Below are 144179 nucleotides of genomic sequence, written 5' to 3' on the forward strand. Positions count from 1 at the left end.
ATGGGAAACTCAGCTTCAGAATTCAGTTCCCAGAACCCACACCATCGCTAATCCCATCAACGTGGAACCTAGTTCTTCAGCCGCTGAGCAATATTTCAGATGTTTGACGGGGCTCCTGGTGTCACACTGAGTCAGCTAATGAAAATGCTCAATCATCACTCCTGGGCTCCTGTGCAGTCTCCCCATCCTATCCTCCCCTTCTCTCAGCTCATTTGCTGGGTGAGCTTTGCATCTGGCTTCCATCCAGTGGCCAGTGGGGCTGGCAGGAAGTTCAGCTGAGGTTGGCTCTGTCTATTGGGCTTCAGCATCCTGCCAGAAATCAGGTTGACCAAACCAAACCAAACAAAACAAAACACCCAAAATGAGTCTTGAAAGAAAGCAACATCCATTTGCCTGTGGGCTGGACTTTCTCTGCAGGGAAGGGGAGCTTCACTCTGGGAGCTCCTGGTAACAGTGTCAGTGGCATTTTCCTTTGAGTCAATTCCAGAATGTGACTATGAGGAACAAGGGCCTGGGAAAAGTGTAAACCTTGGAACTGAGAATGCTTCTCAGTCTTGGCAGTAGGGCAACAGGAGGATCGAGCAGCAAGTGGGCAGGAGGCTGGCTGCTCCCACTTGTAGCCCTGCTCCTGCCCAAACAGCTTCAGGGATCAAGGGATGCGACCTGAGCCATCGCTCAGTGGTCCCCTGGCACCTGCCCCGAGCAGCAGCAATCCGGACCCCACCAAGCTCCTCTGGGCACATTTTAATTATCTTGTGGGCTGATACTCAGGATGAGTCTGCCAGGTAGGATGGAGGTGGAGCCCCTTTCACTCCAGCAGGCAGAAACTGCATGCATGATTAGATAATAGAAAATGTGCCCTCCAAATCCTCAGATCATATGGGTCCTTGGAGTAGTACAGTGTGTCCCTTATACTTTGCCATTGCTCCTTCCAGTGCCCCCTTGCCACACAACCACATCTAATTAGCTCTGTGACTCGGGGCAACAAGGCAGACACTGCTCTCAAGGAACTCAAAGCCCAATGGAAGAGATGGGTAATTAAGCAAGCAACGTACCGTGGCCTCGCAGTGTACAGAGTGCCTCCATAGAGCAGAGCAGCTTATTCTCAGGGAAACTGCTGTCCCCCCATTTTCACCCCCTCACTGCTCCCTATCCTTGCCCTGGAATATCTTCTCTGTTTAAGCTGAGTCTCAAGCCTAATTCTTCACACAACTTCAGCGGCTGCTCACAGTACCCAGACTCCAGACTGAAGATAGGTGCTGGTCTTTGAGGTTTTTCTAGTCTATGGTGACATAAGAACTGAGGACAAAGTAGCAGCTCTTTAAGATGGCCATGGATATTCAATTTTAGAAATTTCCCATTGTTCTGAGAAGCTGTCATCCTGCTTGTTGGGCTGTTAAAACATTCTTTTCTTTTATTACATGATGATGTTTGTAGACTGTCAATTTCTGCTGAGTTGAATTTGAATGTTTTCACTGGGCTGAATAAAAAAGCAATAGTTCAAGGCGTGGGAATCATTGCCCAAAAAGCTGCTCATCACTGAAATTAGCACCTATGTCCAAACCCAAGCACAGCCCCTGGGGCGTCTGTCTTAGTATCTGATTTTCCAGTCTGCAGCAGAGTGGCAGAGCTGCTGTATTCAAATTCCACTCACTTTCCCAAGACACTTAGCTGCCTGTGGCAGCCCAATCCTTAAATAGACTCTACTGTTCTCTTGGCAGCCCAGGCTCCTGTATGTTTAATGCCTTGAATATCCAATTTCTGGGTCAAACTCATGAAAATCTAAAAGGGAATTATCCATCTCAGAAAGCAGTTGCAATGGAAATAAAAGCCATTAGTACTCACTGTTATCAGGATGTTTAATTTTTCATTAAAATTTCAAGATAAAAGTTGATCTTGCAGAATTGTGTTAACTGAGATCCCCATCTTCCACTGAGATGCAGCTTAGAGACTTACTGGAAAAGACGCTGGTACTCTAGCTCACAGTTGCCTCTGCCCTCTGTCTACATTCTTAGGTTAGAGGGCCTTGGGGTGCAAGCATCTGCTCTGGTTAGATGAAGTCTCATATTGCACTTGCTTACCCTGCCATTCCAGGTATTACTAGGGCATTGAAAATCCCCCCCGAAGCTTGATGGATAGAAGAAAATGTCCACCAGGCAAACCAGATCCCAGTAATATTATACAAGGTGGTAAAGTCCAAATTCTTGGGCTAAAGTTGAATGTTTGTGTTAAAAGGTGTTTAAAATGAGTGACTCATACAAGGTCTAGCTAGTTAGCTGTAAGAAGTGCTTTGTTTGACCCATTTTGCAATGTGGGCTTTGCTCTGTGCTGGCATTCGCAAAGGAGACCCTCACATTTGGACTTAGTGCGTTTTGGGGTCAAGGATATGACTTCTGTGTGTTTTTGGTGGAGACCCTCTTCTCCTTCTGCCCATCTCTCCCCTGGGTCCCAGCATGTCTCTTGACACATAAGAGGTCAAAAAATTGTTGATGATGACAATGACAATGCAAATGACTAATATGTTTTAGAGAGACTCAGTTTTTGGCAATTTCTACTTGACCTAATATGACCACTTAATCATTAATATTTTTAACTTGCCTATTTAATTATTAAAAGAAAAAAACAATTTTTTTTTGACTTGATGGTTGTGTTTGGTTTGGAACCCTAAGGAAAGGAAGGAGTGGGAAGATGAAGCTGGTGAGCAGTAAAGGCTTCCAGGTGAATACTCTGTTCTGAGTTCTGGTCTCCTAGTTCCAGAACCTTCCTTGCTGCTTATTCAGGGGATGGCCCAGACTGAAGAGTTGTGGTCCTTTTGAACTGGTGTGATTATGTTTGGTTTACCTGGGCCATTATGCCAACATGACCTTTCCTTCCCACTGAACCCATCTCTCTTACCATAGGCAGCCTTCTGGCTGGTTAGCCTTGAGGTCTGGCAAGAAACAATTATAGAAGGTTCCAGGGGATTGTCACCAACCAGCTGTTGATGTGTGGCCCTGGACAAGTCTCTTCATCTCTCTGGGTCACGGTGTCCTAGTGAAACACGTTTGGTTGGATTAGAATGTCTCAGCCTTGGCACTATTGACGTTAAAGGTCATCATTTTTTTGTGGACTTCCTGCGCATTGCATCCTAGTCACTGGATACCTGTAGTACACCTCCACTGTTTTGTGTCAACAAGAAGTGTCTCCAGATATTTCCAAATATCCTCAGTGGGGAACTATTGGATCAGATGACATCTAAGTTTGAGAAACCTCATTAGGAGTTGTTAATTCATCCTATTTTATTGAGCTCTGACTGTATGTTCTGTACTGTATTAGTTTTTACAGCCTAAATATACTGATGTTCTACTGCCATTTGCTTCATGAAAATCTGAATTAGAGTAGGAAAGTGTCTACACAGGCACTGAGGTAAAGATTAAAAAAAAAAAAGAGCTAGAAGTCCTATTTGGGTTTTTTTTTGTTTTTGTTGTTGTTAGTTTTTATTGAAACGATGTTCTTTTGAAAAAATATTTATTTTTTAAGTGAAAGATAATTGCTTTATAGAATTTTGTTGGTTTCTGCCAAACATCAACATGAATCAGCCATAGATATACATATGTCCCCTCCTTCTTGAACCCCCCCTCCCATCTCCCTCCCCATGCCACCCCTCTAGGTTGTTATAGAGCCCCTGTTTGAGTTCCCTGAGTCATACAGCAAATTCCCATTGTCTATCTTGCTAGCCTCATCTGTAAAATAGAAACGTTATACATTATTGTGAGGACCTAATGCTTAGTGTATATAAAAGCACGTAGATCACAGTAGACATTCAATAATTAAAATCATTCCTTGGTTCTCTCCCCTGCCCCAAGCACCAGCTCTGCACAAAGCAGTAACTTTGCCAGCCTTGCTCTTCTGTTTCTGGGAATCTGCTCTTATCCTACCACGTGCCTGCAACTCCTCCCTGTCAAGCCAATATGGATATGCCATTTCAAAAAATAAATCTCTAACTGTTTGTTTCAAGGAGGGCTTGTATCACTAGACTGTTGACTTGGTCCATCCATAAAGGGACTGCCTCTCCTTAGCAGAGAGAAAAGATTTCTCCAGTATCCGGAGATTTGCAGATGCCATTGCTTGCTGTTGGTTTAGCACAAAAATGACTATAAGGAATTGAGGATGAGAGAACCCTCACTTTGTGGGTTATCAGGACTCCTGGGGCATGGATAAAGTCATGGGTTTTATCATCTCTCCTGGGGTTTAAGTGTCTCAAAGGGCAAAGACCATGCACTGAACATCCCTGGCAGGTCCAGCACTATCTCCTCCAGGAAAAACACCCTGGGCTTTTGTAGACTGACCCAGAGAGAGAAATTGTGGTGCAGTAATAAAAAGTTAGGTAAGAGAGTTTGAATCTGCATTTTTCCTCTCCATTTAGACCGTGACCAGGGGCGCCAGGGCTCATGAAGACAGTGCAATTCCCAAAGAAAAAAGGTTCATGCTCAAATTCCAACTCTGCCACTTACTCTCCAGTTGATCTTGGGCAATTTATGTTACCGTCCTGAACCTGAGCTGTCATACTGGTGAGTCTGCAATCAGAAGGGTTCCTCCTTATAGGGATGTTGTGAGAATTATCTATAAGAACATATGGAAAGCATATGGCACAATTCTGGTAAATACCAAGTATTTGATAGAAATCAATTTGTATAATAGTAGAAAGGAAATTAAATATGACTATTAATAACAATACATATAGTAGATGTTAAACAGACAACAAAAAGGTGGATGAAAAGGTATGAAATTGACTTGCTATGTTACTGATAAGAAAATAGGCTCAGAAAAAGAAAGAGAGTGGGAAGAGGTACCCAGGACATCATTGCTTGTTAATGCAGATCTTGCATCTCTAGATTCCCCTTCAGATGCTGGTTCTACCATGCTGGAGCTGCCTTTCTGTGTTAGAAAAAAAAAAACGTACTCAACAGCACTTGTTCAAGATGACAAGGCAGGCTTTACTCAAGACCACTGTGATAAATATGGGGACCACTGTAATGGGATTTTGCAGTAGGGGAGAGAGACTGGGCTTAATTCCAAGTACAGCCTGGGCAAGTGGGGATTTATAGCTAAGGAGCAGGTTGGGGATCAGTGGGTAGAAAATTGCCAAGAGGAAACATCATGGATGAGGGGGGTTCTGGGTGGACTGACCTCATAGGATTCTTTGCTGAAAGTCTAAGGTGTCAGATGTCACCTGGGGGTGATGGCAGAGGATAAGGAACCTAATCAGAGGTCAAAGGTGGGGACTCTGGTTAAACTGACTCAGCAGCATTCTTATGAGAATTGGATTTTATAAGAAAGCACACATGCAGGCCTCGGAGAAGAGAAGGTTCAGGACTCTGACTAAGGTTTGAATCTTTGTCATTCAAACATTTAAAGCCCATATTTAGAAAATTGCATACAGACTGAGGAAAATTCACCTACTGGTCTAAGATAAGAATCATATGTTGTTTCCACAGGGATTCTTTCTTCAGTGTAAGATAGAAATAAGAATTTTTATCTACCGTGTTTCTAATGCCTTAGGGCTGCCCGAGAGAAAAGCTGTGCAGTGAGGAGGCCTTGTCCTCCACGGCTCCAGCCCACACCAGCCTTTGCTCATGCACCAGCTAAGCACTACAGAAACCACCTTGTTCCTGCCTCTCACCTTCCCAAAGTTCAGCTCTTACCTTTCAACCCAGGCTCAAGGTTCTGGAGAGCTGATCTTTTGCTTTAATGCTGATATTCAGTCTCCAGAGCCACTCTGATTAAACAGCTGGGCAACCCGTATGTTCACTTCCTCAACGAGGCTTCAAGAGGTGTCTCTGGGTTGGCTGCGACCTGTGAGTCACATCTTTCACCTCTTGCCAGTGAACTCAGACATTTGCTTGGGAAGAAAAGACTGAAGTTTTCAGGCTTGGTGGTGGAGAGAGGAAGAGTTTTAGCAATCAGAATGCCTTGGCTTACTTTGTCCTTCAATCTTGCCTACCTTGGGCCTGCTGGGATGGAGGTTATGTGGGTCTGTTCGCATGTTGGCAGGTGAGATAACCTGTCATTACAATAAAATAGGACCGTGGTTCAAACAGAATACCTTGTTGTGGGTCAGCGGCTCAGTCATGTCTGACTCTGCGACCCCATGGACGGCAGCACACCAGGCTTCCCTGTCTGCATCAAACTCTCCTGTTATCTTCAGTGATGGTTATAATTCAGTTGAAAAGTTGAATCAGGAGAGTCATAACTCCCACCAGAATTTCATTGTCTATTTTGCCTTTTTAAACTTAGTTAATTCACTTGCTGTCTTTCTTATTTGATGAGCACACATTGTGGTGTTTTTCTTGTACTTCCCTCCTCCTCTTTTGTTTAATCCCCTTCTAGGAAAGCATAGCTAGAATTATGACTTAAAGGAGGGGTCTGTAAATTAGAGGCCAAACCCTTCCCCCGCTTGTAAACAAAGTTGTGCTGGCACGCTGCCACATCCTTTTGTTTATGTCTTGTCATGCTTGTTTTCTACAACAGAGTCAAGTAGTTGTGACAGAGACCCTGCAAAGCCTTAAATATTTATGATCTGACCCTTTACAGAAAAAAAAAAAAAAGCCTACTGATTCCTAATTTAGAGTGTCTGCGTTGGAGTTAAATACACCTTGGTTCAAATCAGGTCTTAGTTACTCACTCACTTTGACATTGGAAAAGCCTCATCACCTCTCTGATACCTAATCTGTACCATGGGGATAAGAAAGACTCACCTTGGAGAGTAGCTGTGAGACTTCAGTGAGATAGTATTTATAAAAAGTTGCAGCTCTGTGCCTGGCACAGAGCAAGGGCTCAATAAATGTCGCTATTATGATGATCATTCATTCCTTTGGCCAACAGATACATGTCTAGTGCTTTCTCTGCATTAAGCCTCGGCTGCTGCAGCTGTGACCAAGGCATAGATGATCCCCACCCTCATGGAGCTTACATTCTAGTGGGGAAGACAGACAATATGAAGAAAACAAATCAAGAGGTTATTTCCAGCTAGTGACGAGTGCTTTAAATAAAACAGGATAGTATGAAGGCAGGGGACAGAGTCAGCTCAGTTGCTACCTGAGCTGAGACCTAAATGTAAGAATGAGTCAGCCATGCAAATATCTAGAGAAGGAATGTTCCTGGCCGAGACAATAAATACAGAAGCCCTGAGCCAGAGGTGAGCTTGGGATGGTCCAAGAACAAAGTGATGGCCTTGGGGACTGGGGCACAGTAAGCAGGGGGTGATGATGGTAGAAGATGAAGGAGCAGAAGTCAGCACAGGTAAGAATATGTCATTGCTTGGAGACCCTGGGAAGATGGCTTTTAGAGGAATGGATGCAATCTAAGATCGTAATGGGGCAGAAATGTAACCGAGTCCTTGGCCTCGTTATGTGACCTTTGTTGTAAATATATTATTCTTCCTTTTTGGTTTCTGGCATTCATCACTGTTAGAAACAGGAGAAGAGTAGGGGGCCTAGTGAGCTGGAATCAGAGTGGCAAACACATCACACCACCCCAGCTGGGCACACCTGCCTTGCTTGGGCTTTTCTCCTTACAGTGCCTTTGACTCACCCCAAAGGTCTTCTGGCCAATGCTATTACCTCTTTGAAATCATTCTTTATCAGGAGACTTGAATGCTTCTCCAGGTGGAGCACTTAAGGTAAAAAACAGTTAATGTAATTTTAAAACCTCCTAACAAATTTCCCACAACTTAAGACATCCAGATAATCATTTGGTCCCTAGGGTCACTCAAAATTCATAGCTCAGTTCCCATAATTAGCATTTCTTTTGTATGTGAGCCAAGGAACAGGGGTGAAGAATCCTAGTGATAATATTGTACCTGTTTGGGGTTGAAAAGAAAGCTGTGATACAATCAGATAAACTGCCTTGAGTTGCCAATAATAACAGTCATACAGTATTTGCCAGTTCAAAGCCCTGCTGCTTATGTGGCTCACTTACACATAAAAATGTGCATTTAGTTTATCAACCTTGATTCACTTGGGGTGACTCCTCCTCCCTCTCATGTTCTCTTCTTCATTCTCCTCCTCCTTTGTCATCTTTATCCTCATCAAAACCCTTTATTTATTGACCCTCTTCGCTCCTGGCTAACAGTAATTAATACTTCCTTTACAATGTGCGAGTATGTGTTTCTGTCTCATTTGGTTTCAGACATTGTTAAAAGAGCAAGATACGAAGGTGGCTCTCTTCCAAGCTATGCTTTCAAACACTGATTCTTAAAATCTGGGGTCCATAAATGATCACGGATGGGGGTCACGAACCCCCTGAAATGGAATAGAAACTTTTTACATATACATTTTTTTAAAAGGAGAAAGTCTAGAGTTTCATTAGACTCTCAAAGGTTTCCCTGATTCCAAGAAGTTACAAACTACTGCTTTAAAGACTTTACTGACTCAATCTATAGTGTGAGTTTCAAAGGAAAATTCTAGAACTTTTGTAAGTGGAAAAGGAAAATTTGTTGAGTTGGAGCTGGGGAAGCCGGTGATTCTCAAAGATCACATTTATCAAGCATGATCTGTGAAAGCAAGTGGGATTGATAATTGGATCAAATGCAGCCTTCCTTTTAGAGGACCCGCACATTTTCCTGGGAATATTTATCATGACTGCAAACATTATATAGTTCTCACAGACATCGTCCTAGAGCCGTATGGATTTTAACTTTTATTCCTCAGAGTAACTCTATAAAGCCTGCACAATTATTGGTCTCATTTTACAGATGAGGGAAATGAAGCACGCAGAGATTAAAACCATACATTAAGTTTTATATTCAGCATCCCAAGACCCTTCATTGTTCTGGATAATATAGTTTGTCCAGCTGTAATTAATAGTTCAGAATAAGTATCATTTTGGATGTGTCTGAATAGTGGCCATGTTGTAACCATGAAGCCCAGAATTCATTAATGACAGGATTTTTAAAGGTGGTAGCTCTGGTTTCATAAATAAAAACAGATTGCAGGTCATGTGAAGAGGAGAGCCAGCTGACTACTTAGTTTGAATTTAGCTGAATCACAATGGTTTATAAAGTGTGGTGACTGAGCAAGTAGATAATTTTATTATTGTAGCTATTATTATCACTAAGAAATTTCTGCTGTGTACGTAAGGCATACTATTGCCCTGTAGAGCTTAAAGATAGCTAAGCCTTATCTTTGGGAGGCTAAAGTTCTTTCATTCCAGGAGTTGATCAGTTGATGGGACTTTAGACATAATTCACCCTTTGCCTAGATTATATTTATTCAACAATTAATGAGAAGGTGACCTAGAAATTTAGATGGCCTGTTCGCTAAGAAAATCACTTATAAATAATCTATAGGAAAACCAACATTGTGGATATTAAGGTTTGTTTAATTCCACCCATATCTTCTAGTGGCTACTAGGAATTCTACAATTCATGTATGTGGGCTAAATTTACATACAGAGGTAAGATAGGAACACAGGGCTAGAACAGAGACCCTGAGAAAAAATCACTTGACATAATTTCATAAAGGGGGAAATGTTTTGCCATCTTCTAAGCAAAATTGAATATGCAATGGGAACAGGTGATGTATAATCATCTTAATTGAGTGAAGGGTCAGACTTAATCCCACACCAAGCCAGCAGAATGACAAAGTGGAGAGAGGATTTCAACCTATGACCCTCAATTACGGAAAGCCTGTTATTTAATTCCTTACTTCATGTTGAAGGTCATCCTTGCAACAAATTTCAAATATTTTATGGAATAATATGATGATGACCAGCAGAATATATTAGGTTAAAGCCACAGTCAACTGTATTATGCTTATTGGGGTTTCACTTTATATCAGGTAATTTAGATCACTGGCAACTGGGTTGATAACACTCTTTACTTTGAACAGATTTTCTTTTGGGAAAACTGTAAGTTAAAAGAGATAGTTTTAAGGAGTATGTTTAGAATACACAGGAGAATAACTTTCCCAAAAGAAAATCTTAGAACGTCTATGTCCCCAAAAGTAATGAAAGTAAATTTATTTAAAATGTTCTAAAAATGAGCCTTTGTTAAACTGCAATTGATCCTTCCTCTAATTAGATTTAATAAGTAAGTTGCTAGCTGACTTTGAACTCATTAGAAAAAAAGAAAAAATGCAGAGTAGTTTTGTTTCCGGAGAAGGCAATGGCACCCCACTCTAGTACTCTTGCCTGGAGAATCCCATGGACGGAGGAGCCTGGTGGGCTGCAGTCCATGGGGTCACTAAGAGTCGGACATGACTGAGCGACTTCACTTTCACTTTCCACTTTCATGCATTGGAGAAGGCAATGGCACCCCACTCCAGTACTCTTGCCTGGAGAATCCCACGGACGGAGGAGCCTGGTAGGCTGTAGTCCATGGGGTCACTAGGAGTCGGACACGACTGAGCGACTTCACTTTCACTTTTCCGTTCATGCATTGGAGAAGGAAATGGCAGCCCACTCCAGTGTTCTTGCCTGGAGAATCCCAGGGACGGGGGAGCCTGGTGGGCTGCCGTCTCTGGGGTCGCACAGAGTCGGACATGACTGAAGCGACTTAGCAGCAGCAGCAGCAGCAGTTTTGTTTCTCCTTGTCCTCTTCATGATTTTTTTTTTTCCTTTTTGACAAAGACTGATTCTAGGAGAAGAAAATAAAAATAAGTCTGTCTCCAGCCATGTCTAGCTTTCCCTTTCAAGTGTTTTCCAATTCCTTCCTTTAAGTTTATAGGGCACTTGTGCGCTTTGCCTCGCTCTCGGTCTGGCGTTCTTATCCATGGTGGGCCACCTCCCACTGTGTTGCTGGTTACCACTGAGGAGCTGGGCCCCGTTCTCCCTTGCATTATATTGTTCCCACTACTATGGCTCAGGAAGTGGGTGTGGGAGAGGAATGGGAAATCTGCTTCCTACCTTCCTATCAGATTGGGTACATGCCTTCCCCAAGACACGTAAGTCCTGAGCCCCTAAAACTCTAGGTTCATATACCTCTCCTTGAATACTTCTGTCCCTGGAGCTATCTGTCCAGGACTCTTGACAGGTGTAATAGCCACTCACACCTCCTTTATTAATTGTTAATTAATTGTGTCTTGTATTTAGACATTTAACAAATAGATTCTTAAACATCTGTTTTGCACACGGCACTATTAGGCGCTAGGGATACAAAGGAAGGGGATGGGAGATGTTAAGATAGACATTTAAGAGGGAGAGACGATGGCTAATTATATATGGCTAATTCTACAATTAATTAACGTTCATTATAATTGTGATACGTTCCCTGGAGAAGAAGCGTATGACAGGGGACCTGCCTTAGTCTGAGGGTCAAAAAGCTTTTCATGAGGAGGTGAGATTTGAACTATGTTATGAAGCATAAGTGGGAGGAAAAAGAGAGTTGTGGGGGAGATCACTGCTGGCAGAGAAGGTAGTTTGTGCAAAGGGAGAGCAGAGTCCCTTTTTCTTAGGAACCAAAAGAAAGCCACAGTGACTGAAGTCAGAGAAAAAGAGGGCAAGTGGAGAGAGATGAGGGTGGTGAGATTAACAAGGATGGAATGTGCCAGGCACTGGCAGTTCTAAAGGAATAATTGAAAAGATTTTCATCAGTTGGAGTGGGGATCAGGCAGAGAAATGGAGGTGTTTGACACTGTCTGTGTTGTACTTTCAAATGTTCATCCTGGCTGATGTGTGGCATGTTTGGGAGGGTGATGGGTAGAAAGCAGACCTGAGGCATCCTAGTCGTTAGCTGTTATGCTTCCAGGGAAGATGGTGAGGTCCTCAAACAACACAGTTCAGGTAGAGAGGAAGATAAAAGGAGATGAGTTTGAAAGCTGAGGTAAAATTGTCAGATGTTAGTATTGGATTGAATGTGGGAAGAAGTTAAGAACAACTCCTAGGTTCCTGGTCTGCTAAGGACAGAGTGTGAAATGAGAATGAAGGAGGGCCTTGAGCTAGCAAAAGATGCCAAGAAAAAATACTCAGGTAGGTAGAAAGCAATCCAGCAGGACATGGGGTTGGTTGTGAAAGCTGAGAAAAGGCTTACACCCATAGCTTGAGCTTGCTCAACACTACTCAGCAGGTTATGCAACAGTACAAAAGTCCTCGGTAAGTCTGGGCAAGCACAATCTAGCCCACACTAGGATCCCTCTTTCAGAAGACAAGATGCTTTGTTTTCAGTCAGCAACTCAGCTCCACAAACCATCTTGGATCATATGTTCCAACAACCGACAGTGATTTTCAGAGAAGTGGTCTTAAGCAATATTTAGAAAGAAAAGGTTTTCCTAAAAGACATAATGTCTTCAGAGGTGCAATTCTAGGCACAATGAAGGCAAACTTTTAGAAAAAATAGCAGAGGTGAACTTATTTGCAAAGCAGAAATAGAGACACAGATATAGAGAAAGAATGTATGGACACCAACAGGGAAAAAAGGGGGATAAATTGGGAGACTGGGATAAGCATGTACACATGGCTATGCATAAAATAGATTTCTAATGAGAACCTACTGTGTAGCAGAGGGGGGAAGAAGAAACCTAATTGTAGGGCATACATTAAGTCAACCTAAAAACTGCATTCTAATACACAGTAGGTACAGACAAATATTGTTTGATTCCACTTATATGAGGTACCTAGAATAGCCAAATCCATAAAGTCAGAAGGTACATTGGTAGATGCCAGGGACTGGCGTGGGGGAGTGGGGGATGGGATGGGGGAAGGGGGACTTTGTGTTTAATGGGGACAGAGTTTCAGTTTAGGAAACTCTTCGTTTTAGTGAAAAATTTGGGAGATGGATGATGGTGAGAGTTGTACAACATTGTGAATGTACTTAGTGCCACTGAAATGTAGTGTTAAATATGGTTAAAATAGTTTTATGTTGTGTGACTTTTACCACAACAAAAACATTTCTCAAAAGAGACAGACTTTTATAATGTCATATAGGGTAGTTCTGGCCTGTTAGAGGCTCCTGAATCTTTTCATTCCAGACTGGGGCCTTTGCTTTATCCAGCCCAATCAAAAGATTCACTGAGGTTGTTCTGATAGTCACTAGGGTTGTTCATAAATGTTTAGTTACCTTGTTTTGGGCACGTGGTGGGATTACACTTCTTCACTCTCTTGCTTACATATGATGCTTTATCTAATGAAATGGGAACAGAAGTGATGTGAATTAAGACCTACTGCATGGCTCACTACACTCTCTGGTCCCAGCCTCAGCAATGGAGGAAGCACATGTCAAGTTGGAGCCTCCCTCAGTGACCTTATAAGCCCTTGTAATAACCCACAGTTGCCATGTAGCATAGGTAGATAATCTTTGTTGCAAGACTCTGAGACATTTGTTACTGAATTGCAACCTAGCCCATCCTGACCAATACCATGACATTCTCTCCCGAACAAAGTAACCTTAATGGCTCAAATGAGTTTGGAAGGTTTCAGGACAAATACTTTGCCAGGATTTCAGCTCAAAGGAATAGGATATCTCTTTTGTCTCTTGAGTCTATGCAAGAGGAGACTAACAACAATCATAATAATAGCTGCTGCTGCTGCTGCTAAGTCGCTTCAGTCATGTCCAACTCTGTGCAACGCCATAGACAGCAGCCCATCAGGCTCCACCGTCCCCGGGATTCTCCAAGCAAGAACACTGGAGTGGGTTGCCATTTCCTTCTCCAATGCATGAAAGTGAAAAGTGAAAGTGAAGTCGCTCAGTTGTGTCGGACTCTTAGCGACCTCATGGACTGCAGCCTACCAGGCTCCTCCGTCCATGGGATTTTCCAGGCAAGAGTACTGGAGTGGGGTGCCATTGCCCTCTATCTAGTAAATCTCACCACTTGGCAGGCAATATGCTAATTATTTGTATACATTATTTCATTTTACCTCAAAGTAACCCAGTAAGTAAGGTTTTGTTAGCAAATCCACCTTTTAAAAAATTTTTTCTTTATTTCGAATTGAAGGATAATTGCTTTATGATATTGGTTTCATTTCTGCCATGCATCAACATGAATTAGCCATAGGTGTACATATGTAGCAAATCCACTTTTTAAATGAGAGAATAGGGACTCAGAGAGGTTAAATAACTTTCCCAGGGTCGCACAGCTGGTAAATGGCAGAACTCTGACTGGAACCTAGTAGCTCAGTTGGTAAAGAATCCGCCTGCAATGCAGGAGACCCTGGTTTGATTCCTGGGTCAGGAAGATCTGCTGGAGAAGGGATAGGCTACCCATTCCAGTATTCTTGGGCTTCCCTTGTGGCTTAGCTGGTAAAGAATCAGCCTGCAGTGTGGGAGACCTGGGTTTAATCCCTGGGTTGGGACGATCCCCTGGAGAAGGGAAAGGCTACCCACTCCAGTATTCTGGCCTGGAGAATTCCAGGGACTGTATAGTCCACGGGGGTCACAAACAGTTGGACATGACTGAGTGACTTTCACTTCACTTTCATGACTGGAACCTAGGTGGTCTGTCTTCAAAGTCCTGGTATAACTCTCAGACATTCTGCTGGAAGGACTCGGGGTTAGTCCACTGGGGATATCCTGACTGGCAGCAGCTCAGTTTTTACTCAGCTGAGTGATACTCAACCCCCTATGAGTATCACTATCCTCAGCTCCTTTATGGAGTGCAGTTTAACATGAAGATATGCTTTTCACACCTGGGATCTGGTGGCCCAGTCCTAACTCTCCAGCTCTCATCTACACTGACTAAATAACATATCAGTCATACATTTGCGCTCTAGAATTGGAGGCAACTGATTTCAAATTGGGGTTCTTCCACATACCAGATCTACCTCTCCCTGTGCCTCAGTTTTCCCATATGGAAAATGGGGATTTATAGTTCCTGGCTCTTGGGGCTGCCAGGAGGACAGGCACCTTATTTGCCTGTTTGCTTTCAGATCCAGTCGCCACCCTCCTCGACTCTACTGCTTGTCTGGGGAGGGGCTGGGGAGCGAGTGGGGGAGGTAGCCCCTGCACCTTCATTCCTTAGACTCCCTTGATGTTTACTTCAGCCAATAGGAGGACTGGCAGGTGATGGGAGGCCGGAAAGGGGTTAAAGCCAGGGAGGGTGGCCCCCTCTTTCTCTAGGGACATGTCCAGTGTGATTTCGGCTCCTCGTGGGCGGCCTGTCTCTCCTTGGTCCCGGCTGTTGCCTAGTTGGTTCTGGTTCCTGGCTCTGTTAGCACCTGGCTTTGTCCCTCCAGCCCCAGGGGAGGTAGTGATCTTCTATTGCTAAGAAGATCACTTTCCTCTTTGGTCCTTTCTGTTCTTCTAAGAACTGTCTGAGTAGAACTCTACTCAAGTTCTCTAGTGGCTGTCTGGCACGGGCTCTTTTCCATACTGCACTGTGACTAATACAAAGAATTGCTTGCGATCATGCCTATGAAGTACTAAGAACTGTGCTTGGCATGTAATAATTGCCTAGTGAGTGGCAGCTTACAAAATGTACTGACTTACCTCTTACCTAGATGCTCTGAGGCCAATTTGCACCAGGCAGGCCTCTGCTTCCCCCAAAGCTCCTGAATCAAGGCTCATTTCTCTCTCCAGGCTGTCTGAGTCCTGAGACCTGGGTTTGTTTTGATGCATTCTTCTCTAATCTTTATAGGGTAAAGGGCATGTGGATTCCTCCTCAACATTTGTGACACGTCATCACTTTCTTTCTGATTTTCCAAACTTCTTACAATGGCTTAAAAAGCCCTGCTCTATCTGGCCCCTTCCGTCTTCCCAACCCCTCCCTCCACCACCTTCTCCCTCACTCCCTCCAACCCGCACTGGCTTTTGTCCAGTTCTCTCTGCCAAGCTCTGTCTTCCTTTGGGGCTTTGGCAGGTATAGTCCCTTCTTCTTGGAAAGATCTTTTCTGGTCTTCTTTCCCGTGCTTCTCACATCCTCGCCTCAACGTAGCTGCTCCTCACTTGGAGAAGCCCTTCCCATTACTTTATCTAATATTGGTCACAGGTGACCAGGTGCTCTTGGAGTTTCATTGCAGCGTCCATGCCTCGTGGACTCTCCCCACCCCACCCCTTCCTACTCAAGACAACCTCTCCCTCTCACCCAATCTAGCTTGATTGCACAGGGAAAGCAAAGGTCCCTTCAGATTTTGTCTTCTTTCAGGAACAGAAAGACTGCTAATGGCACTGACTTAGGCTCCTTCAACAGAACCTTGGGACTTAAACCACAGAGCCTGGCTACACCCCTAGAAGAAGGAGAAATAATTTTCCTTTCTTAAGAATGAGCTAACAATTATAAACTGAAAACACACACACACACACACACACACACACACAAGTAACTGGGAAGCTAATTCCTTAATTACCCAGTTCTAGCAGTTACTGATCCAGTGTCCCACTTCCAACTCTAGAACCAGTGTCCTGCCCTGAGGCCCTAACATCCATAGTCACTCAGTCATGTCTGACTCTTTGCGACCCTTTGGACTGTAGCCCACTGGTCTCCTCTGTCCATAGGATTTTTCAGGCAAGAATACTGGAGTGGGTAGCCATTTCCTACTCCAGGAGATCTTCCCAACCCAGGGATCCCACCCGCATCTCCTGTGTCTCCTGTAGTGCAGATCTTCCCAACCCAAAGATCCAACCTGTATCTCCTGTGTCTCCTGCATTGCAGGAGGATTCTTTACCTGCTGAGCCATCAGGGCCTGAGGCCTTGCTAGTGACCAAAAGCCTGGAACCCTACCTAGTTTCTGCCCACCTTCCTTCCTGGGTCAGGGTGGGCTATCAAGCAGAAGCTCTGTCAAGCAGAGGCTTGAAGGCTTCTGCCAAGCTTGAAGGAAGTTGCCAAGGCAACTTTCCCAGAAGCTAGATTGCCTCCTGCCTGGCTTATTTGAAGTTTTTAACTTAGTCTATTGTGAAGCCATTTTCAGTCAAATTGAAGTACCGGTTCTGTCATAAATGTTGTAAATGTGAATCAGGGAAGGGGGCGGGGTCCCATTCTCTCCTGGCCTAAGGTACTTTCTAAATGGCAGGCTCCAAGGTCACATCCATTGCCATTCCCCAGGGTGATACACTAGCAGGGACTATTTCTCAACACTCTTTCCCCTCCATATACCTGAGTTACTCTAGCAGCCAGGACTGTGCTTAAAAATTAAAGATGAGTCAGGAATGCAATTTGTTGGGAAGATACCCTGCAGTGGGAAATGGCAACCCACTCTGGTATTCTTGCCTGGAAAATCCCATGGACAGAGGAGCCTGGTGGGTGACAGTCCATGGGGTCACAAAGAGTAAGACATGACTGAGCGACAGAACATGCAACAGAAAACAAGATTTAAGTGGCTTAAAAACCAGTCTTGTGTGATTAGTAGTGTGGGGTTTGGATAATAAGTTGCAGAGCAAATACGGAAAAGATTGAAAAAGAACCATGCCAAATGTATCAGTTATCTTTTACCAGGAAAGAAAGGCTTTTCCAGAAATCCTCAAGTTTGATTTTCTTTTAGGTGTCATTGCCCAGAACTGGATCATAAGACCATCTTGGCTGCAGGAACAGTTAGAATAGTAGAAAGCAAGATTATCATCATTAACTCAGATACTCTGATTCACTATTATTTCAGGGCTGGACAAAAGATCACCCTGAATAAAATCAGGCTTCAGATAGCCAGGAACCTGCAAGGAATGGATAGCAGACTGAGGGGTCTCAGTGTTTGCTCCAAATCAACAGAGTTCTAGAGGCCACAGTCTACTGAACTTGATGCTGCTTTTAGAATCTTTTGGGACACAATAATCAAACAGGAGTTTGTTTTCTAGATGGTCTCATTCTATGCTGCCTGGCAGGCAGTAGGAGTTCTATACATATTTATAAAAAAAGGAAGTGAATCTAGAGGAAAGCAGATGATGAGAACAGCATGGATTCAGTAAGAGTAAGACAGGACAAACTTTATTTCCTATAAAAGTTTCTGATAGAGTAATTGTTATATCTGAGATCATGGAATGTCATAGATATTTTATCACTGAATTTTGGCAAGTCAGTTGACATTGTTGCTCATAATACTCTCACAGAGGAAAAAAAAAGCACGTGTCATAATTTGACAGATGTAGCTGAAGCCATACTCAGCGAGACGTTTATAGCAGTAAAATATCTGTATTAGAAGAAAAGACAGTTCTCAATTCCAATCACTGATTTCAAGGTGGTATTTCAAGGTGTTAAGAGTCCCAGCCTTTATAAGGGGTGTTCTCACCACCATTCAGTTCAGACTAGTTTCTAATTTTCATTCTTATTTGTTCAAACCATGGGGTGTTTTTTGGTCTGTTTTTGTTTTTCTAAAACATGTTAGTTTCCAAATATTTGGAAATTTTCCAGGTATGTCTAAATTAATGATTTCTAATTTCCATTGTGGTCAGAGTATGTTTCATGTGATTTGAAACCTTAAGTCTATTGAGTCTTGTTTTATGGCAAGTTTTACTAAAACACGTTCTGTATTCACTTGAAAAAATGATATTCTATTGATGGATGTAGTGTTCTATAAATGTCAATTAGGCCAAGCTGGTCGATGGTATTGTACAAGGTTTAAATATCTTTACTGATTTTCTGCCTACTTGCTCGGTCATGGAGAGAGAGATTGAACTGCTGTTTATAGTCATGGATTTTTCTATTTCTCCTTGCAAGATTGTCAGTTTTTGATTCATATATTTGGAAGCTCTGTATTAGACATAAATATTTAAAATCATTTCCCCCCTTGTTGGATTGATTCCTTTATCATTATGAAATGATCTTCTTTATTTCTGGTAATATTCTTTGTATCGAAATGTATTTTTTATGACAGTAATATAGCTACCCATATTTCTTTTGATTAGCATTAGCATGGTACGTTATTTTTCTTTTTTAATATAATTTTATTTATTTTAATTGGAGGCTTATTTTTCAATTGTTTAACCAATTTGTCTTTACATCTAAAGTGATTTTAATAGCTGACATACAGCTGATTCTTTCTTTCTTTCTTCTCCAGTCTGACAATCTTTGCCTTTTGACTGAGATAATTACCTACATGCATGAATTTAAATCTGCCATCTTGCTATGTGTTTTCTCTTTATCAATCCATTCCTCCCCCTTTCTACTCACTTACTGCCTTCTTTTGGATTCATTGAGTGACTTGTTAAAAATGATTCTGCTTTATTTTCTTCATTGATGTACTAGCTACAACTCTTTATTTTGCTTTTATGGCAGTTGTTTTAAGAGTTGGAGTATACATCTTTAACTTACCACAGTTGACCTTCAAGAGTTGGGTTGGCCACAAAGTTCGCTTGGATCTTTTTAGGTTTTCCAGATCTACTTAATACGTTTAATATTTCCTCTACTTTCTTGGACTTACAGAATATAGTTGTAAGTATTTTTTAGTGTCTGTATTTACCAAGCCTATCACCTGTCATTTCTGGGATTCTTTCAATTAATTAACTTTTCTGCTTACTGTGGTTCATTGCTGCTTCCTGCTTCATTTTGCATGCCTGATGACTTTTGATTGGAAGGACAACATTGTGAATTTTACCTTGTTGGATGCTAAATATTTCTGACTTCCTATAAGTATTCTTGTGCTTTGTTTTGGGACATTCTGCTTTGGAAAGTTTGATTTTATTTTTATTTGTTAGGTAGGACCAGAGCAGTGTTTATTCTAGGATTAGTTTTACCCCACTACTGAGGCAAGGGGCTTCCCAGGTGGCTCAGTGGTAAAGAATCCACCTGCCAATGCAGGAGATGCAGGAGACATGGGTTTGATCCCTGGGTCAGGAAGATCCCCTGGAGGAGGGCATAGCAAACCACTCCAGTATTCTTGCCTGGAAAATTCCATGGACAGAGGAGCCTGGCGGGCTACAGTCCATGAGGTCACAGAGTCAGATGCAACTGAGCACTGAGGGACTTTCTGAGTTACAAATTATGAGATTTTCCAGTCTAGGGGCCAGAATCAAGCCCTATATTCCTGGTCCTGTAGGTTCACTGGGCATCTTTTCCCTCTGCCTTGTGGGAACAAGAACACCTCTCTGGTACTCTTCTCCCAACTCCAACTGTTTTGGTCTTCCTGGTCTCCTGGTTCTAACTCCTCAACTCAGAAAGTCTGCCTAGTTCTTCCTGGATTACTCTGTCTGCACTATAGACTGGCAACTCTTTCTAGGCAGTAAGCTGAGGCAATCACAGTGTTTAACCTTGTTCATCTCCCTTCCCTTATGGAGCACTGTCCTGCACAGCTGCCTTTTTAATATATTTTGCTTGTTTTGTTTTTGCTCTCGTGTTAGCAGGAGAGTAAATTTAGTTCTTGTTGCTCTGCCTTGGCTGGCTAGACTGCATCTAGATTACTATAAATTATTGCTGTTCTGTTGATGAAAGACTGCCAAGGTTGTCACTTGTTTCCAAAACAATCCTCATTAAGTAATCTGTGCTTCACAATCCACATCTCCTTTGGGTGAAGTAAACTTTTGTGCAACGGGTGTTACAGAAGAGTTGCATACAAATGAAGTCTATGTAAGACAACTAATTTTCCCCTCTAGCTTACATTTTCATTCCTGTGATACTGTACTTCATTTCTCATTACTTTCTCTTTAACAGTGACTTCAAATCCTGTGACTTTCCTCTATTTTCTTCCCTCCTTTTCTTTCTTTCATGTCAGGGGCCAGTAATCTGTACACAAATTTCATGATATTTGGGGATGAGAATTCATCTTATTTAGTCAACATTGGCCTTGAATACTTAGGTGTGTGCTTGGGGCAAAGGTGTGTGTGTGTTTGTGTGTGTTTGTGTGGAGAAGGGTTGAATAAAAACAGGGTCCTTGACTTCAAGAAGCTCAAAATCTTTTTTAAAATGAATAAGCACTCCTGCTGTTTTGAATTGTTTGGGGATGGATTTATAAACAGTAGAAAGTGCAAGGGAAGTAATGCTTCTTTCACTTCTTGTTCCTCAGCTTCAACAAGTATTTACTTAGTGTTTCCTACAAGAATACATTGTAGCGTTACCTGGGAAACAAGCACTGATGATGAGTTCATGATCTTGTGGAGGAATGACACAAACTGATAAAGACCCAAGGTGTGGTACCACAGGAAATCTGTGAGATTTCACTTGACAGTGTGAGTATAGAGGGCGGACAAGATGAGGGAAGGCTTGGAGACCTAGTTTAGCAAAGAACTGTCAAATTTAGGGGAGAGTGGTGTGAGCACAATTAGGAGTACCAGTGCCCAGGGCTTGATGAGGGAAAATCAGAGAGGCTAAAGGAAGGGGCTCCTGATGGAGAACGGTGGGGAAAGAAGAGGCTTCTCTGTGAAAGTCTTCGATGCTAGGCTTAGGTATTTGGACTGTGGGGAGCTCTGGATGGTTTCTGATGGGTGGACAGAGACAGAGATTGTCTGGCAGAGAGGGTTAGGGTTCATGTGTGCAGAAGAGGTAAGGACTGGTGGCAGAGGTGCCAGGACAGGGATTATGCCTTAATCATCTTTGTATCTCCATCTGCTGCCTATGTGGGTGCTCAGTCCAGTCCCACTCTTATGCTATGTCGCCCACCAGGCTCCTCTGTTCATGGGATTTTTCCAGGCAAGAATACTGGAGTGGGTTGCTATTCCCTCCTCCAGGGGATCTTCCTGACCCAGGGATTGAACCCATGTGTCCTGCATTGTAGGCGGATTCTTACCCTGAGCCACCAGGGAAGCCCATCCCCCCTCCCCATTTGCTACTTCACATGGCATGCCTGTTGTTCAAGTGCAGGTAAAAGGTTATCTTTTACCTTCTATCAATAAATGATTAATCTCTTTATAACCACTGACCTTGTCAATGGCAAGACAAATATTGTGGAAAAAACTCTTCATGCTCCTTGCTATTTTGTTTCAAGGACTCAAGGCCGGGAAATCTGGACTCAGGTTCTTCCAAGCCTTATTTGTTTCTATTTGAATTCCTCGGAAAATTACCCAACAGGGCCTTTCCAGTCCCCACCTCTCTCATGCCCAGAAAGTTCTGCAGTCTTACAAATCTCACAAAGAAGACGGCCCACACCTATACAAGTAAACTCAGACGGCCCACGTGCATGCTCCCAGAGGAGCCGGGCGGAGATTCAAACTTTCCGAAGAGCAGCGTTCACAAGACGCAGACAGGCCCACACACACTCACGTGACTCCGCGCCCAGGCAGAATCGCCGCGCGACTAGGCAGCACACGCCTGGCCACACACCACACAGACACACTTGCGAGCACACCTGCTAATCTCAGATCCACCCGCTGCGGTGCACGACGCCCGAGTGGCCCGCAGCGTGGGTCCCCAGCCCTTGCCCGCCCGGAACTGGCCAGTGTGGGCTGCGCCTGTCACTCTCGTCCCCCTCGTTGCGTCATCAGGGCGCGACGGCGCAGCAGCGCCGGCTGAGGCTTGAAATGCTGGCAGCTGCAGCGCTATAGCCGGCGGAGCTGCGGGTGCGAGCGGCCAGGGCGGGAACGGGCTGCGGGAGGCTGCTGGGGCCGGGAGCGCCGGGACAGGTGCGTGATCGCCCTCTCGCCGGACCCCGTGCGGCTCCCGCCAGCTGCCCGGCAGTTCGCTCGCCTCGGCGCTCTCTCTCTCTCGAGCTCCCTCCGTGTTTCCCCCTGAGCGGTGGGCCCGGCTCGTGCCGGCGTGGGGGTCGAGCTCGTTCTCTCCCGGGAACCCCGGGTTGCGGCAGGGCTTTCCCCCGGGTGGGAGGGAAGTCCCTCTCGGCTCAGTCCCCCCTCACACTCGAAGGGGACGTGGAGGCATTGACTTTGGGGTTGAGGCTGCAGGGGTACGCTGAAAGCAAGCTGGTGCAGGGGACAGTTCCATGACAGATGACCACTGATTGAGCTGAGCACTCACTGGGCGTCAGACACAGTGCCAGGCGCCCTAGGGGTATTATGCACAACTCCCGCAACCCAGGAGGTAAGATTTATCGTATCATGCCCATTTGCCAGATGGGGAAACCAAGGCATGGGAATGAACCAGCTTGTCTAAGTTGTTGTTAACCCATCTGGTTGGTGACCACAGATGGTAAACAGAGGAGGGATTCGAGCTCGGATGTATTTGGCTTCAGAGTCGGCCCTCCTGCCTCTCTCGCTTTCAAAACCCACGGTTGGCTCCCCTCAGCGCATAGGCTGGCTTTTCTTTTTGGGTGGGGTGGGATCGGGGCACTTTTCAACCTTGGACAAACGTGTGGAGGGAGGAGCGAAGCGTGGGCTTCTTATTGGCACAGGACCGTTTCCCCCTCTCGTCCTCCCTTCATCACTGGGGCCAGCCAAGTCTTCATTTTCCCAGGCAGCCACCGGCTCCCCCTGTCGTACCTACATTTTGCGCCTGAAACTGATAGCTGAGTTTTATTTTATAATAAGAAGAGCTTTCATGCCAAGTGCATTGGTTTACTCTTCCTTCCCCTCGCCTATTTGTTAGATTGTTACTTAGGTAAAATTGTGAAGAATGTGTATAGTTATCCTGAGAATTACAGTTACCACTATAAATCCAGATGGGGATTGTAAAGAAATGGGAATCTGCCCTCCAAGGAACTGTGTTAACCTGAACATGAGTTTTTAAGGTTTTAAAAACTGATTTAAGGCCAGGTGAGAAATAATCAAAAGCTGAAATAATTTGAGGATTAGGTTAGAAAATTCTTATATTTTAATATCTTATTTATTTATTTATTTATTTTTTAGCAGTTCACTGTTAGTGAATGTTTTTTCTGAGGGTGGGAAAAGGCTTATTGCAAAGATATGAAAACTTATAAATCAGATATTTCAGAACAGTGTTTTCTTGTTTTAGAGCTTTGTAGATGTATTAAAAGTGCAAATACCATTTCATTTAAGGCAGCACAAGAAAATAAACTTAATTCAGTTTAAGTGGGAAACGTTAGAGGTGCACTCATTACCTTTGTCCATTTTACATTGCATGGTATGTATGACCAAAAATTCCCAGCACATAATTTTTCAAAAATTACCTACTTGTGTGCATACATGTAACTTTAAATTAGTAAATGCATATTTGCATCCTTCCAGGAACTATTCACTTAACACAAATAAAATATTATTTGTCACATACCTGAAACAGGGTGATAATTACCCTTGTGAATTCATAGCTGTTTTGTTCATGAAGTCTAAAGATACAAAAATTTTTTTAAATCTGGATGACCTGAGTTCATATATATACATCAAAGTCCAGTTTTATACAATGACTAAGAAGTCCTCCTTAGTTCATTTGACATCCTACCCTGAAGCAAAATAACATAGAAATCAGAATTTTGAGTTCTACTATTTACCCTCTGGATCCCTTATTAACTTAAACGGTATACATTTTTTACAGCACATGATTCGGGAGTTACGCTGTGTGACATGGATGAATCTGCATTGACCCTTGGCACGATAGATGTATCTTATTTGCCAAATTCTTCTGAATACAGCATTGGTCGGTGTAAGCATGCCACCGAGGAATGGGTAAGTTTAAGATACAGGTTAAAAGCATCCAGCCTAAAGATGTTCTTCTCAGTGTTAATGAAGGAGGATGTACGGGAAGCATAAATTCAAATAGACATTAATAGCTACAGAAACTGCCTCCAGCTGTTTGAAGGTTAGTTTACGAAGTCTAATATTTAAAAGTTCTTATGGTATTATGTTATTGGGAAGAAAAAAAATGGGTAAGAAGTGTAAGGACGGGGATTATGTTAAAAAGCAAAATACTTTTGCAGAGGAAAAAAGCCTGTTTGTTCTTTTGGGTGGTGTAATTTAACCAGAATTTTTTTTTTTTAATTCTGTTTCTGTTTTATATAATTACATTTCAGAAGTGTGAATTTTGTAGTGGAAATGAAGTTTATTTAAATAATTGAAAATAGAAATTTTAGTATGAATCCCAATCCAAAAGGCATTTTTTGGCGGTTTTTTTTTTGTTATTGTTGTTCTTGTATTGTTTTCTCTATGTCAGCATAACATGGAATGTTTTCAATATTTCTTCAGATATTTCTTCAGTCTGCTTCAGATTAAAAACAAAACAGAACTTTTTTTTGGGGGGTTGGAGTTTTAGGTGGTCTTTGCGTTTCTTTTTGAGAATGTTATATCACTGGGACTTGAGCAACTGATGAATTCAAAGTTAAGAGAAAATTATTTAGACAGAAGAGCAGAATTTGACCCTAATTGGATAGTATGGCTGTAATTTCAATTCTAGACTTTAAACTCACTTGTTAGGATAAAGGAATGTTATATAAGTTGACCTTGTTTTTCCTTTAAAGTGAATTATTTTAAGCTATGGTATAACAACTTGCTTACTCTTAAGTAAGGTCTTTGTAGTTCTTTTGTAGGAGTGTGTGATTTAAGAGGGAGGGAGATGAAGTGTTAGCATAGGGCTCCAGGGGTCTGGCTTTATTCCTCCTGCTACTGTCAGAAGGCTGTCTGACCTTTTCCAACTTAACGTTTAAACCTTTGAATGCTGCTTTGAGTGTTGCCAGCTATTGCTATTCTTAGGTGCTCAGCTTTTGCTTATGATCCAAGCTCTGTTCCAGGTGTCGGTCGTGGACGGAGTCCTTGAAACGAAAAACAGAAATGCGGGCTACCGAAAGGAAAATGTGTCAGAAATTTCTCTTCTGTCTCGAACAGCTTAGTTTTAAGAGATTTTTAGAGTTTTGAGATCAAGTAGACAAGTAGAATTTTCTTGCCCATTCATACACTACTTTTCCTTAATATTTATTAGGGTGAGTGTGGTTCCAGGCCTACTGTCTTCAGATCTGCAACCTTGAAGTGGAAAGAAAGCCTAATGAGCCGGAAGAGGCCCTTTGTGGGAAGGTGCTGTTATTCCTGTACTCCTCAGAGCTGGGTAAGAATGTTACCTTTAATACCTTTGTCGACCTTTAATAAACAGAGTCTGTCCATGGAATTCTCCAGGCGAGAATACTGGAGTGGGTTGCCGTTCCCTTCTCCAAGGTATCTTCCCAACCCAGGGATGCACTGTAGGCAGATTCTTTACCGTCTGAGCCACCAGGGAAGCCCAAAAAAACAGAGTGAAATATGTGACATGGATTTCCAACTTTGTGTAAACTTTATTTTTGCTTAGTCTTAATGGACTTAATGCATTTTTAGAACTTAGGTCCACGTTTATGAACCAAATATCCCAAGTAAAAATGTTGATCTAATTTTTCTTTCTATTCGTTTATTCAATGAATATTGGTCTAATAGTTGGTGCCAGGCAATATTTTGTTTTGTTTTTGTCTTAGTATGACTTTAGGGGGAGAGTAGGTCTTCCTTTCAGATAACTCTTCCAAAGAGTTAATGGGATCCTTCATGTAACTTCAAGACATTGAAATTTAGCACTGAACTTTAAAATGCTAGCAAGATGAACGAGAAAGAGAGAAAGAAAGCGTGCATACACATATGCACATACACACACATGTGAGTGTGAGTGGGACAGAAAAAGAAAGTAAAACTGTGGCTTTACCCTTTTGCTAAGTGTCTGTTCCCACAGTGGAGGGGAGTGCAAGGGGGTTTCTTTTGACTCTGTGATAGTGAAGGATGGTCATTAAAATGTCAGCATGAAGATTTAAGAAAGGGTGTGATGGGTTTGTTGTTTGTATTTTGGTGGGAAAAAGCCATGCAAAATCTTCCACATTACAGTATAGTATCTCAGTTGATTGGATAAGTATGCATCTGAGGGCATTTTGCCAAGAAGTGTGAGCTCGTTCAGGAATGTAGACTCTAATATGGCTGTGATCTCAGGCAGTAGAGTCACCTGGATGGTAAACTCTCTCTGGGATGGGCTAGTTATTAGAGCGTTTAAGTGCTGTTTATTAACCCTGCCATTTATTGAGGTTGCTTCTAACCTGTGTGGATAACTACCGCTGCTGTGTGAGTTTTCCACTCAGGGTTGGCTGGGCAGGAAGTAGAATTTCTGACCCAGCATAAGGAGTTTATTAATCTGGGAGAGATTTGTTTAACAAGCGGTTTATGTTAAATATTCAGGTCTGCTCAAGAACATCACGATAGAAATAGTGTTCCTCTTAAATCACACATAACCTTGTTGAAATAGTTTGGTGGACTTGAAGGATCATGGAAATTTCTAGTCTAGGAGTAAGGCCAGTTCTGATTAATAGGCCAGTAGAAATAAAGATTTAAGTAGAAGGTCATGTGGCTTTTCTTTTAGATCTGGCATCTCATCTAATTCTAATTTTGAATGGTTAAAAGAGCAAAACAATACTTTAATGTGTTCTTCAGTCAGAAATTATTTGGTGGTGGTCATGGTTTGGGGTGGGCAGAGATGAGTAGCATAATAGATAAATGATTTTTGCTTAAATGTAGTACCTCATGGTGCTGAACTTGATCTTAAGTTCTTCCACGGCCTGTTTATATAAAATAATTTTTGACAGTATTTTTATAGTGATTTTCTGCTACCTTTTCTCTGAAGTCCTATTTCTCTAAAGAGATAGCACTTAAGTATTTTGACATCTTCTTTTGTGGGTCTATTATGCTTTCAGCATTTATTTGTGGAAGGTTTACCTTTTTTGCCTACATTGTTAAAGTTATGGCCTTTATCTGTTTAGCAGAACTATTTCTGGATTATCTTCCAGGATTATTCACAAAAAGGGTGACCTTTAGTCATATGTTTTCTCATTACGTAGACAATCATTTTAGGGGACTGGAAAGACCCCACACTTTGAAGCAAGATCTGGGGTTGACTACTAGCTTCTGCCAGCCTCAGTTTTCCTCCTCTAAAATGGGCATATGGGTTACCCTGAGGATGAATGAGATAATGTATGTTATAGTCCTCAAGAATTACTGTTATTAGAGTGAATGATTTGTCCTTGCCAAGTCATTTAATATATAAAAGAAATATACATGTGTGCATGCTGAGTTGCTTTAGTCCTGTCCAACTGTTTGCGACCCCATGGACTGTGGCCTGCCAGGCTCCCCTGTGCGTGGGATTCTGTCAGCAAGAGTACTAGAGTGGGTTACCATGCCCTTCTCCAGGGGATCTTCCTGATACAGAGATTGAACCTGCATCTTTTATATCTCCTGCTTTGGCAGGTGGATTTTTTACCACTAGAACCACCTGGGAAGCCCAAAGAAACATATAAAATATATAAAAACAGACAAATAATATTAAAAATAAAAACTGTTCTTATATTCACAAAAGTCCTATTATTATAATTCTCCTTATTCAGATGAGAGAATGGAGGAAAAGCTTGCTCAAGGTCATATAGCTGATCAGTGGCATAGTTGGGATTCATCTCCCCTCTCTACTGCTAGTCTGATTATGATGGAATGTGAAGATATTTATTTATGATTTTCCATTCTTCCAATTGTACTTTTTCATATACTTCATAAAGCCATTTACTACATTAAGAAAAGTTTTAAAATCATGCTCCTCTTAATCTCTAAATAAACTGAAGAATATGTTAGCAATTATGGGCAGAAGTCATTTCTCTGACGGCCACAGATAAGATGTTGATTTAGAATACATTATTATCCACTCAGCTAGTAAAGTGAGTGAATTAAACCAAAATTGGCAGAAAAGAGAGTTCCTAAAAAGAGACTTGTAATGTCTCTTAATATTAAAATACCATTAAACTGAGAAAGGCAAAAAAATAAAATAAAATGAGGGTAATAATTCTTATGTGTCAGGATTATTGGAAGATTTAGTAATCTCAAAATAATAATACATGGTACCTAGCATAGACTGAGCGATTTTCACTACTACTACTTAGCATAGTATTTTTGTATTTTTAAAACAGTGAAATTTCCAGTATTCCTTTCAGTGACAAGCCATCGTGACTTTAACTCTTTCTGATTGAGGGTGGGGGGCTCGGCAAAGGGAGAGGCACTATTTCCTTGCAAGATGCTGAGGAGTAGTTTTGAGTTTGTGACTTTTGAAAGCTAAAAAGTACTTTTCAATAACACATTTTTCTTCATCTCTGATTTTTGAAAGTCCTCAAAAACTATTAATTTGAGTGAGCTCAACAATCCAGTTGTATATTTATGTCTATATTTATTTTGTTTTATATAGGATAAATTTTTCAACCCCAGTATCCCGTCTTTGGGTTTGCGGAATGTTATTTATATCAATGAAACGCATACAAGGTAAAAATAAATTTCTTATATTTCTAATGCATGTCAAGAGAAAGACTCCATAATAACCAACCAGTGCACTTTAAGATGAATCTCTTTATATTTTTTTTGAAGAGTTAATAGGGTATTAACTTCTAACATATAATACTTTATCTAAAAATTGGAACCTGAGAGACCTATTACTATTCTCCTGCTGTATTATATAATATTTTCATGAGACTATAGATATTACTTAGAGGTTTCTTTAACTTATTTATATATTGATGTTGCTGCTGAAATGTGCCAAAATGTGATAGAAATTTGTCGGAGGAGAGGTGTAGGTTTGAATGTCTTATGTTATATTATTATTTTATACTTAAAAAAGTATCACTTTCTGAAATCTGCCTGATCTATAGAGTGAGTATTCTTTGATTTATTACTGGCTTAAGTCTTTTCTTAGAATTCTTACTTCCAAATTCTAGGCATCAGAGTGAGAGAAAAAGAGGCTTTATTCTCAGTGGATTTAGGCTGGGGGATGAGGAAGGAGGGTGAATGTCTGCAAGACAAGAGCAGAATGGGAGCCAAAACCACTACCAGTCCTTGTAGTTCCAAGAGTAAATTCCTGGAGGCTCAGGAGATGAGAAATACGTGAAATCTCATGAAAAAACTGGCCCAAGAAGTCAGATACTTAAATTTTAAGGCTTTCTGATGTTACTGCTCATATTTTAATGTTTTTATAAATGAGCATATACTTGCATATATGTTAGCTAAATTTTTTTTTTTAATAGAACTAAGATCAAGAGATGTGGTTTTGCCAATTTCTATGCTACCCTTCCTTTCCTTTCTCTCTTGTTTTCTTAAGTTAAAAGGAAAGAGCAATTTTTTTTCCTCTGGTTGACATGATTAAAATCCTAAGCAAAAGAATCCCATTCAGTCTCTTCCTTATGTAAGTAGATATTTTACATACAAAACTGAGGAGTTCATTTGTTGTCTTCACTTGGAGGCAGTCAAGGAAAAAAAAACAAAAAACAAAAAACATGTGAGATAAACATACACTTTTTAGCATGTTATATTGACTAGACAATATGAAACTATTCAGTGTAATAAGCTTCCTGTACAGGTGGATTGGCTATTTAGCCCTTCTCTGTGTTGCAGGGAGCAAAGCCTAAACAGTTTTTGCACACACACACACACACACACACACCGCTTTCAGTCTGTTGCAAAGGGATTTCATCAAGAGTGTGGACTTTGTACATTCCAGTAAACTGTTCACTGAAAGATTTTAGAATTAAACACTTAACATATTGGGCCAAGTTGTTCAGAGAACTGAGACAAAGGGAAGGAGGAAGAAAAAGAATGCCAGGAAGGAGAGTTGAAGGAACATGTGATTCATAAACAATTCTCCCCCAAATTACTTTTTCTTGATTGAAGACTTTTGTGTATTTTCAGAATTAATTTGTAATTGAAATCTTCTACTGTCTGGATATCTTTATGGAGGAAATGATAATGAGGCATTATATAATCATTACAAATGGTTTCAAATCGTTGCATAATGAAATCTTATAGGATTCTTGTTCTGAGATCCCTGTCTTTAACCCTCATTCAGTTAACACATAGTCATTGTCACTGCTGGAAGTTTGTCCTGTTTCTTAGGTATGTTGAGTATGTTTTATAAAAAAGCCAAAAACAAAAACATAGCAAGAAAACTCAGTAAGAGCTTCTGGCTTCATAAGTCCAGAGTACAAGTACTCAGACTGCTGTCTAGTTAACCTTGACTTCTGTCAACTGATCAGCCTTATCAATTCAATTTGTGAGTCAGTGATCACCTTAGAAGAATTACTGTAATGACAACAAAAAGAAAATTAGCCCTTTGTGGTACGAAAAGATTGCCAGATTACTTTTTATAGCCTGTAGCTGTAGCTATAAGCTATATAAGCTTGTATATAAAGCATCCAACATATTTAGTTTTTAAGTGGTATTAATAAAGTAAGATGCTTACATTTCTTTTGTTTTTATATTTGGATTATTAGTTTGCAGAGCAATACTATTCAAGCATTGATACACAAATTCCAAGTTTAAATTTTAGCTGAGAGTACATGAAAGAAAAGAAATAAAACTGTCTTCATAGCATCCTGAACTACTTACTAAGGAGAATTTGCTACAGGAAAACCCTAAATCTCTGGAACAGGTGAAATGAGGATTTGTTTTTACAAAAGGGAAGCCTCTGAATAATAGGTATTCCTAGAGTACTTCTCTGCTAAATCGTTTTCATGTTGCAGGCACCGAGGGTGGCTGGCAAGACGTCTTTCTTATGTGCTTTTCATTCAAGAGCGAGATGTCCATAAAGGCATGTTTGCCACCAACGTAACTGAAAACGTGCTGAACAGCAGTCGGTAAGGGTGGGATACTGTTGTAAGGGGGAAAGGCAGGGATGGGAGTGGGGAAGTAATTTCCTTTATTAACCTTTAGTTTCTCTGGGACTCTGTCCCAAGAGGAGTTTGTGTTTCCAAACATTAAACGTTATAGCTCCAGAAGAAAGCAAGGAAAGGCAAGAGAACAGATGGTTTTGGTGCCATGTGGGAAGAGCAGCCTTGTTTTATGCATGAATAATGGAATGGGGTTCTAATATGAAAGGCGAGCTGGAATTCAGATAGGCAGATATTTCCAGAGTTCTCTGTTAAGTGTTCTGTAATGTTAATATTGGAGACCATGCAATTCCTACTTTACAGCCAGAAGAGAAGCTCATTTCATATTTCTGTCAAATAATTGTTAAGCACGTAGGCACAAATTGTTTTATTAGAAAGGCATTATTAGAAATTTGAAGAGAATAAATAATTGTCCTTGCCCTCAGAGGATCTTGATTAAAAATCGGAGAGACCTACCTGAACTCTGATGGAGTGGGGAAATCATTAAACTGTGGGAGTTTGGGTGAAGGTTGATCTCTATTCCACCGCATTGCTGTGGCCCGTGTTAGATACCTATCTGGATTTGGGGAGCTGGAGACCAGAGTGGATTGAAAAATGCTTAGAAATGCAAACCCAGTGGTACAGTTGTTAAGGGCTGAGCAGTAGTGGCGTGTAGTAGGTACCTTGCTATTTACTGAATGAACAAGTGAATAGTTGATCATGGCGGTGTAATAACTGCGGGAATTACTTGTGAAAGCATTCCTGACCATACTGATATAAATGCTGTTCAAGGATAGGCTTAGGCATGGTATTTCAGAGTCCTGTGGAATCGGTCTTTTTGTAGTAATGAATGATGGGGAGTTTTGCTGTACATTATTCTAAAATCAGCAGCAGTGAGAAGAAAAAAACAATTGTTTGAGAAACTCCTTTGGATTATTCTGTATTCTGTTTTCTAGGTAAAGCCCATCAAGTGTGTTTCATTTCATCCAGATGTTTTGACTTGTAACTAGGATGTTAGAAGTTATTTTTAGGAGGTTTAAACCTCATGCATTCTTCCCTAAGTTATGTGGGAGATTTACAAGATTGGGTTAAATCTTCCCTTTTACCTTATAGCTTACTGGTCTGTGCTGTTTAAATCTAAAGCTGTGCCTTTTAAAATTACTGACTTGGTTTGGAAAACGCTTGTGACTATTTATGCCCACCTTCAATCCCTCCTAGAGAGTTTTGCAGATATCCCACTCATAGAGTCATAATGTAAATGAATAATAAGTAAAAGAAAAAATTATGTTACTTTGGCAGTGGGTTTGGGGTACCTCTGAATTACATATCTAGAAGGATAATCTTTCTTTCCTTCCCTTCTGCCAGAGTGTAACTTTGTGTCCCTCACAGCATAGCTGAAACATTTAAATTCACATAGTTGTTACCCAGTGAATTTGAATTAAAATTTTAAATATGCCTTCCAGCTTCCTCAGGGAGTCATTGATTTAGGAATATAATATACTTAATATTTAATAAACAGCCAAAGAAAGCACTTCTAACTTGAGTTTATTCTTCTGTGTTATCACATTTAAAAGAGAAACTATATTTTGCTTTGTGATTTGTTTTATTTTATTTTTTAACTTTACAATATTGTATTGGTTGCTTTGTGATTTGTATCTGTAGTTTATAAAATAATACAGACTGTAGCATAGAGCCAGTTACGTTGTCTGTCTTTCCATTTTGAAATCAGAGTACAAGAGGCAATTGCAGAAGTGGCTGGTGAATTAAACCCTGATGGTTCTGCTCAGCAGCAATCAAAAGCTGTGAATAAAGTGAAAAAGAAAGCCAGAAAGATCCTTCAAGAAATGGTTGCCACCGTTTCACCAGCAATGATCAGGTATTAAAAGGCAAAGCAAAAAACTTTAATCAGGGGTCATCTGGTTTTGATCAGATAGGATGGAACCATTGGACTTTCCTAATATACTGCTCTTGGTCCAAAAGAGGTTTTTAACATATTCTGATGTTAAAAACTGACTCCTCCATATATTCTTATTTAACTCTCAGGAGAAGTGGCGCTTGGGATGCTTCAGGGTACCTCAGTCTCTGTCAGTTGATAGCAGCTCTTGTATTACTGCCGCTGCCTTCTATACTAGTTGTGAGTTAGGTTTCACATGCTCGTGTCTTTTTATTTTCTTTTAGTTTCATTGAGATATAACTGAAAGACAGCACTCTGTAGGTTGAAAGTATACAGCATAATGACTTGACTCACATCCCCTATGAAAACACAATGAGTTTACTGAACGTTTCTCATCTCATATTGACACAAAATTAAAGATATAGAATGAAATTTTTTTTCCTTGTGATGCGAACTCTTAGGATTTACTCTCAACAATTTTCTTATATAACACACAGCAGTGTTAATTAATATTATTGTGTTGTATATTATATCCCTAGTCCTTATTTATCTTATAGCTGGAAGTTTGTATCTTTTGACTACCTTCATCCAGTTCCTACCCCCGGGCCACCTTTTGCTAACTACAAACCTGACCGCTTTTTCTGAGTTTGCATGGAAGTACAATTGATCTACCACACCATACAGCTCCTGGATGTTGTGTAACCAGCTCCTGTTACACAACATTAGTAGCTCAGTATTAAAGTACATTTCAAAATGACACCACTATAAGTTTAGTTATGATTTGCCAACACACACAGATACTACATTATTGACTAAATTCCCCAGACTGTACATTTCATACTTGTGGCTCATTTATTCTACAACTGAAGCTTGTAGCGCTTGATCTCCCTCACCTATTTCTTACCTCCCCACCTGCCTCTCCTTTAGCAACCACCTGTTTTTTTCTGTATCTGTCTTGTTATGTTTATAGTTTCGTCTTGATTTTTAGTTTCCACGTGTAATCATACATTATTTGTCTTTCTCTGTCTGACTTTTTTCACTTAGCATAAGTCCAGCCATATTGTCACAAACGGCAAACTTCATTCTTTTTTATGGCTGAGTAATAATCCATTGCACATTTTTGAGTGTGTGTACACACCACATCTTTTTTATCCATTCATCTATTGATGGGCACTTAGGTTGCTTCCACATCTTGGTTATTATAAATAGTGCTGCAGTGAATATAAGGGTGTATATATGGCTTCTAATTAGTGTTTTCATTTTCTTCGGATAAACATCCAGTAGTGGGATTGCTGGATTATGATAGTTCTATTTCTCATTTTTTGAGAAATCTCCATATTGTCTTCCATAGTGGCTGCCCCAATTTAAATTCCCACCAGCCACGTACAGGGGTTCCTTTTTCTCTACATTCTCTCCAACACTTGTTGTTATTTATTGTCTTTTTGATAACAGCCATTCTGACGGGTGAGGTGATAACTCATTATAGTTTTGATTTGTATACTCCCAATGATTTGTGCTGTTGAGCATCTATTCATCTGCCTGTTGGCCATCTGTGTATATTTGGAAAAATGTCTATTCAGATCCTCTGCCCACTTTTTAATTGGATTGTTTTTTGTTGTTATTGTCTTGTTTGAGTTTTTTGTATATTTAGGTGTTAACCCCTTATCAGATATATCTTTTGCAATTATCTTCTCCCATTAATAGGTGGCCATTTTGTTTTGTTGAGAGTTTTTTCACTCTGAAAAAGCTTTTTAATTTGATGTAATCCTATTTCTTTATTTTTGCTTTTGTGTCCCTTGCCTGAAGAGACGTATCCAAAAAAAAATTACTGACTGATTGCAAAGTGAATATTGCTTATGTTTTCTTCTAGAAGTTTTATGGTTTCAGGTCTTAGATTTCAGTCTTTAATCCATTTTGAATTTATTTTTGAGCATAATGTGAGAGAGTAGTCCAGTTTGATTTTTGCATGTAGTTGTCCAGTTTCCCCAGCACCATTCAGAGACTCTTTTCCCCATTGTACATACTTGCCTCCATTGTCACCAATTTGTTGCCCATACAAGTGTGAGTTTCTTTCTGGGTTCTCTGTTCCATTGATCTATGCATCTGTTTTTGTGCCAGTACATGCTGTCTGTCTTGATTACCGTAACTTTGGGGGATAGTTTGAAATCGGGGAGCGTGATGCTTCCACTTTCGTTTTTCTTAAGATTGTTTTGGCTATTTCAGATGTGTTTCCATACAAATTTTAGACTTACTTATTCTAGTTCTGTGAAAAATGCCTTTGGCATTTTGATAGGGATTGCATTGACTCTCTAGATTGCCTTGGATATATGGTCATTTTAACAATATTAGTTCTTTCAGTCCATGAACACAGTATATCTTTCCATCTACTTGTGTCATATTCAATTTCTTTCATGAGTGTCTTACATATTTCCAAGTGTGGTATTATACTTGTTTAGTTAGATTTATTTCTAGGTATTTTATTCTTTCTGATGCATTTGTGAATGAGATTGTTTGCTTAATTTTCATTCAAATAGTCTGTTGTTAGTGTATAGAAATGCACCTGATTTCTGTATATTAATTTTGTATTCTGCAGCTTTACCAAACTCATCGAAGAGTTCTGGTAGTTTTTGGATGGCTTTAGGATTTCCCTAGTGTCTTTGTCATCTGCATACAGTAATGGTTTCACTACTTCCTTTTCATTTTTTGTTGTTATTCACTTGCTCTGTCTTGTCTGACTCTTCATGACCCCATGGACTAGAGCACGCAGGCTTCCCTGTCCTTCACTATCTCCCAGAGTTTGTTCAAGCTGTCTATTGAGCCCACGATGCCATGAAACCATCTCATCCTCTCTCACCCCTTCTGCTCCTGCCCTCGATCTTTCCTAGCATCAGGACTTCTACCATTGAGTTGGCTCCTCACATCAGGTGGCCAAAGTATTGGAGCTTCAACTTCAGCATTGGTCCTTCCAATGAGTATTCAGAGTTGATTTCCTTTAGGATCGACAGGTTTGATCTCCTGGCAGTCCAAGGGACTCTCAAAAATCTTCTCCAGCATCACAGTTTGAAAGCATCAGTTCTTTAGCGCTCAGCCTTCTTTACGGTCCAACTCTCACATCCATACATCACTACTGGAAAAACCATATATTTGATTATATGAATCTTTGTTGGCAAAGTAATATCTCTGCTTTTTAATATGATGTCTAGGTTGGTCACAGCTTTTCTTCCAAGGAGCAAGCATCTTTTAATTCCATGGCTGCAGTCACCATCTGCAGTGATTTTGGAGCCCAAGAAAATTAAGTCTGTCACTGTTTCCATTGTTTCCCCATCTATTTGCCATGAAGTGTTGGGACCAGATGCCATGATCTTTGTTTTCTGATTGTTGAGTTTTAATCCAGCTTTTTCACTCTCCTCTTTCACTTTCATCAAGAGGCTCTTTAATTCCTCTTCACTTTCTGCCATAAGGATGGTATCTTCTGCATATCTTGAGGTTATTGATATTTCTCCCAGCAATCTTGATTTCAGCTTGTGCTTCATCCAGCCTGGCATTTCACATGAGGTACTCTGCATATAAATTAAATAGGCAAAATGAAAGTATATAGGCTTGACGTACTCCTTTCCCAGTTTGGAATCAGTCTGTTGTTCCATGTCCTTTTCTAACTGTTGCTTCTTGACGTGCATACAGATTTCTCAGGAGTCAGGTAAGGTGGTCTGGTATTCCCATCTCTTGAAGAATTTTCCACAGTTTGCTGTGATCCACACAGTCAAAGGCTTAATGTAGTCAATGAAGCAGAAGAAGATATTTTTCTGGAATTCTCTTACTTTTTCTATGATACAGTGGATGTTGGCAATTTGATCTCTGTTTCCTCTGCTTCTGGGCTTCTCTGGTAGCTCAGATGGTAAAGAATCCTCCTGCAATGCAGGAGACTGAGGTACAATCCCTGGGTCAGGAAGATCACCTGGAGAAGGGAATGGCCATCCACTCCAGTATTCTTGCCTCGAGAATTCCATGGACAGAGGTCCCTGTCGGGCTACAGTCCACGGGGTCACAAAGAGTCAGACATGACTGAGTGACTTTCACTTTCCTCTGCCTTTTCTACATCCAGCTTGAACATCTGAAAGTTCTCGGTTCACATACTGTTGAAGCCTTGCTTGAAGAATATTGAGCATTACTTTACTAGCGTGTGAGATGAGTGCAGTTGTTCTGTAGTTTGAGCATTCTTTGGCATTGCCTTTCTTTGGGATTGGAATGAAAACTGACGTTTTCCAGTCCTGGGGCCAATGCTGAGTTTTCCAAATTTGCTGGCATGTTGGATGCAGCAATTTCACAGCATCATCTTTTAGGATTTGAAATAGCTCAGCTGGAATTCCATCACCTCCACTAGCTTTGTTCAAAGTGGTGCTTCCTAAGGCCCACTTGACTTTGCATTCCAGGGTGTCTGACTCTAGGTAAGAGATCACACCATTGTGGTTATCTGGGTCATGAGGATCATTTTTGTATAGTTCTTCTGTGTATTCTTGCCATCACTTCTTAGTATCTTCTGCTTCTGTTAGGTCCATACCATTTCTGTCTTTTATTGAGCCCATCTTTGCATGAAATGTTCCCCTGGTATCTAATTTTCTTGAAGAGATCTATAGTCTTTCCCATTCTGTTATTTTCCTCTATTTTTTTCTTTGCATTGATCACTGAGGAAGGCTTTCTTATCTCTCCTTGCTATTCTTTGGAACTCTGCATTCAGATGGGTATATCTTTCCTTTTCTCCTTTGCCTTTAGCTTCTCTTCTTTTCACAGCTATTTGTAAGGCCTCGTCAGACAACCATTTTGCCTTTTTGCATTTCTTTTTCTTGGGGATGGTCTTGATCACTAACTCCCGTACAATGTCACGAGCCTCCATCCTTAGTTCTTCAGACACTCTGTCTATCAGATCTAATCCCTTAAATCTATTTCTCACTTCCACTGTATCATCGTAAGGGATTTGATTTAAGTCATACCTGAATGATCTAATGGTTTTCCCGGCTTTCTTCAATTTAAGTGTGAATTTGGCAATAAGGTGTTCATGATCTGAGCCACAGTCAGCTCCCGGTCTAGTTCACTGATTACTAAAATGTCGATGTTCACTCTTGCCATCTCCTGTTTGACCACTTGCAGTTTACCTTGACTCATGGACCTAACATTCCAGGTTCCTATGTAGTGTTTTCTTTACAGCATCAGACTTTACTTCCACCACCAGCCACAACCACAGGTGGGTGTTGTTTTTGCTTTGGCTCAGCCTCTTCATTCTTTCTGCAGCTGTTTCTCCACTCTTCTCCTGTAGCATATTGGGCACCTACTGACCTGGGGAGTTCATCTCTCAGTGCCATATCTTTTTGCCTTTTGATACTGTTCATTGACTAGATGGACCTTTGTCAGCAAAGTGATGTTTCTTCTATTTAATATGCTGTCTATGTTGGTCATAGCTTTTCTTCCAAGGAGCAAGCATCTTTTAATTTCATGGCTGCAGTCACCATCTGCAGTGATTTTGGAGCCCAAGAAAATTAAGTCTGTCACTGTTTTGATTGTTTTCCCATCTATTTGCCATAAAGTGATGGGACCAGATGCTGTGATCTTCGTTTTTTGATTGTTGAGTTTTAAGCTGGCTTTTTCACTCTATTCTTCCACCTTCATCAAGAGGCTGTCTTCACTTTGGATTTCTTTCATACGTTTTTCTTTTCTGATTGCTATGGCCAGGACTTTCAATACTGTGTTGAATTAAAGTGGCAGGAAAGTGCATTCTTGTTATGTTCCTGATCTTAGAGAAAACGCTTTCAGCTTTTTACCATTGAGTCTGATGTAAGCCACGGGCTTGTCATTCATGGCCTTTCTTATGTTTAGGTATGTTCCCTCTGTATTCACTTTGTTGAAAGTTTTTAATTATAAATGCATGGTGGATTTTGTCAGGAGCTTTTTCTGAATCTGTTTAGACGATCATATTTTTTTTTTAAATTTTCAATTTGTTAATGTGATGTATCACATTAATTTTACAGATGTTGAATCATTCTTGCATCCTGGGATAAATTCTGCTTTTCATGGTATATGATGCTTTTAATGTACTGTATTGTTGAATTGGTTTGTTAATATTTTGTTGTGGATTTTTGCATCTAGTTCATCAGTGATACTGGCCTGTGATTTTCTTTTTTTGTGATGTCTTTGGTGTTGCTATCAGGTGATGCTGCCCTCTTAGGATGGGCAGAATCAGAAGTGTTCCTTCCTCTGCAATTTTTTGGCATGGTTTGAGAAAGGTTTGTGTTAACTCTTCTACAAATGTTTGGCGGAATTCACCTGTGAAGCCACCTGGTCCTGGACTTTTGTTTGCTGGAATTTTTTTTTTATTACTGACTGTGTTTCATTACTGGTAGTTGGTCTGTTCATATTTTCTATTTCTTCCTGGTTCAGTCTTGGGAGATTGTACATTTCTAGGAGTTTGTCCATTTCGTCTAGGTTGTCCATTTTATCAGTATTTGGATACAGTTGTTTGTAGTGATCTCATATGACCTTTGTATTTCTGTAGTGTTGATTGTAACTTCTCATTTTTCACTTCTAATTTTATTTATTTGAGCCCACCCTCTTTTTTTCTTGATGAATCTGCATACTTATGTCTTAAAGGGAGTGATTTGTATTCAGGAATGGGATCACTCTGCTCACCTAACTATTTGCTTGACTATAGCTTCTGAAGTATAAATTATGCAAGTAGAGTAAAATATAAGATTTTAGTACACAATAAATGGATGCTTCTGAGTAGTACGTATGTAAAATCAGTTCTTTAAGTCCATAATTCAGATGTACACATTCACATATATACACGCACATGTGCTCATAACATGAAGTCAGTTACAATCACGCTTAGGTTTTAGGTTCAAAAGTTTAGGTAGATAGCTGTCAAACTATGTATGTGTATATATATAAATATGTGTATACATTAAAAAACTTTTTAAACTTCCTTTCAGACTGACTGGATGGGTGCTGCTGAAACTGTTCAACAGCTTCTTTTGGAATATTCAGATTCATAAGGGTCAACTTGAGATGGTTAAAGCTGCGACTGAGGCAAGAATTATGGGAATCTATCATTCTTTTCTCTCCACATTTTGCAGAGTGATTTTGGAATTTTGGGGGAATGTTTTTTTGTATACTCTTGTGCAGTCCCACACATTTGCAAGTTTCCCCCATGTGAGACAACTACAGTATCTTTGTATCTGGGGGGACAACTGGTGTAAAGAAGGACCTGTCAGCAACATGCAGGATTCCTTCTGTAAGTTACCTTGCAATAATTCTGAAAATCAGATAGAACAGTCCTTATTTTATGAATGAGGAAATAAAGGCACATATAGATTAAGAAACTGTCCCAAGTTATGGCCAATAAGTCATTTCTCTAGAATTTCAAACCAAACCAACCTTGTGTCCAAAACCTACATTCTTTTTATATAATTAGGGCTTCCTCTCAGAAGATATATGATGGAGTCACCTTGATTGCTCTCTTTCTTCCCTGATTATTTTTCATTGTTGCAGTTGTTTTTAGCTAGATAATATATAATTGAAATATTAATTGCCATTCTTATTTACTGAAAAATGTTTTTACAGAATGAGTCACTAATTAGCTAGTGTTTGAATTTGTAATTCAATTTTCCATTTTAATTTTAAATTTGGCGTCTTTCCTTTTGCCAGATGAATTTGCCGCTTATATTTCTGCCAGTTCATAGATCACACATTGACTATCTCCTGCTCACTTTCATTCTCTTCTGCCATAACATCAAAGCGCCGTACATTGCTTCAGGCAATAATCTCAACATCCCCATCTTCAGGTAAGATCACCTTATTTTGAAAGTTAAGGTATGAAGATTATGTTTTGAATTTTTATTTTTCTATTACAACTTTAGATACATTTTATTGTAATGAGGACATTAGGATTTTTAGCTTTATTTTAAAAGAATGCATGTTGTGGGAAATTTGAAAAGTACAAAAAAGACTGAGCAACTAACACTTAGATCAATTCTGACTGTATTAGTTCAGACAAAAGATGATGAAGGCTTAAAGGTATAATAGTTCTCTCAGAGAAGCGGTCATAGATTTGAGAAGTGTTTAGTCTCAAACTTCGGAGCACAAAGCATCACTCAGGTCAGCTGTATGAGGAATAGAGAGCGAGAGGAGGATGAGTGTGAGAGTGACCCGAGGGGAGCAGGCTGGCGGGTCATGCAGGCAGGGCCTCACAAGGGGGCGGTCACTGCTTTGCATGCCAGGGAGTCTGATCCTCAGCCTCACAGTCCAAGCAGTTCCTTCGTAATTCCCTCGGTTCAGAGTTCTGTAGCTAATCTGACTCACATGAGTGAAGAGAAGCCATTCATACGTGCAGTCAGCCGATGCTTGCCCACATGTTCTCCAGGCAAGGGTGAATAAGACACATAGTCCTTGCTTTCAAATAGTTCATATAAAACAGTGGGGAATATAGACAAACAGCTAACTCTAATCCACTGTGATATGATGCTACAGACTTTTCCAAGTATCATGCTTTTCCAAGGATCAGAATATCTATGCTTTTCCTCATGGATACCTCTTCCTAGCATCAAGGAACCTGGAAAGTTGAATTAGAAAGTCATCAAAAAATATGTCTTTTTTGAAAGGGAGCTTCCCTGATAACTAGTTGGTAAAGAATCCTCTTGCAATGCAGGAGACCCCAGTTCAATTCCTGGGTTGGGAAAATCTGCTGGAGAAAGGATAGACTACCTACTCCAGTATTCTTGGGCTTCCCTTGTGGCTCAGCTGGTCAAGAATCCGCCTGCAATGCGGGAGACCTGGGTTCAATCCCTGGGTTGGGAAGATCCTCTGGAGAAAGGAAAGGCTACCTACTCCATTATTCTGGGCTAGAGAATTCCATGGACTGTATAGCCCATGGGTTACAAAGAGTTGGACATGATTGAGCGACTTTCACTTTCACTTTTTCCAAAAAGTGTTTAGGCATAGACTGAGCATGAAGAGGGCTATTTCATCTGGGCTCTAGAGAGCCTTGCCCATAATAGTTTGCGTCTTCTATAATCAGAACAATTTATGTCCTCATTCCCTCTATGTTGGATTGGTTCTCAAGGTGGCTCTCTGGGAATTGCCTAATAAACACTGGTAATTTCTTCCCTTTTCGTGACCTCTGTGCCAGTTAGCTTATTATTCCTTCAGCTATGACAGACTCTAAATAATCTGACCTGTTTATTTGCAGTGTTCTTTTGTTGCATGTCAGTCTGTACAGTCACAAAGCACTTTTCAGGAGGGGTTATTTTTGTGGATGGTTCATCTCCTTAAGAATTTGTTCTGCAAAGTTTAACTTTCAGAGAGTTAAGTTAACTTTCAAAGACATTAAGTTCCAGGGATATCTTACTGTCCTCCTTATGCTGACTATCAGAGCAGATCAGTCGCTCAGTCGTGTCCGACTCTTTGCGACCCCATGAGTCGCAGCACGCCAGGCCTCCTTGTTCATCACCAACTCCCAGAGTTCACTGAGACTCACGTCCATTGAGTCAGTGATGCCATCCAGCCATCTCATCCTCTGTCGTCCCCCTCTCCTCCTGCCCCCAATCCCTCCCAGCATCAGAGTCTTTTCCAATGAGTCAACTCTTCGCATGAGATGGCCAAAGTACTGGAGTTTCAGCTTTAGCATCCAAAGAAATCCCAGGGCTGATCTCCTTCAGAATGGACTGCTGACTATAGAAGGTGCCAAAACTGTGTATTAATATTTACATTAATATCACACTATTTGAACAGAGGAGGAGGCTCTGAGCTTGGAAAGGTTGACAAGTATTGGAAAAATTCTGCCTCCTATCAAAATAATTCATCAGTTTTGTAGGCAGAGACATGGGGTTATAAGAATTGTTTGTTCTATGTGTGCGTAAATGAAGCAAATTTTTATTTCATGCTTTGGGAGGATGGTTATGCTTGGTTCCAGTTTGATAAACTTATCCTTATCTCACTGGGATACTCTCTAAGAAATAACTTATTTGAGAAAATTTCCCCAAAGGAGCTTTTTTAATATCACATTCATCTTGAAGTGAATGTGCCATAGGAAAATTTGGGGATGTCTAAAGATCAGTGTCTTGAGACCCTGGACAGGGTTTTAAAATTGAGCAGTATTTTATAATCCTCTTAAAATCTGTACCAGCACCTTTGCAGGGTAATGTATCATGGAAACTCCTTTTGGCATATAACAGATGTAACAGAGCTTCATTATACACAGCGACATTCTGAAAGCTAATGCATAATGTAAATGACAGAAATGTGTCAACTATATGGGTAATGTCCAGATTTTCATAATCAGCAGCTCAAACAACACCTGTGGCTTATATCCACACTGGAACTTGAGTCTTCTTTTTACATTTTTTTAAATTAATGCATTCTTAAATTTATAGTACTTTGATCCATAAGCTTGGAGGCTTTTTCATACGACGGAGGCTAGATGAGACGCCAGATGGACGGAAAGATATTCTCTATAGAGCTTTACTCCATGGGGTATGTGTAATCTCTAATTATCCTTAAAGTTGTTATGGTAGTGATTATAGCAGAAGAAAGAGAGACTTGATTGAGATTTTTAAAAAACAGTTGTCTGAGTAATTATTTCAATGATTATTGCTTGGGTATGAGTTTGCTGGTTACTTTTTGTTATCATCAAAATATAACATTGGAGATGCTCTTTTGCTATTATTTGTGTAAAATATTTTGCCTGTAGTGAATTTTAAGGGTTTTTGGTTTTTAAGATTTGACTTTGCTGAGCTTATTCTGAGTTCATGAGTTCATGTTTTCCTTTCTTCTTATATGCCAGCATATAGTTGAACTACTTCGACAGCAGCAGTTCTTGGAGATTTTTCTGGAAGGCACACGCTCAAGAAGTGGAAAAATCTCCTGTGCTCGGGCAGGACTTCTGTCAGTTGTGGTAGATACGCTGTCCACCAATACGATCCCGGACATCCTGATAATACCTGTTGGGATCTCTTACGATCGCATTATTGAGGGTCATTACAATGGCGAACAACTGGTAAGAAGACCACCTGCACAAAAGTCATCTTTGCTTTTTTAGCCTTTTGCCTTTAGACAAGTGCTTTTAGAATTAGTTGAGAATATTCTTGGTACTGTCTAATTTTATTAGACATGGTAGGCTGGGCTTTCATCTCCTATCGCAGCCTGGTTGGTAGTGCTAATGTGTCTTCCTGCATTTGGAGGAATTGCCATTAGATTAATCAACACCAGCCTTAGTCATAGAGTTGGGAAATGAAAGAATACTTGATACTGAGTTACCATCTTTGCCCTGGGAAGGGTATATGTGGCTTGGTGTAGTCAGAGCTTGTTGCTTATGTGTAGAGTTTTAAGTTAAACCTGAAGAATTGGTGGGATCATGTTGGCAAAGCAGCTACAAGTTAATTTAAAAAGTGGCAGTGATTTTTTTTGTTGAACTTTCTGTTGAACAGTTCTGAAAGAATGCATCCATCATATGCGTGTAGCTTGAATTAGCACAAAGTGAACACACCTACATAATCGCACTGAGGTCGAGGACTCTAGAAATCCTCCTTATCCCTTCTCTCATTGCTGTCCCTTCATGGGTAGCCGGTTATCTTTACTTCTTACGGAATAGATTGACTTGCCTGTTTTTGATCATTATATAAATGGAATTATGTAGTGTGTGGACTTTTTGTCTCTGGTTGCCTTTGCTCAAGCAACAACTTATTACAGATAGTTAGAATTTGTTCATTGTCATAGCTGTGTAATATTGCAGTGTATGAATATACAATTTGTCTATTCTCCTGTTGAAAAAAAGGTTTGGTTTCCTGGTTTTGGCTGTGATCATTCTTAAACCTTTCTCTTGATGACCATATGTATGCATTTTGTTGAGTATGTACCTAGCAGTGGAATTGATAGATCATAAAGCATAGGTACATTCAGTTTTGTAGTTGCTGCCAGTTTTCCAGAATGGTTTTACCAACTTACTGTTCCCCCCAGCAGTTTGCAAGTTCCAGAGGGGTTTAGTTTTGTTCTTATTTAGTGTGAAAGTCCTGGTCATGGTACTTAGGTCAAGCTTATTGCTCAAAACATACTAAAAACTCAAGGACTCCTAATAAAAAATAAAGTGATAGACCTGGATAATTATCTGTATCTCTCTTGTGAGACCCCCTCCTTGTGTTGCCTGTGCGCATCCTGAACATATGCTCCCGCACCCTGATGGGGTCTCATGATGTCATATTTGAGTCCTGTGTCCATTCTACAGCTGTCATTGTGCCTTATGCATGTTAAATATTCAGGAAACACTCACTGAATGCACTCTGGGGCTGAATTTGGTGTTTGGTTGCTTAATGTTATGAATTTGGACCATCAGGATCATCAGATCACAATAAGGTGGTCTCTTTGATTTTATCTGAGAATGTAGAACAGATTTTCAGGCCATTATGTCATCTTTATCCTTCAGTAGTTTGCAATTGTATTTTTGTGAATGATGTAAACAATGCATTAAAAGAAGTTGTGTTAAATGTTTCCTTTTTCATGGGCCAAATTACCTTCGCAATAATATCATTACATCTTTTAGCATCTTTGAATGCTCAACATTTTCTGACAGGTCTCAGCAAATGGATAGGTATTTTCCTCCTTCGTTCATTATTTTTCCAGATAAACCTTCAGTTTCCATAAAAAAATTCGTAAACTTTATCTTTGGATAATAATATTTGCATATTTGTTAGCTTTGTTGCTTACCATACTATTCTTTCAAAATTGCAAACTAGGGAAAACCCAAGAAGAATGAGAGCCTCTGGAGCATAGCAAGAGGCGTTATCAGAATGTTACGAAAAAACTACGGATGTGTCAGAGTGGATTTTGCACAACCATTTTCCTTAAAGGTGAGTGTCTATTGAGCTGAAGCTGTGTGGAAGCATCAGTCTAGCTCAGTGTCAGAAAATCTGGGCTCCAGACCAGCCTCTGATGCCTCTTCTCCATGTGAGTTAGGGCCTCAGTTTCTTCTCTTGTAGAACAAGAGTCAGACAAGAGTAGTATTAACTGAATTTTCCCACCAAAATATGCCTGTTGACAAAGGAGACTAAATGTCTGTCTTTGGGAAACACCAGTTTCATAATTTTTTGCTATCTTTTATAATTCATGAGAATTTTGCATATTGCTTTACATATATCAATATTTTATATGTTATGTCTTAAAATTGCCTTCAGGAGACATTTTTAAAAACATGTCTCGCAGCTGGGTAACACTGATGGTCCAGGGTGATGCTCTGTTCTACTGGATGGAGTCTGATACCCACATGTTCAGAGGAAGAGTACCATCCTCATGAGAAGCCTGGGGCTGCTGGGTCTCGGAGGTCCTGCAGCTTTAAATTCTTCAGATTTTCAAATTGGGAAAGGAGAAAGGAGGATGGGGAGTTGGGAACCCCAAGATAAGGCACAGAGGTCCTGCCTCTCCTTCTGTTCCACTTAGTTTTATTTTAAGGAAGTCTAACTGCTATGCTATATGCTTTCTGGTTAAGGACCTTGTCATTTCTTACCACTTTTTTTTTTTTTTTTAATGCTGCAGAGCTTCTCGTGTTTTTGCTTTTGAATTGAGATTTTTTGAATATAATATGACCTTCGGGTTGTCAGATTTCCTTTAAAAGGGTATAGTTGGTCAATTATCACTGTTAATAATATTGGGAATGCCAACTAATTTCATGAAGACGTGAGAAAAGTTAAATTTTGCACTTAATTTTTAAATGATTTTTCTTAAGCGTCATCCTGTCTTTGGAGCTTCAGTTCTTTGATTTCATGCTTAACAACATTCTATGAGTCATTCTGCACTTCTGAAGATAGTTTAGGCTAATAGAAAGTATTTCTCATGTTATAGATCAATAGTATGGCTCATTTTATTAACAACTCACTTTTAACTTTTTGAAGATGAAATTATATTTTATATATGTTTATGGAAGTGAGACAGTGGGAATAAATGATTGTGTTTTATTTTTCCAGGAATATTTAGAAAGCCAAAGTCAGAAACCTGTTTCTGCTCCACTTTCTTTGGAGCAAGCATTGTTGCCAGCTATACTTCCCTCAAGGTAAGATTTATCACCAGATGGTCAATACCAAAATCAGATTGATTATATTCTTTGCAGCTAAAGATGGAGAAGCTCTATACAGTCAGCACAAACAAGACTGGGAACTGACTGTGCCTCAGATCATGAATTCCTTATTGCCAAATTCAGACTTAACGAAAGTAGGGAAAACCACTAGACCATTCAGGTATGACCTAAATCAAAATTCTTACGATGATAAAGTGCAAGTGAGAAATAGATTCAAGGGATTAGATCTGAAAGAGTGCCTGATAAACTATGGACGGAGGTTCTTGACATTGTAGAGGAGACAGGGATTAAGACCATCCCCAAGAAAAAGAAGTGCAAAAAAGCAAGATGGCTGTCTGAGGAGGCCTTACAAATAGCTGTGCAAAGAAGAGAAGTGAAAAGGAAAGATATATCCATTTGAATGAAGAGTTCCAAAGAATAGTAAGGAGAGGTAAGAAAGCCTTCCTCAGTGATCAATGCAAAGAAATAGAGGAAAACAATAGAATGGGAAAAACTAGAGATCTCTTCAAGAATATTAGAGATACCAAGGGAACATTTCATGCAAAGATGGGCACAATAAAGGACAGAAATGGTATGGACCTGACAGAAGCAGAAGATGTTAAGAAGAGGTGGCAAGAATACACAGAAGAACTGTAGAAAAAAGATCTTCATGACCCAGATAATCATGATGGTGTGATCACTGACCTAGAGCCAGATATTCTGGAATGTGATATCAAGTGGGCCTTATGAAGTATCACTATGAACAAAGCTAGTGGAGGTGATGGAATTCCAGTTGAGCTATTTCAAATCCTCAAAGATGGTGCTGTGAAAGTGATGCACTCAATATGCCAGCAAATTTGGAAAACTCAGCAGTGGCCACAGGACTGGAAAAGGTCAGTTTTCATTCCAGTCCCAAAGAAAGGCAATGCCAAAGAATGCTCAAAGTGCCGCACAATTGCACTCATCTCACACGCTAGTAAAGTAATGCTCAAAATTCTCCAAGCCAGGCTTCAACAGTACATGAACTGTGAAGTTCCAGACGTTCAAGCTGGATTTAGAAAAGGCAGAGGAACCAGAGATCAAATTGCCAACATCCGCTGGATCATGGAAAAAGCAAGAGAGTTCCAGAAAAACATCTATTTCTGCTTTATTGATTATGCCAAAGCCTTTGACTGTGTGGATCACCCCAAACTATGGAAAATTCTGAAAGAGATGGGAATATCAGACCACCTGACGTGCCTCTTGAGAAATCTGTATGCAGGTCAGGAAGCAACAGTTAGAACTGGACATGGAACAACAGACTGGTTCCAAATAGGGAGAGGAGTACATTAAGGCTGTATATTGTCACCCTGCTTATTTATCTTATATACAGAGTACATCATGAGAAACACTGGGCTGGATGAAGCGCAAGCTGGAATCAAGATTGCCGTGAGAAATATCAATAAGCTCAAATATGCAGATGACACCACCCTTATGGCAGAAAGTGAAGAAGAACTAAAGAGCCTCTTGATGAAAGTGAAAGAAGAGAGTGAAAAAGCTGGCTTAAACTCAACATTCAGAAAACTCAGATCATGGCATTTGGTCCCATCACTTCATGGCAGATAGATGGGGAAACAGTGGAAACAGTGGCAGATTTTATTTTTTGGGGCTCCAAAATCGCTGCAGATGGTGATTGTAGCCATGAAATTATAAGATGCTTACTCCTTGGAAGAAAAGTTATGACCAACCTAGACAGCATATTAAAAAGCAGAAACATTACTTTACCAACAAAGGTCCGTCTAATCAAAGCTATGGTTTTTCCAGTAGTCATGTATAGATGTGAGAGTTGGACTATAAAGAAAGCTGAGCGCTGAAGAATTGATGCTTTTGAACTGTGGTGTTGGAGAAGACTCTTGAGAGTCCCTTGGACTGCAAGGAGATCCAACCAGTCCATTCTAAAGGAGATCAGTTATTGGAAAGACTGATGTTGAAGCTGAGACTCCATTGCTTTGGCCACCTGATGCGAAGAACTGACTCATTTGAAAAGACCCCGATGCTGGGAAAGATTGAAGGTGGGAGGAGAAGGGGATGACAGAGGATAAGATGGTTGGATGGCATCACTGACTCAATGGACATGAGTTTGAGTAAACTCCGTGAGTTGGTGATGGACAGGGAGGCCTGGCGCACTGCAGTCCATGGGGTCGCAAAGAATCAGACGTGACTTAGCAACTGAATTGAACTGAACTGAAGATTTATGGAACTTCTTTATACTGAATATCTGTTATTTTCTATATCGGACTTCCCAGGTGGTGCCAGTAGTAAAGAGACTGCCTGCCGATGCAGGAGACATAAGAGATACTGGTTTGATCCCTGGGTCAGGAAGATCCCCTGGAAAAGGGCACAGCAACCCACTCCTGTATTCTTGCCTGGAGAATCCCATGGACAGAGGAGGCTACAAAGTCCATAGGGTTGCAAAGAGGTCAGACATGACTGAAATGACTCAGCACACACAGATTTCTTATATTGCATGGAAAAAATTGGTTAACTTTGTTAAGGACGTTTATATTCTTGTTTTTACTTCCTCACTTGAGTAATTTTTCTCTTGGTCTAGTAAAGGATCTTGAAATAATGTTTTTGTGTATTAGTTTGAAGGTTTTTGATTATTTGGATCTTAAAATCCTTTTGATTTTGTGAATCATATATGAGTTCTTATTTGATTTCTGTTTTTGAATACTTGAAATGTTCTTTTTGGTAGTAATTTAGCTTATCCATATTGCACATTCATGTAACATGTAAAAGAGTTTCTTAAGTGAATTTTCCAGAATTCAAATCAAATGGTCACTGAGAGAAATATTAAGCCTTTCTTTTTATATGTTCAAATATCGAATTTTTGAAACTGTTTTAAAATGGAGCATCTTGTTTTATGCATTCTTTCTGCCAGTGAGTTCTTAAAGTGATGTACCAACAGATTACTTAGTCATAAATAAATAACATGTGTTCAGGAGAGTGTCTTAAATATAATGAGGTATGTGTGTGTTAGTTACTCAGTTGTGTTCAACTCTTTGCGACCCCATGGACTGTAGCCTACCAGGCTCCTCTGTCCATGAAATTCTCCAGGCAAGAATACTGGTGTGGGTAGCCATTCCCTCTCCAGGGGATCTTCCTGACCCAGGGATCGAACCCACATCTCTTGCATTGCAGGCAGAATCTTCACCATCTGAGCCACCAGGGAAGCCTATAATGAAGTATATTTTGGAGTAAAACAACTCATAGAAATAATCTATTTGTGGTTTAAATTTAGAATATGTAGTAGTTTAAAATATCTAATACATTTGTATCTCATGTCATTTGCTTTGTGAAAGATTGGGGTTATAGAAGTCTAATTAAAAAAAACACAAAAAACTTTTTAGACCCAGTGATGCTGCTGACCAAGGTACAGACATGTCCATTAATGAGTCCAGAAATGCAACAGATGAATCCCGCCGAAGACTGATTGCATATCTGGCTGAGCACATTCTCTTCAGTAAGTAGAATTCCACTCTTTCATTCCGTAATTCAGATTCAGTGTGATGCAGCGTGAACCATACAGGTTTTGGAATCTGCCAAAGTTAGATTCTACTTCTGGTTCTAGAACTAACATGCGGGGGGTACTAAGTAAGTTATTAGAAGGAAGATCATGCTGAGAGGATTTGAGATAACTGAATGAAACATCTCACACAGTGCCAGATAATTAGTAGGTGCTCATGAATTAGTCTCTTTGAACCCATTTGTGGCACAGCTTCTGGGTTTATGGTGCATGTCCCTTTCCCCTGTGACCTCGTGATCTTTTTATTTGGTAAATATTGTGTGTCTTTTGCATGTAAAGCTTTTTTTCTGCCTGTGGGGACTACACATTGAGTATTGGCTCTGTACCTAAAGAGGTTCTGCTCTTCTCAGTGGGGTGGTTGTACACTAATAATGCAAGTGGGAGTGAATCAGAGTGGAGTGAGTTACATGCAGAATTAGCCATTCTTAAGTTGCAGATGGCAGCGTTGTATTACATTGTAGAGGCTGCTGTAAGGTCCGAAGCAGCAACAGCTTGGGACGTCTTCACCCTCCCCTGTGCCTCCTCCCCATCAGGTTGTGCCCTCCGCTCTTGCTGGGACGTCTTCACCCTCCCCTGTGCCTCCTCCCCGTCAGGTTGGGCCCTCCGCTCTTGCTGGGATGTCTTCACCCTCCCCTGTGCCTCCTCCCCATCAGGTTGGGCCCTCCGCTCTTGCTGGGATGTCTTCACCCTCCCCTGTGCCTCCTCCCCATCAGGTTGGGCCCTCCGCTCTTGCTGGGATGTCTTCACCCTCCCCTGTGCCTCCTCCCCATCAGGTTGGGCCCTCCGCTCTTGCTGGGATGTCTTCACCCTCCCCTGTGCCTCCTCCCCATCAGGTTGGGCCCTCCGCTCTTGCTGTCAGTGTGGAGCATCCTCACCTCATCTTGCTCCTTTCTGTCTAGCTGCTGCTGCTACTGCTTTACGCTGGACCAAGATCCTCTTTTCTGAGGATGTCTGATGGAGTCTCTGCTTAAATCCTGGATGCCGAAAATAATACATCCTTAAATGTTGAAAAACTGGAAAGTAAAGATAAAACCCACTACCCAGATGACCAGATGGGTTGCTGACTAGTGTATAAAAATATTTTTTTTTGCAGTTTTGTGCTGTTTTCCATTTATAAAACAAGTATTTTGAAAGCTTTTTAAATATACTTTTTAAAGGCCAAATATATGTGGTACTGGGAACTTTTTCGTTTCTTAAACACTGGAGGTAACATTAATTATGAATGAAGTATTCGTGAATTCATTATCATCTCAGAAAACCCATAAATGGTGTCTTTGTCTTAGATTATTCCATAGATGTTCTCATATTTGATATGTATGATTATAAATTTCTACCAATTTGGAATATTGAGTTTGGGACTGTAGTCATTCTCAGATGTCTGTCTGTACCCTTCCTTCCTACCTCTGACTTGCCTCTGGTCCAGGTTGAAAAGAGGAAGTTAGAATCGATTTCTGGGTTGAGGGTAGACCTGTCTTAGACTGAATTCTGTTACACGAGCAATGGTCTCTGCTGAGCTTCCACTGGTCCAGAGCAAATTGTGATTTCCCTTTGGTGAGTCAGATATAAGGGATATGGTAGAGGTCTTTTATAGTTTTATATGCTCCTAATTATGATACTTTTTTTTTCCCCCAAGATTTAGGTACTTAAAAAAAAAGTTTCAGCTATCTTAAAAAAGCAGAACTAAAAGATTTGTGTTTGCCTTCCAGCTGCTAGCAAGTCCTGTGCTATTATGTCCACGCACATCGTGGCCTGTCTGCTCCTCTACAGACACAGGCAGGTACGTCTGCAGCGTCGCCGGAGTTCAGCCGGAAGCAGGGAAATGCTGTGTCAGCTTTTCAGATGCTTGTCCACTGATAGATCTGGCCCCCTTTCAGCTAGTCCTGTGAGTGAAAATCACTCAGTCGTGTCCGACTCTTTGCGACCCCATGGACTGTAACCCTCCAGGCTTCTCTGTCCATGGAATTCTCCAGGCAAGAATACTGGAGTGGGTGGCCATTCCTTTCTCCAGGGGAATCTTCCCAACCCAGGGATCGAACCCAGGTCTCCTGCATTGGAAGCAGATTCGTTACCATCTGAGCCACCAGGGAAGCACAGTCCTGTGAGGTGAACAGTAAAATAATCTAAGGACTCTGCCCACAGGGGCTTACAACCCAATGGAGGAAGACATCTATCTGAAAAAAGCCTCAGAACTGTTTTATCTGACAGGAAGGCATTCTTTGAGGAATACAGTTAACGGAAATAAGGCATGTCTTTCGACACATAGAAAGTATTCTGATTGCTAATGGTTTCCAAGCTATTTGACTTGTATTTAGGACTTGCGCTCTGCTTTCCTACAACACACTTGTCTAAGCCCTGTGATGGGAAAGAGACCGCCTGTCTCTGTCACAGTCACGTTCTGAACACCAAACGCAGTACCATTATGTAAATACAGCTAAGAAATTTGAGAAATTCTTGCTAAGAAATAAGTAGTGCTTCTCTCCAGAAGGTGGCTTTTTTCCTTTGAGATCTTACATGCTACATCATGTTTTGTGGCTAGAGTATGCTCTGGACATGAAATATTTTGACATTCCTGGGGGACAGCTTTTTAACCAGTTTTCTAACTTTCTTTACACTGGTGTTCTGGCTTTTTTTTTTTTTTTCCTGACAGCAAACTTCAGGAAAGCCAAGGCAAGGGGAAAAAAAAAATCCATGGGGCAGTCTTTCCATCTTTTGAGAAGTGGGTTTTGTGTTCTCATGAGACCACTTCTGTCTGTTTTTATAGGGAATTGGCCTCTCCACATTGGTGGAAGACTTCTTTGTGATGAAGGAGGAAGTCCTGGCTCGTGATTTTGACTTGGGTTTCTCAGGAAATTCAGAAGATGTAGTCATGCATGCCATACAGCTCCTGGGAAATTGTATCACAATCACCCACACCAGCAAGAACGATGAGTTTTTTATTACTCCTAGCACAACTATCCCATCAGTCTTTGAACTCAACTTCTACAGCAATGGGGTGCTCCATGTCTTTATCATGGAGGCCATCATAGGTATGTCAGGCCCCGAAGTATTTTCATGGCAAATCAAGTGGCCAGAAGCACGTGATGGTGTCTACTTCAGTTTGGATGATAGTCCCTTGTTTCAGGGAATGTGTTGCTATAGTTTTAAAATAAAAGTGTCATCTGCTATTTCACTGATTATAGCTTATTTTTGTATCTGCTATTCAGTGAGTAGTAACTGAACTACTATATACATAGTATTACGTGATTTACCAAGTAGGAGAGGTCAGATGTCTTGCTGCCCAGGAGCTGGAAATCTAGGTGAGATGAGACATACTTGTAGCAGTGGAGTGAGCTGGGGGACAGGGGAGACGGAGAGCAGAGGGGATGGAAGGTTTGACAGGGTTGGAAGCACATGGAATCCGAAGAAGTAAATTCTGGAGGGATTTTCTTAAATTTCTCCAGTAAATGCAGATAATTATTTTGGATGTATCAGTGATCTTTTGTGGTAGTCCAGCCAGTCTGAGCCTCTCCGAGGTTTTTCTTGGAGATCTAAGGCTGCAGCTTCGCTGATGCTTTTACTTTCTCAGCCTGCAGCCTTTATGCAGTTCTGAAGAAGAGGGGCCCAGGAGGACCCGCGTCTCCCAGCTTGGTCAGCCAGGAGCAGCTGGTGCGCAAGGCTGCCAGCCTGTGCTATCTGCTCTCCAATGAAGGCACCATCTCTCTAGTAAGTGAAGACTCTTTAGTGTGTCCTCTTCTGTTATTCTTGAGCATCTTAATGAAAACATAAAATGCTTTCCTTTTAGAGAAGTTTTGGTCTATTACTGAAGCTTTACATCCTCCTCCTGGGTCTCACTGACCACCAGACCACTGGGTTGTTACTGTCTTGGTTTGCTCTTGGGGTCACTGCTCCAGAGAACCCTTCCTGTGCTGTGATGGCTCCAAGGGCTCAGCGTTCTCCATCACTCAGATCCAGAGGCACAGAACCTCTTATCATGCATAAGCCACTGGGTTAAGGGTTTGCAAATGATTAACATGCCCACCCACGGATGAGAGAAACCTAGATGATGAGAGTCAGAAACAGTCTTAAAACTCATCTGCTCAGCCCCTCCTCCAAATGGGGAAACTAAGGCCCACCAGAACTAACGAGCATTTATGTTATATTTAAACACTTCTAGACATTTATACGGAGAAGGCAATGGCACCCCACTCCAGTACTCTTGCCTGGAAAATCCCGTGGATGGAGGAGCCTGGTAGGCTGCAGTCCATGGGGTCGCAAAGAGTCGGACACGACTGAGCGACTTCACTTTCACTTTTCACTTTCATGCATTGGAGAAGGAAATGGCAACTCACTCCAGTGTTCTTGCCTGGAGAATCCCAGGGACGGGGAAGCCTGGTGGGCTGCCGTCTATGGGGTCGCACAGAGTCGGACACAACCGAAGCGACTTAGCAGCAGCAGCAGCAGACATTTATAATGAGGCATACATATTAAGCAGTAGAGAGATTTTTTTTTTCCCTCAAAGTCATCAATGAGTAAAATTCTTATTTTAATGTCTGTTGTTTTCCACTTATGGGAATGTGTCCTGCAACATTTCTGAGCACGGGTGTTGGGAGTACTGCCCTCCTCCACAGCATTGTCTGTATATGTTATATTTGTGTCCTGTTGTGGAATCTGTTTTGCATGAATCTGGGGGGCAGGATGGGAGAGAAAAGGGTAGATAAGGCTCTCAAGGTTGGTGTTGTCTTTCACTTGGGTTTTTTTTTAATTACTTGAATACATATTGCATTTCCTCATCCACCACCTTGTGCACAGCATTTACTGTAAGATAGATTTTGCAGGGAAATTGTCTTATAATGGGAAAAAATAGGTGTAGGGGCCGGACACATAGCCCTTCTGAGGCCGCACTCTCCTGGAGGGGTGGGGCTCGGGGGACTCAGCTCAGGAGCTCCATCTGCAGGTGGTGCCTCACTGGGCGCCCTGCCAGTCAGATAACAAGGTCTCTTCTCAGACTTTGTCCACAGTGTGAGCTTGTCAAGAGGGGGGCGTCGGAAATCTTAGTGCTTGACTAGTGGAGTGAGGCAGGTGATACCATGGAAGTATTTGGCAGCCACTTTGTACGCTGTCTTCTGTCTCTAAAAAAAGAAGTGGGAGACCATGACATTTACACTGAAATGCCTTTTCTTTGCAGCCCTGCCAGACCTTTTACCAAACTTGCCATGAAACAGTGGGCAGGTTTATCCAGTATGGCATTCTTATAGTGGCGGAGGTAAGAAGACGAGTTTGCCTTTGTTTGCCTTTAGTTTCTTATTCTTTCTTATCTTTTCTACCACCCGCTTTACCAATGATTCCATTTGATGTGTGTGTGTGTGTGTGTGTGTATAGAGAGAGAGTCATGTCCAAGATGAGATGAGAAAAATAGGAATGGAGAGTAAATGTCTTTTGAAATGGTCTAACATTATTTTGGGTCCTTTTATGTAACTGGTGTTGCATAAAGCATATCTTGACTTGGTTCCATGGCATCCAGAAGCCTGTGTTCCAAGACCAGATCTTCTGCATATCTATGTGCTTGTAGCTTTCATGTGTACATTTTTCTTTTTTGAGATTGTGTGTTAATTTTGGCAGCTTTTGTATAAAGGGTGTGGCCTGGGAAAATAGATACCAGTTTAGCAGAGCTGATGGTACTTTAATTGACATGGCTGGTAGCTTTCACCCTCACTCTCTTTTCTTCTTTCCTCTCCTGCTGTCTCCCGAGTGATTTTAGGTTTGGAGAGGGTGGTGGGCTGATCTCATGACTGGCTGGACAGAACAGAGTAGGGGAGGGCATGAGAGAGGGCAACTTTGGGGTCCAGCCGGGCGGGTGTTTGTGTGCCTGTGCATATTTATTAACTGTTGGTCATTTCCCTGGCATAGCAAGATGATCAGGAAGATATCAGTCCTGGTCTTGCCGAGCAGCAGTGGGACAAGAAGCTTCCGGAACCTTTGTCTTGGAGAAGTGATGAAGAAGATGAAGACAGCGATTTTGGTGAGGAGCAACGAGATTGCTACCTGAAGGTACTTGGGTGAAGAATCTGGGTGGACACCACAGTGCTGAGTTGAGGCTCACGTTGCCACAGATTGACAGGGTGCTTAAAAACTGGGCCTCTGGTGACGTACTCAGAGAGCTCACAAACTGGCCGTGGCACTTCCTGCCCAGTTAAGACGATGAAACTGAACTGAATTAATACCCGAAACGATTCAGTCTGGGGTATAGATAAAGGGAAGAAGAGATGAGAGTCTCAGCTTTCAGGAAGAGGAACGTCATAGATGATACCCGTCGTGACACTCTCACCAGAATGCACGGGTATAGACCGGTAGCCATCCCTGCACTCACCGCTGAAGAGGCAGAGGTTCTGTTCAGGCATCACCAAGGCAAGGCAGTGCTGTGCCAGGTGAGGGAGAGGAGTCGTTCACGTTCCGCTGCCGCTGGCCCAGTTGCTCTGCTTGAGTCGTGTTCCATCTTGCCATCGCTTCCAGAATTTCATGCATCAGGCTCTTTGCCTTTTTTTAAACAAATCCTATGAGAAAATTTGATTTTTAAAAGATTGATTGTCCCTGCTTTAGTAAAAGCGATTTTGTCTAATTTTAATTTTAGCAATTAGTAATAATGACCCTACTTCCCTGAATACCCTAAGTGGATTGCTTTCTTTGCAGTGGGTAATACACACACACACACACACACACACACGCATGCGTGCATGCACAGGCACACACAGACATACATGTACATACAGAGTCAGGAGAGTCCAAGTGACTTTGGGGGTTTTTTCCTTTTAGGTATTATTAGTTTCAAAATGGGGCAGTAATCTTGCCCCAGGGAGGCTTATGCACCCCATCACCACCACCACCTTTTCCTGCGGTGCTGGACTGGGCCAGAGGCCACGTGGGAGTGGCGGGCCATGAGGGCTGGGAGGGACTGAGATGACGTCAGGGGTCTTAGCACGTGGTCTTTTGTGCACTTGAGTGACTGCTGAGCCAGGCTTCAAAGCCCAGAGGGTCCAGCCTGGGGACCAGCCATTTTCGGTGATGACAGTATGTCATAATTATGTCATTCATGTACAACCGTTTTTCCTAGGCAGCTATTCAATGAACGTAAACCTCAAATACCACGAAAGTCACCGGTTACAATAAAGAACACATTTCAAAACCAGCAGTTGTCTCCAGGGGCGATTCTGAGCCCACGGAGCAGTAGGCTGCTTCTGTGTGGGACAGCAAGGGACCGCCTTCTTGAGCTGCTGGTGCTCCAAGGCGGTGCCTCTGTCCCCCCACAACTGGGTCTCCCACTCTCGCCTCCCAGGTGAGCCAGTCCAAGGAGCACCAGCAGTTCATCACCTTCCTGCAGAGGCTCCTCGGGCCTCTGCTGGAGGCGTACAGCTCTGCCGCCGTCTTCATTCACAACTTCGGCGGTCCTGTCCCCGAGCCTGAATACCTGCAGAAGCTGCACAAGTACCTGATCACGAGAACCGAGAGGAGGGTTGCCGTGTACGGTATGTGTGCCCCTCTCTTGGCTTCTTTTGAAAGCTATGTCGGTTTTGTTTACAGGAATCTGCTCATTGTGGATAGTTGGAAAAAAAGAATGCAGAATTTATCCTGACCTCTCACTCCATGGATCGCTCCTCTTTGGGTGTGTTGTATAAATTGAATTACACAGATTATATACTCATGTCTGGCAGTTTTCTCCTAACACTGTAAGCGAGATTCATACGTGCTGTTGCGTGTAGTTGTCTATTCTTGCTGTGTTGTAGTATTCCACTGTATAAATGTTTACCACATTTCACTGATTCGTATCCATCACTGATGGATATTTGGGTTTTGCAGTTCAGAGCTCCTCTGAATAGTGCTGCCGTGAACATGTTTGAGTGTGTCCTTGGGTGAACAAATGGACTTATTTATGTAGGCCTGTGTAGGAGAATTGCCTGTTGGCAGGGTGTGGTGTGTTTGGCGTTAGTTAGGTGTGGTCCAGCATTCCCGAGTGCTAAACCCGGGAACTCCCAGCAGCAGTGTGCGCCTCTGTGGCCTCCCCCCGGCTGACACCTGGTTCTGTCTTTTATGGAAAAGGTGTGATTGGGGTGGGAGTAGCATTCTCTACAGTTATGCTTTAGGACTGCAGCTACTTTGATTCAATAATTTTTAAAGCCATGACGGATCTAGAGATAATCGATCACTAGATATTTATCTAGAGAGATCTAGAACTCTACAGATTGGTATATAGAGAGATGTATAGCTACATCTATAGCTGTATCTCTAGATTGAGATCAAGACCCAGAATCACCTCACTTTAGAGATGAGGACACTGTTCCGGGTCATGCAGCTAGTTAAAGGGCAACCTGGGTTTAGAATTCCTTTTTTCTGACCTCTGGGCTTGCGCTGTTTCTGGTTTCACTGCAGTAGGAGTCACCTATGCATTCCTGCACAGTTTAAAAGAACTTCTACCTTCTGGCTCATTTGAGTCTCACAAAAGGCCTTCAAGATGGATGTTTTGGGTATTTCTGTTTCCCTTCCTCTTCTCTCTGTGCTTCCCTGCTTCCTCCCCTTCCTCTCTCCCTTTTTTCTCTTTCTCTCCCTACCCCTCTCTCCAACCCCACCACCCCCCTCCCCAAAAAGATGACAGTAAATTTAAAGAAAGAGCAGACCCTTCACGGCCTCACAGGTGACTGGTAGAAAAGGGAGCACGGCGCAGGCCTCGGACTTGCTCTGACCTCCTCCCAGCCTCCTACACTCTCTTCCTGTGGGTACTGGGGTTTTCACTGTCGCTGGGCCTAAACATCTGACGGGGCCTGATTCTGTCTCCACAGCTGAGAGCGCCACTTACTGTCTCGTGAAGAATGCTGTGAAAACGTTTAAGGATATCGGGGTGAGTGTCCACCGCTTATGGTACAAGAGCGCGTGTTCTCTTCTGTCCTCTCTCTGTTTAGATCTAGGCTGTCTGAGTCACCTTCGTGTTGGGCTGGACCCTGAGAGAAGCAGTTTCTGCAGGATTAATCATGCAGGCATTTCTGGGGATTGGGAGGAGGAGGGGCATGTTGAAGGTGAGGCCCCTCTGCACAGATTTACTTGAATGTTCCAAAATTGTCCTGGTTTTCATCTTCATCCTAAATGAAGGTGTCCATGTGTTTCAAGATTCTACTACAGTTTTGGTGGGAATGTTAATTATGCCATATGATTTTCAGTTATTTTCTTGTGTTTTTACCAGTATTGCTAGAAGTATCCTCAGCTATCCTTTATCTTCACAAATTACTTGGGACATGAGTTCCATGGAGGTACTAGTGGTCTTTGTAAGGAACTCTTCTGTGACTTTACTCTAACATAAAATTTAAAATCTAGTACACTAGTAAACCCCACTCCTGCGCCCATAATCTCCCACCCCCGTAACCTTCCTACCCCGTGCTCACACACACCCTACACGTACATTTTCTTAAAGCCTGGATATGGCTTTATGTACCTTACTGCACATCAAGTAAGGGTTGGTGACAGGAATGTCTCCCCACCCCCTTACCCTTTTTCATTTGTCTTTAATTTAATCTAAACTTTCTCTCTAGGTTTTCAAAGAGACCAAACAAAAGAGAGTGTCTGTTTTAGAACTCAGCAACACTTTTCTACCTCAATGCAACCGGCAAAAACTCCTGGAATATATTCTGAGTTTTGTGGTGCTGTAGGTAACTTCGGGCACCTCTGGCAAGTGAAGGGAGCGGGACCGGTTCCTCGTAGGCCCCGCCTGTGGCAAGAGAGTGGACGGCGCCACCGTGTGGTCGGGCCTGACCTGTCCTGACGCGACCTCCTGGAAGACAAGTGCCTTCTCCCCTCCGTGATCTGTGATCGCTGGGCACTGAGGTGACACGCAGCCTGCAGATCACACCACGGGGGCCCCAGCCTCCGTTTGCAGTTCACGATCAATAGATTGCAAAATGAGATTTTGGAGTTTATTAAAGATTTACATTCTAAATATAACAGTTAGGGACTTATTACTGTGATGGACACACAAATGTAGTTGATTCTAAAACTGAATCTTGTTTAGTACACTTAATGCTGTCAGGTAATTTATTGGTATATGTTCTGATTAATGCTTCCTTTAAAAATAATTGAGTCATCCATTCACCGTTTTTTGTTTTTTTCATTTTTTTCTGTTTTTTTTTTTTTTTTTTTTTTTTTTTATCTATGTCAACTGTAGCTAACTGTTAAATGGGAGCATTTTTTTCCCTCACAAAGTGCTTTACAAATGAATGGGCTATTCACACATAGGTGTCACTGTGCTGTCTGTTGTAGTCAGGTATAGAAGTGTTTAAGAGCTAAATGAAAACACAATATTAATTTAGGTCAGAAATAGAGATAATCTGACCAGTCAGCTTGTACCAGGAAATAAATTTGGCTGGTGAAATTCAAGATAAACTAAGCCGGAAAATTGACTTTGAAAATGTTTGCTCATGTGAAAAAGTGCCATTGAGTTTTAAATGACAGGCAAGTGTTTGGGAGCAACTCCTGTTTCATGTCTGTGTCACTTCCCTGCCACCCTGCGCCCACCTCCTGCCTCAGGCAGTACCTGCCTCTCAGGTACAGTTGTTTCTTGGAGATAGCAACTGTTCTAACCTATTAGCTTGGCCTGATTGCCTGTGTAAGTGTGAAGCACTCTGGCTGCAGCCTCATGGCCCAGGCCTCTTACGTCCTGTAGACTGGTTGTACGCTTTTGAGTGGCTGGTACCCACTCAAGTTGGGCAGAGTACCAACCTGTGGGTTGTACATCACATATGTGATGGCCCTGCGTACTGGCATTTGTAGATGTTTTTAGCTTTGAGAAAAAGAAAACCATGGTTCTTTAAAAATACGCATGGGTTATTTTCCTAAACCCTGATGCCATATAGTGGCAGATAATTATGAAAAATTGTTCATAACAGGTAGGTGCCTTTTTTGTGAGCAGGGATCGTAATTGTTCACTAATTGTGGTAATGATGGTGATTTCTTAAAGATCATGTGATAGAAAACGTTTTCTAACAGCTGACTGTTTCTTCTTCTCTCCGTAGTATTATGGAATTAGGAATTTTTCCTGACAAATACTGCAGGTAATCTTTGAATTTAATAGAAAGGTACTGAGAATTAAGTTTGTACTTTTATCAGCTTGGATTTTAAACACTAATAATGTCTTGTGAGTATTCTGTGTGTGTTGGGAGAGGGAAAAATACTGATTGGTGTTTCACATTGTATGAAATTTTTGAAACTCGGAGCAATAATGCCATGCCGTTGTGATTTTCTTCCACTCTTCTCAAATTCCGCATTTAAAACATGTTTCTTTATAGGAGCTCACGTCCCATTAAGCCTTGTCAGTGTTGCAGCGGCTCTGATGTGGGGTGGGATCTTCACTGTGTTACATTCCATTTTACATTCGAAGTAGGATTGAGCTCTGTGTTTTGGGGAACAGCCAGGGAAGCTTATTTATCCCCTTGTGTGTTCCTTATCTAGGTAAGCAAACGTTCCACTAGTCTTTTTTACTCATCCATGAAATTATAGACCAAGGGTTACTCAGACTGTCTGAGTCAAGGTTGGGACTGACCTCTCTGGACTCTGCTGCCCCCGCCTGTGACTTCCACTAAGAGCTGCTGCTCCGCCAGCCTGAGCAGGAGCAGTGGCTTCTCTGGCTCTAACTTGCCCTTTCAGTTGGTTTGTTTTCTAGAAATCTACTCAGATGCTTTGGGGAATGCAATGTATGATTTGCTAGCTCTCTCACCACTTAACTCACTGTGAGAATAAATATGCATGCTTTCTGTAATTAACTGGTGCTTTGAAAACCTTTTTTAAGGAAGACAAATCTCAACCAAAGTTCTGCTCATCCAGACAAGCTCACCCTCTAGTTAATTTTAGCACAGCTCATTCTTTCGTGCCTCGTTACTGAACAAACATCCATCATCCCAGTAAGGCTTCCAGATACCACTGTTTTGCTAAAAGATTTATTCTCCTTGTTTTCCAAAAGCGAATGGCTTTCACGTAAGATTAAACGAACTAGGTGCTTGTAAATAATTTATTACCGTTTACTGCATTTCTATAATACTGAAATGCATGCCCTCCAGGGGAAGACAGACTGTGAGTCGAGTTAAAAAGCAAACAAAAGGACCCAATAATAAGCAATATGAAGCTACACTCTTTCAAAATGAGAAAGTCCTAAGAAATTCAAGAAATTCCTCTTAAGAGGAAGGAAGTAGCGTGAGGTGTGTAGAACTAGTAACAGAGAAAGGACCACAAGTCTGAAGTCTCTGAAGTCACGAGGGTGACGAGAAAACGTACCAGGGACCGCGGTGAGTGTAAGCTCAGGTTGTGGCATTTCCAGTCTGAGGAACAAACCATTTCCCAGAGTTCTCCGTGTGTACGAAGGCTCTATGAGATGTTCTTAGGTGTTTTGTAGAAAAAGTGTTGCTGGTAAAATTAATTTGCACATGAACCCTCATTCCTAGAAACTCACAGTGCACTTTAGCACAGTAAGGGCTCAGGGCCCACCGGTCCCAAGCCTGTATTAACCCAGCATTTCCCAATCTGTGCGACCCCAGAGCCTTTTTCCCCTTTGCAACACCCCTACGGACCTCTCCTGAGGTTCACAGAAAACATTCTGGGAAACACTATGTTATGTATTTCTGTAAGAGGACAAGACAGCAACTGCAACAGAGGCACATCTGCATCGTCTTGTACGATCAAACATTGTGTTTCATGGATGTGTACTTCCTCCTCTGGAGACAATAAGCACAGGAAACTATCATATAGGTGGTCAGAACTCTTCGATGAAAGATCAGCCCTCAATGTGTCTGGGTTTTTACCTGAAAGGAGCAAAATTAACACTAGGATTAATTGGGGTAAAAAATTAAGATTTTAAGTCAGACCTGGCAGAAGACATTGCACAATCAAATGCAGCTTTTTATCCACAAATAGTTCTAGTGTTTAGAAATGACAGGACCTACCGCTGAGGTTCATAAGACTTAATTTGGATGTCAATCTGTTTTTTAAAGCACTCTTTTTAGGAACTTGAGACTTGGCATCTGGCATTTCAGTTTAATATAAAATGATGGCATTTGAAAGAGACTTTCAACTTTATTTCTAAACATCTAGAGTTCTGAAATGCCTTGATGGAATATGTTAAACTGTTTGCCTGTTGTGCAAAGAAATGTTAGATTGTTGTAAAAAGGCTGATTATAAAGTACCATAAAATAGCATGGTGTGATGATGTGAATGAACTGATTTGGAAATGTGGATTGATTTTTATGCCTGTTAATATATTGTAAGAAGCACAGAGGTGTAGCTTTGTTTTAATAAACCAAAAAGTGAATATATTCTTGATGTCTTGTATCTGTAGTTAAAAGTTCCCTACATAATTCGTTATACAAACACTTCTTGTTTGACTTCACATAGACCATGATTAAAATGCTTATAGGAAACAATCTTAAATACATTTGTGAACCTGCAGTGCATGATTTTATTATTGAGCCAGAGCTCTTCAAATTTGATCAAGCATTTGGGTTTGTAGATATCTACAGCTTAGCTACTGCCCTTCTCAGTAAATATTCACATCACAGAAATATTCTTTGGGTTTCTGTGAATATTCCTTTAAACATGGTGCTTCTGTCATTTTAATATGTTTAAGTTTATAAAAGTATGAATGGAAGTCTTGGGTTTTTCCCACTAGTTCATAATAGTTGCTCAAAATAGGTTACTTTTTTGACAAATACGACAAGTTCTTTATTGGAGCAGTTTTCAGTGGATGCTTTGGGTTGCTTAGATGCAGCCTTCTGTCGACAGTGTGCCCCCTGGAAAGTGTGGGTGCCTGGCGACACCATCCATGCCCTTGGGGTGCATGACAGCGCCTGATGGAGCTGTGAACACGAGCAACACCCAGGGCCATCCCATCTGTTCTGTGCCAGCCCCTCCGTCTGAACTTTGTACCTGGGCCCCTTTGGTCTCCTCTGGGTGTTGTTGCCATGACTGTGTCCTCACCCTTGGGTGTACTCGTTCTTTCCTTTGCATTAGCAACTTTCTTGTTGCTGCCAAACACAGCCTTCCCTTGATCAAAGCAAAATGCCCACTTCTACAGCCACTCGTTGTCTTTAACTGGATATTAATTTTGAAGCCTGGTCTTTTCATGTTTAGTCCTGTATTCACTGATTTTAGTCCTGTTTATTCCCTTTTTAAACACCTGTCTGGTACACACACAGCTAGTTAAATTCTAGCCTCCAAATACAAAGCATCATGTTGTCCACAGCACCTGTGATGGCCACAGGATGGCCAGTATTAGCCATCTCTGTAGATGCCAGCGTAGCACCTGCACTTTGTGACTTGTACCAGAAAGCTTGGCATCTGGACGGTTCTCAGCCCTCAATCGAGGAAAAGAAAGACTTGTCAAAGTTGTGTTCTGTGTGTGGATTTTATATGGCCTTTTGGATCAGTTTTTATTATTTTTAAAGAAAAGGAATATATAGCAGAAAGAGCATGGGGTCTGGGGAACAGAACTTAGAGGATTGACTCTGGCTGGCTTGGCACGTGCTGGAAGCCTCTGAGCTGGTCACCTCGCCCCAGTGAACTTGGGCATCCTCTCTGTTGTATGGGGACACCTGGATTTTGATGAAATGAGGTGGAATGAATGCAGAAGTGTTTTGTAAACTTAGAAGTGTGGCAACTGTGTGGTATTTGTTTTCTCCATTTCATATTTAGGGTTTCCCTGGTGGGTTAGATGGTGAAGAATCAATCTGCAAAGTAGGAGACCTGGATCAATCCCTGGGTGGGGAACATCCCCTGGAGGAGGGCATGGCAACCCACTCCAGTGTTCCTGCCTGGAGAATCCCGTGGACATAGGAGCCTGGCAGGCTGCATTCCATGGGGTCACAAAGAGCCAACCAAGACTAAGTGAATAACACTTTCACCTTCATTTTCATTTCATATTTAGGAAAGAAAATTTAGCTCTGAAAGGGAACTTAGGAGTCACCTGGCATTTGGCACTCATGTTTTACAGTAGAGAATACCACTGGTGCTCACACAGTAAGTGACGACAGAATCTGGAACAGAAGCAGCATTGTCTGACTCTTCAGTCCCTGCCGGAGTCCAGCTCCAGCAGCCAGGGATTCAACCTGAAGAGATGAATGGCGTCGGTGATGGGGCAGCCTCTCAGTTTTCTTGGACTGCCTATTTATTTCAAGTTTAAGATTTTCTTTTATACTTTTACAAAATGGTCAGAGGTTTGACATTTTCAGTTCCCCCTCACCCAGATTTATTATGTCCATAAATCATTGTTTCTCTTCAAACAGTTCCTGCTTCAGTGATTCTCTGGGAATCAGCCTTACCATCTTTTATCTACTTCCTCTAATGTGTCCTATAGTTAACTTGTGATTACATTGTAACTCATGCTACATTCCTCAGTTTACTACTTATCTTCCTAAATCCTGTTTGCCCCTAACATCCTGAGCTCACTATCTCTTAAAAAGGCTTCTAGCTATAGTGTCTCTAAAAATTCCTAACTTCTATAATAACTTTACAACATTCCTTAAATCTTTAACTTCTAACTATTTTAATTATTTCTAAGCCCTGAATTCAGTAAACTTCTTTGCCATAAACATTTTCCTCACAAATAGGCTTCAGATAGCAATCCCTCCCATGGCCTCAAGCTGCGGCCTATGTGCTCATCCTGGAACACTCTTTTGTAAAAGTCCTTAAACAAATGTCAATGATTAACTTTATGAATTATTCTCTGAGCACAGCTGCAGAAGGCTTTGTGCCTTCTCATGCTCCTCTCAAGAACAATAAGCACCTTAATATTCCTTTTCAGTCAACTCAGCCAAGGAGAGGAAAAAACAAGTCAGAATTGCAAGGCCTAACTCCTTCATCCCGGGTCCATGCCTGCGGAATGAGGAGAGGGGCTGGGGCCGTGCCTCCATTTTGTCAGTAATGCCTAACGTGGCTCCCGACAAGTCCCATAACCACCAACCAAATGAAAAAGGACAAGAAAATAAAATGATCAAGTCCCATCCGGTGAAGTAGGACAATCCTTGTGTTTGGTGTGGAACTTGGCAAGTTACATAAGGATGTGAAAGTGGAAGGAAGTTAATTGGTTCCAGCAAAACCATGTGTTGGACATGCTGGTACCTGGGACTTATTTGTGGGTACAGAGTTGGGCACTGTGCCCAGCACTTTCTAGGTATCATCTCGGTCCTCTAGGGTTGGTACCATTAATTAGCTCCATCTTTCCACTGATGAAACTGAGGCTCAGGGTGAGGCAATTTGCTGAGGGCTTCTGCCGAGGCAGAATTCAGATTTGTTCTCCATCATAGGGACACAGGTTTTCCTGGGTTTGTAAATTCTGCCCTTGTCCTGGAACAACTGACAGGCTCAGAGGAATAAGGCAGAAAGCAGTACATCTCATCCGGGCTGGGGGGAAAGAATGTAAGCATTGTCTTCCTTCATCCCACCTAATTTCATCTTTAAAAGTCCATTGTGAGGGTGTCCCTGTACAGTTCAGAGAGCAACCACGTCACTCAGGTGATGTGTCCAGCTCAAAGGATTTCTCAGAAGCTCTCATTTGCCCAGAGTTAAGCAGGAGGAGAGTTTCTGAGGTTGAAAAGATGGCTAGAATTTGTGACCATTTGCTGTGAATTTGTCATGGTGCAGAGCCAAAATTCAGCAATGGGTTCCAAGGAGATCACGGAGAGGAGATCATTGGTTGATTGCAGAGCTATATCTCAGCAATAGGAGGTTCCTCATCCCCTCCTTTTCCTTGGAATGTCCATGCTGCTTACTATTCCCATGCTGGCAGCTGTGACAAGGATGTGACCTTAAGAGAGTAAGATGCTGTCAAGACCAACTGAACTGAGTGAGTACGTGACTGAACCCAGTTAAAGCCTCCAATGTAACTTAAGATTCAGAGATGGAAGCAAACTTTATGGAAAAACCTGACTTGCAGTTTAGAGCCTTACAGCATTACAAACGTGTGGGCCTGCTACCACCATTACTGTCTCAGGATTGCAGATTTAGAAGTGATTCATGCAGTGTCCTGGAGGGAGGGGACAGCTCCTGACTCCAGGTAGAGGGGCCAGGACTGAGTCTGCAATGAGGGCGGCCAAGCTGGAACTACATCTTCTTCGTTCTGCACAATAGGCAGAGATTTTCCAACTCAGCGAACATAGTGGAAGACGTCAGAGCAAGCACAGACAGCCTGTCCTGTGCTCGATACACCTGTCAAAGAAACGCCATCTCCAGATCCTGTTCCAGTATTATTTATTCTCTCTTCTGGACATGGACCCTCAGAGAAGCCTGAGTGCCTCTACAGAGTGCTTATAAAACACAGTTTTGAAGCTCAAGTGGTCTGGTATTCCCATCTCCACACAGTCAAAGGCTTTGGCGTAGTCAATAAAGCAGAAAATAGATGTTTTTCTGGAACTCTCTTGCTTTTCTCATGATCCAGAGGATGTTGGCAATTTGATCTCTGGTTCCTCTGCCTTTTCTAAAACCAGCTTGAACATCAGGAAGTTCACGGTTCACATATTGCTGAAGCCTGGCTTGGAGAATTTTGAGCATTACTTTACTAGCATGTGAGATGAGTGCAATTGTGCACTCATCTGATCTGCCTCTTGAGAAATCTGTATGCAGGTCAGGAAGCAACAGTTAGAACTGGACATGGAACAACAGACTGGTTCCAAATAGGAAAAGGAGTATGTCAAGGCTGTATATTGTCACCCTGTTTATTTAACTTATATGCAGAGTACATCATGAGAAACACTGGACTGGAAGAAACACAAGCTGGAATCAAGATTGCCGGGAGAAATATCAATAACCTCAGATATGCAGATGACACCACCCTTATGGCAGAAAGTGAAGAGGAACTAAAAAGCCTCTTGATGAAAGTGAAAGTGGAGAGTGAAAAAATTGGCTTAAAGCTCAACATTCAGAAAACTAAGATCATGGCATCTGGTCCCATCACTTCATGGGAAATAGATGGGGAAACAGTGTCAGACTTTATTTTTTGGGGCTCCCAAATCACTGCAGATGGTGAGTGCAGCCATGAAATTAAAAGACGCTTACTCCTTGGAAGGAAAGTTATGACCAATCTAGATAGCATATTGAAAAGCAGAGACATTACTTTGCCAACAAAGGTCCATCTAGTCAAGGCTATGGTTTTTCCTGTGGTCATGTATGGATGTGAGAGTTGGACTGTGAAGAAGGCTGAGCGCTGAAGAATTGATGCTTTTGAACTGTGGTGTTGGAGAAGACTCTTGAGAGTCCCTTGGACTGCAAGGAGATCCAACCAGTCCATTCTAAAGGAGATCAGCCCTGGGATTTCTTTGGAGGGAATGATGCTGAAGCTGAAACTCCAGTACTTTGGCCACCTCATGCGAAGAGTTGACTCATTGGAAAAGACTCTGATGCTGGGAGGGATTGAGGGCAGGAGGAGAAAGGGACGACAGAGGATGAGATGGCTGGATGGCATCACCTACTCGATGGACGTGAGTCTGAGTGAACTCCGGGAGTTGGTGATGGACAGGGAGGCCTGGCGTGCTGCGATTCATGGGGTCGCAAGGAGTCCGACACGACTGAGCGACTGAACTGAACTTGAAGCTCAAGTTTGGAAACCAGCCCCACAGCCTGCCAGCAACACGACCTCAAGAAACTGCTTATATTCAGTCTCCTTTTAGGGTCTCTAGGATCCCTCCTACATGATCAGCATGGTACCTGGCCCACATGATCATAAAAATACCATCACACTGTTGGTTTGCAAACTGGCCCCCGTACACAGAGAGCAAGGAGAGAACAAAGGAAGAAGCAGACCGCCAATCGGTAGGTGGCATAGATAAGAGAACTTATCTATGAAGATTGTCACGGGCAGCACAAGATGTGTCACAGCACAGCTGTGACAAGGATGTGACTTTAAGAGAGTAAGATGCTGTCAAGACCAACTGAACTGAGTGAGTACGTGACTGAACCCAGTTAAAGCCTCCAATGTAACTTAAGATTCTGGCCCATATTTGGGCCACAAAATGGGCCGCAATCTTGATTCCAGCTTGTGTTTCTTCCAGTCCAGTGTTTCTCATGATGTACTCTGCATATAAGTTAAATAAACAGGGTGACAATATACAGCCTTGACATACTCCTTTTCCTATTTGGAACCAGTCTGTTGTTCCATGTCCAGTTCTAACTGTTGCTTCCTGACCTGCATACAGATTTCTCAAGAGGCAGATCAGATGAGTGCACAATTGCACTCATCTCACATGCTAGTAAAGTAATGCTCAAAATTCTCCAAGCCAGGCTTCAGCAATATGTGAACCGTGAACTTCCTGATGTTCAAGCTGGTTTTAGAAAAGGCAGAGGAACCAGAGATCAAATTGCCAACATCCTCTGGATCATGAGAAAAGCAAGAGAGTTCCAGAAAAACATCTATTTTCTGCTTTATTGACTATGCCAAAGCCTTTGACTGTGTGGAGATGGGAATACCAAACCACTTGAGCTTCAAAACTGTGTTTTATAAGCACTCTGTAGAGGCACTCAGGCTTCTCTGAGGGTCCATGTCCAGAAGAGAGAATAAATAATACTGGAACAGGATCTGGAGATGGCGTTTCTTTGACAGGTGTATCGAGCACAGGACAGGCTGTCTGTGCTTGCTCTGACGTCTTCCACTATGTTCGCTGAGTTGGAAAATCTCTGCCTATTGTGCAGAACGAAGAAGATGTAGTTCCAGCTTGGCCGCCCTCATTGCAGACTCAGTCCTGGCCCCTCTACCTGGAGTCAGGAGCTGTCCCCTCCCTCCAGGACACTGCATGAATCACTTCTAAATCTGCAATCCTGAGACAGTAATGGTGGTAGCAGGCCCACACGTTTGTAATGCTGTAAGGCTCTAAACTGCAAGTCAGGTTTTCCATAAAGTTTGCTTCCATCTCTGAACTGGGAATTTTTACAAAATCTCTTTTGTTGGAGCCTTGCAGCCTCATTCACTTTCCCTCATGGAAAACTTTTCCTCCCAATAGTCGACTGAAATAATAATGCACAGTGTGAGAGCTGTGAATTTCAGTTTATTTGGGGACTTCCTAATGATGATATCTTGGGAGACGGTCTCTTGGGTAGCTGTGAGGAACTGCCCCAAAGAAGTAGGGAGGAGATTGGCCTGAGTGTGATTTTGGACTTCGAAGGGGTGCGTGCAACCAGGCACACATCACCGTAGAAGGTTGCCGCTGGTTGTAAGAAAACGGGCAGCTTGTCTAAGTATGAGAAGGTGCAAGAAATTACGTTCATAAAATTTTCTCCTGGAAATAGCTAACTCTCTGAAGGCCTGTTCTGTCTGTTTTCCCGGAGCACAGAGTGCCTCATTTCTGATCTTTGGCCTGATCTCCTTTCAGAATGTGTTAAAGGTCAGCAGTGGCAGTGCCTGGTGACTTAATCCTTATAAAGCCAGATGGTGACATTCTTTCGTTGGCACAATGCAGGCATAAAGCAATCAAATTAATTTGAGAAGTGTGTCTAAAATGGGTGATGAGACATAGTCATTGTCTCTGATCAGGATAAAACTTAATTTTCATTGCCAGCAACCTGCATTTAGATCCTTCTTGATGAAAATTGTTTCTCTAATCTGTTGAACCAAGAGGGTAGGTTTACACGGTATATCCATGGTTCCTGTTTTAAGTCAGTTTTATTAACAATAAAATCTTGTCAGGGCCCAGAAAATACTTTTAGACAAATAAAGGTAAAGTACAGAGGTTGAAAAAGTAATTGTCAGAGAGGGCATTTGGGTCTCAGGATCCTGTGAGGGGCCAGAAAGTGGCAGACCCTCTACATGGGTGTCACTGCGGCGAAGCCCATCGCACAAGCACACCAAGACAGATGGCACCAAGAACCAGGTGAATTTCCTAAAAGCTGTTAGGAAATCAGTTTTAAAAATTACAAAATAATTTTGAAGTATTACGTGCTTTGCTATTTAAAGTAACGCCCTGTGCTATGCTTAGTCATTTGGTCGTATCCAATTCTTTGCCCACCAGGCTCCTTGGTCCATGGGGATTCTCCAGGCAAGAATACTAGAGTGGGTTGCCATGCCCTCCTCCAGGGGATCATCCCAACCCAGGGATCAAACTCAGGTCTCCTGCATTGCAGGTGGATTCTTTACCGTCTGAGCTACCAGGGAAGCCCAAGAATACTGGAGTGTGGGTAGCCTATCCCTTCTCCAGGGGAACTTCCCTACCCAGGAATCAAACCTGAGTCTCATGCTTGCGGATTTTCAGGTGGATTCTTTAGTGGTTGAGCTACCAGGGAAGCTCAGTGTTTCTCTAACCCCTGTCTAAGCTTTAGTGCATCCCACAAATATTTATTGCTCTAAATATTATAGAAAATATCACTCACTGAAAGTAAAAAAACACATTTCTGCTTAAAACATTCTTTTTCCAATCGTAACGGTAAACTGAACATACAATTTTAAGATCTTTAGTTATATGAAGTTCATCAGGTCTGCAAATTAAGAGTTAGTAACTGGTTACACGACTTTCTCCCAGCTGTAAATTAGGGCAAAGATTAACATCCCACATGTCTATCACTGCTGCTGCTGCTGCTAAGTCACTTCAGTCGTGTCCGACTCCGTGTGACCCCATAGACGGCAGCCCACCAGGAGAGTTGAAAAGCCACCAGAGCCAGTGGGCGGTGCTTGGAAAGTGTCATATATTCTCTAAATGTAAACACAGGCTTCTGTGAGGTGCTGGGTTTTCCTGAGGTGGAGTTCTGGCAGAGGCTTCTGTAGGAAACTGCCTATACGCCTGTGGCCACCTAGAGGTCACCTGCACATTCCTGCACCTTGTCTGCCTGGATGTCCCTGCTGAGGGTGGCCCCTGATTTGGGGGCATGGGGAGCCCACAGAGCCTGCTGAAGTTGCTGGGGGGTGGGGTGGGGTCAACACCCCAGGAGTGACCCTCAATCAGAGACGGTTGGGAACTACAAGATAAAAAGCCCCCCACTGGAACAATTCAGAGGGTCCCAATGGGGTTTAAGTCCAGTTGGCCACAGCAGTGATCCATTCATTATTTCCTTTTCTTGGGGTATAATAATCCTTCTTCCCCTCCCATGTCTAACCTTGCCTGTCCCGTACCTGTGCTCCCTGACCTGAGCTCACACATCAAGGACTTGGAGCGAATGTGGTCTCGGGAGCTGTTTTGGGGGGAATTCAGACTGAGACAGTCCTCATGACTTTTCATTGACTGGATGCTGAGCACAAAGTGATGTCGAGAGCTAGTGCTATCCAAAGACTGTTCAAAGACTGTTAAGCTGGACTCAGCAATGCATTGTCGACGCAGAATAAGTAGAGATGGAGAGAACACGACACCTCTACTTCCCAGTGTGACATCTGTGTTTGAAGATGGTGATGAGGACTGGATCGGTAAACACCGTCCTGCCCCCTTTGCTGGCTGCCAGTGAGAAAGATCCACATGGTGGTTAGAGAGATTAGAACTCAGGGTGGTAAAGATTCGGGGAGTGTTACAGTTATCAGTAACCAAGAATGACAGGCTAGAGGTAGGCAGGGGCCTTCCCAGATGGTGCAGTGGTATAAAGAATCCACCTGCCAATGCAGGAGATGCAGGTTCGGTCCCTGGGTCAAGAAGATCCATTGGAAAAGGAAATGGAAAAAGGAAAAGGAAAAGGAAAAGGAAAAGGAAAAGGAATACTCCAGTATTCTTGCCTGGAAAATCCCATGGACAGAGGAGCCTGGTGGGCTATGGTTCATGGGGTGGCAGAGAGTCAGACATGACTGTGCAAATGAGCATGCACCAGCATGAGAGGTAGGCAGCGGAGAGGATGCCAAGTGTAAAGCACATGCTCACCTGGGAGCAGTGCCATCTCCTAGGGACCAGGATGTTACCCAAGAAAGGTTCAGTTCAGTTCAGTTGCTGTCGTGTCCGACTCTTTGTGACCCCATGAATCGCAGCACGCCAGGCCTCCCTGTCCATCACCAACTCCTGGAGTTCACTCAGACTCAAGTCCATCGAGTAGGTGATGCCATCCAGCCATCTCATTCTCTGCCGTCCTCTTCTCCTCCTGCCCCCAATCCCTTCCAGCATCAGGGTCTTTTCCAATGAGTCAACTCTTCTCAAGAAAGGTTACTTAACAATATTGTAGTTGGTCCAGGAAAATACAAAACCTGCTGAGGGTGGTGACTGAGGGGGCACTTGGCAGAGTCAGTCTTTAATTGTGCCTGGAAGGAAGGGAAAGACCCAGACAGTGTGAAAAAGAATTATTTCAAAATCTCACCTAATAATTAATACTAAGGCTCATGTGCAAGACCTGTGTCCATGGGTATAATTCAGCCTGCAGACTTACCTCATTTGGTAATTTAGAAATAAATGAATGGAGTCAAAGTTCAAGACATCAGATTTTTCTGCAGTCTAGAATTGTAGCTAAATTGTAGCTTTGGTTAAAACTTGGATCTTGTCCGAGGGGCTCCCGCTTGTCAGGTTCTAGATATGTGCTGATTAGAAGGCTCAGTTGTGCAGTGTGAAGGATAAGACAGTGCCTTACAAAGATGGGGTTTGGGAGTGACCTGAAAAAAAAAAAAAAAAAACAAACTTGGATCTGGCAGCACTGGGTCTGCACTCAACTTGGAACAATGGATTAACAATGGGGCGAGGTTATTTACAAGGGGCATGCGCATTTCAGTTTGTTACATTTCTGCCTGCAGGATTGTCTGCTAGACAGAGGTCAGGGGTCATTGAGTCAATGGGTTTATACAGTTTTATTTTCCAAAGCAAACAACAATGTCTCTAAATGCACATGTCTAAGTGGAGAAAGAAAGACCTTTGAGCGTGCAGGTGAGGAGAAAAAAGTAATACGTATTGAGCTTGAAACGATCTGCCAATCTCTGTGCCAACAGTTTCGCAGGTATGACTAGCTTCTCCCATTTTAAGGACTGGGAAGTGGAGCCTCGAGAAGTCTTGGGAAGCGCTTCAGGTTTCTTAAGGGAACATTGGCTAGCCTGCTGCACAAACCCCTGTTCTTTCTATGGCACCCTGGAGTTTCCTTGATCTTGAACTTGGTGTGGTTAAGTCCCCTCTGTGACCACATTTAGGGGTGGGATAGGGATGAGGGTGGGAAGGAAAAGAGTGATGATGTGCTAAGACGTGGGGCTTTATGATTGCCTCCTAGGACAGACACATCTTCCTCATATTCCTCCAGCATTAAACCTGCCCAATCAAGGACAAAGAGGCCACAGGTGTTCCGGGAGGGGAGGGGAGGGGAAGGGAGGGGACGGCTGGTTTTGAGCGTGATGCAGGGGGCCAGTCCCAGGTGTGGAGCCTCTGGGTGATGAACAGAAGTCACACGTGAGTCCATCTTCTCAGCTTTCTTGGGGGTACAGAGCCTCCATCTACCACCAAACTAGTATTGAACAGGTAATGTCCCCTGTGGTAGTCTGGGGGCTTCCGGGTTATCTTTGTGCTGTGACTGTAGCCAAAGCGTTTATTGCTTTGTGATTCTGTGTCCAGGATCGGGCTAAAGCTTGGTGGGTTTGAATCCCAGTTATGCGCTCACCAGCCCCAACCTGGTGCCTCTCTCTTCTTTCTTCTTAATTTCTTGGCGCTGCTGCGTCTTCATTGCTGCACAGGCTTTTCTCTAGCTGTGGCGAGCAGAAGCTACTCTCTAGCTGTGGTGCGTGGACTTCCCACCGCAGTGGCTTTTCTTGTCGTGGAGCTCCGGCTCTGTAGCATAGGGGCTTCGGTAGTTGCCAGCTCCCGGGCTCTAGAGCACCGGCTTAGTAATTGTGGCTAGAGCCTGTTTCTTGATGAATTGCCTCCGCTTAATCGAGTGTACAAGTAAGTGCTGAATGTTCACGAATCATTTAATACCAAGCCTGGCACATACATAGTAAATGCTTCATAACTGTTAGCTCTGTTAAAGGTCTTCCCTTTTTTGGTGACTCAGAAAATTTTCCTTGGGCCCCTCTGCTTTTTCTACTTCCACCCACCCTCTCGCTCTCTCAGCCAGCAGTTCCCAGAATATTCTGGCAAGACGCTGGGCACGTCACCGCGTGGTCCTAACCCTGGTGCTTTGTGCTTCCCCAACCTCCTAAGCCTTCCTGAGGCCGTGGAGTTTCAGGGGCAACTTTGCTTGAATCTGCTTCCCTTGTGGCTCATCTGATAAAGAATCTGCCTGCAATGCGGGAGACCTGGGTTCAGTCCCTGGGTTGGGAAGATCCCCTGGCGAAGGGAAAGGCTACCCACTCCAGTATTCTTGCCTGGAGAATTCCATGCGTCCATGGAGTTGCAAAGTCGGACACGACTGAGCGACTTGCACTTTGCTTGAATCCGGCCCCACCGGGATGCAGGATGTGGCCGCGGTTCCAGCTTGGTCCACGCGGTGGCGCTGGAACTTCATCTCGGGCATCTAATGTGGGACGGAAAGGAGGGCGCAGCCGCGCAGACCCTGGGACTGGAGTTTGTGCTTCCTGGTGGGCCTTAGCAATGAAGCGCCTCACCGATTGTCACAAATGAGGCTCCGGGTTGAATCCCCTAAGTGGAGGAAAGGGAAAGGAAGGGTGAGGTATTGGGGGCTGCAGCGGGAGTGGTTCCTGCAACCCGGGGTTGGCTTGTCTGTGGCTTCGTTCCTGCAACTTGCGCCCTGCTAGTCCAGGCTCTGGTACTTTGTCACTCTCTCCGGTCCCCTGCCCACCTCTGCCTTGCGGTGCATCTTCCATTCGCCTTTCTGCTCCTCTGTGAAGACCTTCAGAGCCCAAGTCCACCTCTCCTTTCTTTGCCCTCACTCTTCCGTGCAGTCAACCCCCACCACACCTTTCCATCCTCCTTTGCTTCTGAGTTTCTTTGTCACCCCCTCTCATATTTAAATCTTATTTTCTTCCCCTTGGGCCCCCTGGAGGTGATTGTTCCTTCTTCTGAACCCGTACTGCATCTCTCCTGTGGCCCCGGACCCTTTCATTCAGTCGTTCCAGTATTCATGGAGCGCCTACGGTACGCAGCGAGAGGCTGCTGTGGGAGAGGGTAATTGTGAGGTGTGTGTACAGGGAGTCTCCTCTGAGCAAGTTGACATCAAAGCTGAGAGTCTTGAGGCTGAGAAAGCCAGTTTTGCAAAAGAGGCTTAGGGCTGGAAGAGGCCGGGCAGCCCCTGAGTCCAGAGGCTGCCAGAGCACGAGGCAGGGAAGCTGCTGAAGTGGAACATCAGGGTTGGTGCTCTTTAGAGAGTATAGTTGCTTCTCTGTGCACGTGGCTTGGGGGATGGGGAGGAAATGAAACTGCTATGCAGAGAGAGGATGGCAGCTGGGACTGGGTGGGGGTGGGGATGTTCTAGATCTGCCCTGTGATGAAGGCATGGGACTGAGTGTCAAGTTGGATACTGACTCCAGGGGCTAAGGCCGTGGAGAGGTCACTGCCTCCAGGGCTCTGTGAGGGAGGGGCAGAGTCACATGATTGAGCACGCCCCATCTAGGGAGGTTCAGGGGCGCTGGAGCATGGATGATGGATCTGACATTTGATTGATGGACGCAAAGCTCCCTGAGGGCAGGAAGTGCACTGGATGAATTGTGACTGTAGAAAGCGTCTCCTAGGTGGCCTTCCTTTGGCAGAATAAACGTAAAGATTTGATACTGTTAGAGACATGGGTGCCCTGGGGACCGAAGCAGGGCCCCCTTTACTGCCTGCCACCGGCGATTGTCCTGGGAGCGCTGAGGATGCTGGTGGTGTCTGCCCTTTGGGAGCACTGAGGATGCTGGTGGTGTCTGCCCTTTGGGAGCACTGAGGATGCTGGTGGTGTCTGCCCTTTGGGAGCACTGAGGATGCTGGTGGTGTCTGCAGAGGTCAGGCCATCACTTTTCTCCTTGGCTCTGTGCCTGGGACTCGAAGTCTTCTTGGTCCTTTTGGTGGCTGCTAAGCAGTGAACCCCAGTCCGGCTTCCTCCCTTTTAATGGTCCACCTGCATACTTCTTCACTTCTGGAAGGTGGGGTGCTGATGGTTTCAGGAGCCCTAGAATTCAGCTTGCCCTGCGAAAGAGGAGAATGGGACCTCCCATGTCTCCCAGAAATGCCTCCTGGATGCCTGAGTTAAATCGGGACTTCACTCCTAACAAAGACTTGGCCAGCTCTAAGCTGACTTCCTTCTGACAAGGCTGTCATAGTCCGTCTTAGGGTGTCAAGTAACTTAGAATCACAGTCCATCTTACGGTGTCAAGTAACTTAGAAACACTGAGATCCACAGAGCAAGCTGGGAAGGGCTGTAGGGGGAATGGGAACCGCATCTGGGACTGGTGGGAAGATGGAGAGATGCTGAGGAAGGGCCAGGGCAGTGATGCTGAGGCTGGAAGGCTGCTGTCCTGTCCGTCACAGTTTTGCCCCGGGCTGGCGCCTGTCTGCGAATGTTAAGGGAAGAAGGTCCCCGTGAATCCTGTGCCCTCTATCCACTAGAGGGCGCTAGCACCCTGCAGTTGCTGGTGCAGCTTCAAAGGCCACTGATAGAGAGGTGTCTCAGGGCCCTCAGAAATTCCATTCTGTCTGGAACTCCTGCCTTGTATCCCCTTCGCCCCCTCTTTCGCTTTGCTGCTCACATGTGGCTGCTGTTTCCTTGGGCATCTCATAGACCAGCTCTGGCCCCACCATTGCCAGTATGAGCCCTGGGGAATAGGGACCCCTGGCCAGGTACAGGTACAGGTGGGGGCTTTGGGCTGCTGTGATGAACATCAGAGGCCTGCACTGGCCCCAGCGTGCATAGTCGGGTCTGCCTGCCCAGGAGCCTGCAAGTGCCTATGGCCTCCTCCCTGAGGGGTGAGTTTCCTGGGAAAGAGAACCTGTCTTGGAATATTTGTGTTCTGTTCCTCTGCACTTCAGGGCCTGGCTGGATCTTGCAATAAGTAGGAGCTCATCAAATCCACGGGCGCCCCAGTGCCTGCACTGGCCCCAGCGTGCATAGTCGGGTCTGCCTGCCCAGGAGCCTGCAAGTGCCTATGGCCTCCTCCCTGAGGGGTGAGTTTCCTGGGAAAGAGAACCTGTCTTGGAATATTTGTTTTCTGTTCCTCTGCACTTCAGGGCCTGGCTGGATCCTGCAATAAGTAGGAGCTCATCAAATCCACGGGCACCCCAGTGCCTCCTGAGCGTGGCTTCTAGCAGGCAGCTGGCTAGGGTGGTGGCAGCACCTGGAATCCAGTGAGTGGGTGAGAAGGTGGTGGTTGTGCAGGGTGGGGTTCAGAAGCAGCCGAAAGGCTGTTGATGCCCAGTGTGGGGGGGAGCAGGAAGAAGAGGAGGAGGAAGAGGCAGGGGAGGGCAGTGAGCTGCTCCTGAAAGAGTGGTGGAGGGTTCAGACAGCCTGGGGTGGGTGGGTGGGGGAATCTACATCCAGGGAGGGTTTCAATCACTGGGCACCTCAGCTGCTGCTGTTTGAGACCCAGGAAACTAACTCATGAAACTGGCTCTTCCCCCAGCTTCTAGAGCTTCTAACCTCTAGGCTGCTCTGGGCTAGGCAACCAAGGAGGAATGTCTTCCTTATTTTTCCCTGGCCTTCAACCATAGGGGCCGAGCTATCTGGAGGATCCCCATGGGGTCCACAGAAGCCCCGAGAGCTGCAGATGTAGGGGTCACATCTGCAGGGGTGTCAGTTGGTGTGGTTCTTGCCACCAGCATCTCTGAGCATCACAGGACCTGGGGATCAAGATGCTCCATTAAGATTTTGAGAGGGTTTCCTGCTTTGGTAACGTGGGTTGTAGGCACGTTGGCCAGGCTGCACTTTCTCCTCCCCACTTCTGCTCTGCAGCCGCAGGTCCCTGCTTATTTGCTGGTCTCCAACACCCTTTTCTCTAGGCTGAAAATAATCCCTCATTGGGTTAGTTGTGTAATGGGCTTGTCTGAAATGTTAATTTAAAAAGTCATTGGCAGACGATTTCCAACATGAGAGTCTTCGTGAGGGCAATTGTCCAGAGCCTGAGGACTCCTGCAGAGCCCACGTGGAACATGAAGGGATCCAGTGAAGGAGGGGGCAGGTGGGTTGGAGATGGTGATGCCTCTGAAGGTGAGGATGACAGAGGGGTGGTGTTACTAATGCAGCTTCCAGGAGGAAACCAGAAGCAGTGGGTGGTGGCCAGCTTTCTATCCTTTCTGTGTGGCAGTGTGACCGCAACTATAGAGGCAGAGAGGCTCAGACTGGTTGAGATTCTTGCCCAGGGTCACACAGTAAAGTGGAGACACAGCAAGGCTGGGGAGGCAGATTTCTGTATCCCGATCTTCAAAGTTCTTTCTACAAAATAGGCCACGGAAGGGTGGGCAGCCCAGAGTTCATTTTATTCAGTTGGTCAGATTATCTTTACAGAGTGCTCACTTTATGTGAGTTGGCCAGGACAGCTAGTAGGGAATGCAGACAAGTCAACAGGCCATTATAACATATGGGTGGTGGGGAGCCCAGGCCGGGTGTCAGGGTGACTCAGCGGAGGGACTCACCTTGGTTGAATGGGGTATCAAGCAAGTCTTCATGGAGGAAGTGAAAAGTAGTTGAAAAAAAAAAATCTAGTATTGAGTTGACCAAAAATTTGTTAGGGTTTTTCCATAAGGTGTAATGGAAAAATCCAAATGAACTTTTTGGCCAAGCCAATCATTTGCTGCCCTGTTGAGAATGTCCCCAAAGAGAATAAACACTAGCAAACAAATAAATAAAAAAGTAAGTGGTAGTCATGGAGTCCTAAGTAGACTCCATCCAGCCCCGGCAAGGCAGGAGTCCCTCCCCAGAAGGGGCTGGGACTCCTGGAGAGCCAGGGGCAGCCAGGGGGCTGCTGCTGGGCAGTGGAGAGCTGGGAGTCTGCAGGTCAAGGATCTTTTAGGAAAACTCCTGTTCATCATAGAAAATTTCACACACACAAGTGGAGACAATAGTGTAACAAGCCCCACGCTTCCATCACCTACATTCAACAGCTGCCAACCCAGGGCCAGTTCCGCTCCATCTGTATCCTCTCTGCTCCACCATCTATGGATTATTTCAGAGCAAATCCCTGATGTTGTATCATTTCATCCATAAGTATTTCGGCAGGCAGCTCTAAAGGATAATGGCTCTGTTTTAAAACCATAATCATAATGTCATTATCACACCTGAAAACATCAGGACTCATTCTAGTCCGTCTTCAATTGCCTCAGTTTTTCTTTTTTAACAGTTGGTCAGCATCCAAGTAACAGCCATGCATGGCAGCAAAAATCTTTTCAGTTTCCCTTGAGCTATCTTTTCTTTCTCCCTCTCCCACTGCAACATCCTTATTTAAGCAGTCTGGTCAGTTACTCTGTGGTTCCCTCCACCTGGCTCTGGCCGTTGGTGTCTTCAGGGTTCCTTACAGCCTGTTCCTCTGTCCCCTGTATTTCTTGTCACCTGGAACTTCGATCTGGTGGCTTCAACCAATTTAGGTTCAATTTTCCTAGCACCAGCATTCTCAGTGCACAAGATTAAACGACCACCTGCTGAGCAATGCGTGGTGTGTGTGGATGCCCGTGTGTGTGAACACGCACGTGCATATGGGCTATTCTCTCCTGCCTTTGGCCACCTCCCAGAAGCCACTGTTGTCCCATGGTCACTGGTTCCTTTCAAGGTTACAAAATTGCTTCAAGGTTGCTTGTCAAGGAATGAATGCAAGCTGTACCCTCTCTCCCTAGACAGCATATTAAAAATCAGAGACATCACTTTGCTGACAAAGGTCTGTCTAGTCAAAGCTATGGTTTTTTCAGTAGTCATGTATGGTTGTGAGAGCTGGACAACAAAGAAGGCTGAGTGCTGAAGAATCGATGCTTTTGAACTGTGGTGTTGGAGAAGACTCTTGAGAGTCCCTTGGACTGCAAGGAGATCAAATCAGTCAATCCTAAAGGAAATCAACCCTGAATATTCATTGGAAGGACTAATGCTGAAGCTGAAACTCCAATCCTTTGGCCACTTGATGCGAAGAACTGACTCATTGGAAAAGACCCTGATGCTGGGAAAGGTTGAGGGCAGGAAGAGAAGGGAGCGGCAGAGGATGAGATGGTTGGATTGCATCATGGACTCAGTGGACATGAGCTTGAGCAAACTCTGGGAGATAGTGAAGGACAGGGAAGCCTGGCGTGCTGGCATGGGGTCACAAGGAGTAAGACATAGCTGAGCGACTGAACAACAACACTTTCTCCAAGCCAGTCCCCTGGAAAGCTGCCTCGGAGAAACCTTCAGTGGAGACAGATTTTATTTTGATGTCTACATCCAGTTTCTTTCCCCTGCCTCCTTCTGTTGCCCATGTTTTGACTCAGGGTCTCTCCGGTCAGGGACCCTACGAGGTCTGAGGACCTAGCATTCTCTTCCTGCCCCTGCCTACCTTTTGGGACCAGTTCTCTGCCAAAGTGGAGAAATTAAACGTGAACCTCTGCTTCTAACCCTGGAGGCCCCTTGGGCTGATGGGGCAAACAGACATGGAAACTGCAGCGACAGCAATTGCCCGAACACTCAGCCAGAGGTCCCTGGGGATGCCCTGGAAACAGAGGGGCCAGGGCAGGGAGCACATGTCTGTTCTCCGCCTCTCCTACTGGGTAAAAACCACCATCCTAGCTGGAGACAGAGACTGGAGGTGTTAGCTGCAAAGTGGAGAAAGAGGCCTTGTGCTCAGCTTCCAAGGGATGCCTGATCTGGCAAGAGAGATGCTCGCTCTGGGAGCATCCATCTACCCAAGGGTATTTCCTGAGCCCTCACTGGTGCTGGGGGAAGAAAGGGCAACTTGTGCCCTCAGTGTGCATGTAGTACTATAGCCAGTTGATGACCAGTGTCCAAGAACAGGGAGGCGTTCTCAAGCCCTCATGTTTGTCCCTCACATCCAATCCCTGGTCAACTATGTCAGCTCAACCCTTAATACAGGTTTTACTTTTTGGCCGGGCTTGGCACTTGTGGGATCTTAGTTTCCAGACCAGGGATTGAATCCAGGCCCTCAGCAATGAAAGCAAAGAGTTCTAACCTCTGGACTGCCAGGGAAGTCCCCCAAACAAATTTTAGTTTGGTCCCATTCTCTCCATCAAATCCCCACTGCTTCCCACCAACTCCAGGCTTCTGTTTTCCTCATTCTAATCCATTCTCACACTGCAGCCAGAGTCATATTTTTGTAGCATGAATCTCATCATACTTCTCTACCGAAAATCCTGTAGAGAGTTGAAGAGCACTCCCCCAAGCCCCGACCCGCGCCTCCGCAAACTCATGCCTATCTGCAACTTCAAAATATGACCTTCCATAGAAATAAGGTACTTGTAACTAAAATGGGGTTATACTAGGTTAAGGTGGGCCTTAAACCCAGTGACTGGTGTCTTTATGAGAAGAGAGCATGGAGAGACACCGAGAGAAGAAAGCCACATAAAGGCCGTGGCGGACTGCATTAATGCCTGCAAGCCAGGGAAAGTCAAGGATCACCAGCCGCTCAGAGAAGCTGGGAGGAAGCAGGAAGGGTTCCTCCCTAGAGCCTTCAGAGGGAGCAGGGCCCTGCCAACACCTGGGTTTTGGATTTCACCTTCTGGAACTGTGAGAGAATACATTTTTGTAGTTTAAGCTGCCCTAGGAAACCAATCCGGAGAAGGCAATGGCACCCCACTCCAGTACTCTTGCCTGGAAAATCCCATGGGGGGAGGAGCCTGGTAGGAGCACAGAGTCGGACACGATTGAAGTGACTTAGCAGCAGGAAACCAATCACCGCTTCATAAATGGCATTCAAAATGGTATTGATAGGGCTCCCCTGGTGGCTCAGTGGTAAAGAATCCACCCACCAGTGCAGAATATGCGGGCTCAATCCCTGGTCTGGGAAGATCCCACATTCCATGGAAGAACAAAACCAGCGTGTCACAACTCCTGACCTGCTCATGCCTGGGAGCCCGGGAACCACAGTTATGGAAGCAGAGCCTGTGTTCTGCAGCGAGAAGCCACTGCAATAGAAGCCCGTGCAGCAGTGAAGACTCAGCACAGCCAAAATAAATAGTTTAAAATAAAATAAGATTGCACCTAGATTAAAACCCCAGACCACCGGCATGTCCCGCCAGCCGGGCGTTCCCTGGCCCCATTTGTCCTGCCACCCGGGCCTGTGCTCCTCTCACACCTCCCGTTTCCTGGTCCCCCCGTCTGTCTCTCACATCTTATTCTGTCTGAACTTCCACCATAGCACCTTTTAAGAAGTTGTAATTTTAAACAGACTTCAGTGCTGCTCCTTGAGCAGACTGTGGGCTCCTGGTGGGCATGTGTGGCTGTCTTCTTGGTCCCGGATCTCCAGCTCTGTGTACTGTGTGTCTGGCACGTTGTAGGGGCTTCATAAACATCAGATGAAGAAATGAAGCCAACAAGTGCAAGTGACAATATTTCATGGGATGAGGCTGTATGGAGGGTCAGATCAGGGTCAGTGGGACATGGCGAGGAGGAGGAGAGTTCTGTGGGTTTGCGGGGGCGGTGGTCAGAAATGACTCAGACAACCCAGTCCACAGCCTCCAGGGAAGATGGTGATGAAGGTGGGTCTGTGCCAGTCCTGGGTCTCATCCTAAACTCGGGGAGGTTCATGGCTGTGCCGGCCTTCTCTGCCAGATGGACAGAAGTTGGCTCTGCACGCCCCGAGTTTACGGGAAAGGCCTTCGGCTCTCTGGGCTGTGATTCATGGGTCCCCGAGAGAGGGCATGATTTACATGAGCCTCAGACCATTTGGGCCAAATGACTGTGGGCAGTTACATCACCCGATAGAAGAGATTTACGGCCCAGGCCAGACTCCAGGGCCTCGGAGCACGCCTGCTCCCTCTCCAAGTTTGCAGATGGTCCACCAACATCCTACGAGGGCCCGTGGCTAGATGAGCGTCAAACTCGGGCGTCCCCTCTGGCGGGCAGCGTGGGCCTGGAACCCAGGGCTCCCTAGGCAGATATGTCCTCCCCAGGGCCTTTCTTTCCTCTTAAAAAAAAAGCACAAAACATATCAGAAACGAAGCAGAGAACCCCTCCGTAGGCTGTCTGCAGGGCTGGCATTTAAAGCACTCAATCAGGCCTAGCTTTTACTTAAAGATAATAAAGGTGGCAGTTCTGTTTCATTTAAAAGTTAAACTTTTAAAAACTCCCTAGCTTTTCCACCAGCGTAGCCTGATAAGTCACTCCTGTCCTTCTGCAGCCCCCACTTCTGTCTTCAGCGCCCTTCTGATTGTCTGATGTCCGGGAACCTGAGACAAGCGGGGCTGGAGTGGGTGGAGTGGCGGGCCAGAGGAGGCCTGCGGTCCCCGGTTCCTGTCCTGATTTCTCAGTAAGCTGCCCACTCCATCCATGTGGAGCCAGAAAGTCCTGCTTTGTGCCAGGCACACAGTTAAGTGGAGAGTGAAAAAGTTGGCTTAAAGCTCAACATTCAGAAAACAAAGATCATGGCATCCGGTCCCATCACTTCATGGGAAATAGATGGGGAAACAGTGGAAACAGTGTCAGACTTTATTTTTGGGGGCTCTAAAATCACTGCAGATGGTGAGTGCAGCCATGAAATTAAAAGACGCTTACTCCTTGGCAGGAAAGTTATGACCAACCTAGACAACATATTCAAAAGCAAAGACATTACTTTGCCAACAAAGATCCGTCTAGTCAAGGCTATGGTCTTTCCTGTGGTCATGTATGGATGTGAGAGTTGGACTGTGAAGAAGGCTGAGCGCCGAAGAATTGATGCTTTTGAACTGTGGTGTTGGAGAAGGCTCTTGAGAGTCCCTTGGACTGCAAGGAGATCCAACCAGTCCATTCTGAAGGAGATCAGCCCTGGGATTTCTTTGGAGGGAATGATGCTAAAGCTGAAACACCAGTACTTTGGCCACCTCATGCGAAAAGTTGACTCATTGGAAAAGACTCTGATGCTGGGAGGGATTGGGGGCAGGAGGAGAAGGGGACAACAGAGGATGAGATGGCTGGATGGCATCACTGACTCGATGGACGTGAGTCTCAGTGAACTCCGGGAGTTGGTGATGGACAGGGAGGCCTGGTGTGCTGCGATTCATGGGGTTGCAAAGAGTCGAACATGACTGAGTGACTGAGCGAGTGAACGACACAGTTAGTGCTTAATTAAGATCGACTGAGTCGATGAATAGCCTTGAGTACTAGTAGTCACTCCTAAAGGAGATCAGTCCTGGGTATTCATTGGAAGGACTGATACTGAAGTTGAAACTCCAATCCTTTGGCCACTTGATGTGAAGAACTGACTCATTGGAAAAGACCCTGATGCTGGGAAAGATTGAAGGACAGAGGAGAAGGGGACGACAGATGACGAGATGGTTGGAGGGTATGGACATGAGTTTGAGCAAATGGACATGAGTTTGAGCAAACTCTGGGAGTTGGTGGTGGACAGGGAAGCCTGGCATGTTGCGGTCCATGGGGTCACAGAGAGTTGGATATGATAAGCAACTGAACTGAACTGAACTTGCAGTTGAGATGATTTTTTTTTCTTTTGGTGACTTATCCATCCACTGTGTCATCATGGTCTCCCTCATGTATAGAAGTACAGCATCTCAGAGTGAAGGGGACCATGTGGTCCATCTCCTACACCTGCTCAGGGCAGAGACCTGGCAATCATCATTGAGTCTATCCTATCCTCCCTTCCACGTGCAATCCACCCCCAGAGCTGCAGTTTTATCTCTGACCACGTCTCTAATGCCACTTCCCTGTCCATCACCAGGGCCCCACCATCATTTTGCTCAGAAGCTCTTCCCTGGTGTGTGTGGCCACTCGTGTCTTCCATACCGTCTGTGTCTCACAAAGCAGCTTGAAAAGGGGGGATGCTTTTAGGATCAAAGTCACTCAGATTCTGTCAGTTTGTTACTTAAAAATGTCCATGATTTTCTGTTGCACTTGGAATAAAAATTCCCACCCCTCCCACAGCCCACAGATAGGGTCCTTGGTGAGGCTTCCAGCCCTGCAGCTCCTCACCAGCCTCCATCCGCTGTCTCGCTACCCAAGCCCGCCTGACCTGGGCTCCTCTGATGTCCCCTGAGGCTGTCCCCTCAATTCCTGTGGCTGCTTTTCCTGAAGAGCCTGCAAGTCTCAGTTGAAATGTCACCTCCTTAGAGACATCCACTTTACTCCCCACGCATGAACTCGGGGGTCACCAAACTTCGTGGGCCAAATGTGACTGCAGCCTGGTGTTATAAACAATGCTTATTGGTTCATGGCCCCTGGCCACTCCTTCACCTGTTAACTTTGGCTGTGATGGGTTTACAAGTGCGGAACCAAGTAGTTGCGGTACAGACCATCTGGCCCACAAAGCCTAAAATGTTTACCATCTGGCCCCTTTTAGAACGTTTGCTGACTCCTCTTCTAGCTCAGCCTTTTGCTTGCTTGCATTCTCTTTATTCATTTTTATCGGAGTGTAGTTGCTCTTTTATTTTGGCTAAGCTGTACAGCATATGGGATCTTGGTTCCCAAACTAGGAATCAAACTTGTGCCTCTTGCACTAGAGTCTTAACCACGGGACCACCAGGGAATTGTCTTGCTTGCTTTCTTGATGTCATTTCTCACATATAAAAATCAATGTGTATATTTTCATGTTTAATTTTATTTTTGATCTGTCTTCCCATAAAAATGTAAATTCCTGGAGCATAGAGGTCTTATAGACATATATACCTGTATTCCCAGTCTGAGTGTGGGGGTGAGCACATAGGAGGATTCAGTGACACTGATCAGTAGTTTCCTAGGACTAATTCAGTAATTAATTACTGGTCATATCAGTGTTTGGGGGTTATCCTTAGCCTGTGTATGTGTGTGTGTGTGATCAGGTGTGTCTGACTCTTTGTGACCCCACGGACTATAGCCCTCCAGGCTCCTCTGTCCATGGGGTTTCCCAGGCAAGAATCCTGGAGTGGGTTGCCATTTCCTACTTCAGGAGATCTTCCCGACACGGAGATCGAACCCAGTCTCCTGTGTCTCCTGCATTGCAGGCGGATGGATTCTTTATCTACAGCTGTTGAGGAAGCCCTATCTTTAGCCTGCTTGCCCCAAACACGTGTGCATGCCCTCTGGTGGACAGATGACTTCTGACTGTGTACTTACATCACTTCTTTCTCACTGCAGTTGCACCTGGACACAAGCTTTTCCATTTCTCTTCTAACTCCATTGGCCTCCTAGATGATTTTGGGGAATACATTGGCTACAAATCATAAAAGATGGATAAAATTTTCCCTTGCCAGGAGTGGACAGGATGGAGGACAAACAGGTTGGCTTCTGGAAGAAGGAATCCTGAGCCTCATGGTCTAACCGTGAGGCCGTGAACTTGTTATGAATGGTATCTACTCTTTTTGGACAGAGGTAGATTATAAACAACAGCAAACTATCAGAGCCTGCTCTCTCTGGGCCTTAGTGTTTTCATCTGGAAAATGATTTCCAAAGAGTGCAGAATTACCATAGAAAATTTCCAGTGGCTCTTGTTAACGTCAGACTCCACGTGAGACCAGGTGATTCTGGCTCACAGCCGGACCCAGTGGATTAAAGGTGTCATGTTTCGTCCTTTTGAAGCTAATTTCCAGTTCAAATCCTTCCACAATCATGTGTTCTGTGTCTTTGGGCAACATACCTCATGTCTCAGAGACTGTCTCTTAACTGGTGACAGTGTCACACTTTGAAAATGTTAACTTGTATTTTTCCTTTTCCTTCTTGGCCCCTCCACTCATTGGTTGGTACATCTTCCCTTTCCCCATATCCCTTCCTGTGACAGCAGAAAGGAGAAGGAAAAGGAGCCCTCTTACTTGTGTTTTAATAGCCTAGACCCTTTGGGGACCAGAAAGGGCTCAGATCAGATGGGAAATATTTTGGAGGAAACAAAGCATGTGAAAAGAAGCCCTTTTCTACTCCCGTCTCTGCCCAGAAGACGCAGGGAGGAGTCTTGGAGGGGAAGGAGGCCCAGTGTAGACCCAGAGAGATCCTTGGAGGAGCTTGGCTGAGCTGCAGAGAAGCAGCCACACAGATGTGTTTGTGGGAGCCGAGGGCAGAAGAGAGTCCTGTCTGGGGCCGCCGGACTAGGGGAAGAAATGGTTTCCTGAGGGGTTTTGATAAGCAACGTACTAACAGCTTCAGTGTCTCCTCAACCTAAAATGAAAAACGAGCAGTGGACAATTGTTGGGGGTCATGAGGCCAAAAGTGGCCCTGGGGGTGGGGTGGAGATGACTCTGCTGTGACCTGCAGGGGCAGCTGATGACCACATCCAGACGGCCTTTCTCCTGCCTCCCCCACCAAACCTCAGCATTGCGTTGGCCTTCCTGAACCTCCGGTGTGATCTCTGGAAGGAGGGTGGACTTGAATTAGCTGATGTTACATCACCAGGTTGATCAGACCAGAAGGAATATGTTCACCTAGCCGATGCAAATTTGAGGTGGAAAATAAGGACCAAAGGGGTTGAAATGAGGCATGGGGTTTCGAAGTGCTGAGAAAAGTCAGCTTGGAATAAAAATGCAAAGAAAGAGGGTGGGAGGGAGGATGGGAGAGAGAGGGAGGGGGAAGGAGAGAGAGAGATTGAAAAATCAATCCCCCAGCCACAGGCAGCCCAGCTGGTGGGCACCAGATGGGAAAGCGATGATCTACAGATCAGGGCCTGTTAACAAGGCTGATGGCAACCTGAGGAAACCACCTGCAGCCGGCTTTGCAGAAAATCAGCACCCAAGCATGGGGCTTCCAGTAATCCATCGCAGGAACCACCGAGCCATGAACTTGTTAAACGGTAGCCGCTGGAGGCCGGCTCAGCTCACGCTCAGCTGCAAACGGGGCGAATCTCTGCCACTGGAAGACCAGATGGTGCCAGTGGCAGTGGTGGTCTCACGGTCCCAACACGGACCTTGGCAGATGCTGGGGTTGGCAGCTCCCGGGTCAGCTGAACTAACATTGCCGGCATCTTCTGAGCGTTTGAGAGGTGCATCTGTTCGCTCTGTGAGTGCCCTTTCCTTCCTTTCTCTTCCGTTCCTCTGACTGGCCTCTGCCCTTCGGCTCCGATGGAACCTAGTCAGTTCTGCTCACCTCCACCTGCAACCATCAGGCTGAAACTGTTGCATCCAGGAAGGATGGACAGTGGAGCACAGTGGATACAGAGCTCTGGGTCCCCATCCTGGCTCCACACCCATCTGCGGGACTATGGCAAAGTGACTTAAGCCATTTGAAGCCTCAACTCCCTCCTCTGTCAAAGAGGGTATCTCCTTAGAGAAGGAAATAGCAACCCACTCTTGATTTCTTGTCTGGAAAATTCCATGGACAGAAGAGCCTGGCAGGCTGCAGTCCATGGGGTCGCAAAGAGTAGCACATGACTGAGCACAGTGCCATCTCATGGAATGGGTACAAGTGGGGGTAATAGCAACAGAGCCCTTAGTTCAGTACCTGCCACTTTGTACCAGCACCACCTACTTAGTAAGAGTAACTTCAAGACCACCAGCAACCACACTCATGCAGGGGCTTCTATAACGTGGACATAGTAACAGCCCCTGGAGCCCTGGCACGACCCAGAGGGCCCTTAGCGCTTGCTTCCTGGTGGGGCCATAATTCTCCCCAACCTCAGCCGTCTTGTCTTCTATGTCTGTTTCCCCGCTTCTCCTGGAATGTGCTCTCTTTTCCTTCTATCCAGGGCAGACCTTGTGAGAGTCCCAGCTGCACTCACGTGATGGTGGCAGCTGACCCTTCCCAGGCAGAATTGTATTAGAGATTTCCATTTCCTGAAACCCTGCCCGTCGGATATAGTCTGTTTCCAATTACTGTACCTACCAGTAATTAGATGAGAACAAACTGAAAAATGGCTTTCATGGGAGCCACCAGCACTGGATTGGCTTTGAAGCTTTTAACCTTATTATTAATAATAAACGTTTTGGCGATGAACTTTTGACCATGCGCTCATCAAACATCCTTCCTCATAAGTGCCTGTCGCTGGAGAAGGAGTGTGCGTGGTGAAAAGGAGCTGCCTGGGGAATTGGGCAGTTAGAGTTCAGATCCTCGGTTTTGCTTGAAAACTCATTTCCTTTCTCTGTGCTTCAGTTTTCTCATCTGTAAAATGAGAGGGTTAGACCCGTGACCTCTAGGGTTTATTAAACTTGGACACTTGTAGGAAAAAATAAATTAAGGCACTAAAATCTAGAATAATTAGTTCAGAGTGGCAGAGCCTCATCAGCGCCCTTTGATTTTCAGAATTGCGTGTCCAGGAATGGACCTCTAGATGCTCAGGGAGCCTTTGGGAGTCATTTGAAAAATGACTCCCTGGGTTGACACAATTTTCCTAAGAATGTTATTTATTTTTTTTTTAATCCAAGGGTACTCTAGATTGGATGGAATCATGTCTTTCTAAGCAGTTCTTGACTTGGATTTTCATTAGAGTTTTCTGTGGCGTATTCAAAATAACTCCACACCAGGCCACACCTCCCAACAATCAGAGTGGAATCTCAGCATTGCATTGGCCTTCCTGAAGTTTCAACATCGATGTGTATTCAGTCAAGTCTCTTTTAGATCACATAGACTGTAGCCCCCCAGGCTCCTCTGTCTATGGAATTTTCCAGGCAAGAGTACTGGAGTGGGTTTCCATTTCCTCCTCCAAGAGATCTTCACGACCCAGGGATCCAACCCATGTCTCCTGCATTGACAGGAGGGTTATTTACCATTGAGTCACCCGGGAAGCCCCTTTGGCGTTCGTGATTTGTACAAGTTGCCTCTGTGATTCTGACGTGTGGGTGAGGTTGAGAATCACTGGGCTACCACAGTACATTCCAAACTTTTCATGAATCACTGGGGATTTTGCTGAAATGCGGATATGGATTCAGTAGGCTGTAGTGGGACCTGAGAAGATGCATGTCTAACAAGCTCCCAGGTGACACTGCTGCTGGTTCCAGGATCACAGGTTGTATAGTGAGACCTGTTCAGCTGTCTGGCTCTGCCGCTATCAGAAGCTACATGAACACGAGAAACTCAGGTTGCACACATCCATCTGGAAAACCTCTCTGCCCATCCTCATCAACAGAATGAGATTGGAATGTGTGGGTGCCCTTGTCAGGCTAAAAATCTGACCTCCTCTTCAGATGGGTAGTCTTTAAATATTTGCTCATCATATTTTTTTTAGTAGGGGTGTCATTGGTGTTGGAAAGGAGTTTTTAAAAACTAGGACTTGAATGTTCTGTCTGCTTCAAGGTGAGTGAGCATTCACCACTTTTAGAGCTGGGCAGCATCTGAAGCTCCTTCTGCTTTGGCAATCTCCCACCATGCATCTCACCAGGCAGCCCTACTGCCATCCATGTGGGCTGACATTGCCAGATGTTATCCTGCCCCAGGGAAGGGCCTTGGTCTTAGCTTGGAAAATTGGATGCACCTGCTTAATACTTTGACTCAAGCAAGGAAGTGCCTGAGAGGTGAAAGAGAAGTTAGAGTTGACCAAGGCAGCAAGTGTATCGAGATCTGGGGGTGGTCGTGACAACCATGGTGGCCCATGTCCAGCATTGGTGGCAGCTGTTCTTAGACAGTTTCTGCCTATAGTTTGGGGCTGGGACTCTGACCATCCAGTCCTGCTTGGTTCTAGGCATCCTACTTATTTTGTGAGTTACCAAATACCCCTCCAATACATGTACTTTTGTCCTAAATAAGCTTCATGTCTGACTCTTTGCGACCCCATGAACCGCAGCATGCCAGGCCTTCCTGCCCATCATCAACTCCCAGAGCTTATTCAAACTCATGTCCATCGAGTCAGTGATGCCATCCAACCATCTCATCCTCTGTCATCCCCTTCTCCTCCTGCCTTCAGTCTTTCCCAGCATCAGTGTCTTTTCAAATGAGTCATGTCTATTGGTGAAATTAAGATTCCCAGTTGCTACCTAGGATTGTTGCTAGATTCAATGGGATAATCCATGTAGACAGATTAGAGTCCCACCCAACGCATAGGAAACATCCAATCAATGTTATGCTGATGAAGAAGAAGAGGAAGAGGAAGGTGTGGGGAGGAGGAGGAGGAGGAGAAATCAGGAAGGATGCTGAGAGGGACAGCATGAGGGGAGTTGCTTCCAAAAGAGAGGCTGAGAAGACCCATCGAAAGACATGCCATGAAAGTTCAGACCTGAAAAATGAAAGGGAGCCAACCATGTGAAGAGCATTTGAACAGAGGCAATAGCCTGTGTACAAGCCCTGAGGAAGTAATGAGACTCAGATATTCCAGAAATTGTTGGAAGGTCAGTGAGGTGGGGGTGTCATGACTGAGGGGGCCACACATGAGTTGCAGCATGGAGTAATGGGTTTTCTGAGTCATCATGGGTTTCCTGAGTCATAGTGGTGAATTAGCATTGCATGTTTGATCCTCAGAGCATTGGCAAAGCATTGCCAACCTCTGCCCTCCTCCTGGCCATGGATTCCTTCTGGTTGACATCTAAACCTGGCCTACCCTCTTTGTGCTTGACAGATTTCAGGTAGAGTCTCAGGAGTTGGGAGGGGTGGGCCTTCTGCACAAGGGCCTGCAGTTGATCTTGGGGTGGGAGCGTCCACCTCCTTGGATGAGTCACCCTTTGTGCAGGCTCTAATGTTTACTACATTCACCCATCTGGCTGTGGAAGTCTTGCTTCAGAAGAGAACTCTGTTAGTAAATTGGGGTTAGGCAGGACTTCCCTGATGGTCCAGTGGCTAAGACTCTGTGCTCCCAATGCAGGGGCCCTGGGTTCGATCCCTGGTCAGGGAGCTAGATCCCACATGCCATAGCTAAGACCCACAGTAGGAGATAAGCTATGCTGTGGTGACAAATACTGTCTAAATCCCAGTGGCTTCACACAGCAGGTTTGGGTTCAGCAACACTCAGGGCAGCTGTCCTCCGGGCCATAACTCAGAGATTCTGGCTGCTTTGATATGACGCCATCACCTCTTTATGAAGCTTCTTGGTCACTGGGGTGAAAGATGAGAGAGATGGAGGGTAACACACCAGCTCTGCAATGTTGGTCATAGCTCATTGGATAGGACTGGTCATATGGCCTCACTACATGTGGGTGGCTGGGAAATACAGGGTGAGGCACGGAATGTTTGAGGAACGTGATTGTTTCTGCCACACCCTCTGATCTAATCTAGTTGAGTTTCTTCCTTAAGAGAAACTGGCATGAAAACAGTTTCTATTTGTTGCTACATCTTGATTAAACTTCACCACAACCATATGAGATGAAAAACAAATATATATTATAATATGAAGAAATACAGGCTTGGAGGATATATTACCAAGGACTCATGTTTGCACATGTTAAGAATTTCATGAAATAAGTTTCATTTGGTGTGAGGCAAATAGAGAGGACTTTATTCATGTAAGTAGAAATTCTATGGCTTCAGGTACAGCTGGATCCAGGGTCTTCATGATGTCGTCAGGGCTCCATTTCATGGTCTTGGTTCTACTTTCTTCTGTGTTGGTGGGCTTTCTTGGTGTGACAGCTCCAGCAACTTCAGGTTTATGACTTCTTTGTTTCAAATATAGTAAAAATATAGTATTTTACTATATAGTAAAATATAGTATTTACTATATTTGTTTCAAATATAGTAAAAAGGGAGATTTCCTTCTCAGAGGTCCCAATTCCAAATCCCTGAATTGAATCTCCTTGGTCTAATGTGGGTCATGGGTCATGCTGATTAATTGATCCATGTGACTGAGGGGTTGGAATATACTGACTGACCTCTTGGGCTATGATGCCCCCCTTTGGAACTAGGGATGGGGTAGTCAGATACCTTCTCCATAGAGGAAAATCGTGGTTCTATTACCTGGAGCAAAAGAAAGAGACCATCCGTAGGTCAACCAAGAAATCAGGAAAGTGGGTGCCTGCTTCAGGACATTTAAGTAAGGGCATAGTTTCTTTCACAGTTCTGAAGTGGCAGTGAGAGGATTGGAACTAGATTCTGCCTGACCCCAGTGCCTCTGTTTTTCCCCTTGAGTCTGAGTGCTCGGTGAACACTTCTACCGTAGGCCCTCCTGGTACACAGTCAACTTTCAGAGATGGGGAAATTCCTCCACCCTCAGCCTGTTGCACTTGGGCAGGTGCTAATATGGAGTGAAATGGACCTTCTTCCTCTGCAGGGGAACCAAATGTTCCCTTCCACGGGGAGGATCCCAGGGTAATCCTGGCTCCAGCCATGGCATGTAAGGAAGGATCCCATTTGAAGGATTTGGGGCAGAGGATGTGGGGAGCGGAGGTCAAGGATGTGGGAATCCTTAAGGCCTTGAGATTTACAGCAGGTCAGTGTCTCCTTACTGTCCCTGGGGTAGGAGGCTTAGGGACTGGCCTGAAGTTCAGACTGCGGGCAGGGAGGCTGCTCCAGGCAGGGAGGGGTGGACACAGATGTAGGTGGTCCCTCTGACGCACACACCTGACCTCACTAACATCGTAGCTGACTTTGCTTCCTGTGGCTTTGTCTGTGTTCATGGGGATGCGTGTGTCCTCTTCCCAGATTAAAATCTCTTGAGGGCAGGGAGTGTGGTTTCTACTCCTCCAGGCCTTTTGGAGAACTTCAGAGATGCCATTTCTGAAAGTAGACAGAAGCTTGGACAGACAGGCTTGAAGGATGGGAAATGCAGGTGTGGCGTCCATATGCTGTTTTCCCCAAGACTCTGTGTGTGTGTATGTTTGTGACAGTATGTGTCTCCGTGTGTACCTTATGTGTATTCGTGTGTATTTGGGTGTATGTGTATCACTGTATATGTATGTATATGTATGTGTGTATGTATAACTGTGTGTATATGTGTGCTTGTGTGTCTGTGTATATGAATTTGTGACTCTCAGTGCATGCATATGTATGTGTGTGCTTGTGTCTCTGTGTGTGTTGTGTATGTGTGTGCATGGGTGAATACATACGTGTATCTCTGTGCATGTATATATATATGTGCATGTGTATATTTATCTATTTGTGTATATATATCTGTCAGTGTTACATATGTGTGTGTATGTGTGTGTGTGTGCTTGTGTGTAGAACATAAAGTTTTCCCCTGAATGGTGATCTTGCTGAATAAAAAGCATGTGAAAGATGTCTGCCTTTTTATGTTATAATCCAAGGCTGATAATACTCTTGCTTTTCCTTTCCAAAAGGAAAGATAGAAAAATATGGCCACTGAGGCTTCCCTGATTGTTCATAGCTGACGGCCTTGTCAGCCGGAGTTGCCTCAGGCCCACAGACTCTGCAGGGGCCAGAGCTACTCTGAGATGACAGGAGAAGGGTGGAGGACTCAACGGTTGTTAGCTGGGAGTTCGGGCCGACTGTCTGTGCTCCTGCTGCCTCCTCTTCCGTTACTGCAAGAACACATTATTCTCACCTTTCCAGCTACCAAGCCCTTCTCTTTCTACCTCCTGCCATGAGGCTTTTCCTCCTCCACTTCCTTTTTATACAATTTTGATTAAGATGGAAAAAAATAGGAAAAAACCCAATGGTGACCTACTCTGGAATTTGACCAAGTATGGATTTTTCTTTTTTTCTCTCTTAATGATGTCAGTTTCCTTCTTTGCAAATAGAAGGGGTTTTTTGTGATCTCACTGATGCTTTCCGGCTTTCCTTCCCTGACTCACCAACCCCACTGTGTTCTAGAACCCGGAAGAGCGATGTGTCAGTACCTAAAGTCAGTACCTAGAGTCGGTACCTACAGCAGCTCCCAGTGTTGATCCTCTGCGGTCTTCCTCAATTAGTTCAGGGAACAGCAGGACAGAAGCAGGCTTATGGGTCTGGGGGTGTCTGTGAAGGCAGGCATGATGCATGGAAGGAGTCCCATGAAACTATGGTCCTCCTGGGAATTGGCAGGGAGCCCTAGAGGGTCTAACCAAGTAGGTCTGGGGGTCATCTTCAAAATGTGCATTTCTTTCTTTCATTCTTTTTAAAAAATATTTATTTATTTGGCTGCGCTGGGTCTTAGCTGTGGCACATGCGATCCTCAACCTTTGCTGTGGCATGTGGCATCTTCAGTTGCAGCACATGAACTCTTCAGTTCAGTCACTAAGTCGTGTCTGTCTCCTAGCGACCCCATGGACCACAGGACACCAGGCTTCCCCGTCCATCACCAACTCCGGGAGCTGGCTCAGACTCATGTCCATTGAGTTGGTGATGGCATCCAGCCATCTCATCCTCTGTTGTCCCTTTCTCCTCCCGCCATCAATCTTTCCCAGCATCAGGGTCTTTTCCAATGAGTTAGTTCTTCACATCAGGTGGCCAAAGGATTGGAGTTTCAGCTTTAGCATTAGTCCTTCCAATGAATATTCAAGACTGATTTCTCCTGGATTGACTGGTTTGATCTTCTTGCAGTCCAAGGGACTCTTAAGAGTCTTCTCCAACACCACAGTTCAAAAGCATCAATTCTCTGGCACTCAGCTTTCTTTTGTAGTCCAACTCTCACAACCATACGTGACTACTGGAAAAACCATAGCTTTGACTAGATGGACCTTTGTTGGCAAAGTCATGTCTCTGCTTTTTAATATGCTCTCTAGGTTGGTCATAGCTTTTCTTCCAAGGAACAAGTGTCTTTTATTTTCATGGCTGCAGTCACCATCTGCAGTGATTTTGGAGTCCAAAATCTTAACATAAACTCTTAGCTCTTGACGCTTAATGTGAACTCTTTTCTCTTAGCTGCAGCATGTGGGATCTAGTTCCCCAGCCAGGGACAGGGCCTGGGCCCTCTGCATTGGGAGCACAGAGTCCTAGCCACTGAACCACCAGGGAAGTCCCTAAAATATGCATTTCTAGCCTGTACTCTAAACTAATTCTGATGCAGGTCACCAGAGAACCAAACTTCAAGAAATGTAGCCATAGAGCAGAGTTATGTAATCTCAGTACTATTGACATTCAGGCTGGTGATTCTTAGCCAGGGGAGTCTGTCCTGTAGAGCAGTCAGCAGCATCTTTGGCCTCTACCACTAGATGCTGGTGGAAACACCCCTCCCAACTGGTACAATTAAAAATGTCCCCAGATGCTGTCAATTGACCTATGGTGGTGAAATTGACCCAGATTGAGAACTACCACCCTAGACAGTACTTCTACTTGAGAGCTACAGGCACACATTTGGAGACAACTGGACACGGAGAGCATCTGGACATTGTGAGCTCTAGGACCCAACAAGCTCCTTCATCAACCAGAGGGTCAGCATCTCCATAGTGAATGTCCTTCCAACACTTTCTCTAGGCTGCGTGCTGTGCTGCATTCTTTGTGTACATTATCACTGTTGACCTTCCCAGCAACCTAATGGTGTGGCTTCTATCATTATCTCTATTAAAGAAGAAAGTTGTGTAGTGTGTCCAAATGGTTGACCTAGGATTTAAACTCAGACAGTCCAACTCCGGAGACCACACTGTTAACCACCGTGCTGCGTCTGTGTGCATGTGTCTCTCCATTTCCTGAACAGCAGGCCTCAGTCTATCCAAATGCTTCCCAGGTGGCTCAGCGGTAAAGAATCCGCGGGCCAATGCCCTGGGCTGGGAAGATCCCCTGGAGAAGGAAATGACAGCCCACTCCAGTATTCTTGCTGGGAGAATCCCGTGGACAGAGGGGCCTGGTGGGCCACAGTCCATGGAGTCACAAAAGAGTTGGACATGATTTAGAGACTAAACAACAGCTTGCTCAAAAACCAGGGAGATAGGATTTTTAGGTGAAATCACAGCATAATAAAAGTTAAAGGATGCTTTTGGAACAGTGCCGTTCTGACTGGGAACCGAGATACACCAGCATAGGGATAAAGACCCATCCAGGGTGTGTGATCAGCCACTTCCTTTTGTCCATGTTCCTGCCTGTTTGAAAGGTTTTGGAGTGTTGGGGAGTGAATAGACGCAGCGGGGGAGGGAGAGATGACATGTAAGAGGACACCAAGTGGGATTCGGGACATCTGTATATATCTGTCTTCTCCACTTCGAGGATTTAGGTAAAGTTCTCTGTGACTCCAGTGGGATCATAGGGACTGGGGTTGGATGGTGGTGTGAGGATTCTCACGGTGCCTGGCTTTATTCCCTACAGATTAGCAAGTAGGCAACAAGTGAGCATCATTTAGAATGGTTATTGCATCTGATAATGAGCAGGTTGCTATAGTAGCTAAAAATCCCTTCGTTTATACGTGGACTGGAAAGAGGAAAAGCAAGGAGGAGTGGACCAGGAGATGAGCCTGACCCCAGGGCACTGCTTAGCTGGGAAAGCCTTTGAGATGCTGCCAAGGCACGAGCCGTGTGCAGGCTTGTTGTCTTGGAGCTGAGGATGCATTTGAGCAGATGGTGTTAGAGCAGCACGGGGGTGAGTGGAGCGGGTCCTTGCTGTGGGTGGGTCAGCTTACAGATGGTGGTGAAGACCGGGGAGGGGGCGTCACTAAGAGCAAGCTGGTGGTGAAGACTGTTGGCCTCTGTAGGGAAACATGACAGGGATTTTCCTTGTCTGTATGGAAAGAGAGTGTGGTCCAGGGACAAGCAGGTGGGTCCAAACAGAGGCCCTGGGGCTAAAGAAGGTCCAATGCTGATTGCTGAACATAAAACAATTCTGAGTTGGGTGTTCATTGGGATGTTTGTTGGCAAGTAACAGAAACTCAATTTAAACTGATTTAATTGAAAAATAAAAACAGAAAACAAACAAAAATGTGTATATATGTGGATGGGGAGGGTCATTCATTCACTTAATGGAAAGTTCCAGAGGTAATTCATTTCCGGCACAGGTGTAACCAAAAGTTCAAATGTCAATAGTGCTTTGTGTCTCTTTGCCCTTTGACATCACTCTCTTCTGCTGGCCACTCTCATGGGCAGATTTTCCCACAGAATGGTCCCCAAGGGTGTCTCGCTTCAAGTCCGGTAGAAAGAGATGCCTTCTCTTTGTCACTGGTTCTAGCTGAGGTCCCCAGTTGTTATCTTACTGGCCAGTCGTAGGTTCTAGGCTTTCCCTGCACTGGGGTTTAGATCAGGCTCATCTGACCCACATGGCCTGAAGGGGAGAGAAGCCTCATGGGGGTCTGATGGATTCACGTGGGCAGCTTGATCTTTTATGCTCCATGTTGAGCAATGATCTACAACCACTGATCATGTGGGCTCCACACAAACAATTCCTGCCCCCAAATTTCCCTTTCTGTCATAAACTTGGACTAGCGATTTGATTTCATTGAGAGTCACATCCTAACTGGTGACTTTTGATTAAAAAAAAAAGTTATAGATTACTGATAAATACCACATGAAATCATACAGGTGAACATAAAACATGTTTCTTTTCCTTCTTCTCTTCCTCCCTTCTCCATCCTTCCCTCCCTCCCTTCCTTTTTTTTTTCTTTCCCTCTCTCTTCCTCCCCCACTTTCTGTTTTTGATGTGTGAGCTTCTTCAAGGGAGTCCAGTTCTTTGTGTCTCTTCTAAGTCTTCTGATGCCCAGTCCAGTGGCTCTCACGGTTTCTTGTAGCACAAGCTGATTCACACAAACCTCAGAACAGAGGAGCCTCGCCAGCCTGCGGCGAGGCCACCAGATAGAAGAGGGGTGGGGAGGTGGGTGCGGGCACATTTAGTTTGTTTGCTGGCCTTGATCACAGCTGTGGTGACAGCTGGTCTGCAGTTTAAGAAGTTTCTGATTGAAAGCTTCAGTCCAGCCGCACTTCGGGTTTTACAACCCTGGACTATCTTCTTATGATCCTATCTTTGGTCTACAGGATTGAAACAAGGTCCTGCAGCGTTTTGTACAAACCTCTCCCAAACTCCAAGCCAGGTCTTCCCTGAGGCCAGTCAGCAAACCACATGCTGTTCTGCCCCCAACCCCCACTCCTCTTACTGGGGTCTGACTTTTGCCTCATTCGAGCATGCACGGAGGACACGACTGGAGCAGACAGAGGTGATGTTGCTCAGTGCAGCCTCAGACGGAGCCCCCCCATTTGTTGGAGGTTGGTGGATTCTTCATCCCCTCCCCCTGGAAGCCTAAGAACAGGAACACTGTCTACCTACAACTTCACTGCATGTTCCCTCTGCTCCCCAAAATCATTGATGGCACTCCCAGCTTCTACTGATGTTCTAAGGATGTTATAGATCCTGTGGCCTTATATGGTTGCTTATGTTTTCAGAAGATAGCTTTTCATGTCAGTGTAGAAGGAAAAGGTCTAATTCATATTCCAGAATTATTACAGACATCATTAGTCATTGCACGTGTGTGTGCTCAGTCGCTTCAGTCCGACTGAGCTTCAGTGTCCGACTCTTTGTGACCCTATGGACTGTGGCCCCCCAGACTCCTCTGTCCATGGGGATTCTCCAGGCAAGAATACTGAAGTGGGTTGCCATGCCCTCCTCCAGGGGATCTTCCTGACCCAGGGATCGAACCCACATCTCCTGCATTGCAGGTGGATTCTTTACAGCTGAGCCACCAGGAAAGCCTGTCATTAGTCATTTGGAAAATGCAAATCAAAACCATGGACTCCCACTTGACACTCACTAGGATGGCCATAATCTAACAGATGATGGTAATAAGTGTGGGCAAAGAGGTGGAGAAAGTAGATCTCTCAGACTTCTGGTGGGAATTTAAAATGGTGCAGTGATTTGGAAAATAGCCTTCTGTTCCTCAGTATGTTAAACACAGAGTTACTGTGAGGACAAGAAATTCCATTCCTAGGTGTACATTAAAGAGAAATGAAGACATATCCATGCAGATATTAATACTCGACCATGAATGTTCACAGCAACTTACTCGTAATCATCAAGAAGTGAAAACAATCCACGTGTCCATCAGCTATGAATGGATAAACGAAATCTGGTCTATCCATACAACAGAATATTCAGTTCAGTTCAGTTTAGTCACTCAATCGTGTCCGAATCTTTGCGACCCCATGAATCGCAGCACGCCAGGCCTCCCTGTCCATCACCAACTCCCGGAGTTCACTCAAACTCACGTCCATCGAGTCGGTGATGCCATCCAGCCATCTCATCCTCTGTCGTCCCCTTCTCCTCCTGCCCCCAATGCCTCCTAGCATCAGAATCTTTTCCAATGAGTCAACTTTTCGCATGAGGTGGGCAAAGTACTGGAGTTTCAGCTTCAGCATCATTCCTTCCAAAGAAATCCCAGGGCTGATCTCCTTTAGGATGGACTGGTTGGATCTCCTTGCAGTCCAAGGGACTCTCAAGAGTCTTCTCCAACACCACAGTTCAAAAGCATCAATTCTTCGGCGCTCAACCTTCTTCACAGTCCAACTCTCACATCCATACATGACCACAGGAAAAACCATAGCCTTGACTAGACGGATCTTTGTTGGTAAAGTAATGTCTCTGCTTTTCAATATGCTATCTAGGTTGGTCATAACTTTTCTTCCAAGGAGTAAGTGAATATTACTTAGCATTAAAAAGGACCAATGTACTGATATATGGTACATCAGGGATGAACCTTAAAAATATGCTAAGTGAAAGAAGCTAGTCAAAAAGGCCACATATCATGTAATTTCATTTCTATAAAATTTCCAGAATAAGCAAATCCACAGGGACAAAAAGCAGATTAGTGGTTTCCAGTGGCTGGGGGGAATGGGGAATGACTGCTTTATAGATGGGGTTTCTTTTGGGGGTGATGGAAACATTCTGAAATTAGATAGTGGTGATGATTGAATTGCATATTTTAAATGAGTGAACTGTATGGTATGTAAATTATATCTCAGTAAAATGGATCTGTATCTCTCTCTATATAAAAAGGCATGCATCTCTCACTCTGGTCTTCCCAGCTCGTGCTAGTGGTAAAGAACTCACCTGCCAATGCAGGAGATGTAAGAGATGCAGGTTCCATCCCTGGGTTAGGAAGATCCCCTGGAGTAGGGAATGGCAACCCACTCCAGTATTCTTGGCTGAAGAATCCCATGGATAGAGGAGCCTGGGGGGCTGTGGTCCATAGGGTCACAAAGAGTTGGATATGACTGAAGTGACTTAGCACTCATGTGTCTATCTATCTATATAGAGAAATGACTGTAGAAGTTAGCTGAAGAAAAAAATTCAGTGTTAAGTTACTTCATAAATAATAATGGTACAATGTCCTTTTGTTTCTCTCAAGCTAATCACGTCTGATCATGTGTTAGGCTTGTAATTCTTTATATTAATTCATGACAATTCTTGTCATTGAGCAGCAAGATTAAAATCCTCAATTTCAAGAACAAATATGTAAATCTTAACTTTGATGGGTCAGTCCATGAGGCTGTGTCTGCTGTGAGAAACAGAGCCTTTTGATTATGAAGAATTGGGGAGGCATATCACAGCTCAGAATGAAAGAGGACAAATGAGACTCTTAAAGTCCAATTTATCTCTTACTTAAGAATCAACAATGTTATCATTTATAAGAGAAATACAAAGTGTTTTATTAATCTCTAGTGTGATGACTTATGGGGGCACCTTTCTCCCTGGGCTCTGCTGTAGTGATTTTAGTGTCAGGATCAGACCTAGAGGGGCAATTTGGAGGCTAGTGCCAGGGGACCAGAGGGAGCTTCTTTTCAATAGAGTCAGAGTCAATGTGCTTAGCTGACCAAGAGGACAATACTGGAGCCACAGTTGGCTGGGGAGAAGGAAATGGCAACCCACTCCAGTATTCCTGTCTGGGAAATCCCATGGACAGAGGAGGCTGGCAGGCTATAGTCTACAGGGTTGCGAAGAGTTCAACACAGTTCAGTTCAGTCACTCAGTCATGTCCGACTCTTTTTGTGACCCCATGGACTGCAGCACGCCAGGCCTCCCTGTCCATCACCAACTCCCAGAGCTGACTCAAACTCATGTCCACTGAGTTGGTGATGTCATCCAACCATCTCATCCTCTGTTGTTCCCTTCTCCTCCTGCCTTCAATCCTTCCCAGCATCAGGGTCTTTTCTAATGAGTTAGTTCTTCGCATCAGGGGGCCAAAGGATTGGAGTTTCAGCTTCAGCATCAGTCCTTCCAATGAATATTCAGGACTGATTTCCTTCAGGATGGACTGGCTGGATCTCCTTGCAGTCCAAGGGACTCTCAAGAGTCTTCTCCAACACCACAGTTCAAAAGCATCAGTTCTTTGGCGCTCAGCTTTCTTATAGTTCAACTCTCACATCCATACATGACCACAGGAAAAACCATAGCTTTGACTAGACGGACCTTTGTTGGCAAAGTCATGCCTCTGCTTTTTAATATGCAAACTGAGTGACTAAATAACGTTATGTTAGGAACTGCGTCTCAGCCAACTAATCCTTTGGTACACGGTAAGCATTTAATATTTCTTGAAGGGTAAATGTTAACTAGGAGGACACAGTGTGTGACATAAATAGCAAGGGAGACCCTGGCAGAAATAGTAAGTTAGATGTTAATCAAATGACCAATCATAAACTGTAAAGCGCTTTAAGGGAAAACTCTTCAGGGGCACGTGGAATTATTGATGACTGAATACCCACATGAAACCTCCATAAACCACGTCTCGAACACTTTAGGTGATGTGTTTAGACAGAGGAGAAATTAGTTCACCTTACCTGTCACCAGGGCTCAGGCGATCAGGACTAATATATTGAAAGGAAAACTGCTTGTCCCAGCCTGCTTCCCTGCTCAAGGCGGGAAGGGCAAATGGATAGGGCTTCCTTGGGAACCATCTTTATTTAGGTGGAACGCTGGTGTCCTGTGTCAACAGTTGGGGCCCGAATGCAGCCAAGACGCGGAAGAGTGAATGGTCTCCAGTGAGGTGGGGACTCTGTGCTGCCCTCCTGTGGTGAAAACAGAGAATGCTCCCTCTGCGGCCTCTCAGGTTTCAGAGTTCTGTAGGACACCCCACCGTCCATACTGGTCCTCTAGGGAACCCACAGTGTCCTTTTCCAGTGCTTATTACCCTTATTGTTTTGATGTGTGCTTGTTGTAAGGCATTCTGACCCCATATCCATCAGCCTACTGGATATGTCTCTGCTTAGAAGGTCCATAGAAATCTGGTATTTAAAATATCCCCATATGAGCTCATTATCTCACGGCTCTGCATTACCAGCTGAGTCTCCTACCGTCTCTGACCTGGTAAATGGCATCACTCAGTTCCCTGGGTTGGAAATCTGAGTGGCTTCCAAACCACCTCCCTCTCTCTCTCTTTCTTCCTAGGGCTAGTCAATCACATGCCTCTTCACTGCAACTCTATTTATTGAATTTATCCTCTCTTCTCTGTTCCCAGTGCTGCTGTATTAGTGATTTTATCCCATACTAATGTGATGATTTCTTCCCTGATCTTCTTGCCTTCCATCTGATATCCCTCTAATGCATCTTCCACTGTGTCACCAGATAATTCTAAAACGCTGATATGACCACGTTAATGTACCTGCCTAAAACCCTTGGGTGGCTTCCCACTGCTTGTGGGCCAAGTCTGTGCTCCTTAGCTGGGATTTAATGTTCTCCACCCTGTGTCTGGCCCCGTGGATGTCTCCAGTGCGTGGCTTGCCACCTCTCCAGTCCTTGCCCTGAAACTTCCCTGAGGGCTAAGATGTTTGCACCTCTGTCTTATTCATGCTGCCCTCTCCTGGGTCTGCCTACCAGTGTACACCCTCATCTTTTAGACTTGGCTCAAGAGTCACCTCCTCCATGAAGCCTTTCCTGCTTTCTTCTTTCAAACCTCATTCAAGATGAGACTCACCACTTCTGCTTTGCAGGATTCTGTTGCAGGGAAATCAAGAGAGGAGGGTTTGGAGGCAGATAATTCCAGTCCACACGTTGGTGTCATCGTTTATTCTCTGTGTAACCCAGAGTAGCTTTCTGAAACTCTCTAGATCTCAGTTTCTCCCTCTTTAAAATGTGGAGATTATTCGTGCCCTGCTCACTTCTGGGTTAAATGAAACAATCCATGTAAAGTTCCTGGCAACTGGAAAGCCTTCAAAAAATGTTTCCTCTACTATGAAGCCCTAAGATATTCTGAGCAAACCCTGCCCTAGAAAGGTAATTCCTTCGAGTGTCCTTGTTTATGCCTGCAAACCCACAATTAGACCAGATCTGATGAAAACAAGTTGATTTTGTTTCCTGAGTTCCTAGAATGGTGCCGGGGAAAGAACAGACCTTAAACAGTACAGTTTTAGTCACTGTTTAAGGAGTGCATGGAAATAAAGTTGTAAGGGAAGGTGGGAATAATCTCATAGCTTCCTGTCATGTATCAGCGGGTCTTAAGAAATCAATTAGTTGCAGTTCATCGATGGTGTGATCGACAGTAGATCTGAGCCTCCAGACAAAGAGGAAGATGAAAGCACAGTAAGCCCTGTGTGCTCTCTGATTCTCCATTTCTCAGCCTGGCATGTCAGGCATTCACTTTGCTTTCTTTCTGATGTATTAGGACATTTCTCAAATGATGAAACTGTATATATACAAAGAACCAAACCTTTCAAAAATTAAGTTGCTTGGTTAAGAAATACATACAGAGTGTATGAGCTTGAAGTTTATTCACTTGATTTGCTGTTTGTTGGGATAATTGTTCTCATCCAAAGCAAAAACTTGCCCAAATACAAGGGATATTGGCCTCTTTGGTTGGAAATGGGGTTCCTTCCAGAAACATCACCTGTTACTTGCTGCATTCAGCTGTAAAGACAATGTAAACAAAAAGACCCTACCACCTCGTCATTTTCTGATGGAGCTATAAATTTAATCCAAAAAGGCAAAATGCCTCATTGTCTGGAAATTACAGTGTGTGCCTTTTGTAAATGTCATCTGCATTTATCCTTCACTTGAGAGGAACGTGTATTAAAGTAAAGCAAAAGTGCAAATATACATCCTATGGGAATCCATAATTAAATGGAGTTTTCATTAATGCTGGAAGTCACAATTCATCTTATAAATCCAAAATTCCTTGTGTATGAGAAGTGTGAAAGTGTGGAAGTGTCAGTTGCTGTCATGTGTGATTCTTGGCAACCCTGGAGCCTGACAGGCTACAGTCTATGGGGATTCTCCAGCTAAGAATACTGAAGTGGGTTGCCATGCCCTCCGCCAGGATGTCTTCCCGACCCAGGAATTGAACCCTGGTCTCCGGCATTGCAGGCAGATTCTTAACTGTTTGAGCCACCAGAGAAGCCCCTTATGTATGGCTCACTATTAATCAATCGATTGATAAAAAAAAATAAAGCAATTCTTATGAAATACTTATTATTTTTTTCCTTATCTGGAGAAAATTCTGTTTAATTTGTGATATCATAGTTTGTGATCCTGATAGTGATTTGACCCTTTTTAACTTTCATGTGTGTTGTTGGAAAAAAAAAAAAAAGATGGGTTGTGATGGGTAGTGAAATTTATATCATTAGAGGAATTTGGCTTGTAAGGGTATAGATCAGTGGGTTACTAAAGGATTCCCAGAGTTCTTATTGTTTTATTTTACAAACAATCAGAATTAAAAAAAAACAAGAATCAGCCTGTCTTTTGGTCAAAATGTTTCAGTTTCTTAGTATCTTGGTTGCCTGCGTTCTCTTCTTTGCTCTATTACCATTTTTTAAAATTGGAGAATAACTGCTTTACAATGTTGTGTTAGTTTCTGACATACACAACATGAAGCAGTCATATGTGTACGTATATCCCCTTCCTCTCGAGCCTCCCGCCCACCCTGACCCCCATCCCATCCCTCTAGGTCACCGCAGAGCACTGGGCTGAGCTTCCTAGCCCATCAGGCAGCTTCCCGCTAGCCATCTGCTTTACACATGGAAGTGTATATACGTCAGCGCTTCTCTCTCAGTTCTTCCCACCCTCTCCTTCCTCTGCCGTGTCCACGAGTCTGTCGTCTATGCCTGTGTCTCTGTTACTACCTTGCACACTGCTCTAAATTTCCCTTAATCTTAGATATTTGTTGTTGTAGAATCATAGACTGTTACCTAAGCATCATACTTTGAAAGCATCCCCAATTGGAAGCTTCTGAAAAGATTCTTGGTCTATTTTGGACTCTTGTGTTACAAGTTGGAGGTACTTGGGCCTGAGTTTGACCCAAGAAGCTAGATGCATTGTTTTCTTTTGCCCCTCTCCCACTGTCCTTATACAAGCCACAGCAAAGCAATTTGGACCCTGATGCTGGGAAAGACTGAGGGCAGGAGGAGAAGGGGACGACAGAGGATGAGATGGTTGGATGGCATAACTGACTCAATGGATGTGAGTTTGAACAAGCTCTGGGAGATGGTGGAGGACAGGGAAGCCTGGCGTGCTGCTGTCCGTGGGGTCACGAAGGGTCAGACATGACTGAGTGACTGAACAACAGCAAAAAGGAATTATAGGTCACCTCCTACTCATTTCGCTAGTGGCATTGACCAGGGGTCAAGGTCATGAACTCCACTGGGACGTGCTGTAGTTCCCAGGTGTCTCTAATATCCACTGCTCTGTGTGCATGGTGAACTGGAGCAAATGAATTATCTGCTGGGATAAAGCTGACCTCATGGAAGTAGTTTTGTTTAATTGAGTTAGCTGTACTGTTTGGTCTAATACGTTGTGTTGAAAACCTTCCCATGTCTCTGCTTGCCTTTATTTGCTCAAAATATAGCCTATTTATTGTTGGTGCTTAGAATAGGTTTTACTGTGATGTGAAATGATCTCTGTCACGTTCACTGTGGTTTAGTTCCTACTTTGTACCCTAAGGGGGTAAGTCAGCAGAAGACCGCTCCCTTTGCCTGGGCGCACTCAATTAAAGGATCTCTCGTAACTTCATAAATTATTTGTAATTCCAGGCAACATCGAAACTCCAAACTTCAGAAACGAATTCCATCCCTACTCCCCTTGAAATTACTTAAAAACCTAACGTCTCTCTGCATGATCAGCAAGTCTGCTATTCAGTTCAACTTTTCTTTTTTCCACTTTAACCATTGCTTTCCTGCATCATGTGAATCTGATTTCTACCTTAACATTTGCATCTTCTAAATACAGCAGTTCCTTGGCATTTGCAGATTTCCAAACTCATGGGATTAACTCTATTCTAGAGGCTGTAATGTTGTTAGTAGTTTTGTAAAGACAAGAATTAGAATTGTACCTATAATAGGCTGGTAGACTAGAGCAAGGCCCTCTGCTAATGAAGCCATCTTCCTGACCCTAAAACTTAGCCTGGAATCGCTTCTCCATCCATGGAAGGTACTAGCTGCCTCTGGGTAACTTCATCTTTAGTCATCCTCAGGCATGTATTAATGAACTAAGTGATGGATTATAGAGCTATATAGGAATGTGGGGTTTGTGACAGCTTAAAACACTGTTCCTCAGCCTTATAAAAAATGACTGATCTCTGGGAAACACCCCTAGAAATTCTGATTCATTTGATCTGGGGCGGAGTCTGAAGATGTTTATTTTTAAAGGTCTCCCCCAGTGTTTTTCTTATGTGTGAACCAGGTTGGGAGCCACTGGACAAGGAGAGGTCTCAATCCTTCATGATCCCCAGCTCCAGTTTAAAAGACTTGAATGATTTCCCATTGCTGTTAAGAGAAAGATTCACCCTGTAGATCTCCACTCTACATCCCCTCTCCAGCCTCTTCTTCTTTTTTAAAAAATTATTCATTTATTTGACTGCCCTGGGTCTTAGTTGCCACATGTGGGATCTTTTGTTGCTGCATGTAGGGATTAGTTTCCTGACCAGGTATTGAACCTGGGCCCCCTGCATTGGGAGCTCAGAGTCTTAGACACTGGGCCACCAGGGAAGTCCCTCTGCAGCCTCTTCTGATGCCATCCTTATTTTCTCTGTCCACATCTCAGCCCCTTGTATGTATCACCTCCTGCTTCCATGACCTTTGCCTTCTTTCCTTTGCCATGAATATACTTTTCACTTTTCTTGCTCCAGTGAACTCCTGTGCATCCTGCATATCTCAGCCCAACCACTATTTCCTCAGGGAGGCTTCTCCTGATTTTCCCCCTGCCCACAACACACACACACACACACACACACACACACACAGGGTCCTCCTGATGAAGTCTGGGTGTGTGATATGGCCCCCAGAGCCCTTCCAAATCAGAGTCTCTATTTTGTGTCTTTTTGGCAATATCTGGTTCCTCAAAGATTTTCTGGTTGTTTCTAAACCTGGCTGATCATCAAAATGATGAGGAGAGCCTTCTGTTGTTTGTTTTTTGGTCACACCGCATGGCATGTGGGATCTTAGTTCCCCGACTAGGAATTGAACCCATGCTCTCTGCAGTGGAAGCTCAGAGTCTTAACCCCTGGACCAACTGGGAAGTCCTGAGAAGAACCTTCTCGAAGTAGACATGCCCAACCCTCTCCCTTGGGGAATCTGATGAGTCAGGACCGGAGTCTGAAACTTGGGAGGGGCTCCCTCGGGATGGTGATGATGCTCTGCATTTGGGAGGCACTTACCTGAGCCATGGGTGAGCGCGGAGCCCTCAGCCAGTCCTCGGGGCAGCTCACCCAGCAAACCTCGGGGAGTGTCAAGTATTGAAGGGTCAGGGGAGTAGGTGTGTGGGGCAGTCTAAATTCGGTGGGATGGGCCAGCAGTCTGTAAAAAGGCGAGGTGGGTCTGTGGAACTGGGAACACACACCAGCCTGAAACAGAGAAGGAATGAAGAGAGCATTTATTTATTTATTTTCTTTTAATGTCATTGCTTTTGTTATTGTTTTATAATTTAAACAATCATTTTTTTTCTCTCTTAAATTTTTTTTTTAATTAGAGGATAGTTACTTTATAATATTGTGATGGTTTTTGCCATGCATCAACATGAATTGGCATTAGGTACACATATGTCCCCTCCCTCTTAAACCCCCCTCCCACCTTCCTCTCATCCCACCCCTCTAGGTGGTCCCAGAGCACTGGCTTTGGGTTCCCTGCATCATACATCGAATGCCCACTGGCAATCTATTTTATATATGGTAATGTATATGTTTTAATGCTATTCTATCATATCATCCCACCCTCTCCTTTCCCCACTGTGCCCAAAATGTCTGTGTCCTTTGTTGCCCTGCAAGTAGGATCGTCAGTACTATCTTTCTAGATTCTGTATATATGCATTAATATACAATATTTGTCTTTACTCTCTGGAGAGAGTATTTAGATCAGGCACAATGCCTATGGCACCAGCAAGCTCAAATCCCTTATTACCGAAATCCATTTGAATTCTTTTGGCTGCCAAGAGGGTTCTCATTTTCAGTCTCTCTCTCTCAATGAGATAAATCCCTTGGTATCTTCTTAATATTTTTATTTGGGAGAAAGAGAAGGAAGATGTGAGAAAGATGATCTTGATGTTTTTGCTCCAAGCACAATTTCCCTCTACCTTGAAAATGTGGATAAGTCTCGGAGCCACTCAGCAAAGAGCATCACCTCCATCTGGACCTCTTGGGGCCATGAGGGTGGGTGCAGGGCTTCTCAGTGAGTTCCAGGCAGTAAGATTTCCTCACACATTCCAAGTAGACTGACAGACTGTGTAACAAGTTCAGTTCCTAAGAATCTGCTTAAAAGATGTCAACACACACATCCCCCTGTCCCCCTGCAAAAAAAAAAAAAAAATTCTCACAGGGAAGGAGTTAGTCATGTTTCTTATTGCAGACAATTTGGAGGAACAAGAGTTTGGATTACAGGACATGAGTGCAATACAAATGTAATTGTTTGGAGGTAATGTGAAGAAAAATGAAGTGTGTTTGGACTGGGAGTTCAAGGACATCAAACTGTCCTTACATGATGGAGTTTTGGGTAACAGCTCACTTGGAAATTACAGTCTGGGTCCTGAGCTGTCCGTCTGGGGACTGAGTTCTTCATTTTAGGTGAACTCTCTGCTCTCAATGAGAGGGAAGCTGCTGTTCTGAAAACCCTTCACAAGTTGATGATTTCTCTTGCAGTTCTATGTAAACGGACTCTTTATTTCTTAGCACTTAGTTTTATCACAGCACATAATCCTGTGGATGTTGTTTATGATATCGTCGGTGCCTGAGGTTTCAGCAGTGGCAACGTTTAGTTGGGTAGAATTGAGATTGGCTTTAAAAAGATTTACATATTTCTGCCTTCTGTTAACTCCAGTTTTTGGAATGGCTGACTAAGGTATAAATTATTGCTTATAGAGATGTCACTGAACATATGTTTGCATAATATCTAGGAAGTTTAACTTGGAAGGAGTACACGTGAGGAGCTCAAATCATAACTAGGATATCTGGGTATCTGGGAGTGTGAGCAGTTATTGGAGGGTGTAGTGAGTAGAGTTTAGGACCTGAATCCACGCTGCCCAGGTACCAATCTGGTTTCATCAATTTTAACTGTGGAAGATTAATAGCTCCCTCAAATCCATGCCCTTTGCAGTGTCTCTTTGCTCCTCCCATTAAGGGATAGATTCTGTTTGCCTATTCTGTAAATCTGAGGTAGCCCTGTGACCAGCTCCGGTCCACAGAATGCAGGGAAAATGATACTGGGTCAATTCCAAGGCTATGCCTTAGGCTGAGAGTCATTACATGCTTCACTTTTACTTGAAACACTGCTTCTGCCCGTGCACAGGCCGGAGCTAACCTGCTAGAGCAGGAAGCGCCATGTGGCAGACAACAGGGGTGCCTTAGCCAACAGCCAGAATCAGGAGTCCCAGAAACATGGAAAAACATCAGTCCACAGGTGATGACAAGAGAAGAGGGGTTTTCCAGGTGGTTCAGTGGTAAAGAACTGGCCTGCCAATGCAGGAGACTCAGGAGACGTGGGCTGGATCCCTGACCTGGGAAGATCCCCTGGAGAAAGAAATGGCAACTCACTCCAGTATTCTTGCCTGGAAAACACCATGGACAGAGGAGCCTGGCAGGCTATAGGCCATGGGATCACAAAGAGTCAGATATGACTGAGTGACTGAGCACGCATTCAAGCAGAAGGCTCACAGACAAGAAGGGGGAAATGCATACCTGAGCCAGGCTTGAATTTTCAGGAAGTTTTGGGAAGTTTTGTAACTCTGCAATACCTAATCGATATGTTAGGGAAGTAATCACAGACGTGTTGCTTGGTTTTTTGTTCCCTGTTCCTTTGCCTGAAAAATGGGTATAAAATTGTTCCCTTGCAGCAATGCTTGAAGCTCCCAGCCCAGTGTCTTGTGCAGAATAAGTGGTAACAGAGGTCAGTCATTATTCATATGGAGGATTTACAGTCAGGCTCAGGTTGTTGTGGAAGAGCTGCAGAGAACTTCAGTCTCTTTGTTCCTCTGGGAAGGAGAGGAAATATGAATAGGTGGGTGGAGTTTTCAGGGCTTTTTCTTCTGGTTCTAGAAAAATGGAAGGAGAGAGAGGGGGGTAGCTCTTATCTTTGAAAGGAAGTCTGCCCCAGGTCCCGGGGGGCAGGGGGTGGGGATGGGGGCTGTTTCCAGGTCCAGGCTGTTTGCTCTCTGAGACCCAGGCTGTGCTTCACTGGCTGTGCAGAATTTGAGCAGAAAGTAGAGAAATCATTTATTTCATGGACTTGGATGCTTCAAAGTAAAGGAACACCAGATTGGTGTTTATTCTGTTAGTTGGTGGCAATATCGGCGAATCTCACTCTTCCAGATTTCAGCAGATGCAGAGAGAAAGATCTGCCCAGACATGACCAGAAAATCCTACAGGCCTGGGAAGCATGAGGGGTTGAGTGCTGAGGGCACAGAGAAGCAAGTCTGGCATCAGGTGGTGAAAGGCACCCTGTGTGCCCAGGGCCTTGTGCATCTAGCAGAGAGGTGCTTCTCACCCCACTTCCTGGGCCCCTGGTACCAGTCATGACTAATCTCCTTCTAAGACACAGCTTGGTTCCTGTGCAAGAAAATATACCTCTAGAGAGATGAGCCCAGATTACCTGCATTATGGGTTATTGTTTTCCAATTATGGAGGAGACTGTTTACACACTAGGCTCTATGTTCGGTGCTCACAGAGGCATCAAATATCGGAAGGATGTAGTTTGTATCCTCAGGAAGCTTAAATTCCTGTGGTGATCTGTCATTCTGACTGTATGTTAGAATTAGCTGAGAGCTTAAGAGAACTATGTCTGGGCTGAACTGCTGTCTGATAAACCAGAATCTCTGGTGAGGGGAACTGGAGCATTGGCATTCAAATGTTCCCCAGCTTTTCCTAATGTGCAGCAAGGGTTGAGATTCGCTAACTTGAATGGCCAGTATTTTTCACATCTCAAATAATAAAAAGATCAGAGTGGCTACAGAGTTGGTTAACTTATGGCTCAGTTATTTCAAGAATTCAGGCTATGTTCACATTTTTTTCTCTGTTGTTTTTTTTTCCATGCTGGCTTTTGCCTCAACCTCATGGTTGTGAGATGGCTGCAGTGGGTCCCAAGCATCACTCCCGCATGAGCTGCATCTTGAGACATAACAGAGATGACTTCTCCAATTTCTTTTTAAAAGTAAATAAAGTTATTCCCAGAATTTCCCCAGGAGATTTCCCTTTTAACCCCTTGTCCAGAATAGAATCACATGTGCAAGTCTTAATCAATCTCTGGCAAGGCAAATAAAACCATTGCTATTGGCTGAGATCCTTTCATGACCCCTTAGGCTGGAGAGGCATCACTTGCTCTGAGCCTGTGGTCAATCAGAGAGTGAACCATGTAAGATACTGGGACTTTGTCAGGAGGGAATGAAGGGGTAGGAATGGCTAGCAGACAGTATCTGGCAAGAGAGGGTAGGCTGTGCTGTGTGACAGGTAAACCTGGTGTCCCCATGGTTTAGTCCAATGAAAGTTTCCTTCACAACCACAGTTGGGCTCAGATTAGATGGAGTTCTCCATTTGGCGAGTTGGTTCCTTGCTCCCACAGTCCTCCGTCTTGTGAGGCCGCCTTCTCACCATGTAGCCTCCCAAGTTGCTGCCCCAGGGGAGAATGACAGCAAAGGCACTGATTCTAACTCCCAAACCGGAAGTGACACACTTCACTTCCGTTCCTTGTCTGTTGATCAGAACTAGTCAGTGGGCCCTGATCTAACTCTAAGGGCGTCTGGGAAGTATTGGGTGGCATTTGGAGAATTTGATGAGAACTATTGATAACAGTCTTTCCCATAGCAGGCAACTGAATCACAAGTAGAGAGATAATTCAGAGGAAGAAAAATGTGCTGGATCCAATCACGTGTGTTGGTTGTGTGACCAGCTTTTGCTTCCAGTCTTGCTGGACTAAAGAGGGCTTCCTCGGTGGCTCAGTGGTAAAGAATCTGCCTGCAATACAAGGAATTTGAGTTGCATCCATTTGTTAATGTAAAGAGTGGTCCATTAACTTGTATATAGACCTCTGTGAATTTAATCACCAGTGTGTGTGTCTGTGCTTAGTCGCTCAGTCGTGTCCAACTCTTTGCAACCCCATGGACTGTAGCCAGCCAAGCTCCTCTGTCCACGGGATTCTCCAGGCAACAATACTGGAGTAGGTTGCCATGCCCTTCTCCAATGTAATAGTGTATATATGTCAATCCCAATCTTTATCCATTATCTTCCAGTTTATCCATTATCTTCCTCTATTGGCCACTCCCATAGGCAGAAATTCCTGCACAATGTCCCCAAGCATGCCCCACTTCAGGTCCAGCAGAAGGAGATGTCTTCTCTGGTATCCATAGATTGTTTTATCTTTGAAAAAGTTTGTCAGTTGCTATGTAACATGGTGAGCTCAACCCGATGATCTGTGACAACCTAGAGGGTGGGATGGGGAGGGGTGGGAGAGAGCTTCGAGAGGGAAGGACATATGTAAACTTATGGTTGATTCATGTTGTTGTATGGCAGAAACCCACAGAATATTATAAAGCAATTATCCTCCAATTAAAAATAAATTTTAAAAAGTTTGTAAAGAGCCTCTGAACACCTTGAGGGCAGGAATATGTAAATGTTTGGTGTCATTACCATGATGTATGACGGCATTGATGCAAGAAGCTCCGGTCATTACTCAGCTGTGTGTCTACATCTCGACATGGCAAAAAGTGATAATATTTATATTTAGATAGAAAAATGATGCCCTACAGCCTTGCTCAGCTTCCTCTTGCCTTGGTTCAGTAGCGCTAAAGAATCCTTTCTTAATGTGAATGAGTCATTTCCCCCTAAGTCCTTGAATTATTTTGAAAGCCTTTTTGACTCACCTGCTTTTCCAGGAGAAGGTGGGTTATGTTTGTTCATAAATGCAAGTGTGTTTGTACATTTGTGGGGCTCTGAATTGAATGTTGGGGGTCCAAAGCTTTTGATGTAAACATCTTATCCTTTAAAAAGACTCTAAGCTTTCCCAGAGCAAAAAGATCTGACTTATTCTTTCCATAGTACCTAGCATGGTCCTGGGTTTATAACAGGAGCTCTGTGAATCCAACTTAATAGGGAGTAAGTGGACTGTTTCGTGTCTAGGGCTGGAATATGCTCAATTCTTAGAAGTTTTTGAGGTAATGTACACAAAAGATCAGTTTTACTTTGTCAGTGTGGGTTATCTATCTCATGGTCTCTTCTAGGTAAAGTATTTTTCTCAGAATGGCATCTTTTCCCTAGGCTGACATTACTAAATAGCAGTTTACAGATGCTTAGAAAATACTACACGTTTTAAAACATTGTTGCATCATTTAGCTGAAGGTCATGAACCTGGAGACAATCAACCATCAAAACGCAGCTACGCACAGGAAGTAAGCAGCAAAAGAACTTTGGGTCAGATGGAAGGTGTAAGAATATGCTTGTGTCAAATTTCATCATAGCAGAATTCCTAGATTCTTACAGCCCTGTGATCCCTGTTGAACCTGAAGTTCTGTATGAGATGATCCTCTGGTCTCATTGAATGTTACAGGAGCAGTCAGTACAAGCTTGGTTGAAGAAATTATGCTTTCCATGCAATGGCACGTGTCATTTAGAGTAACAGTATAGCTCTATCTTGATTGACACAGAAGTATGTTCACTATCTATCATTGAGCAGCAAGGCAGTTTATAGAACAATATCTGGAGTTACCCTTCACCTAGAAAGACAATGGATGATGCTGGGTACTTACGACGGCAGTGAACTTGACCCCCGCTCTCATGAAGCTTACAGGCTGGTGGGAGAAAGAGAAGAATCAGTAGTAATCGCATTATAACAGGATGAACAGTTCTGTGATTGATGCTTTGAGAGTATAAGGCAAGACCAACCACCCTGGCCTTGGGGAGTCGGGTGTGTGTGTGGGGTCCTGGTGGAAATTATGTCCAATAATTATTATATTGTATTGTGCTGCAGTGTGCTTTACTGAATTTTATTGCATGGTATCACATTATCAATGACATCATTACTTAATAATTAGTTGTAGTCAGTAATAATGTCTAACCTAAGATAGGGGAAGGAGGTTAAAGGCAGGGATTTGGAGGGATGAGAAGAGTCTTTAGGACAAAGAGTTCTGCATGTGGGAAGGCTTGAGAGAATTTGTGATTGGAGGAATGATAAAACTCAGCTTGGCTTGCAGCTTTTTCAAAAAATAGCACTGATAGTTTTGGGTGTTGAAATTTTGAGTTTTATTTACTTTCTTTTTTAGAAATACCAAATTTTTGAATATACATAATGAACATACTTTATTTTCAAATGGAAAAGGTCCTACAGATTTATTTTTGCTTAAAAAAAGACATGTTTGCTGTCTGGAATATTTACTTAGATAGCTTAGAGCTTTTGTTTTGAAAATGACATGTAAATCTTACCCAAGCTCCATGAATTGAGCATAGTGAGGAAATTATGAAAGTATCCCAGGTTTTATTTAGATTGCCAAGGGAAGATGATTCTCTGTATTGTGTGTTATTTTGTGTTGTCCACAGAAATGCTCTGTCTTGCTATCAAGAAGGACCCTTGGAAGGACCAATTGCATAGATTTGCTCTGCCTTTTCCCTTTCATGAAAATATAAGATCTATGTTGTTCTTCTGAGATCATTAAAAAAATATCTCCTTGGTGGAAGTAGAATGGCTTTAGAAACTCACGAGAGGCCTCTGGGTCCCAAACCCTTAGGGAGAAATGTTACTAAATATTCTTTAATTTCTTCCTAACAGTGAGGAGAATGCTAGTCCCTTAATTACTAAAGACCAGCCAGGCTGGTCATATCCTGCTCAAATAATGGCAAAGGTGGGGAGTGGGGTGAGCTGAGAAATTGGATGGAAAGTGCCTTTGTGTGTCCTGTAGCCTTGGTAGTCACCTGTAGTGAAGTGAAGTGAAGTGAAAGTTTCTCAGTCATGTCCGACTCTTTGTGACCCCCATGGCCTATACAGACCATGGAATTCTCCAGACCAGAATACTGGAGTGGGTAGCCATTCCCTTCTCCAGGGGATCTTCCCAACTCAGGGATCGAACCCAGGTCTCTGTCATTGCAGATGTGTTCTTTACCAACTAGGGAAGCCCATCACCTGTAGATTAGTCCCAAAGAACCAGCCAAGAAGGAGAATGTTATCTGGAGACTGCTGTCTTTACCTCTTATGTGTGAGCACAGCTCAGTTGAATCAATTTTTCCTGCTTTCTTTCTGTAATATATCCAGAATTCCTGAAAATGAGCTAACACAATATGGTGGTGCAGTGGTAAAGAACCCACCTGCCTATGCAGGAGATTCAGGAAACTTGGGTTCAGCCTTTGGGTTGAGAAGACCCCCTGGAGTAGGAAATGGCACCCTACTCCAGTATTCTTGCCTGGAAAATTCCATGGACAGAGGGGCCTGGTGGGCTGCAATCCATGGGGTCTCAAAGCTTTGGACGTGATGGAGTGACCAAGCACACAATTGCACAAAGTACTCTGAGACTGTCCAAGAGTGAGACAGTCCAGACGAATGGTGGTCATAGAAGACACTCGGGGAGCTGATGGTTATGATGAGGCATGAGAATGAGTAAGAATTAATGAGGGAAAGGAGAATACAGAAAAGCTATAAATTCAAGGAACTGAAAGTGGTTAGGTAGGCTCTAGCATGTTTCACAAGACAAGGTTTGCTAAGCAGAAGATAAGTGAGATGAGGTGGGGCCAATTCTGAAGCACCCTTTACACTATGTTCAGGAATTGAATTTTTCTTAAGGCCAATGAGGGGCTGGAAAAGTCACCATCAGGCTTATACTTTAGAATGTCTACCATCTCAGGAGGATAGGAGATTGGAGGAGATGAGGAGGTCGTCAGGGGGCTCTTAACAGATTGGGAGAGTGAGGAGGTGGCCTTGCCTAAGAGATGGAGGCTCAAGTCATACCAGGATAAGAAAGAACCAAACTTACTTGGTTTGGTCTGTTCTCTTAAGGAATTGGAATTAAATAGATCAGATTAATTTTTCAAGAGTGAATGGTTCAGAAAAATGTAGGCAGGAATCAAGGAGCCTTTTTGTCTTTTTGCTTTTTGTGTGTTATATTTGTTTGTTTTATTTATTTTTTTTAGATTCCATGTAAGAGTGAAATCATCCAATAATTATCTTTCTCTGTCTAACTTATTTCACTAAGCATAATACCCAGCAGGTCCATCCATGTTGTCTTAAATAGCAAAATTTCATTCTGTTTTATGGCCGAGTAATATTTCATTGTGTGTGTGTGTCTGTGTGTGTCTGTGTGTGTCTGTGTGTGTGTGTGTGCCACATCACCTTTATCCATTCATCTCCTGATGGACACTTACGTTGTTTCCATATCCTGACTATTGTAAATAGTGTTGCTATGAACATTGGAACATTGGGATGCATATATCTTTTGAATTAGTGTTTTTGTTTCCTTCAGATAAATACCAAGGAGTGGAATCATTGGATAGTATGGTATTTTTATTTTTAATTATCAAAGGAACCCATACTGTTTTCCATAGCAACTGCACCAATTTACATTCCTACCAGCAGTGTACCAGAGCTCCTCAAGTTGTTTATTTTAGACACCACAGGGTACCTGGTGATGGTTAAGCAGCTCTAGGGCTCCCAACAGTGGTGGATGCAAGAGAACTTTGACATTTACATACAAAAATCTGGTACAAAATGGCTCTGAGTTCCCATTACCCCCGCTCCTCCTATAAAGTGGTGATTTCTCTGGAGCTGCAGAGTGACTGCAGTGGGCAGAATCCATTTATACCTCAAGCACTGCCTCTAGGCTGAGTAAACAAATGTTTAGTACACTGGTATGAAAATTGGAAGTGGTCAAACAGGATATGGCAAGAGTGAACATTGACATTTTAGGAATCAGTGGGCTCAAATGGACTGGAAAGGGTGAATTTAACTCAGGTACCCCTTAGATATACTACTGTGGGCAAGAATCCCTTAGAAGAAATGGAGTAGCCATCATAGTCAACATAAGAGTCCGAAATGCAGTACTTGGATGAAATCTCAAAAATGACGGAATGACCTCTGTTCATTTCCAAGGCAAATCATTCAATATCACAGTAGTCCAAGTCTGTGCCTCAACCAGAAATGCTGAAGAAGCTGAAGTTGAATGGTTCTATGAAGATCTACAAGACCTTCTAGAACCAACACCCCCAAAAGATGTCCTTTTCATTATAGGGGACTGGAATGCAAAAGAAGTCAAGAAATACCTGGAGTAACAGGCAAATTTCGCCTTGGAGTAGAGAATGAAGCAGGGCAAAGGTTAATAGAATTTTGCCACGAGAACACACTGGTCATAGCAAACACACTCTTCCAACAATACAAGAGAAGACTACACAAGGACATCACCAGATGGTCAATACTGAAATCAGATTGATTATATTCTTTGCAGCCAAAGATGGAAAAGCTCTATGTAGTCAGCAAAAACAAGACTGGGAGCTGACTGTGGCTCAGATCATAAACTCCTTATTGCCAAATTCAGACTTAAATTGAAGAAAGTAGGCTAAAGCACTAGACCATTCAGGTATGACCTAAATCAAATCCCTTACGATGATACAGTGGAAGTGACAAACAGATTCAAGGAATTAGATCTGATAGACAGAGTGCCTGAAGAACTAAGGACGGAGATTCGTGACATTGTACAGGAGACAGAGATCAAGACCATCCCCAAGAAAAAGAAATGCAAAAAGGCAAAATGGTTGTCTGAGGAGGCCTTACAAATAGTTGAGAAAAGAAGAGAAGTGAAAGGAAAAGGAGGAAAGGAAAGATATACCCATTTCAATGCACAGTTCCAAAGAATAGCAAGGAGAGATAAAAAAGCCTTCCTCAATGATCAATGAAAAGAAATAGAGGAAAACAACAGAATGGGAAAGACTAGAGATCTCTTCAAGAAAATTAGAGATACCAAGAGAACATTTCGTGCAAAGATGGGCCAAAGGACAGAAATGGTATGGACCTGACAGAAGCAGAAGATATTAAGAAGAGGAGGCAAGAATACACAGAAGAACTATATAAAAAAGATCTTCATGACCCAGATAATCATGATGGTGTGATCACTCGCCTAGAGCAGACATCATGGAAAGTGAAGTCAAGTGGGCCTTAGGAAACATCACTATGAACAAAGCTAGTGGAGGTGATGGAATTCCAGTTGAGCTATTTCAAATCCTAAAAGATGATGTGGTGAAAGTGCTGCACTCAATATGCCAACAAATTTGGAAAACTCAGCAGTGGCCACAGGACTGGAAAAGGTATTTTTCATTCCAATCCTAAAGAAAGGAAATTACAAAGAATACTCAGACTACCATGCAATTGAACTCTTCTCACACGCTAGCAAAGTAATACTCAAAATTCTCCAAGCCAGGCTTCAATAGTATGTGAATCATGAACTTCCAGATGTTCAAGCTGGATTTAGAAAAGGCATAGGACCAGAGATCAAATTGCCAACATCTGTTGGATCATCAAAAAAGTAAGAGAGTTCCAGAAAAACATCTATTTCTGCTTTATTGACTGCCAAATCCTTTGACTGTGTGGATCACAATAAACTGTGGAAAATTCTTAAAGAGATGGGAATACCAGACCACCTGACCTGCATCCTGAGAAATCTGTATGCAGGTCAAGAAGCAACAGTTAGAACTGGACATGGAACAGCAGACTAGTTCCAAACTGGGAAAGGAATACATCAAGACTGTATATTGTTACCCTGCTTATTTAACTTTTATGCAGAGTACATCATGAGAAATGCTGGACTGGATGAAGCACAAGCTGGAATCAAGATTGCAGGGGGAAATATCAGTAACCTCAGATATCCAGATGACACCACCCTTATGGCAGAAAGTGAAGAAGAATGAAAGAGCCTCTTGATGAAAGTGAAAGAGGAGAGTGAAAAAGTTGGCTTAAAACTCAACATTCAGAAAACTAAGGTCTTGTAATCGGGTCCCATAACTTCATGGCAAATAGATGGGGAAACAATGGAAACAGTGACAGACTTTATTTTTTGGGGCTCCAAAATCACTGCAGATGATGACTGCAGCTATGAAATTAAAAGACACTTGCTCCTTGGAAGAAAACCTATGACCAACCTAGACAGCATATTAAAAAGCAGACATTACTTTGCCAACAAAGGTCCATCTAGTCAAAGCTATGGTTTTTCCTGTGGTCATGTATGGATGTGAGAGTTGGACTATAAAGAAAGCTGAGCAAAGAATTGATGCTTTTGAACTGTGGTGTTGGAGAAGACTCTTGACAGTCCCTTGGACAGCAAGGAGATCCAACCAGTCCATCCTAAAGGAGATTAGTCCTGAATAATTCATTGGAAGGACTAGATGCTGAAGCTGAAACTCCAACCCTTTGGCCACCTGATGTGAAGAACTGACTTATTGAAAAGACGCTGATGCTGGGAAAGATTGAAGGCAGGAGAAGAAGGGGACAACAGAGGATAAGATGGTTTGATGACATCACCAACTCAATGGACCTGAGTTTGAGTAAATTCCAGTAGTTGGTGATGGACAGGGAGGCCTGGCGTGCTGCAGTTCCTGGGGTCACAAAGAGTTGCACATAACTGAGGTACTGAACTGAACTGAACTGATGAATCTTCAGATTCATGTGATAAACAAAATACAAGTTCATTTATAAGTGTGATGAATTCAAAATAGTTTTCGTTGTGGATTTTCTTCATCCAACAAAGCTACAAGGAAATTGGCTATAGGTGGAGCTCTGAGAAGTATTTTGTCATTAAAAATATCCTTTTATTTAAAGGTTGAGAACCACTGATTTGGAGGGAAACATTAGATGTAGCCTCAGCCCCCACATGTCACCTGGCCCTGATTGATGACTGGCTACAGGTTTGGATCCAACTAAAACAGGTGCTTTTGAGGGGACTTCCATGAAGAACAGGCACACGGTGGCTGGACTGAAGTGAAGTCCCCATATCTTGGGCTTCCCAGGTAGTATGGTGGTACAGAATCTGCCTCCCAATGCAGAAGACATAGGTTCAGTCCCTGGGTCAGGAAGATGCCCTGGAGAAGGAAATGGCACCCTACTCCAGTATTCTTGCTTGGAGAATCCCATGGAGAGAGGAGCCTGGTGGGCTACAGTCCATGAGGTCATAAAGAGTGGGAAGCAATTTGAGTGCAGGCACACACACACCACACACATCTTATTCCTTTGATGCCTCCTGCTTCTCCTTTTCTTATTTATTTTATTTTCACTGATATTCTCTCTTTGCACAATGCAATCCTTACACATAACATATGTGACTTTGCCTAAATAGAGTTCAGCCAGGGCTGCAGACATGTGGGTGCAGTTTCACAGCATGCCCATGAAACCACAACTAACACAAAAACACTGAATAACAAGAGGCTTGAGTTTATGGAACCTTGGAAAATGAACCTTTGTCAAGCTTGGACAGTCCATCCTGCGGGGACTGAACAGGCGGAGTAAGGATAGGTGTCCATGGACAGGGAAGTAGGAAAGGTGGGGAGAAGGAAGCAGATACAGCTCTGCCTTGGAGCAAAACTGCAGGACTTCGCATACCTGGAGGCAGTGGCTCTCAATAGTGACTGTTAAGAGTCACCTTGGAGATTTTTGAAACACAGGTGCCCAGGTCCCAGCGAGGTCAGATCCAATCAGGATCTTTTGAGGGGGAGTGAACATCTGAATTTTTTAGAACTCCTAGTGTAGTCACCGTAATGAGCATGAGTTTCCCTGGAGGGCTTGTTCAAACACCATATAAGGGGCTCAGAGTATCTGATTCAGTAGCTCTGGGTGGTGCTTGGGAATATGCATTTGTAGAAGGTTCTGGGGTGATGCTGTTGCTGTTGCTGTTCTGGATACTATACTTTGAGATCCACTGCTCTACACTCCTGGGACATAGGCCCCTGATGCATTTGAGCCTAGAACCCCATACTGTGGGGGCCTCATGTCTTTCCTTCCACTATGTCTGGAAGAACTATGAAGACAAATCAAATAAGTAGTATGTTTGCCTTGGGAAGTCTTAGCTCCGGAAGTCACAGATGGTTTGGTCTCAACCCTTCATTGCTTAGTTAAGGTGTAACAAGATGGTCATAATTCTTTCTGTACATACACTCCATTGCATCTGTTAGTTTCACAGAATTTCTGTGGGAAAGTACAAATGTAGATAGAACATGGCTGGCTGTCACTTGGCCATGGATATTTCCAAACTTCCAGCCTCTTACCTGTGCACAGCTGGGTTTAAGGGATGGGGTTTTGGGACTGTGGCCTTAGTGTTATAGCTACCATGGCGTATATTGCTTAGTATAGCTGGGGGAGTCAGGCTGGGACCAGGCAAGACCACCCCCTGAGTGGGGATAGGCACTCGAGGCAAAGTCTAGAAGAAAAGCCAGGATGTAGGAAATGGCTTCTCTAATGGTCAGCACCAGGAGGGCCATGGTGGAATGTTGAGGTGCAGCAGGGCAAAGGGAATTCAGGAGGAGGTGATGCATGGAGACCTAGGCAGACGGTACCAGTGAAGGTGTGAGTTCTCTGTTCTTGGGCTGGGACACCTGTCAGGATCTGAGAGAGGACAGAGGAGAATAAGGTTGAGCTGTGGTCTTCTGGGAATGGAGATCCAAAGCAGGCGTTGAGGCATGGAGAAAGAGGCAAGGTTCTGTGAACAAGACACTGAGTTTGGGAACCAGACAGAGACCCAGTTACTCAAACTGGGTTCCAAGTTGGGGCCAAAACACCCAGAAAGTGAGCAAAGATGAGGCCAGAGTTGTCCAAATACATGTTGCCTGAAAACAGGCTTGTGTCAAGAGAACAGACAAGGTGGGGCCTTGAGACAGAGGCCAGCTGGCCTCTGCTCTGGAGAGGGGTGTTTTATAGAAGTTTGATGCCAGCAAGGTCTGGTACATGGGGGTAAACCTCTACATGGGAACCTTGTATGGATTTCTCTTATCTAAACATCAATGGAGCAGCATTAAAATGGTTGCGTGAAACATTATGCCACTGCCTGAATGTTCTTCAGTGACTCACACTACGATCTGCCTGCCCAGCTCACTTTGTATTTCCAATCTTATGCCCTATCATGTGGGAGACGTGCCCTGGACAGAGGCAATGGATTATGTTAATGGTAACTCCCCGAGGAGCTTCACATAGAGATGGGCTTAGTAGGTTAAACCACCGATTCCATTTTGTTCACATAAAACATTTTCCCAAGTGTCTTCCTCTAGAAACAGACTTTGACCTTCTGGCTAGAGGATGATCCTGTGAACAAGGCATGGCTAATTGTAATCAACAAGGATACCTCTAAGGGCAGGGCAGGTAATCATTCCAAGACCAACCAGGGTCCTTCTCTGTGACTGATATATGAACACAGAGAAGAAGCTCCCCCCCGCCCACGCTTCCTCTGGGTCTGCTAAGTTGAATTTGCTGGCAGCCATGTCCCCAACATATAGAAATGCTGACATGTAAGGCAAAGCAGAAATGAACTTGGGTAACACAAAGATATACACAGCCAGTACACACCGAGTACTGGTGACCATCTGGCCCTGGTTCATACAGCTTAAGTTTTTCTAGTGGTATTCCCAATGGCGAAGGCTAATAAATTCCCCCTTACATCTGATTGAGCTTGATTAATAACTGATCCACAGTGAATACAGTGTGTATTGGGACTCTCAGAGGATAGAGAAGGAGCCCAGAAAATAAACACAAAGGTTAGTACAAGCTGCCAGTGAGCTCTCCTGGGAGGGCGGACCAGCAAGAAGGCACCCCCTGGAAGATGCTAAGTTGGAAATCTGGAGAACAGAGTGTTGGTCCTTCTCTGTCCCCAGCTGGTTATGTGAACTTCGATTTCTTTATTTTTAAAATGAGTGAGTTGAGAGACTTCCCTGGAGGTCCAGTGGTTAGGACTCCGTGCTTTCACTGCTGAGGGCATGGGTTTGATCCCTGGTTGGGGAACTAAGATCCCACAAGCTGTGCAGTGGAGTCAAAAAAGTGAATAAAACAAAATCTGAACTTAAAAAAAAAAATAAAATGAGTGAAATTGAGGAGCTAGATTTTATCAAGGTTCATTCTAGGTCTAGGTGGTAAAGCTGCGTACCTTCCTTTCCTTTAAGGTGTGGAGGGCAGGGCTGGCTCCCCTTTACCTTATGAGCTGAAGTCTGGGCTCCAGCCCTTCCTTTCCTTGCCTCGGCCTCTAACATGTGGCCTTTCCAGTTCATCTCGACTCTGCTGCCACCACTGCAGGTAAATAGCCTTGCCTGTGTCACAGTTCCATTCCCACCCTCTAGTGATGCTCCATCAGCTTCAGTGAGAAGCTCCTGGGTCGTCCCCTGGCATTATAGGCTCTCTGGTTCTAGACTCTGCAGACCTCTTTTCAGCCTCCTGGAATTACAAAGCTGCAGAGACCCTAGACAAAGGTCCATCTAGTCAAAGCTATGGTTTTTACAGTAGTCACATATGGATGTGAGAACTGGACCATAAAGAAAGCTGAGTGCCAAAGAATTGATGCTTTTGAGCTGCAGTGTTAGAGAAAACTCTTGAGAGTCCCTTGGACTGCCAGGAGATCCAACCAGTCCATCCTAAAGGAAATCAGTCCTGAATATTCATTGGAAGGACTGATGCTGAAGCTGGAACTCCAATCCTCTGGCCACCTGATGTAAACTGACTCTTTGGAAAAGACCCTGATGCTGTGAAAGATTGAAGGCAGGAGGAGAAGGGGACGACAAAAGATGAGATGTTTGGATGGCATCACCGACTCGTTGGACATGAGTTTGAGCAAGTTTGGGAGTTGGTGATAGACAGGGAAGCCTGTTGTGCTGCAGCCCATGGGGTCGCAAAGGGTCGGATACAACTGAGTGACTGAACTGAACTGAGAGATTGTAGAAATCAGTTAGTCTAATTCCTTTACTCTGATGGAAAACTGAGACGCAAGTTGTGACTTGCAAAGCCCAGGACCAGGTTCCATCATTACCCCATCTGGCATGTGCTTCGGAGAGCTGGCCTTCTGTTCCTGGGTCAAGTCCACTCATCACAGGCCTTTGCTCCCACCATCCCCTTGCCTGGCAACCCTCTTTTCACATCTGAGCTCATGGAAGTAAATGCTCCGGCTTCCCAAGGCCCATTTCAGAGCAGCCTTCTGTGTCTCAGGCTCCCTCAGCCAGGAGGAGCTGCCTTCTCCTCGTTACCCGTCTCACGGTCTGTGCCACTCCAGGAATCTTTCCTTCTTTTTTCCCCTGGGTTTTAGGTTTGTTTCCTTTTCTTTAGCACAGGGATTTTCCTCAAGAAAAGAGGTCTTGTGCCATGTCTGAAACTTTCTGCATGTCCAGCACAGTCCTTTCACTCAAGGAAGAATGGCTGGATAGAACCCATAAGATTTGTGAGGGTGTTCCTGAGAGGGTCCTATCAAAGCACCCCGACCCTGATACTGAATGCACATCCCACAAGAGTCCTCTTTGAAGCATCACCTGGTTGGGTGAACTCACTGAAGAATGCTAATATTTTTGGTTCATTTAAGCCTCGTGCAAGTCAATAACATATTTGAAATCCATCAAGCCTTGGAAAGTACAGTGTGTTGAAATGAGGTGATTTCATTAGCCTTTGTAGGCTAATGAAATACATTCTGGTGACACGTAGTTTGTCTTTTGGGAAGGTGGCTGGGTGAAGGTCTGGAGTGAGGTGACAGATCATGCTGGAAGCCTGTGATGCTTGTAAGGATACACTGTGCGTGTGAGAACAGGGACAGCGCTCCACAGGGTCTCAGGCTGTGTCTTTTTCCTCACCTGAGCTAGGATTGTGCTGGAAGTAGTTCTATTTGCCATGAGATTAGGCCATAAGATAAGCGACTGCTGAAACCAGAAGCTTGATTTCCCTAAAATATGGTGAAGCTGCACTCCTTGTGTTTCAGGCTTGCAGTGGGGATGGGAGTGTGGGGGCAGCAAGAATGTGCCTTGGCTACTAGGGCTGTGCTGAGGGCTTCCTGTCTGGGATCACCCACACTCTCAGGTACTCTAGATCCCTACACGTGGAGCCTGGCCTTTTGAGCAGGAACTGTCACTGCAAAAGGGAAGCTGAGTGAGACAGACTTTTTCCCTTCCACTGCATGCATCTTCATCACTAAGATGAAAGCTGGTACCCATGTGTGAGACGAAGCATGCACGCCCCTTCCATCCGTCACCCTTGCCTCCTGCCACAAAGCCTGTCCTACCTCCTAATCCTGCTCCCTGCTCCCTAGGGGATTGGTTTGTGGGCTAGGCGACCACCTCTGCTTTTGTTTTCCATGTTGGGACTTCCAAAGGTGGGAGGTGAAGTGGAGACAGCTGAGAGAGACAAGAGGAGAAATGAATGCCTTTGTCTGCTGGTCAGCGCTCTGTGATGGGGAGAGGAATGGAGAACCAGGCAGCAGCTAGCATAGGGGCCAGAGGCTGTGAGCTTGGAACCCCTCGGCAGGTTATTTCTCACTTTGCAAAGCCAGCAGCCAGGCTGAGAGCTTCAAGATGTGATAGCTCCTGTTTTTCCATCATTAAACAGTGTACCACAGAGGAATTTCCATTTAAAATAAAATTAGCCAGGGCATAAACCTATTTTGGTTTTGCCAATGCTCCCTGCTTAGTGACGGTCAAAGAAATTCCACAAGGTCCCTTTGAGGATGGAGGCTTGAATGAGATAGAAAAGGAAGTTTCTGATTGCTTTTTTCGAACAAGTAGTTTGACTATCATAATTATTCTAGTTCTGCTTCGCTAAGGTACCTCCTCCCGGCTTTATTTCCTTTTAGTACACAAACCTACTCCAAGCCTCTCCCCAGATGGAAACCCTGAAAACTTAGAGTTGTGCATAATTATGTGGGAGTCTAGTCAGCATCCAAGAATATGGGGTGTGCGTCACCTTGGCACTGGACATGAATGAAACAGTGCACACATTTTCTTTCCATAAAGGGTGAGGAAAGAGGGTTTAGTTAGAACAAGAGGGATTTATGTAAGACACTTGGGATTCAAATTTACACATCATCTCATGTTACAAAATACAGGTCCTAAAAATCCATAGAAACTTAAGAACTGCAGATTAGCTAATCTAATCTTTTCTGTAGGATTTATAACAAAAAGAGGCAGTCCTGTGTCATATGTCTCTCCACCTCTGACCCTCATTCGAGAGGCGACGACAAGTAGTTCTTTGCTGGTTTCCCTCTTCCCATAGTAACTTTGCTAAGTACCAGGCAGCCACATTGTTATTTTGCTTTTACTTTGCAGCATTAGCTGTTTTCTGCTGATTGCCCTCTATTGAAGATAATGATTTACTTTCTTGCTGTGACACTTTCTTTCCATTCTGCCTCTCAATGGCTAAAATTTTTTAACCATTGGTTAATTCAACATCCAGTGTCCAGGTTATTGTGAATGTATATAGTCCCAGTTGAGAAGACACACACACACACACACACGTTTACAGATGCTGTCATTCTGCAATCTCCCTCCCTCACCGTTAGTGGTTCCCTTTACCTGTTTTCCGTACTGGAGCCCCCGTTTCCCAGCTCCCCATCCCCCATGTGTTATTTATTTATTTATTTTTTAAATCTGGGTGAGGATGGTTGTCCTGTAGTTTCCTGAGAAAGAGTATTTGGTAAGTATAACTTTGAAAATGTGTGTGACTGAAGGTGTTATTCTGTCTTCACGTGGGATCAGTAGTGTGACTTGGTATAGAATTCTGGGTGGTAAATCATTTCCTTCTGGATTTTAGAGACTTTTCCTCTGACCTTGTCATTCCTTTCATGGTCACCATTGAGGAAAGTGATTCCCTTCTGATTCCCAGGCCTGTGATTGACCTGTGTTTCTTCTTTGGAAGTGAGTCATATGCACACTATGTCCCCAGTGTTGTGAACCATCATGATGATGGTCCTGGTATGAGTCATTTTTTTTCTCTTTTTTTGAACTATACTTGGTGGGACTTCTTTGCATTGTTTTTCTCTCTCTCTCTCTCCTTTTTAATTTTAATTTTTTGGCTGCACTGCATGGCATGTGGAATTTTAGCTCCCCAACCAGGGATTGAACCTGGACTCCCTGTGTTTGAAGAGCACAATCTTACCCACTGGACCACTGGGGAAGCGTGTGGCAGGCCTTTTAAATCTGGAACTCAAACCTTTGGTTCTGGAACATTTCTTTAATTTTTTGGTAATTTCCTTTCTTCCTTCCTTCCCTTTCAGGAACTCCTATTAGCTTTTTTTTCGCCTCAGTTCAGTTTAGTTCAGTTCATTCGCTCAGTCGTGTCCGACTCTTTATGACGCCATGAACTGCAGCACACCAGGCCTCCCTGTCCATTACAAACTCCCAGAGTTCACTCAAATTCACATCCATTGAGTCCGTGACGCCATCCAGCCATCTCATCCTCTGTCGTCCCCTTTTCCTCCTGCCCCCAATCCCTCCCAGCATCAGAGTCTTTTCCAATGAGTCAACTCTTCACATGAGGTGGCCAAAGTACTGGAATTTCAGCTTTAGCATCATTCCTTCCAAAGAAATCCCAGGGCTGATCTCCTTCAGAATGGACTGGTTGGATCTCCTTGCAGTTCAATGGACTCTCAAGAGTCTTCTCCAACACCACATGTCTTATCTTTTCTTCTCCCTCTTATCCCCCATCTTTTTTTGGGCTTACTTTATGGAAGGTTTCCTTAACTTCATTTTCCAGACTTTCTTTGAATTTTTCACTTTTGCCATCATATTTTTAAACATTTGTATTTTCATATCTGCATGTTCCCTTTTTAAAAATAACATCATGTTCTTGTTTCCTGGTTGCAGTATCTTTTCCCATCACTCTGAGAATATTAACTTTAGCTTTCACTGGATTTCTTTTTTCCATGTTCCCTACACACTCTATTTTCTCTGAGTTTATTTTTCTGTTTATTATTTTGATTTCTACCTTTCACAGAAGACACTTTTCTCAAATGTTTGTGGATCCTTGGCACTCTGCTTAGTTTTTGTTTGTTTGGTTTTTGGCTTTTAATTAGAACAGATAACGATAATTGGAAGCTGTGTATGTTGGTGGGGCCAATCAATGATTGGTTCTACCTTAGGTGACTGGAGAGGACTGTTTCCATGGGGAAATACCAAGTGTTTCAACATCCATAGGTCATTGCTCTTGGACTTTTGACTTTTCCCAGGAAAAAAGTTTTCCAGTTTTCTGTCTGGCACGGACCTGAGCATGTATAGAGTAAACTGGGAAAGAGGGACCTGAGACCGTCACTAGGCTGTCTGTGGACTTGTGCACAGGACCCCTACTCTCAGCTTTGCGCTCGCAGCCACAGCGGGCTCCTGGAGCCCTAGTTCAGGCTCCCTTTGCTTCTAACCACTGAACTCTTCAATCTTCTGCTGGAGTAGAAGGGCATGTTCTTGGCAGCGTGGACTAGGGTGGATAGAGATTTGTGAATCTAATCATTTTTTAGACCTTCATCCCATCCAACTCCATCCATGTCCTTGTGTTCAGAGGCACTTGCCTCCAGTTGCTGAGCCTTCTTGACATTCTACCGGATTAGGCTCCATTCTTGGTCTATCCCACTTCCAGCTTAGCTTTTAAGGTTTTTGTTTTTTGCTATTCATAAGTTGTTTTTTTTAACCACAATTCTTTTATCCTTTCTAAATTTTGTTGCTGTCATCTTCTCTACCTTCTCTTTGTCTTATTGGGTTATTGAAGAATTCATTTACTGAAATGATAGAAAATTTTTCTTTAAGAAAACACAAGTGTTTAGCCTGTCATGTTTAACAGAAGGCTCCCCTCTTCATTTATAACTGGGAAAACAGCCCCAGAAAGAGTGAAACATTTGCCTAAGATCATATATACATTTAGAGGAAGAGTTCTCATTGCAAATCTTCCAAATATATGGTGACTCTTACAACGGTGGATGCAAAAGACACCGTGTTTGCCCTTGTAAATGTTATTGCTGGCAGGGAAGAAAGATGTCTATCCAATAATTACTCTTCATGGAATTTCACTTATCAGTTTTGTGACCACGGTCATGTCACTAAATCTCTCAAGTCCATCATCTGTGAAGTGGTTTTACTAAGATGTGAGGATTAAATGAGATGATCCATAGAAGGGGCCTAACACAATGACTGAACCACTGTACATTCTTGGTTAAGTTTAGCTCTAGTGTTGTCATTATTAACAGCTACGAAGGGAAAGTGAATAGCCTTAAGAAAGATTATAGTAATAAGAAGTGCATGTATGTGCACATATGTTGGCACATGTGTACATACACACAGGCAGTGAGATGGTTATAGAATGGGAATCACTTCCTGTGTGTAGGATTCCTCTAGTTGCTGAAAGGACTTTGTCAAATGCTTAAAAGAAACTTTGATATATGATCTTCCCACAGACAGAAGTTACCATTTGATTTATTGGTTGTGTAAGTTGTGATTTCTCATGGAACAGGTTATTTCTATTTGCATTTGGAAGTTGAACCAGTACCTCTGATGACCATAAGACATTACAGAATGTCAGAAGGGCAGCAGGCCCACACAAGGAAACTTTATGGGCTGGAGCAATGTGGCTATTAGAAAAAAAAGAATTGAAACTACAGAAAGAGGAAGATGGAGAGGTAGTGTGGAGACGTTGTGTGTGGTGTTTTCCATTAGTCATATTTCTGGGTGAAATATTGTAAACAGTTTCAGGGCAGGAAGAGAGAATAGGAGCTATCTGATTTCTGAGTCCACCATGGTGGAAAAAATGGAGACTTTGAACAAAAATCTCGAGGGAGTAGGCCAACCAAGGATGTGAATAAGAGGAAGATGGGAGAGGATCAGTCAGGAGCTTGGGGGATAAAGATTTTCTGGGCAGTAGGAATAGGGTCAGAGGCATCATGGGAAGGAGAAGGGAGGGACAGAGGAGAGGTTAAGATGCACTTCTGAGTTTTGTTTTGTCTGCAAGTTATGGAAAAATGAAAAAATTTGAATCTGTAGAAATGTTTCTGGTTAGTTAGGGTAAAAATTATGAGTATGTAAACAGGAGAATATTTTTTCAATATAAAATGTTACCATAACCCTGGGAGTTAGGTGTCCTATCTTTGCATTTCCCTAGAAGGAGAAATCTGTAAGGTGAGAAAAGATCAGATGGAACTTACTAAAAGAGGACTAAGGTAGGGGGCATCACTAATTCCCTTCCCTCCCTCCCCCATCCTCCTCCTTGGTATCACCAGAAAGTGGCTGGATGATTATTTGATTTATGTTTTAACTGTGACAGTCAAGGCCATTCTGCTTAAACTTCTTTCTGGGCTGTACTTTTCCTTTTGCATAAACTTTGCCAAGGCTTCCATCTGTCAGAGAAAAGCATAGATTTCTTGGCTAATATAAGTGGTAAAACTTGAAAAGCATGGGGATACTTTGTAGAGAGCTCAGGATAGTGGTAAGCTTCTGGAGAGGAAGGGAAGAGAGGAGGGAGGAAGAGAGGGGAATGTGCTTTGGGCCAGGAGCAGAGATGCCCCAGCTCGCTCCCTGGCAAACCTTTACTCCTGGAGGGGCTGATTATTGTTTATTGTAGAAAATGACTTGAACTCTTTCAAAATTTCCATGGGTTGAGCACTGATGTGCTTTCCCAAGAGAGGCCCTTTTTATTTTGCCAGCCTTGGCTCCCACACAATAGTTAAGGCATCCCAGGTCTGGGCCCTTAGCTCTTCAACTTTAGATCTCACTGGTGATGTTCTAGTGCCTGGGATGCTTCTGAGGCAAGGATGTGAAGTCTCAGGTCCCAGTTTCCTCCTCTTCTAGAAACAAGGATATCCGTATGCCAAGACCATGACCTTTGATTCAGAGAGCTTGGAGCTCAAGTCCCAGCTGTGATGATGCAGTTGATTTTGATTTAACTCGTTTGTATGACAGGCACTATAATACCTAGGTTGGAGGGGTGTTCTGTGACTTAGAAATAGGTGGTTCTCAGTTGTCACTGTGAGTAAGAATCGTCACAAGTTCTGATATCTAACCTTGCTTGAGAAGAACTAACCATCATGAAGTAGCCAGTTCCTGATAGGAATCAACACGATTTAGTTTACAGAGCTGCCCTTGCGAGAAATGGCTCAATTATAAATAACCATCTGCAACTTGGGGACCTACTCAGGAGAACTGTGTTTAGTTTATTTCCCTTTCCACAGCAACTTAATACTTATAGCTTATATTTCTTGATGGAGAGTGCTTTTACAGCATCTCAGTTTCATCTGTGAAATTTAGAATTCCATATATAGGTATAGCCTGTATTCTAGATCAAACCATTTTAAACACGTCCTCCAAACTCATGGGTAATCAGTCCTGCCATTTTTCAGTTGATGGCAATAACATATATACATAGAAATCTAATTTTATTTCCCTGGATGAGCTAGACTATAACAGTAATGTCTGTATCCATCAGTGTCATCCTTGGGACCTGGAGAGCCCTTTAATGTCAGGGAATCCTATTTTTATACATTTTTCTAGGTTCCCAGTGCCCAACATGGAGATATCCTGTCTTGAATGATTTAGTAATTTATTCAGCAAGGCATATTCAGGGATATTGAATGTGAGGAATGTGTGGGCTGCTAGGATCTGAGCCTGAATAAGAGAGATGAGAGAGACAGACATTAAACAAACAATTGCACAAACAATTATTTTCTGTGATACACAGTGAAGGGAAAAGACAGAGTTGCCATGAAAACATAATGTGGAGACCTCTCAGTGGCAGGGCATTTCTGGCCCAGGGTATCTGGAGGTTGGAAGGGCTGCCAGTGAGCCTGACCACAGTGTGTCTCCCTACTCTGGGCTGGATTTACACGGGCTCTTGATACCTGCCTGGTCTAGAGACACTGAAGGCCAGCATTTTGGCTAATGTCCACGCCCCAGATGAAGCTGCTCCTCTCTTATGTAACATGCTTTAAGTGCCTGTTCTGTAGCTTGAATTTTCTTGCTTAGTCCTCCCAACACAACAACCCTGTGTGTTTGGTGTGAGCCAAATATATACCTGAGGGTTCAGAAAAATCATAGGGTTTCTAGTTTTCCACAATAATAGGCCGAGCTAGGGCAATGTTTTTAGATATCAAGCAGTCTTCTGTCTATAGTTTTATTTAAAACTATTTAAAAACAGTTTAAATGTTTTATTTAGAAACATTTTAATAAAATCTAATTATCGAGCAAAGCCCAATCTATAAACCTGTCAAAAGAGAGTTGTACTTGTTGAACTGGGGGTGGATGATCAGGTCAGCACCTGCTTATCTCCCCTTGCTTCCTCTAAGTGAAAGTGTTAGTTGCTCAGTATGCCAACTGTTTATGTCCCCAAGGACTGTGGCCTGCCAGGCTCCTCTGTCCATGGGATTTCCAGGCAAGAATACTGGAGTGAGTAGCCATTCCTTTCTCCAGGGGATCTTCCTGTCACAGGGGTCAAATCTAGTGGCTCAGACAGTAAAGAATAGGTCTGCAATGCAGGAGATGAGGGTTTGATCCGTGGGTTGGAAGATCCCCTGGAGAAGGGAATGACTACCCATTTCAGTATTCTTGCCTGGAGAATTCCATGGACAGAGGAGCTTGGTGGGCTCCACCAAGGCAGGTCAGAAAGAGTCAGACCAAATTGAGCAATGAACGCTTGTTCCCCCAGACTGTCTCTAAATTGCTTTGGAAGGACCTTAGCCTGTGTGAGGCTTGGTTTTAAAACAGTTATTCTGGGAGTTCTCTGGCAGTTGGTGGTTAGGACCCTGTGCTCCCAATGCAGGGGCAATGGGTTTGATTCCTGGTTGGAAAACTACGATCCTTCATGCCATGGCCAAAAAAAAGAAAACAAAAACAAACCATCACTCTACATCATATGGCATTTCTTAGCTCACAAACCCCTGCGCTTTCACTTACTCTTCAATGAGCACAATTAAATGCCAACAGTTATTAGAACCTTGTGATTATAAGGGAGACCACTGTAACCCTAGTTAATAAGCAATTCTTACTAAATATTCATGAGCGTTAATATTAGCCAAGGTTTTCTAATCTCAGTCTTATTTGGATTTTCACTTGTGATGTTTGATGTAAACAAGGAGCTGGAAATGGTCAGGGAGGAGGGTTTGCTTTCAGCAGGTGCGCAATATTTGTTGATTTGATTTCCTAGGTTATCCCTGGAGGAAATATTTGAATGCCCACATTCCAGACTGTGCTTCTCCCTCTGGGATTTGCAAAGATGGAGACTGTCTGGGCTCTGGCCTTGAAGCCTTCACAGTCCAATTGCAGAGACAACACGTGTGCTGAAACAATTAGACAGCTTGATAAGCTGGCACAGCATGCAGTGCTAGATCATGAATTGCAGCTTCTGGTGCGATGAGAGGTCAAGGAAGAGAGATTAACAGAGGGAAGTGGAGTAACGGAGGCCAACTCTGGAGCGAAGTGGGCCTGTTGCTGGGTCTTGATAAATTAGTAGGAAATAGGGGGTTAGAGAGAAAGGAGAAGGCCTTCAAGGCAGGGGTAGCTACGGGAAGTAAAGGCATGAAGGCCGGAATCTAAAGGGCTGTGATGGGATTTGAGTGACTGGAGGACATGCTGGAGTGGGTGATGGGAAATGACATTGGAGGTCAGCTGAGGAATTAGTACAAGAGATACACCCCTTAATACAGACACAGAGACAAGAACTCAAAAGAACAAAAGGAAGCAGGCCCCAGGTTCTGGGAATCTTCAGAGTGGATGGGATAGAACCAGGCATATGAAGCCAGACAGAGGAGCTGTCACTTGGTCTTCTGAAAATAGGGAGTCATTACAGGCTCCTGTGAGAGGTAGTCATATTTTGGGAAGATTGCTCTTCCAGCATGTTTTTGCAAGATGACAGAGATGCTACCCTGCTTTTGCACACATTCCAAACTCAGTCTTCCGATGCTTGCAGGCTCCCAACAATGTCCTAGCTTAGGGCTGGTTTTGTGTAGTTCTTGCTAAGTTTTAGTTCTAGAAAGAAAACAAAGTGTTAGTCGCTCAGTTGTGTTTGACTCTGTGACCTCATGGACTGTAGCCTGCCAGGCTCCTCTGTCCGTGGAATTCTCCAGGAAAGAATACTGGGAAGCCATTCCCTTCTCCAGGGGATCTTTGCCAACTCAGGCATCGAAGCAGGGTCTTCTGCATTGCAGGCAGATTCTTTACCATCTGAAAGAATTCCTTTCAGTTCTAAGTAAACTATAAATGTTAATCAGTCCAAGTTTTGATGAACAGTAATTTGGTAAACAGAGTTAAGGAAGTGCTAACAATGAAACATGAACTATTAGATCATGTGTTGTCCTTCTAACAGCATCACTGCAGTGACATGTTTGCAGACACAGATGATACTTTTGATACATCAGACTGTTTAGTCAGGCAAGTACCAAGCTGGACCTCTGTAAAAATGATGTCATTTGTATATTGATTTCTGTGAATCAGGATTTGAAGTATTGCCTCCCTCTGCAAATTTATTTTATGACCTGCAGGCTGGGTCTCCACAACTCAGAGGGAAGACAAGGCCAGGTGCCTCAGGTCAAAGTAGAGTGAGGGATGGGAAATTAGTGCTTCGATCCCTCAGAGTTAGCTAGTCACTGTGTTTAATAAAGATGATCATATATACCATTTGTCAAATGCCCAGCATTCAGTGAATGAAAACAGTTTGCATTATTCATTAAATCTTCAAAATGCTCTGCTCATGTATGTATCCTTGTTACCTCTAGTATCTAGATGAAGCAGCCAGGGCTTGGGAATTAAGCAGCTCACTAATACACAGAAAATAGTGTGAGTGGGAAAATGAATCTGCAGCTTCCTGATCAGAGTCTATTCCTTTAACCAGCCCCCTTTATCATGAATTGCCATAATTGTGTTGATGGTGATGGAGATCATCATTTCTGTGGCATAATTAATAATTAATTGGGCAGACTCCCTTGCATCTAGGGGTGGACCTGTGATGATATAATTCTGGCCAATGAGGCATAAGCTGGAGATTCTTGCTGATTTCCTAGCATAGGCTCAGATCCTTTCAGCAACTCCCTAACTCTATTCATGTCTTGAATGTGGATGCAAAGACTGGTGGTGTAACAGCCATCTCACAACCATGTGTGCAAGAGCTAGATTCTAAGGCAGTGGAGCAGGAATGTAGACACAACTGGAATCTTTGATGACTCTCTTGAACAGTGGTCTGTGTATAACCTAGCTACTCCTTATGTGATTAAAAACAAATCTTTCACTGTTTAATCCATTTTTATTACTTGTGCCTTAGTGCAATCCTAGCACCAAAGAATTGATGCTTTTGAACTGTGGTGTTGGAGAAGACTCTTGAGAGTCCCTTGGACTGCAAGGAGATCCAACTTGTCCATTCTAAAGGAGATCAGTCCTGGGTGTTCTTTGGAAGGAATGATGCTAAAGCCGAAACTCCAGTACTTTGGCCACCTCATGCAAAGAGTTGACTCATTGGAAAAGACTCTGATGCTGGGAGGGATTGGGGGCAGGAGGAAAAGGGGATGACAGAGGATGAGATGGCTGGATGGCATCACTGACTCGATGGATGTGAGTCTGAGTGAACTTCAGGAGTTGGTGATGGACAGGGAGGCCTGGCGTGCTGTGATTCATGGGGTCGCAAAGAGTCAGACATGACTGAGTGACTGAACTGAACTGAACCAATAAAACCATGCCTTTAGAGCTCTTGACTTACATCAAAGCTCAGCTGTGATATTTACTGACATTTGGAGGATGAAGAATTCTTTGTGGCTGGGGCTGTTCTATGCAATGTAGGATGTTTAGCAGCATCCCTGGCCTCTCCCAGATGGTTCAGTGGTAAAGAACATGCCTGCAAATGCAGGAGACACAAGAGATGCGGGTTCAAGCCCTGGGTTGGGACAATCCCCTGGAGGAGGGCATGGCAGTCTGTTCCAGTATTCTTGCTTGGAGAAACCCATGAACAGAGGAGCCTGGTAGGCTACGTCCATGGGGGTCTCAAAGAGTTGAACGTGACTGAGCATGCACTTACCACATTACTGGCCTCTCTAACCACAAGTTGGGACAAGCAAGAATGCCTCCAGACATTGCTAAGTGCCGCCCAGAGGGCAAAATAGCCCCAGTTGAGAACCATTGACATACAGCATCTTATTTGATCTTCTAAATTATTTTTGAGGTAGATAGAAATGTTGAATTGGTTTAAAATATAAGGAAAGTAGACTCTTTAAGACATTCATTGATCTGCCAGGAGTTACAACATTAGTAAGTGGACTGGAACCTAGGATTTTTGGCTCCAGGTTCAGCGTATTTTCCATCACAGTGTGTGAGTTATTTATTTTGGTTAAGGCCACTGATCTAATTAGTTGAACAGACCTCTGCTTTAGATACTGCCGGGTTGTCGTAAAGAAGGATTGCAGTTGGACAAAGCAGAGTGTTCTGTGAGCAGAAGACAATAAATGTAAACTCCCCAACCCACCCCAGCTCCCTTGAACATATATGTGTTACTCCGTGTTTCAAAAGGTGATTCACAGGTCAGGGCTTCCTAAGTGTGCTGACATCATTGTCCTGGCTGAAGTTGGATTGCCTACTCTTATTTCCTCTGCCCCCGCCCCCCACCAAAAATAAAATACAAGCAGAAAGCAAGCAGATGACAAAATTTTCCATAGCTTTGTTTGTGCTGCAGAGATACCTTGTCCTCAGTCAAATGTTAGGAAATTAAAAAAAAAAAAAAAGAAAACAGTTGAAAAGAGCCCATTTGATTTGATTCTTTCTGTCACCTCCTTCATTCACTGTGACAGCAATCTCCAGCAGATACCAGCCACAGATGTCCTCAGGCCTGTCTTTGAATCAGGTGCCTCATCTGGCTCCTCTAATGTTTCTGGATTTCTCCATGAGGATTGCCCACTGGGGTATGATTTAAGTAGCCTCATTCTGAGTTCCAGTTCTGGGCCTGTGAGTACCAGAACGCAGGCTCTCTTAGCTCATTAATACCTGCCAAGAGAACTGTTCTTCAAAGGAGACTTGGAGCAGGAGTTCCTCTTGATGGAAGAAGTATCTTCAGGGGAACAGTGCTTTATCAACTCACTTCAGCCTTGACCTTTGCCTCCTCCTCAGTTTTTTTCAATGCTTTCAGACTAAAAGTCGATTTACTTTTTAAGTACATCTCTGTCTGGTGTCTTCAGAGAATCCTTGCAAAGTCTGCTAGACTTGCTAATAGCTATGAAGGGCAAGTCATGTTCCTTCACTTACTACCATCCTTTGTCAACATTGTCTGAGCTGAGTTTGGGGGAGTTATTGGGTGGTTTATGAATAAACTGTGAAATGTTCTTGAAAAGTTGTTTGCCATGCCATCTTGATTCTAAGGTGAGCATGTAAGATGAAAAATTTGTTGGTGGCTTTGCCTCATTTTTCTTGCTTACTTTTAATATATTGTATGCACTCTTAAATTCTTTTTCTTTTTCTAATAGGGCATCATAAAATGAATATGAAATGTATGAAGCCAGTTTTGTGAAACATGAACCCAGCACATCAATAGGGAATTGTAAAATGATTTAAAGATACAGATATAGATCTAGTTTAGTCAGCAGACAGGTGAACAGAGATGATTAAAAAATGCAAAATGATGCATCAATATGAATATACTTTATAACTGGAAAACCATCCATTCCATGGAGTTTTGGTTTTGGTGTTTATATAAAAATGGAATCCATTCATTTATTGACTGAATGGATATTTATTTCATGCCTACTATATGGTAGGCATGGTGTGTGCATTCTAAGTCACTTCAGTCATGTTTGATTCTTTGCAATCCTATGGACTGTAGCCCACCAGGCTCCTCTGTCTATGGGATTCTCCAGGCAAGAATACTGAGTGAATTGCCATTCCCACCTCCAGGGTATCTTCCCGACCCCAGGACTGAACCTGTGTTTCTTATGTCTTCTGCATTGGCAGGTGGATTCTTTACCACTAGAGCTGCCTGGAAAGCAACTAGGCATGGCATTAGACATGGGTATTTCAGATTAAATGGAAAAATGGTATTCTATTAAGGAATTTAGTCTGATAGGAGAGTCAGGTAAAAAATTAGCAAATTATCTATCAGCATAACACAAAAGTGTGTAGGGTGTAGGGGAACAGTAATGAAAAAGTGATTGGAAAATGACAACTTCAACCTTGGTATGGCACTTTCCATTTTGTACTATCTTTATTGTAAGGAACTCTGAGTTTCTCTTCTCACGGTTCTATAGAAGGAGGTTTCTGCTTCCCTCCAAATGATAGAAAGATGCTGGAGGGGACCTTTACTCCACTTCCTACTCACTTTCCTGCAGGGAGAATGAGTGTCCAGTTGATTGTAGAGAGCGTGATTTCTGTTGGATCACATTTCCCACCCAGGGTGCATAGTCTATGCATCGAAAAGAGAATAAAGATCCATCTTGGATCCTCTCAGGTTCTCATTTTTCAGGGGTCTGGCTTTCAGAGGTGGACTAATCTGGCCTATGACACATACTTTGCGGGGCTGGTTTTACTATAGGCAGATACTTAGCCTAGATTTGAGAAGGGACTTTAGTAAGAACCTCCCATCTTGGCCTTGGATCCAAGCACTATTTTACCATGCCTCTTCATTATGGGACTCTGGTTACCAGAGCATGGTTAACAAAGCTGATCCACTCATCTCCATTTAGCTTTGAATATTTATCCCTACTCGTTAGAACTCAGAAGGCAGGAGAGATGCATTATTAGCATCACTGTATTCAATTATCTCACTTGATAATTATGACAACCCATGAGAAGGGTGTAGTGGGGATTCTTTTCTCAGTTTGCATGTGAGTAAGTAGGCAGAGGTTGAGGTTATGTGGAATAATAGAATCCCAGCATCACAGATATGGATTCAGTCTTGGTGTTGTTACCTCTGAGTGGGCTGATCTGGAAAAAGCTTCCTTAATGTGGTGAGCCTCAGCTTCCTCCTCTGTAAAACAGAAATAGCAGCATCACCTTTGTGGGCTGTGAAAAGTAGACATTGTGTTTATAGAACACGAAGCACAATGCCTGATGCACAGCGGGTGCTCAGTGAATATTTGACCTGAGTTGAAGTTGTGTTGGAGAACCTCTTGAGAGTCCCTTGGACTGCAAGGAGATCCAACCAGTCCATCCTAAAGGAGATCAGTCCTGGGTGTTCATTGGAAGCACTGATGTTGAAGCTGAAACTCAATATTTTGGCCACCTGATGTGAAGAGCTGACTCATTTGAAAAGACCCTGATGCTGGGAAAGATTGAGGGAGAAGGAGGAGGAGAAGGGGATGACAGAGGATGAGATGGTTGGATGGCATCACCGACTCAATGGACATGGGTTTGGGTAAACTCCGGGAGTTGGTGATGAACAGGGAGCCTGGCGTGCTGCCGTTTATGGGGTCTCAAAGAGTCAGACACAACTGAGTGACTGAACTGAACTGAACTGAAGTTGTGTTGTGAAGCCAAAGCAGAGAATTGGAGGATCCAGGAAAGCTGAGACCAAGAACTAACTGAAAGAGCCAGTGGGAGATCATCCAGAAAAATTCCAAAATGGAGAGCAGATATCTATAGTGGCCTTACAGGTGTACCAGCATTATCTGAGGCACAAATATTGGTTTCATTTATAGAGGCTAAAATAAGATGGGTATTATAAGTCTTAAACTATGTTAAACTCACAGAACAGCAACTTCCTTCTCAGGAGAGACTTTTTTTTTTTAGAGGGTAGGAGGAGCCATCATTACTCGGGTGATAAGCCACGTGGTACAGATGCAGTGTACTCCAGCAGGGAAGGGGCCAGTATGTCCTCTCCATGGGATCTCCAGTGCCTGGAACAGAGCTGTGCATATCTCTGCTGCTGCTGCTAAGTCACTTCAGTCGTGTCCGACTCTGTGGGACTCCATAGACGGCAGCCCACCAGGCTCCCCTGTTCCTGGGATTCTCCAGGCAAGAACACTGGAGTGGGTTGCCATTTCCTTCTCCAATGCATGAAAGTGAAAATTGAAAGTGAAAGTGAAGTCGCTCAGTCATGTCCAACCCTCAGCGACCCCATGGATTGCAGCCTTCCAGGCTCCTCCATCCATGGGATTTTCCGGGCAACAGTACTGGAGTGGGGTGCCATTGCCTTCTCCGGTGCATATCTCATTGCTCAACAAATATTTGGTGAACCATTGAATACATGAACTCAAGAGGTAGGAGAGTTCTGTGAGCTTGAATCAGTGGAGAAGTTTTCTTATAAAAGGTAGCACTTGAGAAAGACCTGGAAGAATGAGGAGACTTTGTAGGGAAAGGGGAAGTGGACACTTTGAAGTGGTTAACAACTTTAGAAAATATTTTTACTGTAACCTGGAGGGCTAGGTCATTCACATGGGTAGCCTTGTGCACTGCTAGGAATTACAACATGATGTATTCAGCTATCGCATTTGTGTCGCTTATGAAGATGGTGGAGATGAATAGATTGGCTCTGCAATTTGTTGATTGGCCATATAAAGTCATGTTTTGCCTTTGGGATTTTCCAGGTTGCTGATGGCAACAATATTTCTCGAAAGCATGCTATTTAGAATTACTTCATCCTTCTTGGGGCAGGATGGTGGGTGCAAGTGGGAGGAAAATGGCAAAATAAATGACAAGCTTTGATGCATACAACCCCCTCTATAAATGCATCTGAGTCATAACTGAGCAGTCATGACACTCTCCGTTAATTTAATGAAATTAATTTTTTTCATACATCACTTTCAATGCTACAAAATACTTTACAGTGAGAGGCAAAACGAGATAATGAGATAATGTTTTATGGAAGCATGCAGCAGCAAGTTTCCTATCATTAGCAAGACAGTAGAATATATTAAAAATGGCATGGATAGAAGAAAACTCTGAAATAGCAACCAGAGAAGAAAGAGCAGAAGCAGTATATGGCTTTCAAAGCTTTTTATCCCTTACTGTAAAAATAGCTCCATTTGTTGGCAGGATTCAGAGTGAGCTTAGGGCAAGAGAGCTAGGGGCTGAGCACTTGACCTTTCTGCTGCTAAGTCACTTCAGTTGTGTCCGACTCTGTGTGACCCCATAGACGGCAGCCCACCAGGCTCCCCCGTCCCTGCTATTCTCCAGGCAACAACACTGGAGTGGGTTGCCACTTCCTTCTCCAATGCATGAAAGTGAAAAGTGAAAGTGAAGTCGCTCAGTCGCTTCTGACCCTTAGCATGGACTGCAGCCTTCCGGGCTCCTCTGTCCATGGGATTTTCCAGGCAAGACTACTGGAGTGGGGTGCCGTTGCCTTCTAGAGCAGTTAGTCCAAAGACAATGTACTCATCACTTCTAGTCGTTCATTCCGGAGATAGCCTGGTAACATGGAAGGGTGATATTATTTGGAGTCAGTCAAATCTCAATTTAAATCCAGTTCTGCCATTCAGTGACTGCTGCTTTGGCCTCTGGGTGGGACTCAGTTTTGTCA

At 43.7% G+C, this 144179-nt stretch overlaps 1 protein-coding gene and 1 non-coding gene across 9 annotated transcripts; both read left to right on the plus strand.

Annotated features, from left to right (window-relative positions):
* The first annotated feature begins 7179 nt into the window (after window positions 1-7179).
* Window positions 7180-60834, plus strand: GPAM (glycerol-3-phosphate acyltransferase, mitochondrial). 8 transcript variants are annotated; one of them, XM_070363997.1, is made up of 21 exons: window positions 7180-7281; window positions 24204-24334; window positions 25581-25703; window positions 28884-28957; window positions 31204-31317; window positions 33059-33205; window positions 40204-40300; window positions 40919-41055; window positions 43642-43741; window positions 44052-44264; window positions 45997-46110; window positions 47221-47306; window positions 50699-50811; window positions 52581-52651; window positions 53636-53900; window positions 54440-54576; window positions 56039-56116; window positions 56761-56901; window positions 58184-58373; window positions 59682-59740; window positions 60426-60834. In XM_070363997.1, the coding sequence occupies exons 1-21, from the start codon at window positions 7245-7247 to the stop codon at window positions 60540-60542; spliced, it is 2544 nt and encodes an 847-aa protein (XP_070220098.1). In that variant the 5' UTR covers window positions 7180-7244; the 3' UTR covers window positions 60543-60834. The 8 variants fall into 8 exon arrangements, with proteins under 8 accessions (XP_070220098.1, XP_070220094.1, XP_070220100.1 ...); XM_070363993.1 differs by having other exon boundaries at window positions 59682-60834; XM_070363996.1 differs by lacking the exon at window positions 7180-7281 and adding an exon at window positions 20974-20995 and having other exon boundaries at window positions 59682-60834.
* A 32583-nt stretch (window positions 60835-93417) lies between these two features.
* TRNAG-CCC (transfer RNA glycine (anticodon CCC)) lies at window positions 93418-93490 on the plus strand. The gene has a single exon. It is a non-coding gene; the product is annotated as a tRNA-Gly (tRNA).
* The last annotated feature ends 50689 nt before the right edge of the window (window positions 93491-144179 follow it).

The sequence above is a fragment of the Bos mutus genome, chromosome 26, assembly GCF_027580195.1.
Source record: "Bos mutus isolate GX-2022 chromosome 26, NWIPB_WYAK_1.1, whole genome shotgun sequence".
Classification (NCBI taxonomy): Eukaryota; Metazoa; Chordata; class Mammalia; order Artiodactyla; family Bovidae; genus Bos; species Bos mutus.

Excerpts from the sequence above, each read along its gene's own strand:
- GPAM (XM_070363993.1), top strand. The coding sequence starts at position 7,245 with ATGATGGTAGAAGATGAAGGAGCAGAAGTCAGCACAG. Across the intron at positions 7,282-24,203 it reads AGGAGCAGAAGTCAGCACAG|CACATGATTCGGGAGTTACG; the intron begins GTAAGAATATGT and ends CATTTTTTACAG. Across the intron at positions 31,318-33,058 it reads AACGTGCTGAACAGCAGTCG|AGTACAAGAGGCAATTGCAG; the intron begins GTAAGGGTGGGA and ends TTTTGAAATCAG.